At 38.3% G+C, this 144,179-nt stretch overlaps 5 protein-coding genes and 1 non-coding gene across 8 annotated transcripts in view; 4 read left to right on the top strand and 2 right to left on the bottom strand.

Annotated features, from left to right (window-relative positions):
- LOC593854 (beta-mannosidase) overlaps positions 1-10,127 on the top strand; it is a 36,947-nt gene extending 26,820 nt beyond the window's left edge. For both annotated transcript variants that reach the window (XM_030986599.1, XM_030986598.1), the window contains exons 14-17: positions 5,902-6,046; positions 6,789-6,994; positions 7,530-7,736; positions 8,049-10,127. In XM_030986599.1, the coding sequence (XP_030842459.1) occupies positions 5,902-6,046; positions 6,789-6,994; positions 7,530-7,736; positions 8,049-8,279 (789 nt within the window). In that variant the 3' untranslated portion in view covers positions 8,280-10,127. The remainder of the gene's footprint in view (positions 1-5,901; positions 6,047-6,788; positions 6,995-7,529; positions 7,737-8,048) is intronic.
- A 2,680-nt stretch (positions 10,128-12,807) lies between these two features.
- Positions 12,808-26,071, top strand: LOC589170 (inhibitor of growth protein 4). 2 transcript variants are annotated; one of them, XM_030986596.1, is made up of 8 exons: positions 12,808-12,933; positions 14,921-14,992; positions 15,357-15,523; positions 16,047-16,152; positions 19,240-19,351; positions 20,015-20,159; positions 21,151-21,212; positions 22,221-26,071. In XM_030986596.1, exons 1-8 carry the CDS (start codon positions 12,897-12,899, stop codon positions 22,258-22,260), a joined length of 741 nt encoding a protein of 246 aa, XP_030842456.1. In that variant the 5' UTR covers positions 12,808-12,896; the 3' UTR covers positions 22,261-26,071. The 2 variants fall into 2 exon arrangements, with proteins under 2 accessions (XP_030842456.1, XP_030842457.1); XM_030986597.1 differs by lacking the exon at positions 12,808-12,933 and adding an exon at positions 12,962-12,980.
- Positions 26,072-27,264: 1,193 nt separating this feature from the next.
- TRNAP-UGG lies at positions 27,265-27,336 on the bottom strand. Its single transcript has one exon. It is a non-coding gene; the product is annotated as a tRNA-Pro (tRNA).
- Positions 27,337-27,631: 295 nt separating this feature from the next.
- On the top strand, positions 27,632-50,854 carry LOC590742 (neuralized-like protein 4). The gene is made up of 28 exons (XM_030986595.1): positions 27,632-27,848; positions 29,397-29,742; positions 30,199-30,767; positions 31,282-31,393; positions 31,798-31,886; positions 33,196-33,336; positions 33,780-33,894; positions 34,349-34,445; positions 35,545-35,693; positions 36,554-36,672; positions 37,241-37,403; positions 38,141-38,410; positions 38,874-38,952; positions 39,708-39,877; positions 40,737-40,865; positions 41,982-42,127; positions 42,701-42,913; positions 43,379-43,477; positions 44,060-44,200; positions 45,054-45,218; positions 45,564-45,722; positions 46,270-46,449; positions 47,464-47,539; positions 48,192-48,302; positions 48,842-48,986; positions 49,517-49,632; positions 50,101-50,245; positions 50,531-50,854. Exons 1-28 carry the CDS (start codon positions 27,669-27,671, stop codon positions 50,733-50,735), a joined length of 4,629 nt encoding a protein of 1,542 aa, XP_030842455.1. The 5' UTR covers positions 27,632-27,668; the 3' UTR covers positions 50,736-50,854.
- Positions 50,855-64,852: 13,998 nt separating this feature from the next.
- Positions 64,853-104,983, top strand: LOC100892060 (protein Wnt-4). The gene is made up of 6 exons (XM_030986594.1): positions 64,853-65,800; positions 76,103-76,341; positions 94,922-95,013; positions 95,318-95,500; positions 101,998-102,264; positions 102,775-104,983. Exons 1-6 carry the CDS (start codon positions 65,715-65,717, stop codon positions 102,970-102,972), a joined length of 1,065 nt encoding a protein of 354 aa, XP_030842454.1. The 5' UTR covers positions 64,853-65,714; the 3' UTR covers positions 102,973-104,983.
- A 4,310-nt stretch (positions 104,984-109,293) lies between these two features.
- LOC589870 (26S proteasome regulatory subunit 7) lies at positions 109,294-122,436 on the bottom strand. The gene is made up of 11 exons (XM_030986593.1): positions 122,327-122,436; positions 119,890-119,927; positions 119,240-119,321; positions 118,005-118,236; positions 117,594-117,666; positions 117,306-117,401; positions 116,413-116,577; positions 115,658-115,745; positions 111,469-111,671; positions 110,580-110,676; positions 109,294-109,484 (listed from the first exon to the last, which is right to left on the bottom strand). The coding sequence occupies exons 1-11, from the start codon at positions 122,394-122,396 to the stop codon at positions 109,327-109,329; spliced, it is 1,302 nt and encodes a 433-aa protein (XP_030842453.1). The 5' UTR covers positions 122,397-122,436; the 3' UTR covers positions 109,294-109,326.
- Positions 122,437-144,179: the final 21,743 nt, after the last annotated feature.

Below are 144,179 nucleotides of genomic sequence, written 5' to 3'. Positions count from 1 at the left end.
AGTACAGCACAGGTCATGAAATCCCAGATGTTGAGAGGAATACTAGTGACACGGAAAGCGAGGCCAGGACTGAAGAGGACAACGCCAGAAAAAAAACGGTCTTACCTGACGGAGAAACTGAACCACAGAAAATGACAAGTCAGCACATCAACCACGATATCAGCACATTGAAAAAGTCTAGAGTGAATGACGAAACAAAACTATGGCACATTCAAAACCGGATGCCTGAAATCAACTTCAAATTTCCAGGGAAAAGGTACAAAGACAAATCTGAGAGTAGCGGCTTTAAGCAACGCTACTGTAAAAGAGAATGGCTGCAACATCATGAATATCTCTCGTACTCAAAGGAGGCAGATGGATTGTTTTGTTTAGCGTGTCTTCTTTTCCCTGTAAGGGCCCATCGAGGCCAAAGGGCGAATAACCTGATAAATACACCTTATCAAAACTGGAAGGATGCGTTATTCAATTTGCGCAAACATGCTACATTGGAATACCACATCAGATCGAAGATGACAATGGATGGCTTTTTAGAGACCACTAGGAACCCATCACTCAACTTGGCAAGTCGCATGTCCAGTAAAATTGCGGAACAAGTGGCCAGCAACAGGAAATTCCTAGTCTCCATCATCAAAAGCATCGAGCTATGCGGACATCAAGGCATCGCTCTGAGAGGTCATAGGGATGATTCTACGTCGGAAGCTCTGAACCAAGGCAACTTTAAGGCTCTCGTTGATTTCCGGATTGATGCAGGTGACGATATACTGAAGGAGCACCTCAAAAGTTGTGGTCGGAATGCCACTTATGTTTCTAAAACGACACAAAATGAGCTGCTGCAGTGCATGCGACAATACATACAGGACAGCATCACTGCACAGGTTAAGGCGAGTGGCTTCTACGGAATATCGGCAGATGAGGTAACGGATGTTTCCAACTGGGAGCAAATTGGGTTAGTTGTCCGTTACCTCCACAACAATCAGCCGGTAGAGAAGCTACTCGAGTTTATCGAGTGCGAATCGTGCACAGGACAGCAAATATGCGAGCATATCGTCACTTGCTTGAGGAACCTGGGGTTAAATCCAGAATTGTGCCGTGCCCAAACATATGATGGTGCAGGGAATATGGCTGGGGTGAGGAATGGCTGCGCAGCAGAGTTTATGAAGACATCTCCAAGGGCCCCTTACTACCACTGTGCAAGTCATGGGTTAAATCTCGCCCTATGTTATGCATGTAAAGTGCCCGAAATCCATAACATGATTTGCACTCTCCGATCGCTCGGTTACTTCTTCAGGAACTCACCAAAGCGCCAAAGGGCTTTTGAAGAAAGTATCGTAGCTATCATCGACAAAAGGGCGTCATGCGAAGAGGAGAGACCCGATAACAGCAACAAAGATGGTGAAGGAGGTAACAACCCAGCCGCTCCCGCATGTACCGTCGTAGAAGAGGAAAGCGATGATGATGGTGATGATGATGATGACTCAGAAGGTGACGGCCAGACCACAGAGGACTATGTACCACCACATCCTCGTGAAGTTAAGAGCAATCCACTATCCAAAAAGAAGATAAAACCCATTTGTGAGACGAGGTGGGTGGAGAGGCACACTGCTCTAATGGACTTTGAGGACCTATACGAACCTCTCATTCACTGCTTGGAAAGGATCTCACGAAATGAGGACAGAAGATGGAGCAATACCACGGTAGAGGCAAGTGGGTTACTCCATCAAATTACAAGTTCAACATTCATTGCCTCGTTCCAATCAGCTCTTTATCTCTTTGGTTTCACCTTTTCATTGAGTCAAAACCTGCAAGGGAGCGAACTTGACGTCATCCAAGCTTATAACAAAGTCAAACATATCAAAGATGAGTTATCTGCCGTACGACAGAACTCCAAAAGGACATTCGGATATGTATGGGGAAAGGCTACAAGTATGTCCAATGCAGCAGGTGTCAGCATTTCAGTACCTCGTACATGCGCCAAACAGACCCTACGCAGTAACACATCCGGGAAAAAGCCAAGCACGTTTTACCGACGAACAGTGTTTGTACCTTTCCTTGACAGCTTATTACAACAACTAGGAGACAGGTTTGAAGGACTGTCAGCACATGCACTGCAAGGGATCATGTTAATGCCTAACATGGTACAGAAACTTACAAGCGACGTGCAAGAAAGACTGCTTGCTTTCTATGAGCCAGATTTGCCATTCCCCAAAGTTGCACCACAGGAATTACAGCTATGGAGACGTCACTGGTAAGTGTTGCTTTAGGGTAATATATTATATATATATATAGTGAGAAGAGGATTCATCCACGAGATGACGCATGACAACCTCATCTGAAGAAGTCCAGACGGACGAAAGCTCTTAAGCTATAACCAGGTTTTCCTGCGTCATCTCTTGGTTGAATCCTCTTCTCACTATGCATTTCATCCCATAAACCAAAAAAGAACTGTAAAAGGATATTCACCATCTCAATATATTGTGACAATTTAGATAATGGTGCGTAGCTCAATTCAAAGTTCCCCAGAGCATTAGCGTTCTAATCCTAAGTCTCGGATTCGATCCCCGAAAGAGACATCTTTTCAACCTTTCAAAAACCAAAAATGGGAAGACAGCTGTGGGGAAATTAAATTGGGCTACACACCATTATCTAACTTCTTACACTTATTTATCTGTTTTAAAGAGATAGCTAAAGTTGCCTGTATTTGTCACTGTATTTCACGGTATCAGAACCAAAGAACTTTCATAATGTCTTAATATAAAATGACTCGAAATGAATCATTATTTATCATCAGAACAAAGAGCGATACGGCGTTCTATTTTATTGAACTACAAATTTCGTTAAAATTGTAGACTATACAAAGGCTAATATTGTATAATTTATTAGTCATACACTACTCTTATAAAAGGAAATCAATTTCGTACGCTTTTACAGGAGCACCTTCGCAGTAGAAGATGGTCCACTTCCGACAACACTAGTGGAATGTCTTCAAACCACCAACTACTCGTCATTTCCAAATGTAGTGACGATGTTGAAAATGCTGCTGATCACTCCAGTAACCAGTGCAAGTGTGGAACGCAGCAACTCAGCCCTGAGATTTGTGAAATCTAATTCCCGAAGCATGATGGGGGAAGATAGGTTAAATGCGCTCCTACTTCTCTTCATCCACAAGGACATCCAGCTTGACTACGGAAAGATAGTAGACGTTTTTGCAAACCGTCATCCTCGAAAGATGACTTTCCGGCATCTTTAAAGGGAAATCGGATGACAGCAGGAAGACAGTTGAAGTGCTGTTATACAAATTCAGAACCTTTTGCATTTCGTCAGGATTTTTTCTCTGAACTTGCCAAACTCAAAGTTATATATGGACAATATAATGTACGGGGTTGCTGAAGCTGAATGTTAATACTCAGTGTCGCTCAATCCAGGGTTTCACAATCCTATTTCCGCCAAAATATGGTTAGGTGGATATATTATAACTTCTGAACATTCGAGCGTCATTAACTTTAACGTGAACGACGTCCATACGGATCACAATCGCATTAGCGCAGGACATGAGGAACTGTACGTGAATTGATCGTGGCAAATGTTATCCGACCATGTTAATAATTGTGATGTACTGGACTGAGCACACCTGAGTTTATTGTACATGTACCTTTTTATCTTCTTTGATTAATGAACTAATTACATGTATTTGAGGCACTTGCATTGAAATTGTGTGACAAAGACAGTGCCGTGCAGTCAACCTTGTTTCTTTCTCGGAGCAAAACTGGCTTTTATTTTATTGTGATTTACACTGTCGAAAATATGTCACTTTATTTTTACCATCACTGTCTGTTTGCCAGATTCCGTCAACCGTTAATACCTCTTCTAGTTATGCCTCCTTGTTATAGAATGCAAGATCCGCCATCGAAATCAACCTCGTGTGATTTTCACTGCTCTTATAACCCACTCTCTCTCTCTCTCTCTCCCCCTAAATCATAGTCGCAAATACTGATGGCCTTTAAATTTGCAATTATACAGGATTACAGCGTGGATTACACATTTTCTCCCAAATGCCCTATGCCCATTCGACATGACACGGTAAAAACGGGGCTTTACACAAGAGTTATTTGCTGAGTTTATAATACTCTTGCAACCCCTGTCCAGATTTGCTTAGTTTGCTTCAGTAAAAGAAAATACAAACGGCTGAAAAATACTCGGTTTAAGATCTAATATACGCCTGCTACAATACATGTCATCACGGATAGCTTTTAATTAGCCCCGCAATCTTCAATATTTACTATATCCTCCATTATAATACAACTGGAAGGTAACTGAAATAGATGCTTGTCTTTATTTTAGATTCCAACATTAATATCAATATACAGATTCTTCGAAGTGATAGTGTACGAGTATGTTTGATAGATACTTTTGTTTTCTTTTCATTTGTACAAACATGATTATGTTTTCTCACTTTAAAGAGATAAGATTTGAATATAGGACCTCAGTCAGCATAGTACTTGCGCAGTAGCCTATGATGGTATTTGGGCTGTTGTATACAATGAAACGTTTTTCACTAAGATAATTCATCCCTAACAATGAAAAAGAATCGACGTCTTTGCTTCTTATTGGTTTGTAAAAAAAGAAACTTATATTTATATTGTATGCACATGGAATACGGGTTAATATGAGCATGTTGGTATTTTTGTTAAGCTAACGAGAGTGATCAAGTCATTCATGAATATAAATGTGTTAAGATATGTCAATGAAGAAAGTGTTTCATACTTTGACAGTCATGAAATAATAGTACCACAGGAGTTTAATTGTTCTTGAATTCCAAATAAATGGCAGTTTTCATTGCAAACATGGTTGTAGCAAGAGCTGTTTCTATATATTTACTGCACAATTATTCAAATTTCATTTCATAACACCTGCAGTTAATGCGGGATGGGGTTGCAGCCTCTCTTTCCCCGAAAATATAAAGAATACTAATATGCATTTTTTTTTTAAATATCTTATATCGTATATTTTTGTTATAATGAATTACACTTTCACAATAAACATATGCTCAAATTTTCGCTCGCTCGCCAAAATGTGAAACCAGAAAATTAATATTCGGGCAAAGAGGCTGCAGTTCCCCGCCCCCCCCCCCCCCCCCTCGATGAAAATGTCAAACATTTTGCTACCGCGCGCGAGCATAACTTAAAACGGGGAATGTTGATATCGGACAAGAGACGTGACGTGAGCCTGCCCCCTTTCCAAAATTGTACCCGCTTGTAGGTACCGGTACGCGGTACAGTGCCCTTTATTATGACCTTGTCAGTATTGGTATGTTGAGTTGAAATAATGGTTTGCGCGATTTTCAAATTTCCGGCCCCCCCTATTGGAAAATCCTGGATCCGCGCCTGGTACTATATTCATTCATATAAGAGTAAGGAGGAACCCAAGTGTAGTGCTGGGCCCTGTTTCACAAAATTTGATATCAATAACAAATGCTAAGTTTCTATGACAAAGTTGCACTCAGCCAATCAAATGCCACAATTTCAGTAGCTTATAACAATTATTTTAACTTGTTAGTGATAGCAGTTTTATGAAACAGGGCCCAACTAGTCCACCTGGACATCCCAATCAGTTTTATATTCATAGGAAAGTCTCAATATCAACAACAACAACATCAATAATAATAACAGCAATGATAATAACAACAATAATGATAACAACAATCTGATGTAATTAACGTTGTTTAATTATATTTAATTATGTTACATTATTTTTGTTCTTTGTAACTTCTCATGTAATTTCTTAAGTTTAATGTATTTACATTATTAGGCCCCTTGAGCATCTCTTGGGGTGGATATGTGCGCTTTATAAATGTTGTTATTATTATGATTATTATAATAATAATCACAATAATTTTGTTTGCAGATCTCCCAAGCATTATGCATCAAGTTTGAGACGGAGCACTACAGACGTCTTCAGAGCATCTTAGTCGATGGCCAGGGTCACTGTATGGGGGCGCTCTACTGGCAGTTCAACGACATCTGGCAGGCCCCTACATGGTCATCCATAGGTCAGTCATTTTATCAACAGCTAGCTTCAAACCAATTTGAAGAACAATATAGGCCAGTGATTGTTCTGAAGAGTTTAGCATGCACAAGAGGACCATAGTTCAGATTCAGAATGTCATGTAACAATTTATATTAACCCTATAGCAACTACACCGCCCGAAACCACCCCTTCTTTTACTCACTGAACAGCTCGTCCATTTCCCATGCGCTATAGTATCTGTTCTAGGGTCTACCATGATAATGTTAAACGTGTATCCTTACGATGTCTACAGTAAGATTCTGCATAGAAAAATAGCGCATGTTTTATATTGGTCAGAACAATGTCAAAATGAGAGCAATGATTGCAACATCTTCCAGTGAGTAAAAGGCCATTTTTACAAAATCTCTATTTGCTGATCGGTTAATTGACTTACTAATGCTTTAATTAAGAACTAATTTCAAATTTCTTTATGACACCAATAATTTTTAGACGATATGATTGAATAAAAGACTTATGCTGTATGGACACATTTCAGTGAATTGTCAATGTACACAAAAGTCAGCCAATACCTACACTATTGAAATGATGTGAGATGAACTTTAAATTATCCGATTACTTTGTTCAACATCACATTCTGCACTAGCTTATGCACAAGCCCACCAAAGAAAAACAATTAAAACGATAACATACATGTAGGATACACATTATCACAAATTCATTGATTTTGACCATAACAAGCACCGTTGTGACCTTTGACCCCACAGAGTATGGAGGCAAATGGAAGATGCTTCATTACTACGTGAAGGATTTCTTTTCTCCTGTCCTCGCCTCTGGGATGATACAAGGTGGAGATGTCTATGGGTATTCCATCACAGACAGGGTTAATCTGGTCAATGCTAGCTTTGTCACATCAGTTTGGTTGTGGACGGATCTGAAAGCGCGGTATCAGGTTACTAATTATTTTTCACAGGTAAGTGCCTAGGAATTTTACTCTCATCTTTTTTCTTCTTTTTTTCTGTTTTTACAGACACCATATAATTATAATTTTTTTTAATTTTATAAAGTGAATAAGCTGCTATGAATTTTTTTTTTTTGGCTACTGTTATTGTGAAACCTGACATTTTTATTAAATTTTGCTAGTGGTCAAGATTCGCATGAATTTTGTTCCATGATATAATTGAATTCCTGCTGTGAAATTTCTGCTATTCATAGAAGTTTCTTGCTGCAAATATAGTAATCATCAATAATATGTAAAAGAAAAGAGAGAACAACAATATTCTTTGCTTTACAGTTTACACCATTTTTGACAGACCTAAAGTTACAAAACACTAGAATGAAGCATCAAGTTTTCTGAAGAGAGAAATATCAAATCATTTTTTTCTGTGCAACAATAATGCAAGCATTGGAGAAGCAAAGAACATGCTGTGTTATAGAAATGGATATAAATTATTAATATTAACACGGCCATAAGATTTCTACCATTTCTACCTTTAAATCTTGCCCAGAATATTTCATCATCAAAGATGGTCATCAAAACACCCCTCAATGCAGGCCTCCTACAGAAAGCAGGGTGTGGTCATCAGGACCCCCTCCTCTCGTGCTTCATCACCATGGCGATCTATCATAGTAACTCCACCCAGCTCTCTCCGACCAACCCCATCTTCCTGGCATCCTTCAGTGAAGTGGTAGGACTCAAAAAGCCAACCATCAAAGTGAGTGCTGCGTTTTATTTTTGGACAAAGTTTACATAATTGTTAATTCTTTGTGGTCCAAGTTGTCTTGTACATTTATTTATTGTAAGATTGTGCACTCAACCCAGGTGATGTAAATGGGTACCTGGCAGGAATTAATTCCTTGAAATGCTAGAACGCTGTAATGGCAGCTATAGGCTAAAGCCGAAATGCGCCTCGGAATAGAATTTCTAGATAGATGGCGCTATAGAAATGCCTATTATTAATGTTATTATTATAAGGTCATGCAGCCCATTTCTCTTTACCTTCAACTTTTTTTCAATTCCCCCTTAGATCTCTTCTGTCAGCAAAGTGGGATCAGACGAGTTTCTCGTCACCCTCAAAACAAGCACAATCGCTCCGTTCACCTGGCTGGATAGCGGCAGTCTTAGAGGGCGCTTCTCGCAAAATGGCTTCCTCATGATGACGCCCTCATTGTCCGTGTCTTTCTTTGCTTGGGAGCCAACGTCCGCTGAAGAGCTCACCAAGTCACTCACGGTCTCATCCCTAATGGATTTGTATTAAACAAACTTACGAGAACCATGTTAGCACATTATAATAATAAGATTCCGTTCTTGTATCATGCATATCACATTATAATGTTCCTATGAGCTTCCAAAGAGCTTTTGGAAGTTATTACCCAAGCTTAAGCCATTATCAGCCCAGGGTGCATTTTGAGGAATAATCCTATCAGGTACCCATTTACCTCACCTGGGTCAAGTGTGGCAAATGTAGATAAATGTCTTGCCAAAGGACATTAGTGCTGCAGCGGGACTTGAATCGCCAACCTTGTGATCCACAGTCCAGTGACATATCAACTTGACCACGACACCTCTACACGCTTGTATCCAGTTAAACCCAAATTAAATCCAATACTGGGCTACCAATAAGACCTTGGTTGTTGTTGATGGTGGTGTAGTGTTAAATCTTGCAATGTAATTTCTAAACAACTTAATTTTTCTCCATCCTATTTTTGAATGTTTACTTCTCTTTTATTCCTTGCAATATTCATTTTTGAATGATTGATTAAATCATCACTGAATGATGGATTCCAGTGCAATACCTTTTTCTTTGAGTTTCCAATTTCATGTGATTTCAGTGTCACCCTGCTGTTTACTTGCTTTATTGTTTTGTCATATAAGTGATACAAATCTGCATAGTTGCCAACCATTCCTATTTGGGAAGAATGATTCCCAGTTTTCCGCCTTCAAACTAGTGTTCTATATATCTACCTATCTATATGTTCCATATCATGGAGACCATAGGGGTCACAGATTCTACATAACTTTCTGTCTTCAGCTGTTCTAGTTAGCTGCTTAAATGACTTTCCTGTCCACCGGGTAATGTTAACAGTCCATGTCCTAGTTGGTCTGCCCCATCTTTCTTCCCTCATTAGTTCCTCTCGTTTACTGAAAACAGCTGTAAAAATACAGTACCGGTATATTCCTAAATTTGGTTTAGGAGATTCCCAAAATTTGCTGCGAAAGGTTGGCAGGTAGACACCTCTTCTTTTTATATCTTTTTTTTGTAGTAGCTGGTAACAACATACTGGCTCAAATACTGTTCTTTTACATTTTGTTCAAACACCAGATCAGATTAAGAGGAGAGATTTGATGATTATTGCAATAAAATGTTCAAAAACCTATTCAGTGATTTTTGAAAGAATTAAAAATGGTTCCTTTTCTCAACCAGTCCACCAAAAGTGTACCGGCCTAGTTATTATGGTGAGACGTTGTTTAACTTTTGTTAAAAAGGAGATAAAATATGTCACAAACTATCTGAAAATGGAAAAAAATAAAAACTGCATCAATATCTATTTTTTTGTCTGTTTTCCTCTTACGAAACGAGTTAGTGCTACAGAGTTCATACTGGTGCTGGTGCAGTGGATATTATAAATCTGAATGTAACTTATCCATTTGGAATATTTTGTTTAACTCTATGCAATGTGCTTCTGCAATGAAATCATTGATATTGTTTAAAAAAAGTTGTACGAGTATTTAACTACATGTCTGTTACATTTCATAAGATCATGTATGTAGTTTCAGAAATAATGTTCAAAAGTTTTCTTAAGTTCAACTGAAATTACTTCATTTTTTTCATGAAAATTAGTTCTTATGTGAGAAAATGAAAAACTCTATGTGCAACTATTTCAGATATTGGTATTTTCAGTCTTCACATATTCTTTTCATTTTAGATATATATACTTCAGTGAAATGTAGTTTAATTATCAATATACACGCACCTGTATATCTTTTACTGATATATGATATTTGTGGAAAAGTATATCTACTGAAATTGTGTTCTTTGTAACAACCAGTACTTATCGCTTTGCATTGAAATAAATGAAACATTTTTGTATACAGATAAAAAATTAAAAAACATGGTGTGTGTACTCTCTGTATTTTGCTTTTTGAGTCCTGACTAATGTAGAAAATTGGATAAGAGTGATTGATGTCCAGAACTACTTTTTAAATTAATTTTTTTTTTGAGGAGGGTGGGTTTCCTCAAAAAAACACACATTAAAACAAAATTAAGGGTTAAACCCCCTCAATTTTTGTTATTATAAACAAAAAAATTATAATTTTTTGGGGTGCTAAAGGAGGGAGAAAAAAAAAGTGTTCCTCCCCCCCCCCCCCCCTATTCAGCGGCTGCCTGAAATGAAGAAAAAAAATATACTCTTCGTCCCATGATATTGACTTGTCCATCTCTGTTATTAACGGGGACACCCCACCCCCCCCCCCCCCCCCCTCTTCAACAAAGGAGAAAATACCATGTAATGCTCTTTCCTTAACAAACGACTTCGTCTTTTGCTACACATACAACAATAGGTATTAACACAAGAAAATACCTGAAGATAGCAGTTGGACACTTTAGTCTCGTGGATAGGCGATCGCCTGGTAAGTGGAAGGTATTGGGTTCGATACCCAGCTAGTGGATTTGAGAAAAAAACTTAAAGAATGATGTTGAACCCATTTTGATGTTGCTCAAAGTACCTATTAATTGCTATTCTTTTAATTGATCGATACCATGACCTTACAATGAACTTGTAAACAAAGTAAAGTATTATACGAATACACAAAGGACAGCAATTATGTTTTATCCATCAATCATAATCATATTCAATACTTTTTCAGTCCGAATGGAAGGAGAGAGAGAGAGAAAGAGAAAGAAAGAGAGCCAGAAAGAGAGCCAGAAAGAAACAAGACTGAAGAGAATCCAATATACCCCATATATCAAACAAAGTATGAGAATCTCAATCCACATAATATTTTGTCGGGAAAGCCGTATATAAAAAAAAAAAATTATTTTTCCAAGTTTGGAGGTGAATAATAGTTATTGTTGTTGTTAATATAAGGGAAAGTGCTCCAAGGCACAATATGTCAATGGATTCCTTCACAAAGAAAAAAGGGGCCTATTGTGGGGGGGGGGGGGGGGCAGTGAAGAAAAAACTGTTGGGGGCCCTGGGGGGGGGGGGGGTAGCTGCGCCTGTCGTCAGCTATAGGCCTGCGGTCCAATTTTAAAACTGCATTCAAGAGTCCCTTATTGCCAGGTTTAAAAAGTTTTTAACATTTTCAGTAATACTTTCTTCGTTTTATTCCTTCTGTACACTCCCATTCTATCCTTTTCCAGTCTGTAAACAACTTTACAACATGAATTCAATGATGGGCAAGGTTTTACTTCTCATATGAAAGCCCCTAACTTCGCGAGGTGAAACAAAGGATCTTTTACATTCAATTCTATTCAAGCCCAATATGGGCTAACAACTGGCATGCATACCCGAGAGTACTTTTTTTTTTGTCCCGAAAGTTTGAAAATTTGGCCGACCGACATTTCGTTCAGTTAGGGGGGGGGGGGAGGGGGGAGGGGGTAAGTCACCTTGTTTTGGTCACTCTTTGGCACAATTTTTTTTAATTTTTTTTTTTAATTTTTTTTTTACATATGTTTTTTTATGAGGGAGGGGGGGGGGGGGGTCCTTCCAAAACATACACATACACAAATTTGAGGGGTGTTCCAAACAATCATTGTAGTTCCCTGAAATTTTTAGGTGTAAAAATATTATTGACAGTAAATTATCTTGGAAGGAGCATATTGATGTCATCTGCACGAATATTTATAGGTATTTTAAATAAAATCTAACAATTTCCTTCAAAAATTTGATTATGATTTATAATGTCATTATAGGCGCGTACGCAAGGGGGGGGGGTGGTGTTTCGGAGGTTATCCTCCCCCCTCAATTTTTTGTTGCTCAAGGCCCCCCCCCCACCCCCCCCCCCCCCCCCCCCCCACTGAGCGACATTTTAAAACATTTTTGTATACAGATACAAATCACTGTGTGTATACTCTCTATATTTTGCTGTTTGAGTCCTGACTAATTAATGTAGAACATTGGATATAGTGATCGATGTCCAGATTACTGTATTTGCAAAAGATGCAAATAATCTTGATCTCTAGATATTATTGGCAGCCTAGGTCTGCATGGGACACTACGATTCAACATTTTATTTCCATGATTTATTTATTAATATTTAGGGGCTTTATCTGCAAATTGAAAAATCGTAAAGAGAATCCTCTTTTTGTGGAAACAATTAACTTATAACCCCTCACTGAGGTACTATAAAATCTATGGATTTGAAATTTTCCTGTTACATATAGGAAAACTGTTTGCAAGAAAAGGGTACCTTAACTAAAAGAGTGTTATTAAATGCATCAGAATGGTTTTTATTTTTATTTTTTGTTGTTCATTTTTTTAAAAGTTCTTTTTGCATTTTTTTCTCCATTTCCTTCTGGTTTTAATTGTTTGTTTTGTTTTGTTTTGTTTTGTATTTACATGTAAAAGGTTTTGTTATGTTATGCATAATTTAGGTGCAACATTTTGCAAGTTTAACATTTCGCAAGTGCAAATGCATTAGAATTGGTAAAAACCAGGGAGGTGACATATTGTAAAAGTTTATCGAACTAATCAGAAGCATATTTACAACCCGGAAGTAGACACCCTAGACCTCATTCACTGTTATTGCATTACTATGCTCGTGACGTTTTGAACGAGCCGCCAATCCGAAAACACAATGTTAATCAGTCACGTGACACCCGGCGTAGAAAACTCGGCTAGGGTTTTATTACGCGGGAACGCATTTGACAACCATGGCCACAGCATTATATCTCGAGCAGTACCTCGACAGTAAGTGGATAATTTTGCCTTTTCTAGAAGTTGACGGAATTCAATGTGTAATTATTTTAATACTTCACAATTTTTAAATGTAGAATGCTTGGTTTATATGTATGATCGTTGAAGAAAAGTGTGGTTTTATTGGGCTCAAAATGTACCTAATTATGTATTCATGAAGGTGGTTCGCATTCCTTCAGTATGGTGCACCCTACACTGCACTGTGCGATATGTTTGTATACGCTGTGCGGAATGAATGAGTCATGCTATGGGTTTGTGTGTGTGGATAGTTTGCGTATTCGCTTGTCGGCCTGCGATAGCTACAACACGGGATCTATGGAGCGGAGGCCATTCAGTCGTACGGATCTTTAGCCCTCCTTCAACGGGGAGATGGCCCGTGCGAATCTGATTACCCGCCGTAGCTTATAATAGCTGAATAATTAGCTGAGAAACGTCTTTGGTTATGTGATAATTAATCCCATGAATTCATGTGAATCATCTAGACCTACATGTATATTTATAGACGCAATCAAAATTGTTAATGTTTTAATGATAGTTATGCATGATATTGTAATTTGTAAGATATTGAAGTTAAAAAGGAAAAAGATTGCAGAACTGATGGTCACTGACATGACACTGACTGACATGATCCCTTTTTTTTGTGTGTGGAGCTTAAAATCAATGAATAGATGTTTGAACCCAATTATTAAATAGACTAGGTTCTATGAGAAAATTGTGAACATAAAACATGAGCCCCTCTTTGAATTGAAGTTTCTCATGACTTTTGTAATGTGATCATTAAAAATTGCCAAATTGCATTATTTGGCTACTGGATTAAGCCTAATAATTAATTGTAGGTGACCTTTTAGATATGAAGACTTCAGTTTCAGCAAGTTTTCTAATTACTAATTAGGTCTAGACAGAGTCACAGAACTATCTGACAGTGACATGGTTATGGTACAGTCATGGGGATTTTTTTTTAAATAATGTCATTTTTTCTCCTGCGATTGTTAAATATTGCCAAATAAATTGCTTTGGTTTCTGGATTCAGCCAGTAAGCATTTAGTCAAATGTTTACTTTAATCTAATAGACCTATTTAACAATAATAAATAATCTAATCTACGTTCACCTGGAAATAGAAATTATTTTCAAAATCCTTTGTAGCATAATTACAAGAGTTTACTTTAGGTTGAGGTCTGTGAAATGATAAATTGATAATGCTGCTATTACTAGATGCAGAAGCAATTGTACTTGTGATCATAGTGAAGATAGACCACCAATGTCCACAGAGCCGGCACTGATGGTCTCTCTTTGATCACTGCATTTATATGGATGTGTGCTTTTCTTGTGGATTCCAAGGGAATTTCATTTCTTTCCTCTCCCTGCTATTTGGCAGTGATGGGTTACCTGGCGTCTGTGTATGGGGGAGGTTGATGAATTTCATTTGGCAAGGAATTCCCCGTAATATTGTCCGTTTGGAGCCAGAAGGGCATTAACATGTGTCATTTTACACAGATTTAATGCCTTTTAGACTCTAAACAGAGGGTTGTAGCTTTGTAGGGCCATCCAGGGCCTGTTTCATAAAACTTACCACTGATGGTAACTATGCCATTATTAATTATTAACTTCCATGGCAACATTATTCTGCAGCCCATCCAATCAAAGTTTCCATGGGAGTTACCATTAGTAGTAATTTTTATGCAAAATAGCCCAGGGAAAAATATTAACACTGGTGAGGCAAGCCTAGATAAATGAGTCCATGGCTATTTCCCTCAAAGTCTCATTACTTTTAGAATTAACTTCCCACATTCGTGTGTATATTATTTTGTGTATGTATCTCATTTTTCAGTTTCAAGAACGTCCATTACTAGAGGAGAATTATTGTTCTGAATCACATCTAGAGGTCTATCTCTTTATTGATTCACATTTGCTGAAATGTAACACAAAGTTAACAATTCCCCTCCATCCATCACAAACTTTTTCTCTCTATTTTTTTCCTAGGTATTGAAAATCTTCCTTTTGAACTGCAGAGGAACTTCACTTTGATGAGAGATTTAGACCAGAGAACACAAGGTAAAACAGAATGGGCCACATTCTAGAAAGCTGCCTAACTGTAAGATAAGCTTAAACCTGCCCATTGGTGTGAAAATGTAGTCCAGCAATTTTTTTTGAATGCCAAACTTCAACCTTGTTATCTTGTACAAATCACCATTTCTTTGAATTAAAATGATAATGCACATAGTTGACTGTATGAGATTGATTCCTTATTATAATTTATAAAACATTTCATTGTAAAACCAGCATTTCTCATATATCGCAAAATGTATTGATTCTAAAATAATGGTCAACATTTTTTTGAAAGTAAGGCCCACATTACTTTTTCTCCCTGTATTGTGGATATTTTCAGTTTTTATTTATCCATCTCCAAATTTGACAGAGCTTGCCAAGAGCATAGACGAAGACACAGTGAACTACTTGAAGACTGTGAAGGATCTGAAGCCTGAGCAGAGAGCGGAGAGACTGAAGAAGATCAACCATTCTTTCACAAAGAGCAGGGAATATGGCGACGACAAAGTTCAGCTCGCTATGCAGACGTATGAAATGGTAAGGGACAAGCTTCTCGGCTGAAAATTGTTTACTGATGGTCCACAGTTACAGAATGACGGTTTGGCATTATGGTGTGAAGGGAGGGGGAGGGGGGGGGGGTGGAGGGGGTACTTGAGACTGCAAACTCAGTATTGTAAATTGCAAGTGTGTATTTCTTGATTCAAATTGAGTGAAAAATGGCCTTATGGAATCCCAGGGAGGAAGTTTTGGATGCCCCAAAACAAGTGTTGAAAGTGGAAAGTATCAGACCGAGAGGGAAACCAAGAACCAACTGGGAGGGGAACATTAAGACATGGAGAAGAATGACACTGCAAGAGTATACTAGAATGACAGTGAACAGAGATGTGTGGAAAAATGTTGCAATCAACCTCCGAACTGTGAGAAGATACATTGATAGATAGAAAAGTAGGCCTTGTAAAGCACAGCTGATGTATTTGTTATGTGTTGATTCTAATTTTGTGCAAGCAATTCTAATGAGAAAGAAAACGTTCATTCCCTTCTTTGCCCCCTCTTTGCCCAGGTTGATAAGCATATACGACGGTTAGATGCAGACTTGGCAAGATTTGAGCAGGAGCTAAAAGAGAGAACGCTGGAACAGGCCTCACCCGTCGAAGGCAGAGAAAAAAGTAAGATCTTATCTTTCTCTCTAGAACTGACTCCTATATCAAACCGAGAAGTCCCATTTTAATTTTCAATTGGTTTAAAGAAATGTAGAAAAAGAGAGAAAATAATCACCTAAAACTTGTGATTGATCATGCAGGCTCGATTATTCCCTCCAACTATTCGATATTGATGTCTCTCCAACCAAAAAATTACTTTTTTTTTTACGAGGGCTCTTTTCAGATTTTCCCTTAAAAAAATAGCCCCCCTTACTTATTTTGCGGTGGCTATTTTGGAGCTCAGGGGGGCTTTTTTTTTTTAAAGGTTGTATTTTTTTTAAACGCGGTTTTACCTAATTAAATTCCAAGCAAAGGCAAATATAGATACAATTGTAGCGTACATAATGTCATGTAGAGTATTGCAGACATTCAGATACCCATGATTTATTCACTTTGTGTTAAACGTGTGGCTTTATGATTTACATATACATGTAACTAAAACTTGTCAAAAGGAGCGTTTTGTTTAACTGTTCGTTTTTCATATCCTAAGAAAATATTATCACTGACACGCGGGCTAGGAATTAATTTTTTTATGGGGGCTACTTTTCCCCATTGCCTAAAAAAAAAACCAAGGGGCTACTTCCTTAACCCTTACTGTACTGGGGGGGGGGGGGACCTGGGAGGCCCCCCCCTCGACATTTTCGGAGATTGCGCCGCAACCGCTTGAAATTTTGAATTGTCGTTTCATGACTTTTTTCCCTCAAGTCTTACGCACGTTTTGATACCATTTTCGTCGCAATCGGATGTACCTGTGAGGTGTTACATAACAATTAGTATGCGCATGTCATCAAAAATATGCTATAATTGCATATATTCATGTACAAGCAGAAATGTGAATACAGGTTTAGATGTATTCCTTCCTAAGTGGGTGATATGAAGTGATATCGAATTGCTTTTATATGTTTCTCAAAGTAACTTGATGTATTCCAGAACAAAAGAATACATAAGAAATAAAAACAATAGATATAATAAGAAATAAAAAAACAATATAATAGATAAGAAAATAAATATTTGAAAATCGCATCAAATTTGCATAAATTATCATTATTAATTACATCCAAATAAATATTTTGTGTTAGAAAAGAAGTTTCATATGAAAAATGAGTTTCAATGTTCAAAAAGTGAAGTTTGACACGTTTTCTGTAAAATGCATAAAATTAGCATTTTGCATAATTAATTAGGCTATAACGACAAAAATTTGCATATTCGCAAAAAACTAATTACACCATCTTGTTCGTTACGTAAATATCTACAAACATGCAAATTTTCGTGTTCATCGGACATCCGACGGCCGAGATCATAGGGGGGGGCCTCCCAGGCCCCCCCCCCCCCCCCCCAGTCAGGAGGTGCTCAAAATAGCCCAGTACAGTAAGGGTTAAAGCCATATTGTAAGCTGTAACAATAAGTTGTGTTTTTCCTTAGCCATCATACTACTAGCAACCAAATTGGTAGGTAATATGTTATTTAGTCTTTTTTTCTGTCCCAAATTTAATTGTTATCATGGACAATGCAATCCCATTAAAAAAAATGTAGACCAACTCCCTTTAAAATTGTGTTATTTAGACCATTTATAACCATTAAATGTGAGTACAGTAAATATTTTTACTGTTGTCCCACATACCGATGTAGGGTCTATTTGTTATGCCGAAACATGCAAAATCATGGCCTTATTTTTTTTTTTATAGACTCTAATTCTAAAGGCCAAGCCAAAGCTAGTTTCATTTCGTAGACAGAAATTGATGTCATCATCACTCATGACAATTGGCCTGGCATCGATCGTATATAAATAATTTAATTTAATTAAACAGTTGTAAGAAAGATTCTGAGGAGTAGGAAGATCCTTTATATATTTATTTACGGTTTTTTTTATAACAAAATTCAATTTCTGTGTACGAAACTTGCTTTATACCGATTTTACAGGAAAAAATCCGGCATTGATTTTGCACGTTTCGTTATTACAAATATATCAGTATGTGGGACAACAGTAAAAATATACTCGCATTTAATGGTTTTAACTTATAAATAACACAATTTTAGACGGAATAACATTTTTTTTAATGGGATTGCATTGTCCATGATAAAAATTAGGGCCAGAAAAAAGACTAAATAAACATATTACGTACCAATTTGGTCGCTAGCAGTTGAGCTCTCGTCACTCGCAAATACTTATTTGCTTCATACAAGGAGCGTGCGGGCGCGCGCTGGAGCTGAGCTAGTACGTTTCTGTGTATTGTGAACGTGTGTGAACTGCGTATGCATTCATGCTGTGCACGAAACTACATCGGGGCCGGTGGCCTGTCCGGCCGCCGGGAGCTTAGGCGCAGGCAGGCGGATACCGCTGTAGATTTAGCTACAGTAGGTACGACCGCCGATCCGCTGCAACTCACAAAACTTTTAAAATGTTGATGGAAGTTTCTAGTTTTGGAGTTGGTAGTTGGAACGGAGATTTCACTCAGACACATCAATAAATTGGTTTATTAATTCATAGGGAATATCAATTTATGGCGGGGGCGATTTTTCAAGATATATTGATTTTTTTTCGCCCTCGTCTTGATTTTTACCGTGGCGATTTCAGAGGTTTAGGGGGCGAATCGCCCGTCGCCACCGTGTATTTTTTTTGTTGTGTCTCTCTTTCATTTTCTGAGTTGAGCTCGTATGAACTTTGTTTGGCATTACAGCAAGTTATCTGTTTTCTCAAAGCCAACAGCTGTCGGCTTTATCAACAACAGTTTGTGTTTTAATACCACGTACACGTTGCATTCATTTTTAATATTTTGCAAGAATTGGATAGAAGTAGCAGAATTGATGTAATCATATTTGAATATTGTAGATTTGCCCCTAATGATGATTTTGGTCTTTTGATTAGAAATCCTCAAATATAGGCAATGTAGGCATGATTGCTAAAGAGTTGTTGAAACGGAGGCGGAAATGGAGATGTCTACTTTAAGATAATTGGTCAAAATAAAGAGAGGTTTCTTTTTTAGCCTCTTACCCAAAGGTTTTAAACATATTGGAATTAACAATTTTTTTTGGATATTTTTTATCACTCTTTAGAAAAAAAAGGAGCTGAAAAATCTGCGAAGAAACTGAAGAAAGCTGGAAGATCGTCTGATGATGAAACACCAAAGACTTCACGGAAGAAGATGAAGACCTCCGCTGTCGAACCGTAAGTCTAGATCGTATGAAGATGTTTCTATTATGTCCAGTAAACCCCTGTTCAGACATGGGACAATAAACTGCCTGAGAGAAAAGAAAAAGAAAAAAACAATAAAATGACTTTCGCATTTCCAATTTCTGTACTTTAGAACATACAGGTAAATGAGATTCACATATTTGGTAGTGTATTATTGGGCATGAAAGCCTTTTATTTGCCGAAGGATCAAATAGTTCTTGTAGTAAAGAGTATTTCCTCGAAAATGTTCTGGTGAATTAATTTTGTAATTGAGCAAACCAGCATGACCGGAAAAACGTGTCCCACCCTTAAAACTTATTTAACACTTAGTACACATGAAAATAATATGCAAATACTTATGTTTATGTGTCTTTTCAAATATGATAAAAAATGCATCTGAAAATATTAATGGTAGTTAGAGATTTGTTGTAATTGTGTACTGTTCGCACCATCTCTTCTGTTTTTCTGCTCTTCCTAGGTTGTTGTTTTCTTCTTTATATCCTGGATACGCCCCTGAATTGACCAGACACGCATTTGTAGTCTAAAGTTTGTGCTTTCAGTTTCATCAATTTTCATGTTAGTTGTTTAAGTTGTGGCCAAATTTCCAGAAGAATAAATGATGACCTTCATGATAATTAATTCTTTGCCCCACTGCAGTGTTGTAACTCCCATCCTAACGTTACCATCAGTCATCAACTCACCTTCAGACGTCCTTGACATGCCAGTCGACCCCAACGAGCCAACGTATTGCTTATGTCATCAAGTTTCCTACGGCGAGATGATTGGTTGTGATAACCCAGATGTGAGTATTTCATTGAAATATTTTATTTTTAAAAAAAATGATGAGGAATATTTATATAATATTGGATGGCTTTGAGTGTGATACAAGAATATATTGCTCGAGCTATGACAATATTGGACGAGTCAAAGACGAGTCTAATATTGTCTTAGCGAGAGCAATATATTCTTGTATCACACGCAAAATAAGCCATACAATATTATTATTATTATCTAGTCTGACTAGCGAAATACCAAAATTTGACTTACCTTGGTAAATATGACCTTATTTTTGTGTGATATCGATATTTGAAGTTCCCGGATGAAGCAATACGAAAACAATATTGGTTAGTCTGCGCTAAAGATATTGAATACACTGATTTATTGTACCACTTGGAAGCCTCATATAGATAATAATCAGGATTATTGTATTTTATTAATTAAAATCAGCAGTATTATCAGCAGGAGGCGGTGAAACAAGAATGAAAATAAGATCATTCAACCTTGCTGTAAATGGCATACTCTGAAAGGCATTCATGTTAGACAAGAACATAAAGAGTCCTTATTTCGCTCAACTATCGCAACTCCTAAGTATAGTGAAAAATTAAAAGTTGAAAAATATTAGCTGACATGATAAATGTCCATGACCAAAACATGGAATATCTCTCCTCTTTCAGTAAAAGGTTTGAATGATGTATGAGAACCTATATGATCTGTTTAAGATCTATCTGGTTGTACATGTAATTAATGAAAAAACGTACCGTACCTTATATAAGTTAAGATAATAAAATGAAAAAAAAGAAGTTTACAGACCAAAAAAGGAATGCTATTTTTTCAGCAAATAGGATTCTCGACTTGTGTGGTAAATTTTGTGGCAATGGGTCATTCTGTGATCAAACTAAAAACTGATATCTCGGGCGTTAATCATGACATTGCCAAACTATGCTCTTTATGATTTTATGACCTTGCACACTGTACTGAACTGTTTCTCTTTCAATTCTGTCCTGCATTTTCAGTGTCCGATCGAGTGGTTCCATTTTGCATGCGTTGGTCTGGTCACGAAACCGAAAGGAAAATGGTGAGTAGCCAAAGAGATCTTTCTAAATGAACTTTCTAATTAGTCCTTAATTGTAAAACTAAATAGTTTGTTCAGAGCCAGAAGGGCATTAACTCTGTGGTATAGTCATAAGATAGTGCCCTTCTGGCTCCAAACAGATGATATGTTGATAAATCAATCCCTCAGTGTAATGGGTGCAAGATTATCAACAATGGTACTTCAACCCTTTTGAAATTGCTCCTCAATCAAACATGTCATTTAAGAGATGTTCTTCTTTAACACTCTGTGTCAAAATGAATAAACAATTCAGCTTCTTTCATATAAAAGTCAAAGTGTAAGTAGTGTGTTTAACCAGTGCCTCAGATATTCAGCAATTTAATTAATTCAAGATTGTAATCTGGGCCCCATCTTACAAAGATTTGCGATTGATCCAAGTTTTTAGTCCCCTATCGTTTATGTACATAGTTGCGATTAATATCAACTCTTTATAAGACGGGCCAGGGATGTTCAAATATACTGTTCAAGCCGGGGTAATAATATGATTGCAGTGCTTACAGGGAGATCAGTATTATTACTGATGAGGCTACCCTGGGTAAACAAGAAATATTATTATTATTACAAAGTTTATGTAGCAGATCTTTGCATTGTAGTCACTGTTAAAGGTGTCGTGGTCGAGTGGATATGTCACCGGACTGTGGATCACTAGGTCCACTGCACTAATGTCCTTTGGCAAGACATTAATCTACATTTGCCACTCTCCACCCAGGTGTTAAATGGGTACCCGGTAGGATGCAAAAGTTAGTATGTGCTTGTAAAAATGATGCCTGGCTGGAATGCTCCCGAGGGAGTGGAGAATGTGCATGCATTATGTGCGGGTAAGCCTGAACCCGATGACCGGGTAATAATATATATCTGTAAAGCGCAATGAGAGGGCTTGCGGTCCTGAAATGCGCTATAAAAGAATCAACTATCATCATTATTATTATCTTTATGTTAACCCTTATTTTTTGTTTTTTAAACTCTTTACAGGTTTTGTCCGAAGTGCTCACCGGAGAAAAAAAAGAAATAACGTCAGCTGCAATATTCTTATTTATTTTTTTCCATTTTTGACTATCTGTAAATAAATTGTAAATATACAAAGATGAAATATTGAGGCTTATTAGCAAAATATTATTATTAGTATAAGTTACTATAGCTTATTTGGTGTCGAGACAAGTCATGAATAGTCTATGCAAGCTGCACGTATGTATACATGTATCAAGAAAGCTGGAGTCTAGAGAATGTTGAGATAGATGTTGGGAGCACACAGAAAAGGGTTCGAAGTGGTAGTAATGATGTCACATAGGATAGTAAGGATGATGTCACAAAGGGTCACGCATATGGTAGATTGCTCAAATTTGTTTTCCTGTGCTAGAGTCTCTTGAACTGTTCGTCCAGAAACTGACTAAAACCTATTGCTTAGATGCACTCTCAAGCTATCCTAGATATTGATTAGTTAGATCTCCAATATAATATAAACATAGTGTTAATCAATTTATTCTTCCTTTGCTAGAGTTTATTTTCTGGAGCAATAGATCGAAACCTGTCATTTCGAAGCACTCTCAAGTTATCCTAGATATCTGTTCGTTCTACGAGACCTCTTAGCTAGGGTAGTGTTAAAGGGATTGATGATTTGAATACAAGTCAAGGATCAACAGATATTCGTTGATCATTTATGAATTAACAATGCAGAAGTGTCTATAGGATGATTCTGCAAAATGTGTCCTGTACAGCATATGACTTTTTCCATTTATTCTTTTAAAAATAGAAAATCTTGTGACATGACCGAGGAATAACATTAGTGATAACCGAAAGAATCATTCTTTGGTGGTCGTATCATGAGATTTTCTTTTTTTAATCAAATAAATGGATAGAAGTGGTATGTTATATCAAGACACATCGCATATAATTACCCTATGTTGGATGCCATTTTAGTCTGCTTACTCAAAGTTCTCACACAGGAGCCATGTTATTGTAGTCAAACAAAAAAGTAGGTCATGTGGAGAGATGTCAGAGTTTCATTATGGGAGTTTACCGGTACATGCTTCTCAGAAGAAAAAAAACTGTAGTTAGACCATTTGATAGTATGTTCAGATCTTCTCATGAAAGGGATAATATACACAAAGAATTGCTTGTAAGGAATATGCAAACAGGAAAGAGCTTTAGTTAGAGTGTTAGTATTTCATATTTAGTAATCAAGTTGGTATGTTTATATTATAGTCAAACCTGTTTATAGCAACCGCCCAAGGGAAACACAAAAAGCGGTCTTTCTAGACAGGTTCCATTAGTACATGTTTCAATGAGAAACCATTTTCAAGGGAAACAAAAATCTGCTTGTTGTAGACAGGTGGTCACTAAGGCAGGCTTGACTGTACAATGTTCTTTTGGAAGGGTTACATTCACTGAAGAATTAAAAAGTGATGTTTTTAAAATGCAGCTATGTGATTTAGTTAGCATTAAATGAGGATTAACTTTCAGTGAGTTTATGGTTATATATTATCAAAAGTGTCAATATGTTCTACAGTTCATTTGTTAATGAGTAATTATATTGAGGTGTATTTAGAGAAGTTAAGAAGGTGATAAGAGGAATAAGGGGAATCATACCACTCCAATTGGAAGCAGAAAACAGAAGCAGACTGGTGAAAGTTTGAGCAAAATCTGACAAATATTAAGAGAGTTATGAATATTTAAAACAAATTTTTCCCCATTTTTTCCAACACACAAAAATGTTAATTTATAAATGTATGACTCAGGAGGGTCCTTTCCTTTTAGAGGACCTATAATATTAAGCTGTTCATAATATATTTTGAGTAGTACCCCAAGTAACCAAATTGCCAACTTAAGATGTGCATATGTTTAGTGATTTTAATCATTCATAACTGCTGTTATCGGTCTGATTTATTTAAAACTTCTGCCATTCTGTTTCTTTTATTCTTCTGCTTTCATACAAATAAACTTATTTTGAACATTGTTTAGTTGTCCTTCAACAATGGTAAAAGAGGATTTCCTTTGAAGTTGAGAGATTATTTCTCCATCTGTTTGAAAGTACATTACTGGTATAAGTTATCCTGTGTGCTTGCCATTAGAAATATTATCTTTTCATCCTATGTACTTATTTTAAAATGCCCTCTTCATCTTGACTATTGCCCACCTGAGAATGTTTTAAGGGAGGTACTAACCATGTAATAGCTATGATAATGGCATGTATGCTTAGTTGAAGATTTTGATTCATGACTCATGTGTGTATTGTAAAAATGACCAAATTAATTGTCTTTTTTATTGTGACTCTGATGGAAGGGGGAGGCCTCTTTTTTTAAAAAAGTAGATCATTAATTTCTGATCTTTACCGATGCATAACAAAAAGAAATAGATTTTTTGAAAAAAATCTGTGAATTAAGTGATATTTTGTCCGTATTTTAACCATTCCAGTCAAATGTTAAATGTACCCCTTTGTATGAATTCCATATTGAACATATTTTCAAACTGATTGCTTTGTTAATTAAGTTGCTATCCCATTAATGCAGTATTTTGGTTATAACCGTGTAAATCTTGGGGGAAGAGAAGCATGGACTTAATAATAATAATAAGGATAAACGATACTTGATAAATTTACACTTTTCGGTCCCTATATGCTTCAGAAATTTTTTTAAAAAAAAGATATAGAATTAGGCAATAATATGAAAAATGCTTACGGTACTTATTATACTGTTGACTTATTTTTATTAATTTATTAATAATTTTGGTTAACTCAAAGAGGTGACCATCGGTCTTTTCAATGCACCTTGGTCATCTGTTGAAGTTGCAAAAAATTTCTACTCAGAATTAAAGTGCTGAAACAGCACCAAATACTTGTACCTTAGGAGTTTCTTGTTGCGTTATTGAGAGTTCACTTGTGATTGCATTGTTCGCAACTATATCATCTGTTAAGAGGAATTCCCTGTATTTTTGTCTGTTTGGAGCTCTATTAACTTAAATGCTTACCGTATCTCGCTCCAAACAGACGGTATATAAAGTAATTTTTTTTTTCTGAATGAAATTAAGTAATCATTATTCATTATAGATTGTCAAAGATAATTGGGTTTAAATCATGTATCTATCATGCAACCACTGGGAATCAAATCATCTTGAAAGTCAAATTTGTAATTTTGCCTTGTTTTACTTGTAGTTTTGGAAAGTTTAGTTTTGACAGATTTATTCTTGTAACCCTGTAGACACATGCTCAAAATGCCATGGCTAGTTGAATAAACCAGTTTGTAGATAATACCTGGGGTACGGTCAGATAAAGGTCATTTGTACAAAATTTTAAATAAAAGTTATGTAATCATTTTTCTTTTATGCAAAGACAATACATTCTATGGTACACAGGTAGAATTTTTCCTCTCAAGAGGGCAAATGAAAGGTATTCAAATAGCACCTCCATGTCAACATTTTGACAGTGATTATTCTAAAATGCACAAAGTGGGACTTTGATTCATTTGTACTCTGTATAGTTTATGCATGTTTCTCTCCCTAACCTGTAACTACCAGCCATTTCATTCACCTGCTTTGAATGATGGCATCTCTATGGGTGGATTCCACTGTTCGTACATTAGTCGTTGCTATGTCAGGGAAGCGTTGGCAATCATTTTAGTTGTCAAGAGAAACTATAAAAATATGCATACAATTAGTAAATGAGTTTGTCAAACTAGGGTTACTTGGGCTGTCTTTAAGAATACAAGCCATAGAATAACCACATCTATCTGTCATGAGCCACGAATGCGCATTGAAGGGAGTGAAAGTAACGGTGTGTGTGGAGGATTTATCTTAATGTTGATGTTCTCATTAAAATGAGCTATAGTATATCTCTTGTTTGTCTGTTCTTTGTCTCTGATTAATTGTCAATAAATTAGATTACCATTCTTTGTAGGCCTTGTTTGCATATGACATGCTTAAATGCCTCAAAATAATCTGTCACATTTTTTTACACTAATTTGACACTATATCAAAAAATCATTGTGCCTTGAGAGAAGTCTAGCCCAGCTACCTACTGGTTGTGTCAGGAGGGTCAACACTAACTGATACGGGTTTGTGCTTGCAGACTAGCAATGAGGCCTAACAAAAAAGATGTACTGGTATTGCCCTTTAGGTGCCAAAACGTGGGTCGGTCGGTCGGAAATCTTTTCTTTTTTAAAAACTTCTTTTATGCTTTTTTTTTTTCCCTCTTTGGGCTGATATTTCTCAAGTTTTGAATGCTTTAATACCTTTTTTCTCCTAAAAAACGGTAACAAATTTTTTTTTAAAAGCTGACCGTCGATTAAAAATTTTGGGGGTCGGTCGCAAAGGGCAATGCAACATCTTTTTTTGTAGGCCTAATGATAGGACATTGCGCTTTATATGTCTGGACTTCACAAAATACATGTTTGAGTATGAGTACCACTATGTGTACAACATCAAGGTAGAATCTACTTTATTGTAAGAAGAAAGAAACGGAAGAAGCTTTTGTACTATACAAAAAATATTAAATTCAATTTGTCCCACTCAAAAGCAAGAATTAAATTACATATATGTGTGTGATATAGGCATATTAACAGGGCAGTAAACATATACATTATAAAGTACAACGTAATGGAAAGTTTGCAAGTGAGAAGGACCTTTAAAAAAAGCTAGGCTTATAAGCAAGCGCCTTCCTGGTAGACAAAAAATCATATGGGATCCGAAGGAGACACATAACAAAGGGAAAGACAGCTATGAAGAAGAAAGAGAAGGGTAGGCAGGAAATGGAGAAAGTGAAGGGTAGGCAGGAAAAAAAAAAGAGAAAGAGAAGGGTAGGCAGGGAAAGAGAAACATCTAGGGAAGTGTTGCATAAATTTGTACAGACTGTTACAAAGGGATAATGAACCATTACTGTAACTCGCTTCAAAATGAATTCAAACATGATAAGACAAATTTTCTAAGCCATCGAAGATTGTTCATCAGTTTGTATATGAAAGTGTGACTTTTCTGTGATTAGAGATATTCTCTAAATTGGCTGTACAAAAACACAAAAAATTCAACGGGGCTTGTCCGGGAATCGAACCCGGGGCCTCTCGCACCCAAAGCGAGAATCATGCCACTAGACCAACAAGCCTCTCATGTAGGATGGAGAAGATTTATAAATTATATACAATACACTACTACAAACTGCTACAGTCTTAAATGATGGACTAGTCCACTTTTATATAGGGACTTATACATATTCTATCGAAAATTTACTGGCTACTATAACATTTATTTGAAAAACAATGATCTTTATTTGTTAAAAATTTATATAATTAATATTTAATTACATCAAACAATGCAATTCATAATACGAAATTACACAAAAATAATAAAATAAAAGTACATCGTCCAGAATTAAAAAAATGGGCTAAACCGGTGCAAGTTTTATGAATATTCATCATGGATATCGCCGGCGAAAACATGGCGAGCCATCGCAGAGTTCATCCTTTTCACAACAAATGTGGAACCTTAATTTCTTTAAGTGATGATGATAAATCTGCACGAAGAAATGACTCCAGACAAGAATTTAACAACGGACTAGTATTCAGTAAACGACCTCTGAAAGATGGAGAAGTTTACGAAGTCATAATCGACGAGAAGGTATGTTCATTTTGGGTCGGCCGTCGGCTCTTGTCTTGTCGACCTCGAACAGCCGGGCTCAATGTTGTGCGAGACTGCCTATGTAAAATGTACAATTTTTTCGTGGACCCACCTATTCTATCATACGTACGTCTTCAGTTGAATCCATCTAGCCAAAGTATAAAGAAAGTAGATCTAGGCCTAGATCTATATCTATTCCAGCAAGCTAAGAAAATCAGGGTCTATTTATTCTGTTTCCTTTGACAGTGACAAAATTACTGTTGTGTGAAAAAATGAGCGAAGGAGAGAGAGAGAGAGCTAGACCTAACGCTAGAGAGAGAGAGAGAGAGAGAGAGGGGGGGGGGGGGGGGGGGTTACCGTAACATGATGACTAATATTTAATAAAGGGATGATTTAATGAAGCCAATGAGAAGCGTCCAAATCTGATCATGTGTGCGTGCATTCATTTTTACCATATGTGCACTGTGAGTGCATTTTGGTGATAACAACCGTGCAAAAAAGTGCTACAAAAAAGGAAAGACAAGTCCGGGCCTAATGCAAGCTGCGTATCAATGGATGTTTACAAGAAGTCGCACCATGCATGCACAGTCTATTTACGAGGCCACTGCTGCTGCGATCGTCTGTGTGCACACACTATTTGTTTGAAGGTTGCAGGTTTACAGTGTTATTGCCTTGCTAGCTAAAATTTGATAGTAGTCCCATTTTATAAAACAAATAATACAAAGGTTTTCGTGACGTTATGGTGATGCAGGCATGCAGCGCTATCCAGGTATTCACAATGGCACAAAATGCTGAGAAAAAAAATATTTTATTGGATCAAACAGAAAATCGCAAGCTTCTCCTCGCACCAAGATCTTATAACGTTGAGCGAATGGCTTGATACTTGATGAGATAATCCCTGAAGCAACTTTTCCAAGCTATACTGCAGCCAGCAATAGCCTATCAGAAGGACCCATGTAGGTGCCAATTTAGGAAAATGAGGCTGAGACGGGATGAACATAATGCGCATTCTCTGCGTGGTTGATGGTGCAGACAACAACAGAACAGTGTACAATATCTATACCATAGAATAGGGATATGCAAATAAAAACCATGCTCCTATAGTTTATGGCATTCTGGAAATTACATGCGGCCTTCTGGAAAGCAGCAACTGTTGGGGCAGTACCTGCCGTGGCTGGTAGTTGACTCCAGATGCGAGTAGAATCAAAACTTGTGTGAGTCTAAATTTTCTAAATGCAGGCCTAAGCCTTTATCAGTACCAAATTCCTTATTGATGTAAAGTTTACGGATCATGACCAGGTGGGTTGGTGTTGAATTCAAACTTGACAGGTTCACTTCTCCAGTTCTTGTCCAGACCACTTAAGAAACCATAGACACTGGGTGAATTCACTAGATCTTCATTTAAACTATTCCAGGGTTTCCTCTTATGTAAATAGAGTCCTTTATTCTCGGTAGCAAATAAAGAGTTCAATACCGTAGCTCCCATTAAGAAACCAATACATTGCCCACCGCCACTAATGATCTTAATCACTCTTATCAAATTTGTAGGTGGAGACATGGAGTGGATCCATTGAGGTTGGGGTGATCTCCCTGGACCCAGACAACCTGGAGCTCCCTCCCAGTGCCACAGCTCTCTGCGAAGGCTCCTGGATCCTCTCTGGATGCACTGTCCTGCGCAACAGTGAGTCCATCCTGGACGAATACGCCTGTGACCTTGACTCCTGCGCCCTTGGAGACAGGGTCGGCGTGCAGAGGAAGCGGAACGGTGAGCTTCGGATCTACCTGAATGGCGTTGATCAGGGCGTCGCTGCGTCTAATCTACCCAAGAAGGTGCATGCTGTGGTGGACTTGTATGGCAAGTGCACAAAGGTCACCGTGGTACCTTCACCAAGAGGTAAGCATTAGATTGAAACAAATCCTCTTGCAAGAAAGGTTCTCACAAGTGTATATTATTATAACACAGTTGGTGTGTGGGGCTTAAGACAAACAAAATATGCCAGGGACAAATTCTCCCCCCCCCCCCAAGAGTAATAGATTTGTCAGTATGTACATTCAAGCTGCAAAGTTTCTTTGGTCCTCCCAAACCGCCCCCTGGAATGCTGCAAGACCATATTTAACTCAGTTTTGACCAAGGGTAAACCTATTCCTACCCTGAAGCCTGTTACATATCTAGCTTGTTTGTATGAAGTGGTCTGATTATCTGATAGTACTCTTTTCTTGGAAGTCCAAAAATTGCGTGTTTGTAGTGCTTTGTTCATAAGGAAGTTTCAAGTCACCAGTTTTGTCAATCAAAACGGTTGAGCAACAAACATGTATAAGCACAACATCCCCTTTTTTGCCTTTCTTACAGAAATAAACAATAGTGATATGGCGCTGTCCAACCAAGAGCTAGAAGTGGACTCTTGTCAAGATACAGACACAGATACAGATGATACGTGTGGAGAATACATTGGCGACTTGATTGGGGACATTGATGAGGATGAAAACGAGAATGAGGATGATGATGATGACATAGATGAAGACGATGATGAGGAGGAGGAGGAAGAAGAAGAGGAGGAGGATGATGATGAAGATGAGGAGGAAGAAGAGGAGGAGGAGGAAGAGGAGGAGGAGGAAGAGGAGAGTTCAGTTGGTGATGAAGATAATGACTCGTGTGATGATGAGGATGAGGACAATGAACATGAAAACGATCAGGAGAACAATAACATTGATGCGGATGTGACCAGTACTGATTCTGACGAGCCTGTCGCCGTTGCCGCAGCATCGCTCAATTCACCTTTGTGTTTTCACACGAAACACGGTACCATGATAAGGTTAAAGAACTCTGATAAGACGGCAGAGAGGACAAACGCAATGGATGAATTCAACAATGGTGTGGTGATAACAAACAGGGCATTACGGTGCAATGAAATATTTGAGGTGAGTGTAACTCTCATTTTGGAAGACGACAAATATCTTATTTGCTTTAAAAATTTCATGAATATGAAACAATGTGCTTTTATAAGAGCATATATGCCCTTGTTGACTTTCAGCAGCAGAAATGCAAGTAATTAAAATTCCCATTTCACTTTCCTACCATCCAATCTTAAAGCCTGTCTGCACTATTTTGGCCAGAAGGGATTAGACCACCCAGCGTGGTCACTGACAGGTGGTTATCTCATCAAATCAGCTCTTAATTAACATAAGAAAAAGGGACCATGGGGGACCAGCGGTCACCGATTAGGCATTGTTTGCTATATAGAGGGCGCAAGTAGCTATAAGTAGTGCAGTGGGGCTTTAAAATATAATATATGTAGATGGGCTACTTCCAGAAACGAATGTTCTGGATCCGTTGAGATCCTGGATCAGACAGTTCTAATTTAAATTAAATATTTAATTCAATTCTATTTCCATTTCATTTCGACTTTCCAACTTTCCTTTCATCCGATCTTAGATTCGTATTGATGAGTTAATAGATAAGTGGTCTGGATCCATAGAGATTGGAGTCACTACACACAATCCAGATACGCTCGAATTCCCAGCCACCATGACAAACCTTCACACAGGTAATGTAACAAATTGGCAACACTCTGACGTTATGATGTTTTCTTTTCCGTTATAATGTATTCTTTTTGGTTTTGTTATTGTATATTGTCATTGTTACCCTGCATGAGAAGCATCCATTGCATTGGGTTTTGTGTTACATCTTTGTTATTATGTTATATGTGTTTTCTTGAATAAAGATGAATAAACAGCAGATAAAGTTGAACTAGATCTAGTTTGTTCATATAATTGATTTCAAAGTTTTTTCCAGTATAAGATAATGAGTTTGGGGACGATGTTAAATTTACTTTAGGTTCAATGATAATACAGATGGATGTCAATTATATGAAATTTGTATTGGTATGTTTTAATTCTCCATCATCCATCTTTTCTTTGTATTTTCATTTTTTTTTCCCTGCTGGATCAGGAACTGTAATGATGAGTGGTGGTGGCATCTTATCCAATGGAAAAGGAACGAAGCGAGAGTATGGTGAATGCACGTTAGATGAATTAGGGGTAAGCATATGAACCTGACCCTTAAAGGGATCCGGTAACTTTGTCTCAGATTCTGAAACAAAATTCTGGATTTAGCTCGTGCTGCAATGATAATTATAAACCTTTGGGTCAGTCAGGAACCCCATGACTTTTACAAGCCGATCGCCTGTCTGATTATCAAGATATTTATGAATGGAATTACAAATTTTGAAAACCATTTTCATAACACTACAGTCTATTGGGGAAAACGAGTATGGTAAAACCGGTCACTCAAAGATTTTTACTTTTTTGAGGCACTTCTTGATCATTTTGAAGCGAATTTTTTTTAGGGCTTCAATATTACACCATATCACAGACACTGATAATAAGTAGGGCCGTGTATCTCAGATTTGACATTGTTAAACGATCCCTTTAAACTAGACTTTTCTCATTCGATGAATGGGCAAAGGACATACAGGATGTTATTTAAAGTGAACCAGTAACATTGTTGAAGGTTGATAAAAAATAAGTAATTTTTGTTTAAAATGTTACTTATTATATTCCTTCTACTGAACTAACCCAACCCTCTAGCATGCAAAAAATGCTGAACAAATTCTCAAATTATAAGGATATTTATGGTTTTCTTTGAAGGCATCACTGTGCACAAACCCTCTAACAGTAATTCTCCCAACCAATTTAGAATTTTCCCAACTCTTTTTCCATGAAAATACAACATAAAACAGGCTTTAAAAAAATCTGTCAACACTTAAACATTTTGAATGGTATATATTATTGAGCCAATTCATTGCTTTGTGACAATTTACATTCACCTAAAATTAAATTAAATTATAATAATATAGTTGGGAGAATTCAGGAATCGATCAGATCATTTTTTTTCCAATTTTTATCATTAATAAAGGTCTGTTTTCACTCAAACTTTCAGAAGTCACTCCTTTAGCACCATTTTCTCTCATATGAACAATGTTGACAGGTCCCATTAAAAGTATGAACACAGATGAAGGAAATGAGACAACAAGTATATAAAATTTAGCTTTTTTTCTTCAGCCATGCTCTAACTTGAAAAGATTTTCTTGATATATATCTTTTTTACTTTCTTTTGGTGGGGTGGGGGGGGGGGGAGACTTCAAACCCTTACTCAGCTTCATCATTTTCTTCCCTTGACTGGTTGGGATACATGAGTCTACATATTTATCACATATAAAAAAAAAACTCAGATTCATTTATCAACAGTATTTTGTTTCCCTTATATTTCAATACCGGTACTTGCAAATTAAGTATTGCCAACAAGATAATGCCATAATATTTTCATGTTTTGATGTGTTGAACATAGGTAGGAGACCACATAGCGGTTGTACGCAAGACATCGGGTGATCTCCACTTCTTCATCAATGGGCGTGACCAAGGCTTAGCTGCTCCTGATGTACCCAGTACAATCTATGGGGTTGTAGACCTCTACGGCATGGCAGTGCAGGTAGGCAGGCCTCTTCTCATTGCCACTCAATGTTCACTTATTGTCAATTCAATTATTCATTTGAAGTAACAAATAAAGTATATATTTACAAATAGATACATACATACATTTCATTAACTCTGTATTATTAAGTATATGAGTTAATGCCCTTTTGGCTCCAAACAGACAATATAACAGTATAACATACAAAATAGAGTTTCCATATATGCATACTGTATTTTTCATGCCAACTTGCCACCTGAAATTGTATATGCAGGTTTAAACAAAGCCTCACTGCTCCAAGTCTGATAATTTTGGTTTCCTATTTTTTTATTTTTTTTTGCCTTCTCCAAAAATGGATAGTCCCAGAGACTGATGTTGGTTTTTCATGAATTGCCTGAACCTATTTTTTGTTTAACTCTCACTATCACTCCTGCTGCTCCCATCTTTCTTTCTCTCGTAAGGTCTCCATTGTTGAGCATCATCAGAGTACAATGTTAGCTGCCCTTGACAGACGTCTGATGCATCTTAATTATCTCAAATCACTCGCTGAGCAAGAACTGCCTTTTGTCTTTGGAGGTGAGTTCTTCAGTTCCAATTGTAGTTTCATTCAGGAAAATGTCTGATTAAAAATATGTGTAAATTTGCAATGTTTGTTTGTCATATATTTGTAAAAATGCAAAAGAAAAAGATAATCAAACAGAAATAAATCAATCAAATCAATCAAATCAAATCAAATCAAATCAATTCACATTGACTTTGTTAAGGGAATTTTTGTTCTCACACAATAATCCCTAGTATGCTTCAAGCATTCAATTGATATTGTAAAAAATTGTACTGAGAGAAACCATATCAAATAGCAGGTTGGTTTACTGAAAATTTGGTGAAAAGCAGACCGTACAAAATTGTGAAGTTCAGAATATCAAATTTAAGATAAAAGAGGATATGTTTCTCTCTTAAGACGCAACTGCTGCAGTTGTGACTTTGATTCATATCATCAAGTAATAAATCTTGTTAATGTATGCTCCTTTAGATGGAGATAGGATGATGGCAGAACCTCTTCTTTTCCATCCTATCTGTGGGGCACATGCTGAGATCATTGATGGATACAAGTCTGCCCACAGACCAAGGTAAGACTTTTTACTACAAATCTATTAAATTTTCGGTGATATTTGCATCTATTGCAAGGAAATGCTTTTTTGTGGGGGTGTTTTAGTCCTGTGGATACATCATTGTAATATTGATCAAATGATTCACTGTATGAGTCCCAGCTGTGGCCCCAATGGCTTTTGGCAAGATCTTGATGTACCTTTGCCACTCTCCACCCAGGTGTAGTAAATGGGTGAGAGCCTACCAGGTAGGATGTACTTCCTTTTAATGGGTTGAGTGCCTTAGGGTAGCTGGGCTAAAGCTGGGGTAATAATAGTACTTGGTAGGTGCCTAGAGTATATCCAGGTATGGATATTCTACTACTAGGTTGAGCGTACTCGCACTGATTTGACAAGCCTTGTCCAATCAGTTCTATTCTCCATGATCTTTGGGAGCTCCTGTCTAGGTAGACGGGTGTCGTTTTCTAACTGGTCAATGTAAGTCATTGCTGGGCGCCCTCTGGTGCGTTTGCCCCTTGAGGGCTCCCAGAAGAGCATTTGTGAAGAAATGATTTCACAGTGCCCACTGAAACGGAGGCGACGGTCTCTTAGTCTGGCTGAGATCAGTGTAATGTCCCTATACAGTTCAATATTGGTCATATGGTCCCTCCAGTTGACATTTAGTGCTGCTCTAAAGAGCCTTGTATAGCAACCATCCAGTTGTTTTGCCATGCTACTCGTCAATGTCCAGGCTTCTGAACCATAGAGCAGTACAGTTTCCAATGAAGCCCTGAAGAAACGGACTTTCAGTTGTCTACCGAGGTTTGATTTCCAAATGGCTGTCAGTTTGTTCAAAGCCGTCCAGGCTTTCCCCTTTCGGATATTCAGGTCTTGTTTTGACTGATCAACCCACGAGCCAAGGTACTGAAAGTCTTGGACCTGCTTCAGAGTGAGAGAGAGAGAGAGAGAGAGAGAGAGAGAGAGAATGGATATTCAATTCAACATAAAGGTTACTGTTATTATTATTATTCCTGAGCACCTTGGTCTAAACGTCTTACCCACATGCTAACAATCATTAAATTCATTATTTTATCATCATTCTTTCTTAAAATCTTATCATTCATTAATCTCTTCCAACCAGGGCTATGGATGACTTCAACAATGCTGTTGTATTGACTAACAGACCTCTGAAAGAAAATGAAATGTTTGAGGTCAAGATCGATAAGATGATTGACAAGTGGGCGGGGTCTCTAGAGCTTGGAGTCACAACTCATTCTCCATGCAATCTAGGTGAGAAAAAATGTATCTTTGAATGGTTCTCTCTCTCTCTCTCTGTCTGTAACTCTCGTGGACTCTCTTTTACTCTCTCTCTGTCTCTCTGTCTTTCGCTATCTCTCTCTCTCTCTCAGTCTCTCATTCCCTCTTTCTCTCTCTCTGTCTGTAACTCTCTCTCACTCGCTAACTCTCTTTTACTCTCTCGCTAATTCTCTTTTAATCTCTCTCTCTCTGTCTCTCTGTCTTTCTCTATCTCTCCCTCCCTCTCTCCCTCTCTCTTTCCCTCTTTCTCTCTCTGTGTCTCTCTGTCTGTAACTCTCTCTTCTCTCTCTCTCTCTCTCTCTCTCTCTCTCTCTCTCTCTCTCTCACTCTGTCTGCCCCTCTTTCCCCTTCCCTCTTCTTTCTTCTCCCCTTTCTCCCTTTTCCATCATCTCCTGTCCATTTGTCTTTTCTGTGCTCCTAATATGGAGTCCAATGGATATCATGATCTGTTTTCATGTACGTGATATATATACTTCAACTCTCAAATCATTACGGGTCTATAATCCCTCACATCGTAGTTCCAGTCAAAATTCCTTTATTTCAATCCTTTTTTGGTATGAAGACTGCACTATATAATGGTGGTGGTGGTGGTGGTTATATTACCTGGCTGCTAAGATTGTTAGTAAGCAACCAGAGGACCGACAGCTTTAGGTCCTCTCCGAGGGACCTAATAATGAGGATGAATGCCTTACCAAAGGACATTAGTGCATTGACTTGGTTTTGAACCTGGATCGCCCGATTACGAGACCCCTGCTCTACCAACCGAGCTGATACTTGGTTCCTGTAGTGTTCTCTGTGAAATCAAGATTCTTATATTTTTTTTGTAATTTCAGACTTTCCATCAACGATGACAAACGTCAGGAGTGGTACTTGGATGCTGGCCGGTAACTGTGTGATGCACAATGGTACCAACATCATCGATGAGTACGCCACTGATATGGACCATCTTAAGGTATGTACAACAGGATCGTAGCAATTGAGGTCATCTGGGTGTCCAAAAGACCCCCCATTTCTTGTGAAAGACACCCCAAGTTTTTCTCCACATACTCTAATTGATACTAGGGCCACCTAACTTTCAGTTTGGACACCCAATGTTGAAATTCTGGCTAGGAGCCTGATGCTCGATGTACTTTAGTTTGTTATCCCATCAAGAAACAAACTTTCTGATGGTCTGAATGAAGCAGCTTTGCATCTTTAAATTTGCAACATTTGTATGTTTCTTTCACTCTTACAACTATTTTCAGACATAGTAGAATGTTTATCTCTCGGAACAAGTGAAGATGAGATGCAACCAAATATTGCCTCATTTTGAAGTCAAACTGTACAGGAAAATTTGCGATTGACTGGAAAACTTGCAAGCAATTCAGATAAATCACAACTTGGGCGCCTTTGCATGTTTGAAAGGGGTAAATGGCGCCATACAAGTGATGTGGATCATCTTCATCATCACAACTCTTCGTAAGATGAGGGCATGAACTCATCTTGACCTTCAAATCATACTGTTTATATTTTTAACACAGAATGGAGACAGAGTTGGTGTAGTAAGAAGACCCAACGGTGACCTTCATTTCTTCTTCAATGGAGTGGACAAAGGGGTCGCAGCCTCACATGTGACCTCCACTCTCTATGGGGTCGTTGACCTCTACGGCCAAGCAGCAAAGGTCTCCATCGTCGACCCTACAGGTTGGTCATTCCGGCTGTTTTAGTTGCTTGATGATATCAAAAGAGAACAGCATCAGGACCATTAAGTATACAGTAATTCTTATCATCAATGGTGATACTTGGTGTTTGGTTGGGTAATCCCTTTGGCAGCTCACTCAGGAAGCTATCCTGAAATGGTAGGTGAGGCGAGTAACTACAAGGAGTGTCATGAATTACAGGAATGGTGCGTGGACAAAGCACTCATTAATTTACAGTAAAATATGCTAAGTCCAGTGCAAGTAAAAAACCAAGCTAATAAGCTTAAATGATGTGGGAACCAACAGGGGGCTGCATCATTCTGATGGAGGGTAGAGCAGCCTCCTTGAAGTTGGTTATTCCTGTTGCATTGAATGCTGAGCCTGGCAGATGGTTTCAGATCCTTATTGCTCTTGGGTAGTATGACAACTTGAAGGAGTCAATAGTTGCAACAGGAATTGCAACAGGAATTACATACTTAAGATCTGCCAGTTTATGACAGGTTTAGTGACCCAATCAAAATTCTACATGAAGTGTCTCTCCAAGTACCTTGTTCTTGAGCAGTGGTACTTGGAGAGACACTTGATGTAGAATTTTGATTTTGATATAAGCTACTGGAATCATTGCATCTGATTGACTGCAAACATTATTTCATTAGACATCAATGGTACATGCAATGTGCTCACATCAGTAACAAAAATGAATAGCTGCACTATATCTCTTACAATTTCTTCCACCAACAGAGAGGGAACAATTGGAGTCCGTGAGAGATGGCATCACCCCATCCAGTACGTTCACTGTAGAGAGCCCCGCCCATCCGCAGCAGAGGTTCCATGCCAAGCACGGCAGGAATGCCACGATCAGTAACAACGGGAAAAGAGCGTTCCGGGCCAATCCTGCAGGAGAATTCAACGAAGCCGTGGTGATGAGCTGTTATCCGCTCACAAACGGAGAGCTGTATGACATCTGTGTGGAGAAGATGGTGGATAGGTGGTCAGGGTCTATCGAGATAGGTAAGAAGGCATTTTAATTTACTTTGCCACTTTGTACCCAGGAGTATAACCAAGTTTATTGTTTTCCGCTCACCAATGGAGAGAGCTGTATGACATCTGTGTGGAGAAGATGGTGGATAGGTGGTCAGGGTCGATCGAGATAGGTAAGAAGGCATTTTAATTTACTTTGCCACTTTGTACCCAGGAGTATAACCAAGTTTATTGTTTTCCGCTCACCAATGGAGAGAGCTGTATGACATCTGTGTGGAGAAGATGGTGGATAGGTGGTCAGGGTCGATCGAGATAGGTAAGAAGGCATTTTAATTTACTTTGCCACTTTGTACCCAGGAGTATAACCAAGTTTATTGTTTTCCGCTCACCAATGGAGAGCTGTATGACATCTGTGTGGATAGCAGATGGATAGATGGTCAGGTTCTATTGAGCTCAGTAACTTGTTAACTTGTACTTGAAACATTGTTCCCAGGTGTGACCACTAAGAAGCCAGAGGATATGGAGTTTCCAAGTACAATGACAGACCTCGCCTCAGATACATGGATGCTCAGGTGATTATAACAAACAATAATAATAATATGTACCACTTATATAGCGTAATTCCTGTCCTAAGACATATCAGTGCGCTTTACACAAATTACATAATTATTACCCTAGCGTTAGCACCGGCACCAGTTATCAGCGCACAGTGCATTTCAAGGAATAATCCTACCAGGTACCCATTTACCTCACCTGGGTCGAGTGTGGCAAATGTAGTTGCCAAAGGACATTAGTGGAGCGGCGGAACTCGAACCACGAACCTTGTGATCCACAATCCGGTGACATATCCACTCGACACCTCTACTTTCACAGATGTGAAATGTCAATGAAAATGTGGCTTAAGTGCAGAGTGCCCTACCATGCTTCATTGCACTACATCAGGGTCAGGGGTCAGGGACAGGGTCACAGTCAGGGTTAAGGTTAGGCTCTTAGGATCATTAGGGTTATGGTTAGGTTGACTTATGAACTGGGGTATTCTGCACTTTTAATTGCAAAAAGAACATCCCTAGTCGAAAGGAAAAATAAAATACAAAACAGCACAAGAAATACTTTTTTTGTCTATTCCAACTCTGAAATTTATCCTATCTCCGTCCTTAGTAAACTATGTCTGAGCCTTTGTTTTACATGTACAGGTATGCAAAATAAATTTCCATGTTGAAAGTACATTGAACTATCAAATACATTGAATTTAATTGAATTGAATTGAAATTGAATTGAATTGAAATTGAATTCATGTATGTAACCATGTGTGCTTTCGGCTTCTCAGCGGTGCTTCCCTTATGCAAGAGGGCTTCACGGTCAACCACACCTACTCACTCGACCTTGACACACTCCTTGAAGGTCAACGCATTGGCCTTCTCAGGACAGAAGAGGGAGCCCTTCACTTCTATCTGGATGGAGTGGACAAGGGCGTAGCTTTCACCAACATTCCTGAAGGTACATTGTTTGAAAAGTTGAATCTGTCCTTTGTTCCTACCACAATTTGAATGCTATCTTACTTCCGACTCCTTAAAATATGCCCAATAATGCCCTATTAGAAATGTCTTTCACTATGCCTTTAGATGTTACAACACATACACATAATTATTTTGAACTACATCTGTGCAGATGCACAGATTCAGTTAAAATTACCAATCACCAAAATATCTTTTGCACTGTGTGTTGGAGTTTCATGTCACTATACTACCGGTATATTAAAGATATGAGCCTCACATAACACTTCTAAAAAGAGAATATTGCAAGTTTAATGTCACTCTCAATAAAGGGACTATCAAGTATAATAATTGACGCAACCATACAAGCTTGCATAGAACAGGGTCAGGTGGAACCCAAGTTTGACTTGGGTTCTGTGTGCAGGGTCTCATGTTATCCTTCACTTTCTTCATATAACTATTAACCCATAGAATACCAGGTTAAGTGTATCGATGTTGATGTTATTCATTCTAGCTGAAAACAAACAATTTTTAAGGTTATCTGTACCCTATAATGATCTCTTATATAATTCGTAACAACTATTGTTCTGATGGCAGACTAATGAATATTAATAAGCCAAAATGAATCAGGAGAGCTGAGGTATTTTTTTGAGGATCACTGTGACTGTGCCATGAACTAGTGATGGCCTGGTGATAGAGAGTCTCTGCCCGACAAGCAGTAGATGACAGGGTCAAATCCTGCTGGTTCCAAGATTTTTTTCTGACTTGTTTTCAATTCCAAGATGAAGCAATCAATCTTTATTTACAGGGTGCAAGTCTAACAGAAATTCTTTTCAACAATCTCTTTTATGTTTCCTTTACAGATGTCTACGTGGTGATAGATCTCTATGGACAATGTGCACAGATATCTGTCTACGATTCGACGATGGGACTCTCAGAAAACCAGCTCATCTTGCCTCCTCCAACAGTACCAATCGAAACCATTCTAACAGGTAAGGCCCCATTCATATATGACATGGTTAACCACTTGAACGTGAAGTCAACCCTGATATTAAGTTGGTTTTAATAGAAGCAGAAAAATGAGAGGAACAGGTCAGTTAAAGTTAGAACAAAATCCACTGACAAATTTTTTAAATTGCAATCTATCAAACATAAGTTGGCAACTCTGTGATGTATCTTGCAAGTTCTCCTCCCATATGCTCTGTACTATAAACAAAAAAATCAGAAATTTCTATTTTCCCTAAAGAAAATGTTCATTCATGCATGCACTCTAAATTTAATTATTGCAAATATGTTTCTGTACAATCCCTGTATGAAACAAATCTTTTCCATTATCAATAACTAAGAAACAGAAAGCTTATGAAACTTCTGTACTGAGAAAATTGGAGAGGTCCTCCCAACATGACCTTTGTTCCAATAATGGGTCCTTGACAAAATTATTTGATTTATGAGCCTGCAAGGATATCCTCAGCATCCTCCTCCAACACTACATTTTGAAAACCTGGATTTTCTTTCTATCTGCTGCTCCAAGAGCTCACATCTCTGACCCATATGTAGCCATTGGAAAGACTGAAGCATTCAACATATGAATCTTGGTGTTCCTTGAGATCCCTCTGTCTTCCCAGATGTCAGTAAGGCTAATGGCAGATGATCTAGCCATGGCGAGATGTCGTCTTATTTCTTGTGAGCTTCCACTACCATCCACAATCAGAAAGCCCAGGAAGTTGAAAGTGTTGACTACTTGGTCCTTTGATTATAGTTGAAACAATATCAAGATATTTTGAATTCTAAGCTGTTTCAATTATGTTTACCAGTGGAGTATTAAAGCCCATCTGTACTAGTTTGGCCAGGAGGGATTAGACCTTCCTTGCAAGGTCACTGGCAGGTGGTTATCTCATCAACTCAGCTCTCAATTAACAGAAGAAAAAGAGGATCATGGGGGACCAACGGGCACCACATAGGCATTGTTGTTTTCATAGAGGGAGCAAGTAGCTACAAGTAGTGCAGTTTTAAACTAAGTAATACACTAAAAACTACAAATTCTGGGCAGTTAAAACCACCTACCAATAACTGATTTACGTTTCTTGCCATCCATTCCATTGTTACAGTACCAGGTCTGCCTCACAGGTTCCATCAGTGCATTGGCTGCAACATCTCCCTCTCTGAGGACTCCTCAAAGGCCTCCAGAACAGATGCCTTCAACAATGGTATCGTCTTCAGCTCCAAGCCACTCGTAGAAGGAGACTTCTTTGAGGTAAGTCAATTTTTCTATGCTCTCCGACCTCGGTGATGTGCACCAAACAACCAAAATCTCCTTTACCCTCCTGATCTGATAAAGCACTTAAAGCCTGTCTGTACTAGTTTGGACAGGAGGGAGTAGACCACCCAGCAAGGTCACTGACAGGTGGTTATCTCATCAACTCGGCTCTCAATTAACATAAGAAAAAGAGGATCATAGGAGACCAACAGGCACCGCTTAGGCATTGTTATCTATATAGAGAGAGCAAGTAGCTACAAGTAGTGCAGTGGGGCTTTAAGAATAAAAGCTAGAGGATATTTTCTTTTGAGATAAATGAATAGCGCAGTCAGAGGATCTTTGAAGGTTAAATGTGCCAAGATAGTGAATGTCAAATTAGGATGGAAAAAAAGTAGCTTTCCACACCAAAAGCTCCTTTGTGTTATAACATACTGACATGTGAAATGCATTGTGCTTTGCATCAATACAATTTGCTTCGGTGGTTATTTTTCTAGGCACTTTACCATGTATTTGTAAACAAGGCTCAAGTTGAAATTGATTGTTTAATCAACATCTGTTATTGGATTCCAGGTGCAAGTTGACAGACTTGCAAGGCATTGGTCAGGCTCTCTCTGTATTGGACTCACCACGTATCATCCCGATGATCCGATACTTGCCGAACCCCTGGCTGCCACGACCTCGGAGCTGAAGGCCAGGGGCACGTGGGTCATGCAGGGGTCAGATGTCAGGAAGAATGGGGTCAACATCAGGTCAAATTATGGCCCAACGTTAGAAAGATTAGAGGTGAGAAAGACCCCACTATAAACAAAACTTCATATGGCATATGATTTGATGGTATATTTAATGGCATATTTGATAGCATTTTTTATGGTATATTTGATAGCATTGTGATGGTATTTTTGATAGTATATTTGATGCTACATGTGTATTTGATGGTATATTGGATGGCTTATTTAATGTTGCATTCTTGTATTGAAGTTAAAGGCCTTTTCCAATTATTTCAAGGCTGCGGTTGTTGTAAGTGTAACAGACACTAATGAAGCTTATCTGTACTAGTTTATAGGAGGGATTAGGCCACCCTGCAAGGTCACTGGACAGGTGGTCATCCCATCAACTCAGCTCTCAATTAACATAAGAAAAAGAGGATCATGGGGGACCAATGGTCACCGATTAGGCTTTAAAGGCATTCTCTGAGACCACCTTTCCATCCCTCATCCCTCTTCATCTTTTGTTCTCTCATTCCTGCAGATTGGTCATAAGGTTGGTGTGCGGTTAACAGCAGACCGCTGCATGCACATGGTAGTGAATGGAGAAGATCTGGGACAGGCTGCTGTTGACATTCCACAGGTAACTAATATGGAGTAAATCAAAAAGAAGGCAGAGTTCTGATGAAATTGAAAATAATTACGAGCTTTCTCATTCTTTTTACTGTCATATAGTATAAGAATCTGATAGTAGTTCAGCCCTGTGAAACGTGTTACTCTCTTAATGCATTCATATTCCAAATATGACAAGAAAATTGGAACCCAGTCTGATAGTTGGTTTAGTCCAATGTCCAGTGCTTTTCATTGTTTGTAATTTGAAGCAAGATTTTGTTGTTAAATGTTTCCAAAACTTCATAATTATATTGTTGTGTGAACATCTTCTCAAACTAGGGTTTGATACTTTTTTCTTAGATTTCCACTCTTTGTTTTAAAATTGACAAATTAACAGAAATATGATGCAATCAAAATTCATACATAAGTCTTTTGAGAGCCAAAAATACATTAACTCCTAATGTTTTTTGCAGACTTCATGGCTTTCTGGTTCTAAGTAATGTCATTTCTGAATGTATTTTCCACTGCAATTGCATCTACATGTACACTACATACATGCATGTACAGAAAACAGCCTCTACTTTGTATATGGTATTACTTTTCATGCTTACAGGGTGTGTATGCCATTGTGGAGCTTTACGGCCGAGTAGAGAGCATACATCTCATCAGTTCCTCCGTCAGTCTCCCCAACGAACCCCTTAGGGCACCCTCTATTTCATCAATAAGCGACACCGAACAAGACTCAGAAAAAGAGGTAATTTTTTTTAATACAGATGACTAGCAAAGAGTGCATTGCGGCAGTGACCTATTGGTATCTCATATTATTATGCTAATGTTCTTTGGAAGTTTGTATTGTAATTCATGTTCGATTCGGTTTTTAACTGCCAGACACAAAAATCTTAATAAAATCCATTTACCTATCATCTATCTGTCTATTGTAATAGTGTGTTCTAACATTTATTAGAGTGATTTCCAGGGAGATTCATGGCTGTCATTTTATGCTACTTGGAAGTTCTGAATCAAAAAAAGTTCTTAAAACCATTCATTTTATTCCTCTCCATGATATTATGCTTAGATGCAGGGCTCCACACTAGGTTTGTTTGAAGGGGGTCCAGAATGAACTTGGTAGAGTCAGTATGCACATAACCTATGTGAAAATTTTGAAACTCTGGAGGTCCAGACTTAGATTTAGGGCGTCGAGGTGTCCAAGGCGCGTGTTAGAGCTTTTGTGATATGATATCATTTATATCTATGTTCAATAAATGACCTATGTTATATGCCCATGATTATTTCTACCAAAGATTGTAATGCGGCTTCACATACATCTAATAAATAGAACAATTTGTTCTTAGTTGAGTTGAGTTCTATAAATCCAGCCTCACAAAGACTCTTATTGTAGATGTTAATTCGTGTACAACATTTTACAGCTTTGGCTTGGGTTAATGTAACATGAACAACAACTGGCATGTTTCTTATAACAAATTTGTTGACATCCAATCAAATGCATTGATTTCAAAAGCTTATAAAAGGTATTGTAACTTGTTATTGATAACAAGCTTTCCGAAACAAGGTCCAGATTTATTGAGTTCATAATTTCTTAACTCTAGGATGCATCTACAACATCGGAGAAGTCATCATCCCTCTATTTCCATGACAACCACGGCAAGAATGCATCCCTGTGCAATAACAATCTAACAGCCAGGCGGATGGGTAGCTATCACCAGGGTATCGTACTTAGTGCCAAACCCTTGCCAAGAAAACAGACCTTTGAGGTGAGCAAATCAATTTCTTCTTAAATGGGTTGTTTAATCTATTTGACTTGATTGAAGTTTGCATTGAATTGAATAGAATGATATATTTTATAGGATTCAATTTAATGATCTGACTGTTTGAAAAAGAAAATATGATTTCCATTTTATCAAGTATTTTGCAACATGATAATGCATATTAGTGAAGTACATTGAGGTGGACATACATGAAAATTGAATTATTCAGAAATGGAGAGAAACTCCTGAAAAATTACTGTGAATTTGTATGGGACATACATATTGTAATGCTTTGTAAATAGTTATCTAGATAATGAATGTCTCATATTCACAAAATTTGGCAACAAACAGGTCCAGATCGATAAACTTAACGAGCACTGGACAGATTCCCTGAAGATCGGAGTGACAGGAACGTCTCCTGATAAACTCACGTTCCCGGCCACCGCATCAGCTATTAAGAAATGTTCCTGGGTCGTACAGGGAGAGTCGGTCTTCCATAATACCAAGAAGGTAAGGGATGGTAACTTGGTTTGATGGTGGCAGTAAAGTGGGAGGGTGGGAGAGGGAGGGAGGGAGGGAGAGAGACAGAGAGAGAGAATGGGATTGAGAGAGAGCAAGAGAGGGGGAACTATTGAACGAGATATAGGTAAACCAAGTTGCACAAATATTTTAAATGGTTTGAAATTTTGGGAGTGAGAAAATAGGAGATTAAAAATGTATCAATTAAGAAGAGGCAGCTATAACGGACAGAGAAAGGTACTAGGTTCAGTGGATAGGTTGTTTTTGTAACAAGTATTGATGCTATCTTTCAAATTATTTGATGAATAACAACTATTTATATATTATGGTACTTATACCTTGTATACCTGACTTTGATAAAGGATGGTGTTGATGATGATAGTGATGGTGGTCTTGGTTTTGCGGTGGTCGTGATGGTGAACTGATGGTGATGATGATGATGAAAACTAAGAAAATTTGTTTGAGAGAAATTAGCAACAAAATTGACAAAATTGACAAAATTGACAAAATACCATGTTTTCAAACTCTTCTTCTAAAGGTTAAAGGTAACTATGGCCCCAACTTGGACAAGTTAAAAGAAGGGAGCATCGTTGGCCTGGTCGTACACAACGAGGGCAGTCTTCATCTCCATGTAGACGGGAGGGATTATGGGATAGCGGCTGAGGATGTAGCAACACCTTGTTATGCTCTGGTTGATCTCTATGGACAATGTGAACAGGTAAGGGATAGAAACAAAATAATGGAGAAACAAATAAGTAAAATTTTTAAAATTTTTTAAAAGGTTTGACAATCTAACAAATTTGTAAAAATCAATGATTTTCCTCATGATCTCAAATTGGTAAGTCAGTCTCGTGATCGTGATAAATCTACTCTGCATTTCAGATAGTTTCGAATATTTTACATTTTCTACATTTGTATGATAGAAGTTTAATTCACTTTTGTTCAATTATTGAGTGAGTAATTGAGCATTTCTAAAATATGGACAACAGATGGAGAAATCTCCCGATTAGTTTTGTACAATATACATTCTATCCTATTTTTCTCAATTTGTTTGTAAAATGAATATACATGTAAGTCTAATGTTCTCTTTGTGTACATAATTTCTAAAGTAAGATTGCATTAAAAAACTATTCTGATACTTTTGTTCAGCTTGTCCTCTCTGCACATGTTCCCTTATACTGGCTATAGGGCAATTTTGATTTCATTTGCTGAAATAGAAATATCAACATTTTATTAAAGGTAATACAAAGTTTTGGGGAATTTTGGAAATTGGGTGGATAGTGATTCTTTACAATTATGATATATTTGGATGCCCCTGTGGATGTATTATAAGCACTAGAAAATTTAGCCCCTATAAAAATTTACCGGTGCTCCCGGTAAATTTCAAATAAATTTCAAATAGCGCCTATGGCCGTACAATGTTAGCTGCTACCATGAAAATTTCAGAATATGTAGTTGTGATATATAATTTCCAAACGGGAATAGCTAATTGGTTGATTTTTGTCAAGAAACATTGCTTGATAGCTTAATTAATATCTTGATCTTGAGAGGGAGCTATACAACATAAAGAGTTTATTATTCACAATCTCATAACTTTAGACTCGATTTCAACCGTGACAACGATCACTGACCATATGCTTTCAATATGTTCATTTGAACCAAATTCTTGACCCCATACCAAAACTTTGTATTACCTTTAAGCATTTGTTCCTTTATGTTTGTTATTGATTAGGTTACCGTGGTAACTGAAGCATTAGCTGCAGCAGGAGGTATGCAAGATGAACGAGAGAAGGCGGTGCTAGAGAATGGTAATTATCCTCTATTCTTTAGAACTGTTTCGAATGTTCATAGGTTACTGGCACGAAAAGTGAGATTATCCTGCAGGTACAGGATCTATTTTGACCCAAACAAAATGGGCATTAAGCCCCAGTGCACTACTTATAGCTACTTGCACTCTATGTAAAGCAAACATTGCCTAATCGGTGACCATTGGTCCCCCTTTTTCTTATGTTTATTGAGAGCTAACTTGATGAGATAATCACTTGTCAGTGACCATGCAGGGAGGTCTAATCCATCCTGGCCAAACTAGTGCAGAGGGGCTTTAAGACTCAGCTTGCCCCAAATTTCTCAGTCTAATTTTTTTTCTTCATGAAATGGCAAGACACACACTACAGTTCAGGGCCTATTTCTCTTAGATGAGGTCTACATACCCTATTTTAAGTCTTGGTCACACATGATAGAGGGAACTACTGTACTTCAAAAACTTGCAGTGGCAGACACAGAGTATATACTTTGGGGTCCCCACATACCCAAGTACAAATTGCTGACCTCGGTGGTTAGTCCTCTGTTTATAAAATATTCTTTCTCATGTATCTCTTTCTTTCTCTCTCTCTCTCTCTCTCTCTCTCCTTCTTTTGTGTCTTTATCTCATGCATGTATTTCTACTGTTTTTGTTAATAGGTCTGAAAGAGAATTCTCCACTACTCTCCTACCATCCAATGGCAATTACAGCTAGGGAATGTGACTACCAGAAACTGTGCAATAGGTTCAAAGCATCACTAGGCTTGCCAGGTAAGTATTCTGCTTTATCCAAAGTGCTATTTGTTTTTTGTTAAGCCTTTGTTATGATTCTCATGCTTATGGTATTACATAGCCCTTGCAAAATTAAACCACAATAACACACCATGTCTTGGTATCAAATAATGGTATTAGTTGTGGCAGCAGTAACACCAGCTTTTATTAATTTAATACAATAGCAACCATATGTTTACTGAGTTCTACTTGAAATGTGTATAAAAAAAACCTCTAAATAATGACCACCTGCCTGTAAAGACCACGTTTCTTGCCTCCCATGAATGGTTTTATAAACTTCTTTCACTATGTTTATCAATAATGTTCATATTATATTTATTCTTGGGAACCTACAAAAACAAGCTATGCTTTCCAGTAGGCTCCTGTTTCATTTCAAAATTTTGAACTTACTTTTTCAACTTTGTTCTTTATTGTGCAAACAATTGAAATATGAAATGGAATAAATACCAATCAATCAATCAATCAATCGATTATTATTCAGTATGTGTTTATAAGTAGTCATTTTTCTTCTTTAACAGCCGCCTACTTTGAAGCCAACACCCGTTCCAGTAAGTGCTACTGTGAGGCGTGTCACAAAGTCCATGGTGAAGAGGCGTATACCACCAAAGGTGACCCTCCCAGGGGGTACACCAGACCCCTACGATGGTGCAAGTTTGCTCTTAGGTAACGTAAAAAGACTCACACATATAAAAAGGATTTTTTTTAAGGCCAGGACGGATTAGACCTCCCTGCATGATCACTAATAGGTGGTTATCTCATCAAATCAGCTCTCAATTAACATTAGAAAAAGGGATCATGGGGGACCAACAGGCACCAACTAGGCATTGTTTGCTATATAGAGGGCGCAAGTAGCTATAAGTAATGCAGTGGGGAGTTAAGACTGTTGACATGTTTTCATTTTTTTTGGTTTAATTTAGAGGCAGCATCTTTTCCCAATTTAACCTTCTTAATCTTTAGTGTTACCATTTTTATGCAATCATGCTCATCTCATATAATAATACCAATGGCTGTTTGTGATGCTCCTGGCGCTGCCCCGCTTATAAACATGGCTTTAGCAAGGCAGCCATTACGGCGCTCTAGTATTTCAAGGAATTAATTCCTGCCAGGTACCCATTTACATCGCCTTGGTTGAGTGTGGCAAATGTAGATCCATGTGGAATTATATTTCTCACTTTTTTTCAAATCCATTTCAGATTACACAATCTTGCAGAGGAGCTGAACGTGTTTGAGAGCTGGCATGTAGCGTACCATGGGACGTCAGTGGGAAGCGTTCGAAAGATACTTGATAGAGGAACATTACTGCCTCCAGGTAAGAACACACCCTTATGTTGCAATAAATAATAAATATCTAATATTTTGATTTTTATTATAATTCTTGTGAGTGCTCTGATGATGATGATGTTGCTGTTCTGTGCGTACCATCATTTCACCAAAGAATATATCACACCAGAAGCCTAGTTTACTTTAGGTAGGCCAGGTGCATGTACCTTGGAGAAAAAAGAATACTGTAGATCCAAGGACATTGCCACAGGCAGAGATTGGATTGGATGTCACATGGCTGAACCACTATATATCTTTACTAATGTTGTAGGCGTACAGCATTTGCTCCAGTGACAAGTACTCCGCGGTCAATTTCATACACTAACCCAATTCCTAAATTCAACCAGGGACTTGGGAGACACCTTACTCCCAACTCTATAACTACCCCAAACCCTTAACCCAATCTACAAGACACTCGGAACCCTAACCTCAACCTTGTTCCTATTACATTGTCCAGGTGATACAAGTCTTGGACGTCTGTATCAGCCGGAGACGCTGGGGTCGTCACTCAACAAACCATCCCTGGTGCCGGACCTCATGCAGATCTTTGTATCTCCGACCCTGAAGTACGCTGGCTGTGATATCTTCTCACATAGATGCAAGTAAGTGGCATATTCTCTGTGTTTATAACTTGTTTTAGTAGTGCTTAAAAGCCGACCACACACTACCGCAAGACCAGAAACTTAAACGTGCATCAAAGTTTCATTAATTTGGCAAATATTTCATTTTTGCAAATGTTTCATACCACAAAGTCACTGAATCGCAACACTCGCCTTATGTAATTTGTGCTCATTTCATGCTGTGCGAATGCCTGTTCTTAGCAATTCACAAAAATTTAAAACTAAAAATAAAGCAATTATGAATGTTCTGCTTTCTTCTCTTGTTAGGTTCATCGACTCTCTGACACAGAAGGAGCACTTTGCACGAGTTGCGTTCCAGGTCCGTATCAGGCCAGGATGCTACACGGCGGGTCCGCAGAGCATCGGGGCTAACCATACGATAGACCCCTACATCGAGAACAGCCGCATAGAGTGGACCACCAAAGAAACGGCGTCTATCGTCCTCTGTGCTCTCCTTATATCGGTAGAATAGTGCATGTAGTCCCAGGTATTCATTTAGCTGCTAGAATATTAAGGTCTGCAAAGCAACATGGCCAACCCAGCGATAGACCCCTTCATCGAGAATAGTGGGATAGAGTGGACCACCAAAGAAACGGCATCTATCGTCCTCTGTGTGCTGCTCATATCGGTAGAATAGTGTATGTAGTCCCATAGTGTATGTAGTCCCAGGTATTTATTTTGCTGCTGGTAGAAAAAGGTACACAGAGCATCAGGGCTAACCATGCTAAAGAGCATACATCAAGGGTTCAGTGACACAAAGACGTAACTCCATATTTTGCCAAAATGAGTGTTTGTTATCAAAATGTTCAGAAAAATGTGGGCTTTCCAGGAAACATAAAGACTTAACTCCACCCAACACTCCATTGAAGTCAATGGCTAGTGAAACATAGACTTAACTCCTGAAGGCCCAAGTGCTCAGTGACACATAAACCACTTATTCTCAAAATGGAGTTACGTCTTTGTGTCACTGACCCCTCGACATCAAGAATAGTGGAATAGAGTGGACCACGAAAGAAACGGCATCCATCATTCTCTGTGCGTTCCCCATATTGTGCTAGAGTAGATGTGCTTGAAGAGTGTATGTAGTCCCAGGTATGCTGCTTGAATGATAAATGCCAGTCATATGATAGACTAGTTTTGAACGGCCAGATAGAGTGTATCACAAAAGAAATGGTTCTCTGTGCACACCTTGTATCAGTAGAGAAGTAATGCAGAAAGAGTGCATGTAGTCCGAGATATTTATTTAGCTGCTTGAATAAAAAGGTCTACAAAGCCAACCCCACGATAGACCCCTTCATCTAGAACAGCCGGATAGAGCGCATACCTGCCAACTGCCGATTTAATCAGATTTTTCAAAATTCTGAATGACCAATTTTTCATTTTTTTTTTAAAGCCAAATTTTGCTTGTTTTACCATGTGCCACAATTTTTTAGTTTGCGTATTGCATGCGTTGAATGGCACCATGATCGAGCAGCAAATTTTGGATTTGGTTTTTCGTACAGCTTTACTGTGTATTGCCAGTTACACTGCCGCTGCATACATGGTCATGGTAAGGCCGTGCGATCGCCTGTTACAGGTACAGATTTCTTATTTTTAAATGTTGGCAGGAATGAGAGTGGACCGCGAAAAAACGGCATCTATCATTCCCTTAGCGCTACTCATATCGGTAGACTAGTAATGCAGAAATAGCGTGTAGTCCCAGGTATTAATTTTGCTGCAAGTATGAGATGGAAAAAAGGGTCCAGGGTAGACGCAACTTAAATCACTCAGTATTATACTTTTTATGTATCATACACCCATTGATACAACTTAGGCTTCTGATGAAGGCCTTTACTTTGCCTATTTTTTTTTTTTTTGGTCCCACCCCTCCCTTTGTTTTTATATCTGTTTTCAAAGATAGTAACATATCTTCTTCAAATATTAAATGTTTTATAGACTCATTTGTATCCCACCTCAAGTTGTAGCACTTGTGCAACTTTATGAAATCTCAGATTTAAAACTAAGTTTATGTATTTTTTTATATATGTAGTAATTCAGATGATGAAGGCTCGTTCAAACTTGACGCATAAAACCATGGTGGTTTGCCTCAGTGCATTTTTGACAAATGGGGATGATATGAGTTTAGCTGTGCAAAACAAAAGTCCAATGTGTACTTGCTTATCTCTGTATTATATGTAGAGGTGTCGTGGTCTAGCGGATACGTCACCATACTGTGCATCACATGGTTCGTGGTTTGAGTCCCGCCGCGGCACTAATGTCCTTTGGCAAGACATTAATCTACATTTGCCACTCTCCACCCAGGTGAATTAAAAGGGTACCCGGCAGGAAGAAATTAATGCTTTAGCGCCTTATTATTGCAGCTCAGCTACAGCCGGGTTAATATAGGATTTTCCGGCCAAATTCGCGAATTTGTCTTGCGTTCAAATTCGACACTTTTAGTGCTGTCGGGTATATCTCGGGTTTATATTCCTTTTTCTAGATTTCAAATCTATGGAGTTTTCGTTAGAATCTATGTATGTTTCATTCAAATTAATGAACAAAGTGCTTCTTTCGCTATTTGGTCATTCGATTTAGCGCAACACGGTTTTCTGACATCGCGACGGTGTACTTCTAGCATTCTAATTCATTTGTAGCATTCAAATTAGCACTTTGTGCACTAGAATTAATGGTCAATATACATTTCTCGTTTATTACACACTTTTTATAGCTCATTTTTTTCTTTCAAGATCGTTTTTTCATGAGTATTTCATCTTATTTTATTTTCTTGCATTTATACTCTTTATATACTTTTAGATTTATCAGATATTCATCAGCCTTTAAGTTCGATTGTTAAAAAAAAAGACTTACATCTACGGACTTGATGGTCCCAATATTTGTGTAAATTTTCATGTGAGGAAGTTGTTTGTCTTGTGTTTCATCATAAATTTATCACAATTTCATTATGGAGGAAGGGTACAATATTGTGACTGGGGTAGGTGTTTTTGTATCCCCACTTTTCCGGGTATATGAACATGTCCGTTCAGAAATGCCATATCCCTTGATTTCGCCCCTTCTTTACCACATGTCTCACTACACTATGCTTTGTCCTCAAAATTAATAAATTAAATAACAGAAAAGACCCCAATGACAAATCATGTATTTAATTGCATTTTTTAAAAACTTTTAACGTGTGTTGTATTTCTTCCCCCCTAACATTCCTAACTTGAATAAACACAATTCGAATACGAATGCCAGGTATTAATTTGAATGATAAAAATGACGCCTCGACAAGTGACGATTAATTTGAATGCTAGTTGAGCAGTTTCTAAATTGAATGACAGATCTATGAAATCCTTCGACCAAAATCCTAAATTAAATACAAAATCGGGAAAATTGAATGATAAGTGGCATGGCAAAGCTGATCTGCGCTAACTTAAATGCAAAGTAAATGAATTTGAATGACAAACTCGCGAATTTGGCCGGGAAATCCTATAATATGATACTTCATATATTGGCTGCGCTATATAAATGGACCTTTTACATTGTGTATTATTATTATTATTATTATTATAAGATACAGAAATGTGCATCACGCTTTTATCATTAAAAACCACCACGGCTTAATGCGTAATATGTGAACGAGCCCTACGAGATGTGAATCATTAGATGCAGCTAATTGGAAGCAAAGATTTTGCTACGTTTTTGTTTTGTTATGAAACTGATGGTGCATTTGATATATTTATGATTGTAAGATACTATAAGTTGTATATATTCAAAGCTTTATCTTGTAAATGAGGCAGATTTATTTATTTCACTGGCTGACTGTTCGCATTGAGAATGTATTGAGTTTGACTCCATCCACCAAGTGAGGGCTGGTCATACCAGAATGATATCAACAAACTATATGCTAATTTTATGTAACGAGGGGTAATTAACACTACAGCGACCTCGGTCGGATGAGGTTTCAAATGACAATCCTGAACTCCATAAAGCTCTAAATTCCATGTTTTGCCAAATTTGAGCTCTTGAAATTATCATTATTGTGAAGGTATGACCAGCCCTTTAAGCCTAATTTTGCTTATGTTACATGTTTACTCAAAGTTGGATTGTGTTATTTCTATTATTGATAATGTGTAAATATCGCTGACAAGCAGCTGTTGTATATTTCTAAAAGTAAATTAAACGGTCTTGATACTTAAAGACTGATTGTATGACATGTATCGACAAAAAAAATGACAAAGTATGTTATTGTTACATATGCCGTGCTTAGTGCAAAGAAATGATGTGTTGTGATCATTGTGCAATACTCTGAAATTGATATCCATTACGAACAAAGCGACAAGTATTAGGAAATTAGATACATATAAGGTAGGATTTGTATTTTAAAGGTAATAATTGAGGTAGTTCTGTCATCAGATGCTATAAAATAATGATGGATTACCAATAGCTGTGTAACAGAAGTCAGTGTATCAGAAATAATTTATCTTTGTTTTTGGGTCATATGCGAGGCACATGGGCATCTTATTTTAAGTTTCTGATTGTTTATTGTATTAGGAATAGTTCTGTCGATGGCCTTTTGACAAGCACATGTCTAATATAGCTATGGTGGCTTTGAAGTATATTATATATTCATGAAGGGAATATTCTCCAATGGGCTTCACCGAAAGATTACTCATTAAAAATGGCCTCTTATACTGCATGATCATCCAAAGGGAAAATATGGCTTTATACCTTTCAGAAAAGAATTGTAGAGGATATATACCAGGAAGGAATTCAAACAGTTTTGTAAAGAAAAGAGAGGAGGAGTAAAGAAAAGCAGAGCTCCAGTTTTTTATGAAGAGTTTTGATTTAATGAAGGCGATGGCAATTTGAAATAGATATCAGTCACAAGACCTGAATTTGACAGCCAAAGATATTTGTGGCAGTAATAGATTTTTCTTGTACATCTTAGTGATGAAAATGTGCCAGCTTTGTTTGTGATTTCTGTCAATAATGTGAAAAGAAACATTTGTGAAGAGCGCCATCTTTAGGGCATTCCATCACAATTTTGATCTTTGGCATGTGTGTATGAACATTTGTGAATAGCGCCATCTTTAGGTCATTCCATCACAATTCTAATCTTCAGCAGTATTATGTTTTAGAAATGAAAAGGACTTGTAAGAAATTAGAGATGATTACTTTTACACTGTCCTCAAACAGCTATATAGTATCTACCCTGGCGTTTAATGAATTAATTTTGTTCTTATTTTCTTGATTAGGAGTTCCCTATTGATTTTAATCATAAGTTGATTGATACCATGCAGCACCCAGTTTTTCTACTCTTCTGCCCCTCCCGCCCATCCCTCTCTCTCTCTCTCTATCTCTCTCTCTCTCCCTCCCTCCCTCCCTCCCTCCCTCCCTCCCTCCCTCCCTCTATGTCTATCTATCTCCATTTTTCTCTCTCTCTTCCCTCGTATTCATTCATTCATTCATTCTCTCTGTATTTCTCTCCATATATCTCCCCTCTCCCCCATCCTTGTTTATATCGTATTCACACGTTTTGCTCACAGATGTGGACTTGCTTCCAATGTGGACTTACTTAAAGACAATCAGGGATTAACTTTTTTTTATTTTGATGTTTTGCGTCTTTGATTATCATAGCCTATATGTGAATGACCATCGTAACTTAAGTAATGAACTACATGAACAGGGTAGTTGATTATAAGAGCAGTTATATACCAACATATGAAGGGAATTTCATTGGGGGCTCCTTCGTTGATTTCCATTTTCTTACATTTTAGGATGTGGTGTAGTGCTCAATTATTCATTGCTTATTGTAAATTCAAACAATGGACAGTTAACAAAAAGATAAGCTCAAGTCAGCTACACATATGAATATGCAACTTTACCTAAATAACTGTAAGAACTAAGGTTATATTATATAAAGTATAATGTTGAGCTTTTGAAGATGTACATGTATGTATGTACATGTATGTATGTACATGTACATGTATGTATGTATTATGTATGCATATACATACTGCTAAAAAGGTATACTAGATGTGATCACAGAGAGTTTGTGAATGTATGTGCAGATTTGGTTACACATTTATAAATCTTGCCTGCTTTGTTGTATTACTTGTGCCAATGTATAACTGTCAAATAGAGTCAAAAATATGTTATCGGTGCCATGTAGAGTATTGTTGCAGTCGATTAAATCCATGCTGTGTCTTTCCTAAAATTTGGTCTAATTTTCTTTCTTATTGAGGTACAATTGGGGGTCTCAGCTAACTTGAAAACGATACTTGGTGAAGAGGTTGAAACAGGGAATGTTATACTGAAATCTTGACAAGTATACCTAGAGAAATATATATGGATGGATAGATAGAGATAGAGAGAGAGAGAGAGAGAGAGCGAGAGCGAGAGAGAGAGATAGAGATACTCAACGCAAATGAAAATGAAGCTCATCACAAAATAAGACTACTCAACACAGAACAGTATATTCTCTTAAATAGATTAAATATATTCTCTTAAAAAAATGGATATATATAAATATATATATATGGAAAGATATATAAATATACAACTAGATAAACAGGTAAATCTAGGGGAGAGGCAGAGAAGGGATGGGGAAACAAAGGAAGAGAAAGGAAGAGAAAGGGAGGTCGAGAGAGAGAGAGAGAGAGAGAGAGAGCGGGAAAGAGAGGGCAGAGATAGTAGAGAGAGGGGGAGACATGGTAATACACTATTTTTACATGCGAAATTAATAGAGAGATGGAAATATCTTGACAAACAACAGAATGATGAAATGAATTATCGAAATTTCATTAATAATATTCTCACCAATACCGTTTGAAGTACACATCTCATTCGAATCATTTTCCCGTTGAAGCCTATTCGCTAGTGGTGTCATAGTGCCATTTTCTGACATTCAAATTAAGAGACGCCCCCTAACCCCCCCCCCCCCCCTAGCAAGATTACAAGAGTACCTCACTTGACCTTTTCCGCACACAAACAAACGTCTGAAAACATACCTTTACATTTCTTTTCTTTTTTCTTGGACTTATATAGGGACAGCGCCTTGTAACCTCTGGAAAAAAGCGATATATAAATCAAATTGTTATTATTACTTACTTACAGCCTTCCTCCAGGGAATTTTTTTTTGTCAAATTGACATGATAGCTAGGATCACCAAAATTGATTCAGAGATGTATATCACAAAGAGCTGGGAATGAAAGCACTATACTTTTGAAGGAAGTATCATAACAGAAGCCGTTTAATTAGAGGATGTTTAACCAGCTTTTAACGTAGGAAGGTCGAGCCGTGCGTGCGCTGTAGTTAACAATAGAAAGAAAACGTACCCAGCGAATTTTACGAAATAACAACACATAGAAGATACATCTTAAGTGATCTAAACATAGAAAAAATGAGGCATACATAATTGAATTACAACACTGGCATGTTCCCCATCTCAAAACTGGTTCAGCGGGATTTGAGGAATGGAACAGATTTAGAAAGAGAAGAATGGGAGAAAACGTAAAAAGGGGGTCGATGTTTCGGACGCCGGAGGGCTCAATTTCCGCCCATTTCCTCGCAATTTACTTCTTCCATATGTAGCAAATTAAGTTGTGCATATCATAACGGTAAACAAATTGGATATGGAGGCAAAACTGAGCGATCTATCAAACGATAAACTGAATAAAAAACACTTCTTGTAAGGCAACTATATACACACAATAGGCGAGGGATTAGCCAGTTGGTACGTCCGCACTGCCTCATCATCGTGGCATGGGTATGAAGCAACATGTGGTGGGAAACCTCTTTTCTCGCTTTGCAACGTTACTGAATGAAGTGCGCATTGACGACGGAAGCTGTTCAGATATGGCACGGTACACTACCGCTTTTTTGTTTGTTTTTGTATTTGTTTTTATTTGTATCTTTTTAACGTGTAAATGATAAAACACAGAGATGTGAAGCGTAATTTCGTCATCATTTTTTTTTAAACGCCGCGGTTTGCCGAGTCATATCAGAATATGTGAACTTGCTGCTTCTCGTCTCAGGCTTGGTGGGTAATGTCTTTCGACAGACCGTATGCATGAAGCGCCGAAAGAGATTTCTATTCTAAGGAGCACCCTTCACAAAAGAGCTCCAGAAAATGGCATTGAACCGAAGAATAAAATACGGGTTGGGGATGTAGGCAATAGTGTGTCAGCATTCATAGCCCAAGTTCAAATTTCCATTGATCCGTTACGTTATACTTGCAAAAGCAACAACGGGAATAAGAAGCTGGGAGAATGGATGCCTCAGAAAACACGCGCTGCGATTGTTCGTCGCAATACCCGCCTGGGCTTAGCTATTCCGAGGGTCTTTTTTTCTTCGTCCGTTCTTTTTATTTATGACGATGAGAGAGAGAGTGAGAAGAAAAGAGGGAGTCGGTTTTGGTTACATGTTTTTAAGGATCTTCGTAAAAAGGAAACCAAGGTTATGAGCACAAAACGGATGTAGACTAAACACAGATGACACAGTTTGAACAACTCGTACGGGTACAGCGCCAACAAAATGGTGCCGGGCATTGCGCCATTTTTAAACAGCTTTCCTATCGTCTGCGCAGGGAATTAAAGAGAATGTCGAGTTCTGGGAAGGTGAAAACATTTCAATCTTTAAAAAAAATGTATTGTGGAAGAGTATCATAGAAAAATGTCGTCTGAAAAGGATGAATCTTCTTATGCCTTCATTTTCGAAATACGACAAGTAACGACTATAAAGGTTTCGGACCACAACTTTATTGCCACATACTAATGTAATCCTATATACACATTTCAGTGTAGAGTGCTCGTGACTTTTAGCATGACTGGTCCGATTTCCTATCATTTTGATGTTTCCAACATCTCACATTATACACCAATACCCACACGTAATTTTTGTTTTGTTTTAAAAAGTATTTTATTTTTCATTCAATGAACCAAATGAACATAATCGAGAAAAAACAGACATTCTATTACATAATTTACATAATCATTGATTTTTATAAAATAATAATTACAAACAATACATTGAAATAGCAACAACAAATATATTACGAGTCATGCCATTCTCAATAAGGATGAAAGAGTAAATGTGCTACATGATCGATCTAGTTTCTTTCGCAATGCAATAACATGACTAGAATTACTCAACTTTATCTTTAGATACAAACCTCGGAGAAAATAGTACTTTTATCATCCTTCCTGTTCATTTAAACCATGATAATAATGGAACTAAATCAAGATGTGAAGCTTACAATTGAGGGATCTGTTAATAAGGGTGATTACAACGTTCCCTTGTGAGATCATAGACATGTTCTAAACGTCAAAAGAGGGTAATAAACTCTCAAATGAAATAAATACAATAAGTCGATTCCAGTGCCAAAAGATGAGAGATTTGCTAATTACGCCTGGGAATTCTCAATCCAATTTTCGCTGAATTAGTCATACGATCGTTTTAAATAGATTCCTTGTTCGTTTGCCTTGAGAAGTATTAGTATATAATTAGAAGTTTTCTCACAAAAGAAGAAAACACGTCAGTAAGTGGAGTTTTTTTTAGCTGATGGAATTGTTACGATCTCATTTCTTCAATTCATTTCCTTTTTTTATATTTTTTATTATTTTTTGTCGAACCCGCTTTATTCTTTTTCGATTCGTCAATCAGTTAACTTTTTTTCCTGGCACTTTCATTGCTCCTTTTCTTCTAATTCTTTACTTGTTTGTAAAATTTTTAGCCGTCAAATATTGACATTTATACCATCGAATCAAATCTATTAATAATCAATTGTTGTCTTTAATACGCAGTTGATACAAGATGCTTTTTGATTGGTAACAAAACCAAGGCAATGTAACACTACTTTAGTGACATCGTAGATAGCAATAGTAGAAACAACCGTTTTATCATTAAAACATATTTCTTGATATCAAGAAATAATTTTACGTTGTAAAGCAATGGTAATTCTTGATATCAAAAATTCGATTTCGTGATATCAAGAATTCGATTTCAAGAAATATGTTTTAATGATAAAACGGCTTGCCATAAGTCGCGCCAGCGCGCCACAACTCGGGGCTTGAACTCGGCTAAGTGGGAGCCCTGCTTAACTAGACACAAACCTATATTTATATAGGTATACGAGACGCGGACATCTTTCTAAAATAAAAAATAAAAAATGATAAATACATTCGTTGGTGATATGACTGTGTTTCATTATCTCATGGAACGGACATTACACAAAATAAGTGATGTACATGTAACAGGCAATTTTTTTTTTTTTTTACAATCTAAATGATAATCTTTTGCCTGGAATTTATGATAATACTTCTTCAGACAGTTTGAGATAAAAATATGCATATAATAAAAATCACCGTCATTAATTCAATCGAGAAGTTAGTCAGTTAGTTTGTTTCAATTTGTGTTGTTCTGTTTTGTTTTAGCGTTTGTATTTGTTTTTGTTTTTGATAGGTTTTTTCGTTGGTTTTTTTTTGTCAATGGGGGGGGGGGGGGGGGGGTAAGCGGACATTTTAATTTTTTTTTTTGGAGTCCCCCAAAAAATCGCAACGACTCAGCCAGCCGAAAATTCGCTCAGTGGGGGGGGGGGGGGGGGGGGGGGGGGGGGGGGGGGGGGGGGGGGGTGGGGGGGGGGGGTGGGGGGTGGGGGGGGGGGGGGGGGGGGGTAGTGAGCACAATTTTTTTTTTGGTCCTCGAAAATTTTAAAATTTGCACCCCCCCCCCCTTGAGCGCCAGGGGGGGGGGACCAAACCCCCCAAAAAATGTAAAAATCGCGTGATTTTGCATGATTTTTTTCTCAAGGGGGGGGGGGGGGCCGGGCCCCCCGGGATCCGCCACTGATATAAACATTCGAATAAACATATTAGGTTATTCAAAGTCAACGGGAACTTTGTGTCTTTGTGATAGCCTATTATAGTCCCACCACATCCCCCCCCCCTCTCTCTCTCTCTATCTCTCTTTCTCTCTCTCCGTATTTACATCGGCTACTTCTCATCTTCATCTTCTCGACGAAGTGGAACATTTTATGCTCCCCATAAAGGATGCAATGGGGGTGTAATAAATTTGGGAATTAACCAAACTTTGGGAAGGCTTATATACTTTCCAAATAAATGGTATGAAATACAGAATTTAATGATTTCGTCCTTCTCAGTAAATCTATTTAGATTAGAAAATCTTCAGGTGGCTTTAATAAATCTTCCTTTGGCCGGTTTTTAGGTAAGTGGCTGAGGGAGAAATGAAATATTGCCGGTGAGTCACCAACGCAAGGACAGATGACAATACAATTTGGGGGAAATGAAGAAGAGTTGAAAACAGACGAATTTGAAAATAGCAGGCAAAAATCACCATGGAGATTAAAGGATAAGAATAACGAATAAATGCTTAACAGTTGGTGTGAATTTGAATAGACACTGTTTCAATGTTTTTTTCACCATTACCAGAACTGGAGTTTATCTTTAACATACAGAAAAATTTCGAACTTAGAGTGAACATATTCGTTGGAAAGAACGACATTGTAAAAAGAGATCATCAAGATCCCAAAGTCTATATCTACATTTTCCAAAAGCGATGATTACATCAATCATTAACATTAATATTAATATTAACATTTTGTTTTTAATTTTTAATTTCTTTGCCTGTCGAATACGAAATACTTTGATACTATCGCAGCAATGTTTCAAGACTCAAAATGAGTCTCGCAAACTTTTATGAAACTTGTTCTGAAAGCTCGAGTGTGGTATATTAGTTTGTCATTAACAAACTTTCAAGAAGCCTGTACTTTGTAAACCTTCGTTGTGGTAAAAGACATTTCTCACAAAATATTAAACCTCAGACGCCGAAACCTTGAAAATGGTGGTTTTCTTCGTTATATTGACATTGCTAAGTGTTGCGACTATTGGGTACAACATTTATCTTGAAAACTGAAGCTTAAAGGCAAAAGTGACGAGAGTTCTGTACAATGTCAAGCAAAATCGATGATAGGGGCTTATACTTTGTAGGATTTGGCCTTTTTTCTCGCATAATTCCGGAGGTGACTAAGGCATTAAAACGATTTAACACTCACTCCCGTTTAATTGACTTTTACATGCTCTTTACCAATTGTGGCAACATCTTCCTTTGATCATACCGCTTAAAACGTCTTTTCCCGAATCCGTTTTTCTTCTATTTGAGTATCGTTTTTATGGGAAGGGGCTGAATTGCGAAGTGACCGTAATATCCCAGTCACTCTATAAGTGGTGGACAGAAGGTAAGGTATCAATTGCGGCTTAATAGCTTTTAATCCGGTTCTCAAAAGATCTGTTTGGTTGAATATTGGACAGGAGTGGTTGATGAGTGTATCAAGTTATTATCCGAGGAAGGAATTAAGACCCATTTAAACAAATGCGACTTAGTGGGCGGTCGCTATCGTCCCTTTCTTCTTTTAATTCTTTAAGAAGAGAGGGACAGAGAAAGCAGTAAAAGCTCCCCATTTATCGGTAGCACCCATCGGAACTCTTTTCTTTCGAGTCTCAAAAGAGTCGATAGGTTTAAAGGGGTTGTTTTCTAAGCGAGAGAAAGAAAGAGAGAGAAGGGGAGTAGAGAGTTTGGAGGCGAATAAGCAAATGAACACTTTTAGGCTATCCATTCTATTTTATGTTCTGGGTCGTTGTTCTCTCTCTCTCTTACACCCTCTGCTCCCCTCTCATTCTCTCTCCCTCCCTCTCCCTCCCCCTCTCTCTCTCTTTCTCTACCACTCTTGGTACGCTATGCCTAATTTCTCTTTTGCAAAATAAAACGTTTCTCGAGTAAAGTGAGCGGGCTTGGTCTTGTGATTGTAACGTCAAGCAGAACAATAACTCGACTGGGCTATCTATTGCAGTACTATTGTTGGGTTCTTAGTGGTTGTTATTGTATCGTCTTCTGATATTGCTAACTGAAGAGCGCGGTTACGACTCCTTTAGGGGTCAATAGTCTTTACTATTAGCCCCTGTTTAAAGTCAGACTAATCTACAGGCCATTCTGATATTTGGAATATGCTCACTGGCAGAAGAAATCTATTAACATTTGGGAAGCATCATTGTTACTGAAAAACCATCTCATTTTCACAATAAACTTCGTCCGAATATATTCCAATTTCAATTTTATCATTAACTTGCAGATGAATAAGATACAATATTGTAAAGTATGGAAGGTAGTAACAACAATGAACATATTTGAACTATTTGAATATTAATTCAATCAACTTTACTTTTCATTCAAGGCATGATACTGTATTATGTGAAGGGGGAAATGCAACCTTTCACATTTCTTCTTTACCGAAAGGTTTTTCTAGTCATATTCATTAGAATATTCTCAAGTTCTACGAATACTTAATGATTGATATCTTCGCCATTATAACTTTGCCATCACACACAACTATTCTAAAATAATTGGTCTAACCGATTTAAATACTTGGTTTGAATACTAGCACTACCTTCACCTCCACCACCGACACCACTACTACCACCACCACCACCACCACCACCACCACCACCATCACCACCACTACCACTTTCACCATCATCGTCAACAGAAACACCATTGGAATCATCGGCAACATCAATAATATTAAGTATTTGACTGCCATCGTCACCATCACCACCACCACCACCATCATCATCCTCAACATCACCATCATTGACGATATACTATCGGAGAATTTCCATCATCTCTGGAAAACTTCTCCACCTTCTTCACAGATACCAGCAGCTGAGTGAACGGGAGGGGGGGGGGGGCAAAACCAGCTACCAACCATCTTGTTTCGAGTCTCGAATCCGAGTCTAGCCCTGTTGTGTCGACTTCACCCCGACTTATTTTCTCCGAGGGGAGCCTTGTAGCCTAAATTGACTTAACTTGCAATATAAGAGCGAGGGAGAGGATAGTATGAATAGCAGTAAAAACATAACCAACATCGTAGAAAGGATCGAATCCAAACGATCGCGGAAAACTGGAGGAAAACAAAACACAGCAAAACAAAGAAATCACACCCAACTCTTTTGACTGATTTTGATACGCCTTCAATCTTCGAGCGGTCGCCCAGATTTGACACATTTTGAGGGATGCTGCCAATGAACACACTCTCTTTTAAACTGACTCCAAGCAAGCAAAGTGAACTTGTTAATTCACGAGTCTTAAGGTCAAACTCATACACATCGCCTTCATTTCTCTCCGTCCAAGTTCATACAAATAAAAGGCTGGTGGAAAACACTGAATAAAGGGTCTTGCTTTCTGGAGATGTGCTTTTGCGTGTGTTCCTTTGTATCATTAAAAAAAATATTGACGACTAAAATGCTAAGAGTGACGCAAATTAATCGTTCATTCAGATAGCTTTTTATTTGAAAACAAGGTATTTAATTTACTTCGAAAAGAATATGGTTACTAAAGAGAGATTGCGCATATTTAAAAATTCTTTTAAATTATTGTTTAGATCTCAATTTCGCAATAGCCTTGGGAATCCGTATAGGCGCTTTAACATGTGCCGACTTGCCTTGCATTTCTAATTGTACATTTTATTTTACAATTTCACATTTCACTTATTACACGTGTTATAAGAGGGATATGCATCACAATACCTGTGTATCGTTTTGGGAAAGTACAATTGTATGATTTCTTCATATGTTTCAACATGTTCCTGACACTGATGTCTTTGACTCTGACCTTGTATTTGTAAACCTATCAATCAAAACTGCAAAACGATTTCATTTTGATCGAACTTAGCGAGTTTTATATTAATTTAACGACGATTAATACAAGAATAGGGTACCATAAACTTATTTAAGTCATTATAAAGTCATGAATGACAGATACTGGGGAGAACATCCTCGCATTGTTTGTCATCTCATGAGCAAGCAAGCTCTCCGCTCGACTGACGAATGTCTGCGTGAACTTTCCCTCGCAGACGACTGCTGATCGGTCGGTCCGCGCGTTCATTCACTTCACCGCCTCTGCTCCAGAAACACCGCGAACTGCTCTCGCTCGTTTATTCTGGACCGTACCTGACCGTTCGTCGTAAGTCGAATCTTCTGTCGTGCTATCGACTCTTTTTCTTATTCTGGAATTTTTTGCCATGAAATCGTTTCTATCGCTTCTGGAAAATAATGTAATCAATTTTGTGATGCAACTTTTTCTGTAAATTTTGGCGATTGTGGAAAGTTTGAAGCGGTCTACTTATCAATCGGAATACTCGGATCAAGATATCGCTGGACATCAATAATTTTTCTTCACTTGGATCATCAACATTTTTGTATATAAGAGTTGCGCTTGGGCTTTAAACTGGATCTGTAAATTGGAATTTAACAACGTCTTTCCAGTAATCAAGTGTTCCAAATCTTCTACAAGTACCAAGTTTGATTCTGTTGAAGTTAAGGTCTTGTAGACCTTTGGAATCTTGTGGATTGTTTTTGGAAGATTTTGACTTCGTCAAGGACAAGAGTTTGGCGGCAAGATGCAGACAACTTTGATGCATGTTATTTTGACGTCGTTGTTTTTCCTCCACACATGTGTTATCTGCGGCAGTGCCAGTAAATGGTTGTAAGTATCCGATTTGAAGTGGATTTGTTTTTAAACAAATAACTCAAACTTTAGTGGGTCAAATTTCCTTTGCAAAATCATAATGTTAAAGTGAAAGGTCTTCTTCTGCGTACAGATGAAAACAGTAAAATAGCATGCGTAATTAAGGTTGAAATCAAATCTAAAGAATTGCAAGAGACAAGCTAACGAAAAAGTTTATCAGTTGCACTTCTATTTATTCGAATGAAAAGATTGGTTTTAAACCAAATATTAATGAATCCTTGTCGCCATTTAAATTTCTCTGACGTTTTTTTTCTTTCTAGATGCACATTAGTTCCCGCAAGGTGCAAACAATGTTCATGAAGTATGTTTGAATTTCAATTGTGCAGATGAGTCTAAGATGCAAAATACTTTGAAGAACACATTCGTGAAGATTTTAAATGTTATTACATGCGTATTTTCACTTCAGCTAGCCTAGTTTTTGTTTTTTTTAACTGAGAGCGCATGAGTTTTTGAAAACTGAAAACTGCTACAGTCCGGCGGATACATTTTATTATTAGTAGACAAGATAGTCATAGACGATTTTTGGTTCATTACAATTGAAATACGAATGTGAATTTCATCCCATTGTAAAAGGCTAAAACTTGAAGTATTTAGTAGACAATTGTAATCCGGAAGTTGATTGGGAGAGGGGGGGGGGGGGGGTGCTTGGGCAGCCGAATGCATCTCCGCATTTCACAGACGGTCCATCGCATACAGGTCGGTGGGGCTGGGACGGGGGAAGGAGTAAGCGCACATTATCCACCAGACAAGGAGCTCAAGACGCTCCAATATTACCCCAGCTATGCTGTATCGGCTGCTAATTTCGGTGCTCCTAAATAAATGAACAAATACATGAATAAATAAATGAATGAATTAATTAATATATATATATTAAATTCAAAGTTATATAATAGGAGAAAGAAAATAAGAATAGTTTCATACTGATAAACAGTCCGGCAGCCATCTCGATATACAATGTTTTATGGTCTATATATATTTAATTTTTTTTAATTTTTTTTTATTATAGTTCCTTAGACCATCATAACATGCTTTCAGAAGAAGTTAATGAAATGTTTTGTATACACAAAACCCCTTTGGTAAACAAAATGATAGTCGGTGAACATAATGTTGAATCGTTACGAATAGCGACATGCACAAGACATCAGGCGATAAATTGAACCAATAAGGGGCGCCTAGCTCCTCATATCTCCTTGACTGAACTACCACCAGCTTTCGGTCCATTACTAGGCATCAAGAAGATGGCATTTCCTTATTATAATTTCGGGGAAACTGACAATGGTATTTGAAGGAGCTAACTAGAATAACGAGTTTTAGATGGTAAAAGCACAAACATTTAGTGTTTATTACAGAGGTGTATCGAGGGAGGGGGGGGGGGGGGCACAAGAAGCATACAAATCAAACAAGCACCAAAAAAGAAGAAGTAGAAAACCCTAATCCAATTAACGTAGGTCTCGAAATCGCCGACATGGCCCCCCCCCCCCCAAAAAAAAACATCGCAGGGATAGTACACACGTGTATGTAATAGTGACAGATAAATGTGCCCCCTATGTTCGCTGGATACGCCCCTATGTAAGGTATAAGAGGAATCCAATCATCAGGGCATTTTTTTTTTGGTGGGGATCCTTTTTTCCTTTTTTTTTTGCGAGGCAATATTTTGAATGCCAAACAGATAAGTTATGCGAGGGTTTGTTGCATTGATACATTACACTCTCCTCTAGATGGGAAAGTCTTTACTTTAGAAAAACATCTCAATTCATAATTTAGCCTACCGAAGTGTATTTGTTTCTAAATCTGACTTAAGATTTTTCTTTATAGAGTTAGTTAAAAAGATTTCAGTGACGTATACAGCTTCGGGCGAAGCTGGCAAAAACGCCCTCCTCATGAACCGCGAAGCGGGGCTGTAGCCCCTCCCCCTTCACAGCTTGCACATGAGTATTGGATTAATCATGCCTATTGAAATTATAAGACTCAGTTAGAATCATCGGAAATAGCACGTAGTAGTTATTTGAAGATTATCATTCAGTATAGTGCATTGGAATTAATCTGAACGTACTTACTCATTATTGCAAAGTAATTAAATGTTTCATGAAGAAATGCAGTTTCATGTCCTAAAGTTGTCACAGTGCCAAAACAGAAGTGAGAACACAATGACATTTTTTCACCACTTACTTCCGAGTTAACAATTCGACATCAATCATTGATTTGACGCGTTATTTATCATTTTTTCCAAAACATAATTTACTCGAGCTATATGGCTTCGGTATGACATAATTTATTATTATACTTCTTGAATTGCGGTTTTCTAGATTCTCTCAAGATGTTGATTAAAATAAAGTTGAAGTAGACAAATTGTTAAGATTAAAATTATAATCCAGAATAAGAGGACAGCAATGGGAAACTTGGATTTAAGATACCCTACCATTGTTCTCTCATTTTCTTTCGCATTATTATAATGATTCATCAGATAGGCTAGTCTGAAGGAACACAAATACAATTGAAACCGGTCATAGTGAAGAAGCGAACTGTCAAGGATTTTAATTTAAATTGTTTTAATCATTATTTGTAGAGACCTATTACTGTGACGGAGGATTATCCCAATTTTATTATTTGTTCTATATTTAAAAAAAAAATGCAAATATACATACATAGGCCTATACCGTATTTCAAATATGTCTTAATTTCTCAGAGAATGACAGAACAAACCTTGCTTAGCCATCACCATCCCATCGTTCTGTTTGTTGAGTGAGTGGTGCCTGGAAGGGGGGGGGGAGGGGGGTAGTAGTAAGGGTTATTGAGCGTACCTTCTATTTTGACAACATAATAAATTTGAAAACCCGTATACACCAGACAAGGTTAACAGAAATAAAAGTTTAGTAAAGATGTTTGTTGTAAATGATGAAAGTAGAATGCATAAGAGTGTCACCAAATTCCATAATCTATTTACAGCAACGTGACACAATTGAGCTTTGTTGCGCGGGAGTACGCGGTCAAGACCACCTCACAAAGCATTAGATTTTGAGCGCCAGACAATCCACGTCAATTTTATGGGCGGCCCCTGAAATCCACCCCTAAACCAGAAGAAAAGGATTGTGGTATGTTATGAAAATACCGCACAAAGCCTCTAGCAAATGAAGCCATCTAATCGAGTAATACAATTTGTAAAAGAAAGCTGATTGCTTTATAAAAACCACTTGTATGACAGCGAAGTATACAACCCAATATGTCAGTGAATTAGGTCTTCATTTCTGATTGATTGTGTAGAAATATGGCAAGAAGGATATTGTGGGCAAAGAAATCATCGTATGTACATGTATATTCTATTGTATTACAACTTCACCAGAGTCAAAACGTTGAAAATATCGCTCAAAAAATAATCTATGGAAAATATATCTATTTTGTCAGAAAATAATAAACTAGTCAAAACTATGGAAATTGAGGAGCTCCTTTCCCAGTACAGAAGTATGTACCTTGGGATTTACAAGCTAGATTTGAGCAGGCGTGGTGGGGTAAATATACTAATAATACTATTAAATTATGATATGTAGGTTATAATATGATTTAGATACAGTTAAACATGACGGAGAAAATGAGAGGCAAATTTCAACCGCATGGGGTTGGCGAACCCGATCCGATTATTACTCTCGATACGGTGATACGTATGTTACCAATTAGCATTAAAGAGCGACTCCGAACCGAGAAGAATTTGTTTTCAGCAAAGAGCAAAACTGTTTTTACAGGGTAAAGCAAAATAAAGCAAAAAAGAAGGAAAGAAACAAATACAAATACACAATCTTAAAACAAAACATTACAAAACAAACCAAGGCACAACCGAACAAAGTCAAATAAACGAATCAAACAACCAAATCAAAGTCTTTCCCAGAGATCATGGAAAATAAAACTGAATGAAGAAAAAAAAACTTGTCATATCAGTGCTCGTAAGCTCGACCTATAGTAGTACATGTAGTAGCTAATAATAGAAATGTTGCTGTCTCGTAACGGCAAAAGAAGTATTGAATTTGTTTTGACTTTCCTGAAAGAACTTCATTGTTTTCTTAATTCTTCTTCGTTTGAATTAATCTATCATTCCCTTACCCGTCTTTTCTGATTTTTCTGACTTTATTTAAAGTTTTTTAATGGTTAAGACTAACTTATGTCAACAAAATTACCGACTTAGTTTTTTTTAAATGTTTGTAGAGGAATCCAAGGGAAAATAATGTTACATCAAGTTTACTTTGTAAATGGTGACTATCGTGTAGTGGAAAATGATCGTTTTTAAACATTCTTACCTTACATATTAAATCATGAAATTCAGAAATACAGTGCAATGTCTATGACCTTGGAAAAGAAGAAAAACGTTGGCATTTCCTTGAATGGGCTATATATTTAAATTGAATTAATGACGCTTCGTCCAGACAAGTCTGTAATGTGGACACCTACCCTTGAAATGAAACATTTATTATGTCCATTCCCCCTACCAGGATACTGTTAACACATTATATTACAATGCAAAGCTTTTAGCTTGCACCCCTCCCTTAATGTAATTCAAATCTCATGAACTTCAGTAGTTTTCTTTTCCTTTCCTTTTCCCTTTTATTACATTGTGCAATAGGCTAATAGAGTAATAATAACTGCCGACCAGTCACAAGATGAATTTCTAGCTTGTGAACCCGAGTTAGGTTGTGCTGGGGATGTCCGGAGGAGTTGGTGGTGCTGGGGGGGGGGGGGGGGGGGCTGCTTGGGGTACTGCAACGTCTGCACCCAAACTTTGGAATGAAAGAGAACCAGAATTATGCGATGACTTATTTATTTCGAGGGTTAAAATGGTATGGAATTACTCTGAAAGAATTCCTCGACCTCGAGTTGTGTTTTTAAAAAAGTTGTTTGCAACATGGCAAGTAGGAACAAATATCTTGTTGGCCTACTTCTTATTGAATTAATTTTCCCTTACAAAAACGTTGATAATATTCTTCGTCCTGAGACATTTTCCCCTTACATGCAAAAACTCGGCCGTCTCTCATCCAGATATCAAAATGCTACGTTTTACCAGGGAGAGCACATCTCCATGGTTTTACCCTCCATATAATATTGTACCATGGCCGTGCTCATTTGGTTTTGTAAACGGAAATCAGTGTATTACAGATAACATTTTTGAAAATGTGAAAAGCACCAATAACAAAATGGAATGGATGAAAACATCTTTGCAGTTGCCTATCGAAAAAAGGTTTTATGCATGCTTTGTTTATCTGTATCTTCATTTAAATATTCAATACAAAACTTTGATTGTCAGCGATTTACTGGTCACAAGGCCCTTTCGAACATTATACAGAAAGACGAAAGGGGTTGCATACCTTTCATGTTTTAAAAAGTTCATTCATTGGAGAAAAAAAAGTGAGAAAATAAAAGATTGAAAGTGGTTCTGCAGTGGTGAACCCACCCATTTCCTTTGATACATCAGTGGCGTCATGAACGGTGTACTTTCAAATGAAAATAATCACTGATAATGGCGAAAGCGAGGAAAGAAAAATATCCCTTTCCTAAATCCTTTTGAAGAAAACAAGATTGAAATTGTAGCGCAATGCAGAGTCGCCACCCGCCTTTAGGGATGTTATTGCTATTCCCTGCTTTATATAAATTTCCCCCGCCCCCCTCATGGGAACTTGCAACAGGTTGCAAGAAAACGGTGGCGTGTCCAGGATTCTCTGGCCGTGGGAAAGGGCGGCGGGGGGGGGGGGGGGGGGTCCCACTGTCTGCAAATATGTGAATTACAAAAAAACAACACATATTCGGGTGCATTTTGAGGATTAAAATTGCTGCAGGGGAGCACAATGCGAGGGTGACCCCACGATCCCTGTATCCACCATTTTCAAAGATGAATCTACTTTTTTCACCAACTTCACGAAGAGAGATATGCGTAGTGAAGAGGATATAGATGGTGGGTTAGTGCAACCACCTTATTTTCACTCACTTTAATAAGAAAACATTAATCTTTTATATCCGAATCTCCCTAAAATTAAGACAGGGGGGTGACACTCATACATTAATTGTGTCACGTCCAAGGTCATCCAAAGACAATGAGAATGACTTTGTTCGCTGTCGACAAACCGTCGCCGTTCAGTTTCATATTTTAGGCAACACATGACGTCAAATTATACAGTCACTAAAAGTGTAATAAGGTAGCACGAACATGGGAGCTTTAGTTCTTGGATATCATGTCAACATTATTTAGATTGTATGAATCCAAGAATGGCCTCTTTGAATTATATTGCATTTTGCAAGAAAACAGTGAAATGAAATTGCATTTCATGTCAAAGTTTTAAGTTTACCGTTTCTTATCATTAAGAATATTTTCTGATACGTAAAAAATAGCATGTTTTAAAAGGGATTCCCCAAAATTGTTTGCTTTTCATAAGTGCTAAAAAAAAACTCTGAGAGAAAAGAAATGTGAATGACATACAATGTCCTCTTGTTTTAAGTTGGTTACGATTCTCCCAAGACAATCCCTTATTAACGGGTGTGTATCCAAGACAAACGCCTGAAATGTCTTTATGTCATTAACTAAAACAGTCATCAATATTCGTCACTTTCCTTCTAGCTCTCCGTGAATACACACTGAAGATGTGGGTCAAGCTTCGGTTCGCAGAGAACGAACTCTACATCTCTTCTGCACAGAATACAAAGTGTAAATGAACCCGCGATTGATTAAATTTAGGTCGCGGTATTATTTTCCTTTTAATATTAATTTGTCAAAATTCGCTGCTTCCTTTGCAGTTCTTATCTGTTTCATATCATGCCGCATCGGAACTTTTCCCCATGCCGAAAATTTTGACTCAGAATTAGTAGTTCATGGAGTCCTTCGAGAAATATCTGTTTTCAATTACACTGACGAGGCGTGCAAAATGAAGACAAAGGAAAAATGGTGGAGTCTGTTTTAAACAAATGTCATTTATGTATCTAATAATTTGATAAAAACATGCAATTGATACTGAGCACACGGGCTGTATCCCATTTAAGTACTTTTATTTGAATGTTCCTAGCATTTCCATTCTAGTCATTTAGATTGAATTGTTAACAAATTACTCGAGACACTTGCTCGAATATAAATGACTTATTTGAGTACGAAGTAAGTTTTTCAAACGGGGTGCCTCTAGAGAAGTTTAGTTATATCAAAATTAATTTTGGCATAATGTCAATTTCGCTAAACCGTAAACATTAGAAGCTTCTATGTATATTTATGAGTAAATACAAATTTCAAGTCTACAAAGTATCTTTCCTTCTTACTCGCTTCGCTCGCTCGCAACATTTAGAAACACCTAAACAGGATGAGTTTAGGCTGCGAAGTGTCTGAATACCTTTACATTTAGCGGCGAGTTGCCCAAATATAATGAAATTCGGGCACTTTGATGCCCGAATATATCTTATATTTTATATATAAAATTACATCTTTTATCAAGCTCGTCCATTTCACTCGCTCGCAACATTTAGAAACACGATACCTCTAGGAAAAGAGGTGCCTGTATTCGACAGCGAGGTCAATGCATACATAATTCATATATTATCTAGTGCATGAGTTATGATTACAAATTTAAATTTTTACCACGTTTTAAGATGTATTTGTTTGTTTTTGAAATTAAGAAATAAATGATTCCTTCCATTGACGAGTTTCATATTGATACAAAATTACACGATTATTCTTCTATGGCGAATGTATGATTGGCGTGAATGAAACTTTGTATTTCTTGAAAGTGTGCCGTGAATTCAAAAGGCTGATCTATATAATAGTTTACTTTAAAGCTGAAAGTTTTGCTAATCAAAAAATAATTTTCCAGATACATGGGTTACAATTTTTAAATTACGAATGTAAATGGCATATGTTCATTGCTCTTGGTACGCTTCATACTATATTATGTCCCATTTATTATGCTCATGTTACGTTAACTTAGTTTCAGTCATTTAAGAACACATTTAAAGGTATTGCAAAGTTTTGGCATGGGGTCATGAATTTGGCTCAAATGAACATTATTAGAAGCATATACTATCCTACAATATCCAGTGATCGTTGTCGCGGTTGAAACGGAGTCTAAAGGTATGAAATTGTAAATAATTAACTTTTTATGTTGTATGGATCCCTTTCAATGTAAATATATTAATTAAGCTATAAAACAATATTTCTTGACTAAAATCGACCGATAAGCTATTCCGGTTTGGAAATTATATATCACAACTACATGTACATATTCTGAGATTTTCATGGTCGCAGCTACCATTGTACGGCCGTAGGCGCTATTTGTACTTTATCAAAATTTACCGGGAACACCGTTAAATTTTTATATTCAACTTTTCTCGAAAACAGAAATGTTTTAGGGGCTAAATTTTATAGTGCTTGTAATACATCCACATAGTCATCCAAATATATCAAAATTGTAAAGAATCACTATCCACCCAATTTTCAAAATTTCCCAAAACTTTGTATTACCTTTAAGGAGACTACTATAGAGTATATCAATTCGCTATTCGTCTCATAAAAATTAAAATTAAAAGTTAAGAACTTCTAAAGTGGTATACAAACTCAATAGGAACCTGTTGATAAGGATGCCCTAAACATATGATACAGAAAAGTAGTTATGAAGGGTAGATTTTCTGATACTGATGATGTTGTTATGACTTGTACGCTCCTCATAAAGTTCTCAACAGAACATGACTTTAACATGAACATTTTCCAAAGTATACCTTTAATGAAAAGTGCTTTCACCCGCCCGCGTCTGATGCAAACGTGATGTCTCTATAGCCCTCCAAACCTCTAACAAAGATCTCTTTTACCGATATGGGCAGTAGTCAATTTGATTCCTAATTAGTTGTGACAAATTACAACTGCGGCTTGGTCGACTGAAACATGACTGAGACTGAAGCAAACAAACAGCGATCCTAGGCTAGGCGTAGCAGGGAAAGGGAACTTTGAGGAGATCTTGACTTCCTCCAGATTAAAAACTCGAAATGTAGAAGAAACTCGCATTTCCTGATACATTTCATCTTGCCGTGAGACGTGCAGATATATTTTGTTGGTATACAAAGTTAAAAGAATCATGGGCCTCTAAAGCGTAAAAATATATTTGTTTAATAAATGAAAATATTATTTATAAAATTAGCCGGAGCGTCACTACTGTCACATTGAAAAAGTCCATTGTTTTTCAAATGTTTTTTTCTTAGGGGGGGGGGGGGGGGGGCAGCGGCGCATTTGTGAGAGGCACTTAACATTCTTACACTTTATTCAATACTTGATCTTTCCCTCGATCCCTCTTTCACTGCCTCTTCTCTTTTCTTATTTCTCACTTTCTCCCCCTTCTTCCCCTCTCCTTTACGTCACCTGCATATTTTTTCCTTCACATCTTCTTTCTCTCTGTTCCCCGTACTGCCCTTTAAATCACTATCCTCCCCCTTTCCTTCACCACATTTCCCCATCTTTTTGTTTCGATGGGTAATTCGTAAAATTCTTTGTATCCTTCTGATTCGGGGCGTTCCTGATCAAGTGACCAATCGTCAAAGCATAGTTCCGTCTCATATTTCTTTACCCCTTTTTACGATGTGGTGGTTGCTCCATAACAGTGTTATGATCTTTAAAATGTGGTTTAAAAATATTTTGACATCCATATCGCATAAAATTGGCAGATCACGATCTCGTGAAACTCTCATAATTTCAGTGGAGGAAACACGCTTTTGCAATGGGGAAGGTATGCATTTCAGTTTTATAGAAAAGATAATGATAGAGTTTGTCAAAATAAAGGGCGCGTGAAGCGAGAATTAAACTTTTAAAAAAATGATAAAAAAGTCAGCAAACATTATCCTGGAACTACATGGGCTAGTAATCAAACAGCTTCAAATTTACTTATCCACATCAATTGTATTATTTTATTTTCTCTATTTCACTTTGTTGTTAAATCATGCCTTTATTTCATATAAAAGGAAAACATGTTTACATTCAATACCAGGTCCATGTTCCCTTTCCGAAACCATGGCAGGTCGCACTACATTTAAAACATATACAAACAATAATGCATTACACTTACAAATATATATCAATCATGTATAATAACAATTATATATTAATCATGTAGTTACAATTATACATTAATCATTGATCAATATACATTACATTCTTATATCAATAATGTATAGTAACAATCATTAATCGTGCCTGCATCAATCATGCATAGGTTGGCAACAAAAGTTAAATTATATTAATCTTGTTTTCCGCCCACTTGGCAGAGCGATCTTCAATATGCAAGCCCTTGGCATCAGCACCATCAAGTCACCAGATAACTGCGAGGAGTTACCGGGGCTAGTCAACAAACAGATACAGATCTGCAAGAGGAACCTTGAGGTGATGGACAGCGTGAGTCTAGGAGCGAACCTGGCCATCATGGAGTGCCAAACCCAGTTCCAAAACAGGAGATGGAACTGCTCAACCGTCGACGGATCGGTGTTTGGACAGGTACTCGACAACGGTGAGTTTTCCTAGTCAGTGGCAAGTTTGGTAATCGTCGGTGTCATTGTATGAAATGGTTTTATGTTGAAGTGAACTGTGGCACTTTTTCTGTGGGTGGGGGGGGGGGGGGGGGCATTGGGTTACCTGTCATACAGTCATCATGATAATAATATCATTTTACCTTGAAGGTGATAACAATAATGGTGATGATGATGATGGTGGTGATGACGGTGATGGTGATGGTGGTGATGATGGTGGTGATGATGGTGGTGATGACGGTGGTAGCGATGGTGATGTGGTGGTGATGGTGATTGTAATGATGCTAATGATGAAGAGGAGGAAGGGATGGTAACGATGATAATGGTGATGATGATGATGATGATGATACATATGTTGATATGGTGATAATGGCGGTGGTTACAATTCCAGCACGGAGACACTTGCTTCAGCCATTGGCTGTGCTTCTGCAAGTCCAACTTTATTATAAAAACAAATACAAATGTACACATAAGAAATATACATTACACTGTGCATATAAAATTAAAAAAACATACACACAATTAATGATAATTTTATACATAGACCTTTAAGAGTTTCGCCTTCTCATTGGCAAGAGAAATTTGTTTCTGTCAAAAAAACTCGTCATAAATGTCAAAATATTGATTGATTAGATCATTGACAAGCGTGACGAAGGCGGTGACGAGTCAATGTGGTCTCGACAGCGGTTGTGGCAGGCAGCACCAAACGCGACTAAAGCGGTTATGGTTCAAGCCCAAGTGTCGTCCCTTCCGACGCCAACGATCATGATGATAAGTTTATTGCCATTTGGTCTAATGCAAATCCTTCTACTCTTCAGCTAACCTGGTACCATTTTGTCTCTAAGCTCTATCTAGTTTTACTTTCCTTCCACTTATAATGAATATAATGTCATTTTCCACACACTGAAATCGTCTACTATTAATGTATGAATGATCATTTTGTAAAAAAAAAGTGATAATAATTTGTATTGTGAGTTGCTATAATGACTGAATGTCAACCGGTCATTTTGTCAACTGCATATTTACTATTCAGAAATTATTTATATTTTAAAATGCCTCATGTGACCCTTATCGCTATTTCCTGTTGGACCAAATATCCATTAGACCAAAATAGGTACATGTATTAGACCAATGGGTGGTTGCCCAAGTGGGAAATAGACGAACTGACAACTGGCAAAGTGTGGTTGGACCAATTCCTCCTTGGTTGGACCAAACGACAAATTGTGTAAATGTTGTAATAATACCAGGACTTAACAGTGTGTCACCTTTGCTCATACAAGCTGTGTGTGTGGCTTTGAAAGGCTGATGATGTACAGAATAATTTTGACAAGAATGATACAGATATTGCCACATTGACGATCCTTCAGGAATCATGGCATTTAGTTTAATAAACAATCTGCTGTGAAGTATTCTTTTCCTCGCCACTAACACCCTCCCTTGAATTAAAGGCCTGGGCCTAGATGGCCCCTTAACATAGAATTTTTTAAATAAAATTTATGTATTTATGTATATTGTTGTTGTTGTCATTGGGCCTATAGTCAGCCTGTCTTTTGAGACATTTTGTATTTGAATTAATTTCTAAAATGATACTGAAAACGCAGTAAACTACTTGATTGGATGGTACGACTTCCTGCAAAGGCGTGGAAAATAACCTCCATTATAAATATCTGAAAAGACGGCAGTTGGTGTATTTATTCAAGTACAATGAAATATATCGACCACCATTTACTAGTGTAGATGAATCCTACAAATTTATCGTTTCTATCATCTCTCCAATCTTAGCATTGTTACCTTTTATTTGTGTAAGTGTAAGATGAGATGCAGGACACCATATAATTGTGTCTTGTTATAAACCAAAGTCAGAACCCAAGCTCAATTTTGTGATGGATGTACGATGTTTCAAAACTTATTTTGAATACATTTATAATTCATCTCAGATGTTGGCAAATTACCTCGAGAACCATAACAAAAAGACATCTTGAATAATAAAAAGATTTGAAGAAAAAAAAATCGTGACACAAGGCAGATTCCCTCACCACTACTGGCCACTCGTTTAAATCACCACCCGTGAAAATGATATTGAATATCTTTATTGGTTTAATGATTTCATCATCATATCACATCACGAGCGAGTTGGGTCCCGCGAGACACGCTGTAACAGTTCCCTAGTGTGTGATCGTGAGTAGCAATTCACTTGACCTTTGACCTGACCTGAGCATGGGGTCAAACAAGGCAGGGATGACGGATTGGGAGAGTGCTTCGACCGCGCCAAAAGTTCTCGCCCGTGAATTTCCGGAGTATGTCATCGTCGAGTTCGAGCCATTTAGGGTATGTTTCTCTCAAATTGGGTAGCCGCGTGTTCCTAAGTTGAAGATATTACGGACTAAACATTATGTAAGGATAAATTTGTATTTTTGAGTGACATAATTGAAACATAATAATTAGTTGATAGTTTTTTTTTTCTTGACTTACGTGAATTTCTACTCGAGGAAAAAATTACGAATTCAACTATAAGTAGGACAAATAATAATAGGGGAAAAACGTATTGCCTTGGATAAAGTCATCCCCCAAACATTCTCCACAATATTACACGGACTTTAACCCCTTATCTTTTCAGCCCCTCCACCCCCCCCCCCGTTCCCCTATAGAGCACGATTTAGCTACTTGGTCGCCCCTATATCCCCGACCCTCATACCTCCCAGCTATGATTGATATTAGAGAAAAACAGTTCACTTCAAAAGGAAATATCCAATAAAGGTTTTATCCAATTCCTATGCACAATAAACCTCCCCGTACCCTCCCCCCTCGCCCCTAACCCCTCCCCCTTCTTTAAAAAAAAAACTACCTTCCCCTACCAGCTGACTGAAGCACGACTCATTGCACTGGTGTTCGACCCTCATACCTCCTTGGTATACAGTAATCAGTGAGAGAAAAACAGTTTCAAGTATAACGACCACCCATTACGGAGTCCGCTGTGCTTTGGAAATCAAATTTCCGCTCTTCATTTTTCAATCGAATATAACGACGGCGTGCCAAAGTTATGTCCATACCAAAAGCGACCTTCTTGCTTTGCTCTCCCTCTCCCTCTCCCTCATCATCTGAGACTCACTGATGTTATCCTTTCTCTCTCCATATGTCCCTCGCTCCCCTCTTTCTCTGTCTCTCGCACCCTCTCTCTCTTTTTCTGCTTCTCTCTATCTCTTTCTCTGTCTTTTGCACGCTCTGCCTCTCACTCACATAATTATAATAACTCCTTCCATCCTCTTTCATTCTCCCCTTCTCATTTTCTCACACCATCTCGCTTCTTCCTCCACCCCTCCCCCCCTCCACCCCTCCACCCCTCTCGCGTACCTTTCTTCTTCTTATTAAGTCTGCCTCCTTCAATTGACTGAAGATTCTTGCAAACTATAAAACATCAACCATATTACTCGCCAACCTCTTTCTCTCTCGTTCTTTTCCTCCCCTCTCTCTTGTCCATCTTAAGATTTTTTGAAATTCCATATCGCCATTTTTATTAGGTCATCAAAGTTGATTTAAGGAGCGACCTTTTTCTGAAATGTTCAGGAGCTGCGATAACTGAGAGTATAATGCGCACATCCAGATTCAATCTACTCTCATTTTTATAAGAGGGGTTGCAATGTTAACACAAATAGTATTTTGCGACACGTGACAAACTATATTTGTCGGCTTTATGTATGAAATTTTGCCTTCGTAAAATTTGTGAGGCTTTTTCTATATCATTAACGCATTCACCGAATTGTTATTAAAGGTACTATGTCCCTTTTGCAGCCAACCTCAAATTATGTAGAACTTTGCAGGAATTATGAATATGTCATGTATGTCCTATCTGTGAAATTTAAACGTTAGCAGTGTCCTCATAGTCATATTCAAATTATGCAAGGAAACCCGTTCACTTGCTAGACTTCACTGTCAGACGCTATTGAGTGACTGACTGGCTTTTTTCTACTTTGGTAATAACATACATGAAAAGAGTTGTAAAGGGTACATGAGCATTTGTCTAGATCAATAACCCACTTCTTGTGATAGCCAAGATTAAACTGATTGAATCTTTGCGCAGCATAAAACGTATGACCATTTGGTACAATAATTCTGAAAATCAAGACTATTACTTTTGGGCTCTATAGCCCTAAAGTCGATTTGACAACTAATAGTCGTTATTTTCCCACTTGAAGACATTTTCAAGCCCTACCTTTTTTTTAGGGAAGTTCTAAATTAGTATTATCTTTCAAATGCAGTTGGAATTTAACTTATTCATTTTTTTGGACTGCAAATGGGACATAGTACCTTTAACAGAACTCCTTTATTAGAAAACCAATTCTTTTTTTCATAAAATGTGTACAATAATATTGTCAATCAGTTTGTAAGCATGCAAAGGACAAAAATTAAAAAGAATCAGACAGAAATAAATTTATCAACAAAAATCGAATCATTTCCAATCAAACCTTAAGCTATGAGTGGTGGCTAAGTTTAATACGATATTTTTAGAAATCTCTATGGAGCATTCAATTTAAACTTATTTATCCAAGTTTGTCTTATCTCAAAATGAAAGTATGATACACTAGTGGTATATAGTATAGACTGTAACCTTTGTCACATACATGTATACCTACGATCTTGCCTAGCACCTTTAGCAGTTACGTCCTTTTCTATTTTGAGTAACGTTGACTTGTTAGTGATGACATGTTAATAGGTTTTGTCACATACCCCGGCGGCGAGACTCTCTTCAAACCACAGAGGCGGAGCGGCACCGCAAGGGAGGGAAAATTCGATCTTAATTTGCTACTGCGATCAGGAGGTGGTCCTTAGCGAGGCGATAAAGGAACATCACCGGGGGAGTTTGGGCGGGATGTCTCACCAGCAAACAAGCAAACACCTACCGTGTTGCTCTTGTTTGCTGAGAGCGTTACCTTAAATGGAAATGTATCAGTTCTTTGTCGGTAAACGACGAGAAATTATCATCCAAAAATTCTTTCAGAGTTCTTCTAGATGATTTTATATTTGTTGTATGTTTTTGAGAATTATGTAAGAGTTGTTTCACATCTAATGACGTAAGCCATTGTTACGTCACAATATATTACATGTGAATCACAAGCTTTAACGTATTCCAACATACCACATGGGACATTAAGAATGCATTGCAACCCTAGAATGTATAATACAACAAAAGTTTTAGTATAGAAATAAGTACATTTTTTGAATACCAATACAGGGGTACCAATTAAAAATTACATAATCTATATGTTTAATTGTATGCCTATGCATCTAGCACGATAGTGTTGAACCATTACCGCTGAGGTTGATATAACATGCTAAATTAACATTGATGTTCCAACTTTTGTTCTGTTTTGTTCTGTCTTTGATCATTCCTTCTCACTATTTCTCTTTAGAATGAGACTGGAGAAAACTCAAATATTATTCCAGACTACCCTTGAGAGCCGTATGGGTGCACTATGTAGTGATACGCGTTAGACATATCCACACACTTCGGCAGACGATATGAATTTGTATTGTTTGATCGCAGAAGACCTTCCCGCCTTTCTTTCACGCTTTTCAGTGTCAAAACTGACTCGTACAATGCACGTGTAACAGAAAAGAAACCAGATCTGTATGTATATTCTCTTGATGTTGTGTTTTCATCGGTTCTAGTAATATTTCCCCTTTTTACTCTCTATCTCTCTCCCTCTCTCTCTCTGTCTGTCAATCTCTCTGTATCTGTCTCGCCCTCCCTCTCTCTTATTCTACTCTTTTTCATCGCTCTTGGGAATAGAAAGCAAGAGAAGGAAAACAGAAATATAAGTCAGAACCATACTTTGTCATAGTTGAGTTAGACTTATAAAACAATGAAAACACGGCAAACGAGATCTCCAACGTTATTAACGACGATTTCCAGGGCAACTTACCCTATATACCCTACCTGAAAGAGATATTATTAGGAAATCGAATATATATTTGTACAAGAGTCGCTTATGGTGTTCATTTTTTTTTCCCGCACTCACAACTACATGTATACCACTTTTTTACCAGCTCCAAACGTATATGACATCACAAAGTATTGAATTTACACAAACATCTCAGCTCCTGACATAAAACTTATATGTAAATTGCAAATCACGAGTGCTGTAGTGCATTGCGGTCAAATAACCCATGCACGAGGTATTTTGAAGTTTAGCAAGTATGGCGGTTATATCTCTATTACTCATCAAGAAGCAATTTGCCATGCCGATTGTGAACACTGAGATTGAAAGGACCACCAAATTACAATTTAATAGCAACCCCAGCAATTATGGGCTCGAAAGGAGGTGCGAATGGCCGTGAACTCCACTACTAAGCTACTCACCCACCACCTCGTTAAATTTCCAAGCTCAATTTTCATCTATATTTCTTCTGAATCGAATGCCTGAAATAGTTGGTTTAATATACAATAGCGCCAAATCGCCTCAGAGAAAAACTTGTTACATTCCATTTTGCGAGGTTGAATTACTCGCACAGCGGGTGTTCCCCCAAAAAGCAAATTGACCAGAGTCTATTCTCTTCGCGCCCGCGTTCACATTTTGCAATATTTATAATTAATTTTGGAGAAAACGATTGTAATTCTAGTGTAAAAATAATATCCAGCATATCTTCACAATATTTATTTTCTATAAATTAATTAAGACACTACGAAGGACCAATTTGGTTGTGTCAAATTTGATTTGTCAAGTAAAGTTCATTTAAATTATAAGAAATGAAACTAATATCAGGAGGAATAAAATACATTCACAGGAGAACCCGTGAAAACTGCAAGTTTCCAAGATTTTTTTTCTTTCAATTTTTGACGCGGCTCCAATGCAGAGGAAACCAATCTTGTCACTGTTTGGGCTTTTTACCGTGTTTACACAAAAGTAAATGAATAAATGGATAAATAAATGAATAAATGCTTGTTTCCGAAAAGATTGCCTTTTATTCAGAGTCTAAGTTTTTTTTGTGTGAATTTAATTTTTTTTTACAAATACCATACAAATACGAGTTTAAACGAGAAGAAAAACCTTAACACTTTGGAATAGTGTGAAGAAGGCGGTCGACATCATTAGATTAAAGCAGTTCAGTTTAAACACGAGAAAATTAAATTCCTAAAGACTGCCTCTGGGCAAGGGGTTACCAAATGATTTGATGTAACGCAAGATTGGTTGAACCGAAGCCTTTTGCCAATGGGTTGCCAATGCCTATTGCTGGTCATGTAATAGCCCTTTGTCACAACTCAAGAGTCGGACAAATTTTCTCTTGGTAAAAACTTCTTTCTGTGTGAATCATATTATTATTTGAAAAGCACCCATTCCTCTATCATATGAGATGATGTTTCCTTTTCTAAAAGAGCATATATTATGATAATGTACTCAATCACATTTCTCGGATATTTTAACTGATTTTTCCCTCGCTGAACTTGTTTTTGTATTCATTACTGTTCAACTTTACGTAAGAAATTCACAAGAAAATAGCATGCTGACAAAATCTGTGACTGCCCAATTTGTCGGATAAGTTTAAAAGCTCCAGATTTGCATGTGAAATGAAAGAAATGTAAATAAAAACCAACGTAAGAATAAAAACAAAGAAAAAACAACAATAACAACAAAAACGAATCGAACCAACAGGCCCCCAAAACAACAACACACGACCAGAACTCTTATTTCATTGCAAACAAGAATAACCCCTTGGATTGTTGAACAAACACAATCACTTGAAAGTAGTTAAAGTTAGTCAAACAACATTAAATATAATTGATTCTTTTTATAATTATATGAAAACTGTAGCTTTAATTGCAAGATATACAATACGCATGAGCGACGGCACAAGAGAGTTCTAATCCATCTTAAACACATGTTAAACGAGAATGAATGCATTTGGTTCTTGGCTCGTTTAAAAAAATTCCCAAACGGGAAAAGTGCATACGAATGTTTTTACCGTTAACCTCAATTCAATTGAACTTGTATCTCCTTGCCTGCCTAAGACGGTCATGAAACGTCTTCAAGTAAACACTCTCAAAAAGTACAATTTAGGTAAAGCTCCCTATATCTTAATTTCACAAGACGTTTGACAATTTTATTTCCTTTGCTTTTGAGTGTGATAGAAAGATGTTGCTTGTTCTGCAAAACACACCACTTTATTAACCTTAATCGGTCTTAATCTACTAAACATGTACGTCATGAAATTACTTCTGGATGAGGCTGCCAATTTAATGAGTATTTCATGACCTAATACAAAGGGATGAGTTCTTCGAATTTCGTCAGCGAAGCAGTAACAAACAGACAAACCTTGTTTGTAAGATTTGAAAGTGTACATTATTTTCTTTCGGTAGTTCCCTGCAAACCAGTTTGAGAGAGTTTAAGGTGTATCGTTACAATCATCACTTCAGTATTGTGTAGATACAAGATTCTCTTACGAGGTGGGGGGGGGGGGGGGGTATACGTCTCTTAACTACTGATGAGAACATTTATGACGTAATTATATTTCTCAGAGGCGTTATATAAGGAAAACAAACTGACTCATTTGTTTGTAAAAAGCCCTAAGTATAAGAAGCACTATCCTTTTTTAAACAAACATAAATCATAAAAGAGTTACATCCCATAGGCTCTTGTGGGAACCACAAGGGAACCCAACTTTTAAAATTACCTCACTTTTATTAATATAGTAGCTATACTGTAGATCAAAGGAAGCTTAGGTAGAACAGGGTATATAACAAGCTTTGCAAAAATTGCACTGTCTGTCATTCATTTAAATGCACATGATACATGTGATTAGACAGTGAATCTCTTTTGAGTTGCTTGAAATTTTCATCACGCTGTTACGGTTAAGAAGATGAAGAAAATGCTTCGGGTGGGGGGGGGGGGGGGTATGCAATGGTAAAGCGGAACGTACTCCTGTGCCCCTCTCTACATCGAATGGCTGGAAAAGCTAGAAAAAGTGTGACATAAAAAGAGGAAGAAAGTTGGCCGCGAAAAAACATTATGAGACCTATCACTCGAATGCCTTGTAAATTCGTATTTTATCTACCTATTAAGGATTACAGGTAGTCCCCTCCGCCCTCTTATGAAGCTAGTGCCCCCTCAAGGGCTGGGTCCACGCTACGCCACTCAGAAGAAATGGTTGTATGTTGTAACCGTTGTGCTGCATTCTGTTACTTTGAAAACATAAAGTCGCAGAAAAAGAGAGAAAGTGAGAAAGAAAAGAATGAGAGAAAGAAAACAAGAAATAGACATACAATATGACATGTCGGAAATGTCATTTGAAGTGTTGCTGCTACTATTTTCCAACACTGTTGCTCCAGTTTTTCTTCTCTTTTTCATTCAGTCGACTACAAAACCCGGAGATATTAGCTCTACGCACGGTAAGCAGTTAGACAACTATTTGTATTAAGTATTGGGTTGGGGGGTTACGCTGTTGGGTTTTAGGCGATGATTTTATTGTGGCGAATAAAAGGGATTTTGAACTTGATATTCCCATCAAATTGGCAATCAGTAGGTGAGGTATCACCTGACAGATTAATGCCACCATGTGAGGTCGCACGCCAAGTTTAGCTACAGGTTATGGATACGGGGAGGGAAGAAAAATGAAGTAGCAACGAAAAAAATAACAGAGTAGCGACGCATGGCTTAAAAGCTAACTTAAAGGTGCTACTCAACTTTGAGAAGAAAAAAATAATTTTGCAAAATCAGTCTGAAACTATAGGGCTGGATATGATGATATGATGACGTGGTGACAAGGATATGAAATACTTTTGAAGTTCAATTGGCAGTCTACCGTTAACGATGATGACATGATAAAACCCTTTATTGTTTTCCTGTATGGCTCCACTATCCAATTCTGCTGGCACTGCATGTAGAATACACTCACATTGCCAGCGCAAGGTTTGTTAGTTATCGTGAGATCTGTAGCATTGTAGTTGTTCCTTATTCTTAGTGAATATTACTTTCCCTTGCTAAAATTGATCACACCTTTGAGATGTTACGACTTTGCACCGATCTGATCTGAATACGATCGTAAGATTTTCAAGAAATTAACTTAAATTGACTTGAATTAGATTCCAATAGCTCTGTCATGTCTGTCCGTCACATCTTGAAATATGTGAACAGTACAAAAGCGTCGGCCAATGACATAATCCGTGCTTGATTTCTACATGTATATGCTATGCAGTAGGGTTTTGAAATTGCTCTAGATTTGATTTGTAGGTCGTCTTTTTGCGATTGTTTTTCCTTCGTCTCTTTGCTGTGAAGAAATGATAGCAAGTATGTAGGCTAGCTGTCACAACGTATGTATTTCTTATGCTTTCTTAGCAGTCAGGTAAAATAACCATCACATCACATCACATCACTTGAAACGTGCATACACTGTATAATAAGTCCATGATATAACATTTTTGCAGAAATTGTGACGTTGTACTGTTCCATAAAAAACTTCATCCTTGATGAGTCGGAGTAATATATAGCCATGCACTAACCGCTCGGTCATCCATCCCGCCTGCCTACCGAGTCAGTCATACGACCCACCCTGTATCGTGACAGGTGGATGTAATGAAGACAGATCACATCCTACATACAATGTGATATCCGTTCCCATGGCAACTATCAATAACCCTCTTATCTGATCCACTTCGTGTCATGTCAGTTGAAGCTCCATGAATGAAATGTTCGATTATCGTTGTGGTGGCTCTGAATCTTTCGAAATAATGAAAACCTACACCAAATAAGAAATAAGGAATTACGTGGATAGAAGTTTTAAAGTTTGATGAAGATGCGCCATTTACATTAAATGGTTGGTGAAAAGCACAATATAAGGAACAGAAATTAGGCATTTAGGGGAAGAAAAAAGAGAGTACAGAAATCAGTGTTACTGTAATTGCGGTTGATTTATTAATTGATTAATTCAACTGAGATGATGTGACTAGGGTCAAATGCCTATCTCAGGGACGGGTTATCAAAGTACCTACCAGTAATTGGTTATGTAGCACAAGATGCTTTGTTTGGCAATGAACTCGCAGTTCTAAAGACACAGTGGCATAGCTTTAGTCCAGCCATTGAGGTAGCACTCGCATAGAGACTCCTACTTGGGGCTCCTTCTCGGTGAATGATATGCGAATTAACAGGGCCTCCGATTAGGGGGGAGGGCGTAGGATGGGATCCATTCATCTTTTTTTTTGTATCCCCCTGCTTCCTTACCCTTTATCTAATTTCTCCTATTCTTTCTTGTTCCCTTTTCCACCATTCCACAAGGCTTTTTTCTTTCTCAGAGAAGGCCTCGAGAAGTAACAGCTTTCTAGAGCTGTCGGTATTTGTTTCCCATTTCATATTTCATCGTTTCACTCGGAAACAGATACCCTCCCTTTCACAGAATCCCCTCAATATCACTCCGCAAAGCAGTCATAACTCATTTCGTAATTGTCCCTCCATATTTCATCATTATCCCTAAGTAAAGGAGATTTATTGCCTCCAACGAAGCAGAGGCCACCTGTTTTTTTTCCTTTATGTTTTTTTTTTTGGAGGGGGGGGGGGGGAGGGGCGGAAGGGGTGCATGTGTCCAGTGACAGATGCAAAATGACCGACGCCAAATCATAATCCCGGGCCAAAGGAACCTGTCCGAAAAACCGCGACGAGTTTTTTCTTGGACGTTAGCCCAATTATTATTATTTCAACCTCATATTTGTAACATTATGGTAGGAAGATTCGAATCCATTACTAACAGACAGATATTGTTTTTAAAATGGTTGTTTCAAATGCGATAAGAGATCTACATTAAAGGTATTACAAAGTTTTGGTATGGGGTCATGAATTTGGTTCAAATGAACATATTGGAAGCATATGCGTTCCTACGATATCCATTGATCGTTGTCGCGGTTGAAATCGAGTCTAAAGTTATGAAATAATAAATAATAAACTCTTTATGTTGTATAGCTCCCTCTCAAGGTCAAGATATTAATTTAGCTATGAAACGATGTTTCTTGACTAAAATCGACCGATTAGCTATTCTCGTTTGGAAATTGTATATCACAACTACATATTCTGAGATTTTCATGGTCGCAGCTACTATTGAACGGCCATAGGCGCTATCTGAAATTTATGAAAATTTACCGGGAGCACCGGTAAATTTTTATATTAAATTTTTCTCGAAAACAGAAGTGTTTTGGGGGCTAATTTTTTTAGTGCTTATAATACATCAACAGGGGCATCCAAATATATAAAATTGTAAAGATTCACTTTCCACCCAATTCTCAAAATTTCCCGAAACTTTGTATTACCTTTAAGACCAGATTTTTGTGAAAGCCTGAAAATGATGAGAGGAGTTGACATATTGTCTGAAGGGTACTACAAATTACAATACGCGTAAGATTATGTGAATAATGTTGAAAGGAATTTTACCAATACGTCCACACAATGTCATATTTGGATACTGTCGTTGATTTGAATAAATTTCAAAGCGAGGAAATGGATGCATAATTCTTATTCTACCCATGTTGGAAAAAACGCGCAAATTAATGTTGAAGATGCAGCTAGCCTTTCTATTAGCGAGGTCTGACTGTCTTGATATAATCGAAGGTAAATTCTCCAACCCTTACTAATTAATTTCTTTTTTAAATTAGTAATAGTTATTTTTAAGTTCTACCGTGGACAAAAATAATTTTACATAATTCACGGGAGCTAGTTTTCAGACTATTTTAACACTACTGTTTCAAAAGCTATAGGTTTTGCTATTTGGGGATATTCATTCAATCGAAAGGAGTACATGTAGTTAGTAAGCATTTTATATCCTTCTTCATGTAAGAAAATATATAAAGTATCCATCATTATTTTGCTCAGTTCTGTATCAAAATTAACATCAATCATCATCTCCAACGTCAACATAGACCATCACCACCCCCACAATCCAACTTTGAAATGGACACCATGTTTCTGATCGGAAGATCATGAACGAATGTTTCCGCCCCCCCCTTCTTCCTCCCCTCTCCCTCTCCCTCTCCGCTCTGATACTCCTCATAATATACCATATCATCAAGATGAACGTCGCAACAACATACCCATCACGACCATAAGGCCAAGTACATTCTCTTAAGGTTAAACATCTTAAACCCAGAAGATCAATTTCCCTTAAAAGAGGAGTAAAACGAGTCGACTCGGATGAGATGTGAGATTCACTTCGATTTCCGAATCATTTCCGGATGGTATTTTGAGAGAGCCGAATTTGTCTGCTCTCTACATTTCTCAAATTTGTTTTCTCTTTCAGCGCTGAGAGTTCTCAAGTTCAGTTCTGTCATCGCCATCTGGTGAGGGATCGCTCTCCGTCGAAGCGAGTCCGAAACATTTTTGTTTTGGTAATGTTGTTACAGGGATCATTGCCTCTTCATGGAATCATTCTCACATCCATTCATCTTAGCCGTATATCGTTTTCAAATTATGACATTTTAAGGTAGCTACGTCCCCAATTCACTTCCCAAACAGTCACATTTGAGTAGATTTGAAGCGAAATGTCACACATCTCGTTACCATCATCATCATTACTCTTTTCATTATCTCAGCATCATCATCATCATCACCATCATCATAGCTAGCATGGCTTTTATCGTCGTAGTCGTCATCATTATCATCGTTATCTTCTTATTCTTCCTTCCTTTCTTCTTTCGTTCGTTCATTCTCTTGTTTGTTTGTTTTTATTTGTTGTAAACTCCTTCTTCTCCTTCCCCTTTCCATCCTCTTCAGTGGAAACTTGGAAACATCATGGAAACATCCATCCATCAAGGATGTAGTTTTCGTTTTCAAATGACGATATGTTTAAAGGTACCTACGTCCCCGAATTACTTCCATATTTATTATTGGGTATATATTTTAAGTGTGTGAATTATCCTTCCTTCGTCGTGTTATAATCACTATCATCCAGCCTATCCCTACTATGCATCCTCATTTTCTTCATTATTATCAACCTCATCACCTCTACAATCGTTCTCTCAAATCCTTGATCGATTTTCGTAATTGTTCTTATTCTCTTATTCTTGTTAAATCAACCTGCTTTAGTTTGCAAGCACACACCCTTGTCGTAATCAGTGTCTGCACAGTGAGACTAGGCTGACGGCATACTTCAGGCTCTGTGCTTTAGCTGCTCCAGACGCAGCCAGAGACTGACAGAGCTAGGCTCTGCTCAAGGCTTTAGGAATTGTAGTAAAGTGTCAAATCAGAGTCTGTGACTGTAGGCTAGCTTTACCTTTCCGCTTTGATCGTTTGTTTAGAAATTTCATACTTAGATTTTCCTTGAGGAATTTTTTTTAAAGCATAGGGCCTATTTCTTAAACCAACATCCACCTAAACCTATACCTGTATTCCAATCACATTTCTTTGCGTGAATGGATTACCAATATGCCAGTATTCTTAAAACTTTAACAAAACATTTATTTCTCGAAATCAACCAAATGATGTCAAAATTGTTGTAATTTCTTTTCTGACGAAAAAAATGGAAGGTAAGAAAAATGACGTATCATAGGACCAGGAGTATGAAACCTAGCCGAAAAAGGCTCAAAGGGACATTGGACCTCTAAATCCGAGTAAAAATTAGCGAAGGGATCACTTTCTGATGGCGCGAATTCCCGATCGTCTGTCAGCACAGCAGATATTTGTTACGGGTCTGCGGTCCCGTACGCCAACACGTTAACTCGAGCAATGTGTGCCGAGGAGAAATGTTACATACCAATTCTGGGCTCGATGATAAATGGTTAAATTTCCAGCGAATTTCATTTCATCCACTTTTTTCTTTCTTCTATTTATTTTTGTATTTGTATCATTGCTGCTACTCTGCACGCACGTCGGCGAAATTGAATTCTGGAAACATTTTTCATTGGCATTATCAATAATTTTCAGTTGAATGATTATTGTATACATAATAGGCACTTTGGCAGTTGTTGGTCTTACAAGTCACTTTGTTTTGTTATTATGTAATAAATGTTATTGATTCATTCATTCCATTATGTAGGCATATATCTAATAACGCATAAACTGGTGAATCTTCAATATTTTCTAAGGTATATGGTACAATATTTTCATTATATTTTCTTTGCAGCCTTCCCAATTACTTAGTTCCAAATAGGTGTACTTTAAGCCTCGATCAAATTCTCATAGATATCACCGACTGAGATTTGATACTATTTCATCACACCGCCATATGACCCTGATGCCACTATATTTACGTCACACAGTTGATGCGCGCCATTTTTTCTTCTTTTGATATCGATTGCAATCGCTTTGCCTTTGGTTTGACTGGTCGTCTGCCTCTGATCTGATACCTCATTCACACCGACTAACCGACTCCAGACATAATATTCCAGACAAAACCGACGTCATCTTTGCCACTGTAATGTATTTGTCGATCTGGTGTCGGTCTGGTGTCGGTCTCGTGTCGGTCTCGGTAGTGTGACTGAGGTGTAAACGACCCACACCGATTCCAAACCGACGAATTCTTCATGGCTATGTAAGTTGATGTTTTGAATTGTTGGTTCGGTCGGTTGTCTGTCTGGTGTCGTTTTTGTTGGTGTGATTGGGGCATGAAGTGCGTGTATACGGTCGTGTAGCGATGTAGCACGTACGCTCCTAATTTACTGTCTCGATGACGGAACGATACTTTCTGGGCATTTTCTACAAAATAGCTAGTAAGAGGGTACGTGACACGAGTAATGGACCCCCCCCCCCCCTGACCCGCCACAGCCAAGTTATTTATCGAAAGACAGGAGAGAGAGAGAGAGAGAGAGAGAGAGAGAGAGAGAGAGAGAGAGAGAGAAGGAGGGGGGGGGTGGGGGAGAGGGCAGACAGAAATAGAAAGAAATGGAGAGGGAAAAGGTTGAACTGAGATGATACGAATCTCTCCCACCGCCTCCCCACCTGATCGCTTCGCTCTATCGCAATGTTGTCAACAATTTTCTTTAAGAGAGAAGAGAATAAAAACCTATGAACAAAAAAACAAACTAAGTGAGACCCATGCTACCCCTCACAAGACTAAAACTTTGCTACGCCACGTTTGATATAATAATAAATGTCTGTCATGATGCTGAACGAAAGGGGCAATATGAAAGAGGGGTAATATGTATTAGAAAGTCATGTGGTCGAGTGGTTTGAGCACTTGACTGAAATGCCAAGGTCGTGCATTCGAGCGCCGACACGGCACTAAATATGCCAGGGCGTTTATCTACAGTAGCCACTCCATACCCATGAGAGAAATGGGGACCTGGTAGATGATGACAAAAACCCTTGTGGTAGTAATTGCCATATGCTCTCATGGTGACCATACGGTAGGAATACTCCACAGGGAGTGGAGATTGTGCACACTATGTAAGTAAAGAATCCGATGACCGGGGTAATGAGATATCTGCAACGCGCTTATATAGAGATGGTATTCCGTTTTAAGCGCTATATGAACCCAGATGTTTTATTATCATCATTGAGGAAATGGAAATCTAGCTAACGAATATATCACATCCCCGCCCCTTAAAGCATAAAAATAAATCCGAAACGATAAAATAATCAACATCCATATAATAATTGATCTGTTTACAAGGGCATTGACCTCATATGTTATGAAAAGAGAAAAATGACAATCTAGAAAACAAAATGATTTATTTCACGTGTAGTTATTTAAAATAAAGAAAGATACAGAAAGATATAACTGCGAAATCGAGGATTTCAATAATTGGTCTCTGCTAATCCATAGTCCCTTTGACAGTAACCCTGACCAAATCCCCAATACGTATTTATATCTTGAAATCGAGGATTTCCATTATACCTCTCTTTTTTTTCAATTATATTTTACTTCGCTGACAGCAAGCAATGTCGATTCTGATCGACGGAGGAGAGATATTACCAAAATGACTCTTTGGAATTGATTCGAAATCGAAAATAAAACGAATAGAGTGTATTGTATGGTAGTCAAGTTGAGATACAATAATAATTTCAGAAATATAATTGGAAAGGAAATTAAATTTTCTTCTCAATTTAATGCGCTCTTCTTCCCGATATAGGCTATCTATTTTAGAGTGCTCCCCAAACCAAGGTTATCTGTGGAAAATGGGTGAAATTATACTCGGTCTAAATGGTGCAGAAACCTTTTAAGCTAAATGGCAATGCTCTCGAGTCTAAGTTGAGATCTGTGGAGGAAAAGAAGCTTTTAGATGCACAAAACTATGTATTCCTCCCATGAACGAAAACATGTATGGATTGATTTTCAGCCTCGTGCATCATGACATACAGATATCAACAAATCTACATTGAATTATATGTATGTGATGTGTATGCTATATTGAAACAAATATACACGTTTGATATTTTGAAATATCGTTTTACATGACAATAAGATTTCTGGAAACATTTAAAACAATTGCTATCTCATGGTATTTTTGCTTCCCTTTCGTTATAAGCCTACATGTACATGTATACGTTATTATGAATGTCAATGACTGAATTGATCATTGTCTTATTAATGTATAAGTCCCAAGTACGATTAGCGGTAAAATACTTAATTAAACAGCTCTGTTTATATTTCGCTTGTTTTTTTCCTGCTTTGTTTTGTTTTATTTTGTTTTGTTTTATTTTTGTTTTTGTGTTGCTTTTTTTGCATGTTGGATGGTAAATACAGAGTATTTCGTAAAGATGTATTTTATCTTTACATGTGTTAAATCAAGTTTATTTTGCTCTTCAGTTCGAAGGGTCGAGTCTCTTTCCCTAGACTACCCCGCTGTATATCCCTCATAATGTATGCTAAAATTTCATCGCGTTGAAAGACAAGATGATATGACGCGTGTCGAGACAAAGATGGCAGAAAATTGCCGTTCAAATAAAAGCCCGAGGACCAAACTAACCCTCTCTATCATATTTGACTTGTATTCCTTCTTTAACCTTGCCATTTCTTTCAACCGTCCCGAGTAGACGACGATTGTCGGGCGATCTTATCTTGCTCGTTTCTTCTTGGTGGTCGAATTCTTGGTTGGACTAGGTGGCCTAAGGGCTTTTATTTTTATTTTTCACGCAATAGTTAAAAGCCACCTTACACCTTATGGCCTGAGTACGACTTGATTTCGAACGAAATTTAAAAAGGATTCAGTGATGTATAATTATTCCTGATTGAGCTCGCGAATGTTGAAATGATTAGAGTCATTGCATTTCCTTCCGAAATCGAATTCGCCCATTAATGAAGGGCAACATAGCTGCCACCCGACATGTTGCCGATTCGGTCTTCTTGCCGATCTTAAGGAATTTTACTTTTCAATCAGGAATAACTATCTGCATGTTCAAATTTAATCTTGTTACAGTCGACAAAATGTTGTCCGATACCCCCATTAGATAACATGGTCTTCAATAATGGTGGCACCCTCTTCCCTTTGAAAACCGAAATCAGTCGTCTTTGTTGCAAAATATTGTCCTCCAACCGTTGAAACACATGCTTCTGGGTAGGGATTTTTTCGTACCCCCTGTCTATGATTCGCAACTCCGATGATAATTATCTTCATAGCTGTATCTTTATTTCTATATATTCTCCACCATGCAGGTACCCGTGAGGCGGCCTTTGTGAACGCCATCTCGGCTGCGGGGGTGGCCCACGCGGTGACAAGAGGTTGCAGCAGTGGAGAACTGGAGAAGGTAAAGATTCTGAAGTTCATCGATAAATATTATATTAGCGAATTTACTTAGGACCGCCCCGCCTTTGTGGTTGTGTATGTATCTAGCAAGTTACAATCTCGGGGGGGGGGGGGGGGGGGGGGGGGGGTTCGAAAAGGTGTTCAAAATTTTCACACTAAGGACTGTTATCACGAAATGAGCTTAGGATCACGATGAGGATGATGACGACGACGATGACAATTATGGCTCGATGAGAATAATAGAAAAGTATTAATCATGTTTGTTTTTTTAAATATATCTATAAACATTTGTTTTCTTTCACCAGTGCGGATGTGATCGTACGGTCGGCGGCAATAGTGCAGATGGGTTTGTTTGGGCGGGCTGCTCCGACAACGTCGCCTACGGCGTCCAATTCTCACAGACTTTCGTTGATGCCATGGAAAGAAAAACCCGCGCCACCCTGGAACGGAGACTAATGAACTTGCACAACAACGAAGCAGGAAGAAGAGTAAGGAATTTATATCAATATTAGAAAGAAAAAGAAAAAAAAAAACGCCCGAATTTTATGTTCATTTTTTAAATTGTATAACGGACCGTGATATGCTAGATTGGTCTGAGTGTTTTCCCCATATTATTTTTCTTTCTTTGTTAGGGGGGGGGGGGGGGGTGGCAAATCCATAAATGTCCTCATTTAGAGGGAACAAAAAAACAACTTGTTGCTATTGCACTTATTCCAGTCGGCAATCTGCCAAATTTGAAACCTTTTTGTTTGTTTGATATAAAAATTTGCCTTGCTGTCACAAAACTAGTCTTGAAGTGTGACCCTCCCCTTCACATTGTTCTTGCGAGGCCCCTGTTTACAAATTTCAATTGAAACTTGCAAAAAAAGAATTATGATTAAAAGATAATTCTCTTTCCAAGCAGGTGTTCTCATCTATATTTTCGTACTCTCTATAAATCTTTTCACTCTCCCATTTTTTTCATTTGGCATCATCGACCCTAAGTTTCCTCCTCTATAACTCATACATGTCCTGAATTTCACTTATTAACATTTTTCTTTCTTCTTCTTCTTTTTTTTTTGTTGCCGAAATATTTCGCCTGATTTTCTCCCTTTTAAATTCTTTTCTTATTTCTGCATTTAAAGTTGTTGTACGTAACTGTTGAGTTAGACGGGGTATGGGCATACTTCTTTTAAACCGCTACAGATAAAGAAAGATAAAAATGGTCGTACAAAATAAACAATAAGAATTGATCATAATCTCCTTCGCTGTTTTGAAAATATGGTTATACTAACCAGTGGTTTTATCTGAGTCTTCGATTTTTCGTTTTATTTTCATTTTTATTATGAAGAATTTGGCGTCACCTATGCCAGGGATACGTAAAGTGAACTGAATCACTTTTATAACCCTCGGGTCTCTCCTTCTGGAATAACTAGGCCTATAGGTGTAACTTATTGGGTATAGGTGGACCACTATAATTAATACGCGTGGGTTTGTCCCTACTCTTATACGAATAGTGCAGTAGGTTCTTAACACGAAGAGGTACGTGGTGACTCTCCTGTACACTGTGCCTCTATTTAACGTCCTATCCGAGGGACGGAGTGTTTTCCACTCTAACTGAACATGTGTCTATGAACATGATTAAACGATGGAGGGGCATGTTAACTAGCTTCTTTAGTCTTCTATTACTACTACTACTACTATTATTACTACTACTACTACTACTACTATACTACTACTACCTCTTCTTCTTTTTCTTCTTCTTTTTCGTCTCTCCTCCTCCTCCTCCTCCCCGTCGTCCTTCCCAGTCTTCTACTTTATATGGATTCAAAAGCTGTCATCTCGTTTTGTTTTCTAACTCCCTCCGTTCATAATGACATATCGCAGTCAGCTCACTCCGAGGGCACACAAACGACCCCGTCTATTTAGAATAAATCAAACTTTCTGATTTACGAATCGGAAATAGCGCGTGCATAAATAACCACTGATTGACTTTACTGACAATGTGTACCCCAACTTTCTTCATGATTAATCCGTATCCGTTATTGATCGACTTTCGGCGGTTATTTAGAAATGTTTGGTAAATACGCCACTTTCTGTGCCTAACTTAGTTATTGTGCCCCCTAAAGACAGAAAGTCGTTTTCTCTTTGACGAATTTGTAACATTTGAACTTGAAATGTACATTATATGCGGTGGGATTGGGACGGGGTAGGAGGGAAGGGGTGCTTATGAAGGTCAGTCTGGGGGCACAGTCCAAAGAAATTTCAAGAAAGCCATTTGAAGAACCTCATCAGAAATTATCGGCGTTAGCATGGTTATAGTTTCGAAGTTACACTGTAAAGATTCACAACCTAAATGGAGATTCACAGGCGTTTCGTACATTGTTCCTGTAACAATAGAAAACATAAACATGGCAATTAAAACGGCTAAAAAGCGATCAATTTCGTGCATGAGTCGAATTTAGCTCACTGTTTTAAATTGATTCAATTGTCCCCTTCTGTTAAAGAAGTATCTCGCTTGCACCACTGCAGACACACTCAATGACGCACCACCCAGGTGACATTTTCATGTCGTCTCTAACCTCCTAACGGCGTCACGCATTGGACTCTCAAAAACAAACGAATCTTTCACGGATAGCGAAGCGTTATTCAGGCAATGCGCAATGCTTGCACGCGAACTAAATAAGTTAGAATAACCTTAAGAAGCTGCTGTATGAATGGATGTATCAGACTCAATGGTATTAAAAACTGAAGAGTGTCTCGTGCAATTTTCATATTTCATACAAGTCATGTATAACTTCATTGTCTCAATATATAGAGCTAAAAATATCGACAGTTACGAATTCCATTCTCATCATCCTCTTTATCCCCGCTTCCTCTTCCTCTTTGCTCCTTTTTCACCACCTCCGCCTCCACCACCTCCTCCTCCTCCTCCTCCTCCTCACCATCCTTCTCCTGCTCTATCACGTATGTACTTTGACGATCACATACGTGAATAAATTAGGCCTACGTCAGAATTATGTATAACCTAGCTATCACCGTAAGTTTTTTCTTTCATTTATTTTGTTTTCTTCTTCTTTATCTTCTTCTTCTTCTTCTTCTTCTTTATCATCTTTACCTCCATTTTCTTCTTTATGAAATGTATTTTGAAGTAAATTTTAATCAAACCACCCTGACGATATTTTATAATCGAATTATAACATAAAGTATTAGGCCTATTTCTGTTTCCTTCATGAAAAAGAAATACCTTTCTAGCTCGATGACAAATGGGCTTGGGACCAAAATGTAGACATGGATTTAAATGATGAAGTGATGTTGCTGGAAACACCCAAGGCGGCTCTTCCAAAATAGCATAAAATGTCTCCCTAAAGCCTTTACAATAGATCATGAGAAACCCCGTGGAAGAAATGGAAGAATGGTCTTCCCTCTATTCGTGGCAAATATTTCAGCAACCAAGTAAAGATGTAGCATGTAAATGATTTTGTTACCCCCCCCCCCCCCCCACCCCATCTCTCTCTCTCTCTCTCCCTTTCTATTGTTCTCTCTTTCTTTGCGTATCAATAAAATAGAATAGAGAAAGAAAGAAGAACTTTTAAAAGCATCAAATGGGTGTGGGAATAATTGAGAATTGTATTTAAACTGTTTTGTATCGAGCCGATTTTGAAGCAGACAGTTTGATGCAACCATATTGTTGAAGGCGGGAAATGATAAATGAAATAGAAAGAGGATCTTCAACCAATCACTAGAGCAAAAAAAAATTGATGTGGGAAAGGTTGGGAATATTTGAAAAATGCTTTGAAACAGATTTGTATCAAGTCGATTTTGAAGCAGACGGTTTGATGCAACCATTAAAGCGCGGGAAATGATGAATGGGTGATCATGGGACGATCGACGCGTGCGCTGAGATAACAAACACTGGAATTGTAACGTCTGCCCACATAATGTCGTCATCACTCACTCATGTTTCAAACTCTTTAATACCTCAGTCACACTGCCAAAACGACCCTTCGGTGCAATTTCATTTTGTTCTGGTGTGAGTGGTGTCGGTCTCTTTGGTGTAACTAGGGTATCATTCTCTTCTCACACTGCGTTGGGTACAGAGTTTGGACTCATACTCTCCCTATTTCAATAGTCTTTAATTCCTTGATCCGGTCCTTGATATACACGGAATAACTCTAGTAGGCAATGCGATTATTTCGAGTTCATAATTATACGAGTTTCCCGAATAATTGCGAAATGTTTCCCGAGTATTTTACGAGTTGTTTCATGAGAGCTCATTTTCATTCGCAGAAGTCTGTTATGTATTATACAATCTACCCGGTTCAATCATTCTTATGTTGGCCTAAATGTGAGCATGTTACAAGAAGAGGCAGGCAGAGCAGAGAGAGACATGGACTTTTTACGTAGAGACAGAGGGGCGGGTGAAGGGAGAGAGAAAGCGAGAAAATACAGACAAAGGGAAGATGTATACGTCATGCTAAGTGGCGATTTGGGATGAGAGAACGGAAGAAAATAGAGTCAAACATTAAAACCATTGTGTCAAATTCGAGTGCACTCCACGGAGCAATGAAATTATCCTCGATCATATTTTTCGACTAACTGCCTTTCCGCTCATTCACCGCATCCCCTTCCAATTTCTTTTCCCACCATAACTCGTGTCAACAGCCCAAGCAAGCAGTGATTAATATTTCGTCAGAAATTTCCCGAAATATCCCGACAAAGCGCGGGGATTAGCTCGGTATTTCAAATATCCCGAATCATGAGCCGAGCCAATTATTCAATCACAACCACCACGGTCATCGGAATAGAGAATACTTCTCGAATTCTGATAGACCACGCTCATTCATAATTCGAGATATGGTGTCATCACCAGAATGTATTTCTTCTCGGGTGTTGGTTCATGGAATAGTCTGGCGTTTCAGACTGTAATCCGATAGACAAGTATAGATCTTTGGAAGATGTAAACCTATTCCTAAGTCTGTATTCCCTGATTAGCTTATCAACTCTGCACACAATCAGGCGTTATCGTACATAGAGGGGATTATTAATGACGATTTGATGCATTTAATTATATAATTTCTTACATTTCTTCGGGAGTCTTATCACTTCCTCTCACAATGCTTCTTCAATTGCATGAATGAAAATGTTATAAGTTTACTGAAAAGGGTGTCAGATGTGACAAACGACTGTTAGCAATACAATGATCCAGGATTCACAAGACCTATGATTCCCGTATGATTCTGTTTGGTGAAATGGCTATTGTTATCCACATACTTTGTGAGCAAATAAACTTTGAAAGGTTGATACTTGACTGCTTGTTTTAACCGAATCGCCAACAAGACTGTTCATGTTTAGAATTGCAGTATCGTTTTTTTTTTAATATCATGAAAATGAATACCAAACGTTGGGATTAGAACAAATATTTCCCAGAAAGTTATCCTTGTTGACGATGCTTTCAAGTTTTAGATCGATTGGTGGAGATTGGGTAACCTTAATGTTGCAACATGGGTAATCAGTGTCTTCCAGGAATATACAATTTTGATTCTGGCCTCCATGGTGGGAGATTGACGAGCTGCTACTGACAGGTCATGGCATGAATGTATACTTCACCATTGAATCGTATCTAAATAGATAATGGGGGGGGGGGGGGGGATCTGCCAGATATAATTATATAGTGCCCTGTGTCCAGCGGATTAGATTTGATGTAGTTAATTATTCATTCATGCGAGAAATAGTATCTTTCTGTTATGCAGATCTAGGTTTCTCCTGCCGTGGGGGGGGGGGGGGGGGGGGGGGCGCAAAAGTTTCTCTACCACGCCCCTGCTTTAGAAAAAGTGTTGTCATTATTGACAGGTTACTTTTGCTCTTTAACAAACACAGGGGTACAATACAAGACACATGGGCCTTCATGTCTTTTCTCTTGGTAATTAATGGGTAGTCAAGACATACCAGATCAGGTTTTCCTCCCGTGCGCCCCCCCCCCCCAACCCATCGTCCAATATGCCATTGGTTCCCGGCTGCCTTTCATGATAAGTTTTAGAGCCAAGATTGAGCACGCAAAGTTAATATAACCTGTTCTCTCTCATTAGAGCAAAGAATTATTCCACAGTGCAAGGTTTTCACAGCTTTCAACTTCCACCTAATGCTCCCACGCGTTCACTTTCCCAGTGATACGGGATAATAGCTCTGTAACAAATCCCTGATTGGTGTAGTCTCTCCTTCACATTTCCTTGGCATTCCTACTGTTCTGAATGATGACGGTATTATTACCATTGGGAGTTTGTGGAAACCGCATAAAACCTTCGCAAAAATCTTGAGTGAAAAACTTGCCTTGATATGTCATCGGTCCATTTAGTAAGCCCAAACAACGATGTTCATAAGTTCTTGGTATTTGGATTTTGAAGTATAATATTTCCAAAAATGACTTTCAGGCTAAACACAATTTTTAAAAGAGCATTTTAATCATATTTACTACCGTGCCAAATAGGAATTTGGTCTGCCATAAGTCAAAACGTTCTTGTCTTTAATTTCGTTGAATTAATGTTTCAAACACTATTTTGTGGTTAACTCTTAATGGTTTTGTAAGGTACCTGGACATATCAAGGGTTGTGATTTACCGTGAATTGTGATCATACCCGGTTTTTAGTGAGGCCTGCGAACTATCAGGCAGAAGCGGGATGTATAACCTGATAGAAATTGACACAACTACAATTTCTAAGTCGATATATTTCTCACCGTGACCACATCATAAATAGTGTAACACTTTCCCGGCACCCCGGGAAGCCTTTTACAACGAAATTCCATTTAAATGGAAATAGGTGGGGGGGGGGGGGGGATTACTGACACAGTGACACCCCCCCCCCCGTGACGCCCTTGAAAATGACTTGTTAACCCTAACCCTACTAGTTTAAAACCCGGAACAATAATATTGTCACCTGATCAAAATGTCGGAATCGCCCCCTTTAAGCCTAAATACTCATTTTTTTTATCTCTTGAATATTTTTAGACGATCGAGGACAACATGCGAATGGAATGCAAATGCCACGGCGTGTCGGGATCGTGTGAGATGAAGACCTGCTGGAAATCGATGCCGACCTTCGGCGACATTGGACAGGTCCTCAAGGAGAAGTTCGACGGTGCTACTGAAGTCCAGTCCCTGAAGATCGGATCCAGACAGCAGCTGGTCCCACGCAACGCGGACTTTAAGCCTCATACCAGCTCGGACCTGGTCTATCTCGTGCCATCCCCAGATTTCTGCGAAGAGGACTTGAAGGTAGGCATACTCTGTAGGTCTAAAGAATGTTGGTCAGATTTATCAGAATGTCGGTCTCGGTGTCTTCTAAAGATTCATTATATTATAGTTCACTATACAGACCAATATATATCGTACGGGTTTGCTAGACCGATATCGGGTCATTGGTCTTGTGAGCTTTTTGTCTCATGGGCTGTCGGTCTACTGGGATGTTCTAATCTTAATTTGTGAGAACTTGATACAACCGGGATTTCTTCTCTTACAATTGGAAATTGATATAGCAGTTTTGTTTAACAAAGAACTTGGAAAGTATACAGTGTGTTACCAACAAGTTGACCTTTCTAATGATTGTATCGATGCTTTTTTAATTCAATGACCATTAGTAAAATTCCTTCATCAGTTCCAAACAAATAGAAAAGTGTTAGGCCTTTTGAAAGTTCTTGTTATGTTTTAAGATCTTTATTATCACCATTCATAGACCATATTCTTTCTTTGTGCTTCCTTCCTTCTTTCTCTTACCCACCAAACCAGGGATCACTGGGAACTCATGGACGACGCTGCAACAAGACATCGAAGGCCATCGACGGCTGCGAGCTCATGTGCTGTGGTCGAGGTTTCAACACTCATATCGAGGAGGTGATTGAGCGCTGTAGCTGCAAGTTCCACTGGTGCTGCTACGTCAAGTGTCGGAATTGCCATCGGACTGTGGAGGTGCATACGTGTAAATGAACGCGTGGGACCGAGACGATGGCGCCGTATTCGCGTTTGACCAAACGCGTTTAACCGTGCGTGCGTGCGCCACTTATACTCTCCACGCGATTCGGCGTTTGTGATTGGACAATATTTATCATCACGTGATGGACTGTCGTTACAGAATCTTACAGTATTCTTTTTCACACAATGGCCTTTCTGTAAATCACCGGGGCAAACTCTTTGCCGGAACAGCCGTGACTCTGAGAATTTATAAAAACCTTTGAGCTAATTTGTTTGATAAGAATAAATGTATGGGTTGATGTTTTGTATGAATGCGTTTAAACAAGACTTTTGTAGGCTTTATAATTGTCGTCCGCAGGTTATCGTCACTGCATTTGCGTGTTACTTTAACACAACAATGCATTGATGATACCATAAGACTACATCATAAAATTCTGAAAATGGAACTTATCAATGCATTAGAAGTTAAATTCATTGGTGTATTGTTCTAAAACACAAGCTCTACAAGATATCTGTAGATGGTATGGCATTGCAATTTGGGAATGAAAATGGTCGGCAAGAGTAGTATGCAGCGGCGGATCCGAAATTATTATGATTCCGTAATGTCCGAGAAGTAATTAAAAATGGGGATCATACATTTCTCAAAATTACATCAGTAGGGTAAAAAAATATGCAAGTGGTCTGAAACCCCCCCCCCCCCCCCCCCCCAAAAAAAAAAAAAAAAAAAAAAATTGGGAGGGAGACCTCTGAAATTACAATACCGCACTGAAGGCACAATGTGTTTGTATACATCAGTGTCTGTATACGATTTAAGATATACAAACTAGGCCTATAATTTGAAAAATATCAAGCATTCATTATCTACACGCATGTATAGGATTGTTCCTCCAAAGTGCCTCTGTGCTCAGCCTCGAACTATTTACACATTTTTATTGAAACAAGAAGGTACTTGATCATTGTAACTGAATTTTATCAAAATGTGTTTGTGTGGTGTACATTTCCTTTTAAGCAAAACATTTGTACAGTATTTCTTGTTCATACATGTTTTTTGTGTATTGTATTGTACTACTGTAAAAAGCAAAACAGTTTTGTATCATAACGTCTTCCTCTTATCTTGTGATATATGAAAAATAATATTTGAAACATATTACGCGCATGTAGCCAAATAATGCATAATTTAGTAACGTTGATTTTTTTTAGTCAATGTTTTGTTGGTGATATTATTCATGTATTGAGTAATCTTTCAAATTCATTATTTTGTCATTTGCATTTATTCTTTAATTTAATAGGGCAAATAAAGTTTCCTTTATGACGAGTACCCATTTTGTTCCTCTTTCGGATTTTAAAAATCAATTTCTTTACCTCCACATTCAAATTCTTCATAGAAATACTGCGTAACTCATTATTGAAATCTATTCCACGAATTGTAATGTTTTAATTGTAAATGTATCTTGGTTGTCATTTACATGTATATTGTACTTTACCCGTCAGTATTTTAGAATTACGAAGAAACTTTGTTTGTAATTTTTTGGATTTTGGATTGACCCGCTAGAAAACATCTTAAAATGCCGAATAATTAGTATAAAAAAGCATCATGAGACAAATTACGCGATAAAGATGGCTTTATTTACCGTTTATTTAGTAAGTATTACTCAAAGTATAACCATGTGATAAAAGAACAAATGGAACGATATCACTGCCAGTTTTACACCAATTTTATTATTTTGGGGTCTGTATGGAAAATAATTTGGCCAATTACTTTAATTTCTCTTTGAAATTGAGTAATCGTACAAAATGCTGCAACCAATTTTGATAATATTCATCAAGTCTTTAGAAAATTACGTATTGTTGAAAAAAGTTCATGGAAATTTTAACCTTTCTTTCGATATTCGTATTGTTTGTTATTTATATTTCACGGATAATTTGAATTTTAGATGTAAAACACCAAGAGGCTTTGAGTCTGTTTGTAAAATGTACTACTAAAGAACATTGTAATAAAGCATTGATAAATGGAATTTAAACCAGAGTAATCGCATGTCCTTTACATTATTTACCAAATTTGGCTGTCTTGAAATTTGTTCTGTTTGTAATAAATTAAAACGTCAGTTTGGTGCCAGGGTGAATACTTCATGCTGATTTAGAGGCTTGTTCGGATGAAAGGGGTAAAAGCCCCTGCCCCCTTTTGAAATTTAATCGACTTACCTTGACTCTTGATTGAACAGCGCAAAATATTCCTTATATCTCGAAAATCAAATTGTTGCAATATTTTAAAATTGGATGACAGTTGATTAAGTATTAGGTGAGCATCTTTAGTCTATAGGCGGTGTCACACAAAAAAATCCCTTAAAAAATCATTTCAAAGGAGAATTTTCTTGCTTCGTTGGATGATTTTTGAAAGGATAATTGATGACAGACAGCAAATAAGAGGATAACCTAAATCCGGATTTCTGGCCTCTGTGTGACACCGCCTACTACGTGTTTCGAAAATGACACTCATAGCTAGATCTTCATTTCCTTCTCTCATTTGCTTTCTTTTTTCTTTCAATATTAACGCTCACGCTGTATAATGTAGATGTATTATACAACCCGTCTCTGTTTTGGCACAGTAAACTCGTTTGGTTTCCATCAACCGACTCCGCGGCTCGTAAATATCGACTAAGGAGAAGCATGGAGAAACAAGAAATACCTGCTTTTATTCTGATGGACTTCACCAAAACATAATAAAAAATTTACGGCGTACAACGGTACAGAATAAAGATAAGCTCTTAATTGTAATTTATTCGGTATTTGTATGGTATTTTATAGAGTTTATAGCTACCGCATTCCACGGCCACCAGAGTAACGGCTTTATGTTTAATAACTTGTTACTTTGCAAGTATTTCTTTTTTAAACCAAGGTCCAAAGCTATGCAACGTTATGAAATCAAAAATGTCAATCCTTTTCAATACACTTCTTCCATTGGGTTTTTCTTATTTGATTATGTGTTGTAGTGCCATTTTATTAGAGAAATTCCCATTCTCAATGAAATTGAACATTTAGTAACTTCTGTTTTAGTTAAGTTTAAAAAGATGACGATATTAACAATGTGGCAACAATCTCAAAAGGAAATTTCTCACATGTTAAATGTCTAAGTGTCTAAAACCGAAAGATACCTCATCGAATATTATTTAGAAGGGTTTCCTATGCCAACAAAAAAAGACTGAAAAGCAAATCACCCCTCCCGGACGGATCAAAACATGATAGGTCTTCTTGAAAAATACATTTTTCCTGTGCATATTTCTGCCCTAATATGTCTCTGAATGAAAATTTAATGCCCAAACTTGCAACATCCAATAATGGTGTAAATTGAAGAGGTTTGTGAAACTAAATGTGACTTTTCGTTTGTTAGAGGTCATTGGCACCACCGAAACTGTTAATATTGGTCGTAAATCAAATCGTGAATGAGAAGCGGAAATGGTAAGTAGGCGTCAATGACAGATGTGTAAATAGAGAGAAATGTGAGTACATGTAGATGGAAACGAAGATATTATGGAGATATATATGGATGGATAGATAGATAGATAGATAGATAGATAGATAGCTAAATAGATAGTTAAATAGATAGTTAAATAGATAGATAAATAGATAGAAGATAGATAGATAGGTAGATATATAAATAGGCTGTATAAAGATAGATAGATGGATGGAAAAATTAATGGGTGGATGGATAGATAAATAGATGGATTGATTGATTGATTGGAGAAAGAGAGATGGAGAATGGGCGAGGGGGGGGGGGGGGGGGTGGACGAATGAGCGCCAGTTGACTCTATACTCTACGTACTATCCCCTGTCTGTTGGCAAATTTTAAATATCATTGTTATCGGCTAAAAAACGAAGGAGATAAGAATATGGTAGAAAGAGAGAGTGCGAAAGACATATGTGGATATCAAGGCGGGCTACAGCTTAAGCCCACGAGAAAAGGCAAGAAAGAGGGGAAAGGGTGAAAAAAGAAGAAGATGACCCTCTAGAAGATGGCGTTATTGATTTGCATTTCATTCATTGAAAAATACAGGTCATCCATCCGCCCCCCCCCCCTCCCGTGATACAAGTGCCCCCTGATAACTGTCTTGGCCTACGCTTCGCCCCTAACGGAAGTTACCACGTTGAATGAAGAATTCACATTTCTACGAATTCGTGCTTGCTATCACGGAGAAGCGAGTAAGAATTACAACTCTTTTGACGATACAAAATAAACACGTCTATCCAAACAAAGCGGTAAATTATATGTCATTTTCGGCTATCAAACCGCCGTTAAAGTCAATCATCGTTATTTTGAGAGGAGCATTGTTTATTGGGGAGAAAGTTATAGCTTTCTGAAGGAGAGTGGCGAGACGTTTCTTTTTAACTTTTAACTGCGATGCTGAAATGAAATGACCCCACCCCCTCTCTCTCTCTAATCGCCTCTCCTTCTCTACCCCATCCCACTTTTCTTTCCCCCACCCTTCACTCTCTATCTCTCTTCATCTCCCAATCGGTTTTTGTACCAATCGCCCTCTCTACCTCTCCCTATCACACTCTTGCTTTTCTCTCCCACTCTCTCAATCGCCTATCTCTTCCTGCTTAATGTCTCTCTCTCTCTTATCTTTCTGTCTCGGTCTCTCTCTCTTTCTGTCTCGATCTGTCTCTCTTTCTGTCTCTCTTTCATCCTGCTTTTCCCTTCCCACTTCCCTTTCCAACTCCTACCTCTCCTATCCCAATATTCTTGCCCGTCTGAACTTTCCTCTCTCTCTTTCCGTCTCGCTCTCTCTCTCTCTCACACACCAGACTCTATCAGCATCCTCACTTTTAATATTGTTCCATTGAGTCTGTACTTGCAACAAAATGCAATGACAAGCTAGAATATGTATTTTTACATTTGTTATTTGTCTCAAGAATATCCTACAAGCATTCATTCATTTTACATCAGAACTGAACAAAACAGAGTTTACAGAAATATCTTGAATGAAGGTCATTTACTGGACGTATTGGGTGTCAACTTTCAATGATGTTGAAATCTTGGTATGCGATAGCATTCATTCTGTACACTTTTATCACCATCCTGACTCTCAATATCACTTAAAAATAAGAAAACAGTAAACTGAATAAATAACCCTTTCACTTGTGATGTCAATGCAGTGCATCCATTATACATAAATATACCAAATGCAGGCTTTGGATGTATATATGTTTTGTTCAGGAGTAATAAACCTATATGTACGGATGAAATGTTACAAGAGTCCCTACCAAGTCCAGATTTGTTTGCTTGCACACCTTGTATTTATTATTTTTCAAAACCACAGAGAATACTGGCAAAATGCTTTTGACTATGTTGAGAGAAAGAATAAACCTTCCAAAACAGGTTGTTTTTGTTGGAATTACCTTTTCTCCAGACTAATTATTGGCCTTTGCATAACACACAAAATTTCAAAACAAACATGAAATTCCCTGGAATTTATCCCATCTTTAATTGAGGAACAAAATGAACTTATTACATTTATTACCTGAAACAAAATGCCTTTCACAAGACATATTATAATATACATTTCAACTGATTCAAATACCCACAGAGTCGGTGCTTGTCGGCATGTGTAGAGCGAAAGGATGTGAATCAAATTTTGTTTGTGCACCCTATAGTTCAGCAAAAATGGAGCAAGTGGCAAATATTGAGTATTTACAGAGTGTACAAAACATTGATCCAGATCAAGCCAAGGATGTGTGCCATTTTTAATTGGGATGCTTGTCTGTTACTTCACTATCCCTTTGATATATTATTTAAAGCCCCACTGCACTACTCATAGCTACTTGCGCCCTCTATATAGCAAACAATGCTTAATCGGTGACCATTGGTCCCCCATGATCCTCTTTTTCTTTTGTTAAGTGAGGGTTGATTTGATGAGATAGCCACCTGTCAGTGACCTTGCAGGGTGGTCTTATCCCTCCTGAAAATTAGTACAGATGGGCTTTAAAGGTGTCCTAGTTTGTTTTAACAAGAAAGACATATACATCACCATAATCCCCTGGTAACATTTGGTGAAATACATGTACAAAGGATAGACCAGATAATCTCTTATCTCTGAATTGTATTATTCTTTGTTGTATAATTATCAATTTGTAAACACTAATTAATTTCAAATTTGTAATGGAATCAGCCTTCATATGCTAATTATAGGCTCCACACAAACTTCTCCACTATTTGAACTTCAGATTTATGAGGGTTCAAAGTTTAAAATGTGGTCCTCCAGACCTTTTGGCGCCATGTGCACCAAATCCCGTCAAGCCCTAACTGATCATCACTTGCTCTCATTTTACCAAAGTAAACTATACAAAACAGAAATGGTTTATTCTATAAGTCTAGTTGTATGTCATGTAGCGTGGCGTGGAGCTGAATTTGGCGTATGCCTTGATGACCTTGTTGATGGCATCTCTGAAGTCCTTCTCGCTGGCAACCTTCTTCCTAGCTCTGATGGCAAACATACCAGCCTCCGTGCACACACTGCGGATCTCAGCACCTGATCAAAAGGATAGGAATGACCAATATTAATGACAAGGTTTTAGGTTTTGTTTTGTAAAGGTCAATCTTATACTTCAAGAGTTTCTTCTTCAACTAAGTTAAAGGGCCAATCTAACCCAGGTAACATAGCCTTTTAAAACATGAATACACCTCTACTTATTAATATTCCAGACTCTGATTTTTCAGAAAATCTCTAACTTGACCAAAAAATGATAATAACCATTCTTTTTTCACAGATCTCACGCTTGCTGGGATATGCCCCTCGAAAAAAGGTAATACGGCCACGTGTCTTGATGACGCATTTGACGTCATTGCGGGCATGTCCAATTTGTCCTACAACTAAGGAGCTTACATTCTCATTGTAATCCATAATTAGAAATGACAAAATTGCCAGAAACGTACTGGGATTATCAAGTGCATATCATCATTTTTAGGATAAATTTCTTTTTTTTCTTCAATTGATATCATAGTTTGCCTTTTTAAAGACATTTTAATGCCTAAATCACCCTCCTTTTCACCGGAGAGGCTCCTGCAGTGACATCATATGCTATTGCGCAATACACTTCCAAAACTGGGCTTTTTTTTGAGCGTTTTAAAAGCTAGATTCCAGAATTATTGATTATTTCTAAGAAAAATCATTGTCATGTTCGGAATCTCCGTCAAAAATTATTCTACATGTCTTTTTTTCATTTTTTAGCCTGTTTTGGTTAGAGTGGCCCTTTAATGCTTCAGTGCGCCTTAAAAGGTCCCTCACCTTACAACAATTTCACCATGCATTTGAACATCCCTTTTTCAAGCCATGCTATAATATGACATTTTACTTGAAGTCTGAAGCTGAAGTATTGCGTTATATATTGTATTTTTTGTTTTGTTAATAATAATAAACTGACACTTACACCAAAATCTGTATCATATTTTAGGTTGGCAACTCATATGATTCCCTTCCTTTCTGACTGCTACCTATCAGGCATCTTATGTGATAATTTTTCTACTTATGTCATATTCTCTGTGTAGATTTTGTTTAAATGGCTTTGGTTAGATAAAACTAAAGTGGAATTGGAATTACTTGTGTATATGTATTAAGCTAACTCACCAGTACAGTTTGGACAGAGCCTGGCCAGCAGCTCATACCTGATGTCCCTCTCCACACTCATGGATCGAGCGTGAATCTTGAAGATATGTGAACGACCCTGGATACAGACAACAGAAAAACAATATTTATTTATTACATAAGTAGGAACAATAAGGCTCTGTCCCACATGATGCGGCATAAAAAAAAAATTGCCAAGGCAAAATAACATGACATAAGTGGAGCACACTTTAAATTTCTGTATCTTGTAACATATTCTTCCACGTTATGAATAAAGCTAATATAAGCTCAAATTATATTTCATCTTTATCAGAACTTAACTTTCTCTTTTTAACCACAGATAGTGCACACATTGGGTGTGGGCAAGCCTGGATCCGATGACCGGGTTAACAACACAACTATAACAGCTTTAATAGTGACATCCAGGCGCGTACGCAGGGGGGGGGGGGGGGGTTTGGGGGGTTAAACCCCCCCCCTTTGGAAATTTTTGTGTGTAAACCCCCCTAAAAAAAAACCTAAAACCCCCCCCTTTTGGATTTTTTTTTTTTTTTTTTTTTTTTTTTTTTTTAATTATTAAAAAAAAAAAAAAAAAAAAAAAAAAAAATTTATTCCCATGACCGACCTAAAAAAGGTGACCTTACCCCCCCCCCAACGGAGCAAAATGTCAAATTTCCAAATTTCGAGACCAAAAAAAAAAAAAAAAAAGTGTCCTCTTACCCCCCCCCCCCCCCCCCGCTTATTCAGCGGCTGGCTGAGTCGTTGCGAAATTTTCGGACCGATTTATAAATGTTAAAACCCCCCCCTTTAAAAAATCCTGCGTACGCGCCTGGTGACATCATTGATGTATTAAGCAATATATAAACCCAGAATATTTTCATTATCGTCAACTGACCTCTAAGTCTGGCAATCCAAACTCCACCTTCCTGTCCAGTCTTCCTGGTCTAACAAGGGCGGGGTCTAGTGTGTCGGGTCGGTTTGTTGCCATGAGAACCTTGATGTTACCACGGGGATCAAAGCCATCAAGCTGGTTGATGAGTTCCAACATGGTTCGCTGGACCTCATTGTCACCTCCTGCTCCGTCGTCAAACCTGGCACCTGGATGATACAGATCAAGAATAATGAATTAAGTTATAATAATGAAAATGATGATAATACTAATAATAATAATACATAACATTTATTAGGCGCTTAATACTGATGTTTCTAAGCGCACAGTGTTCTGATTAAGAGAAGACTATAACCCGTAGAATTAAATTAGAAGAAAAAGCAAAAATACAAAAGTAACATAGATAAGGTAAGAAAAACAGTGGCAATCAACTAAATAAAGACAAATATGGTGCGCACCTCCATTGACCGGCGCACAACTGCAATTTACAATTTGAAAAGATAGGTTTTGAGTAGAGATTTGAATTGAGATACAGAGTGGGCGCAGTGAATAAAGGCGGGCAGTTTGTTCCAGAGAGCGGGGGCAATAACTGAAAAGGCGCGGTCACCATACCGGGTGTTAGTGCGGGGTCCAGGTGTTAACAGTAATGTGGAAGATGAACGAAGTGTTCGTGACGACGTACGGGAACGTAAGGATATGAGATCGGAAAGGTAAGAGGGGGCTAAGCCATTGATAGCTTTGTAGCACAGGAGAAGAATTTTGAAGGAAATGCGGTGGTGAATTTTAAGCCAATGTAGTGAGTTCAATATTGGAGTTATGTGCTCTGATTTACGCGAGAGAGTCACAAGCCGAGCAGCGCTATTCTGTACCCTTTGAAGAGGAACTAGATGTGACTGAGGTAGGCCAGAAAGAGAAGAATTACAGTAATCGATATGGGTCGAGACAAAAGCATGGACTAATTTTGAAGTTGTGGGTCGGTCAAGTAGCCTCCTGATTCTACTGATCTTATATATACCAAAGGAAGCAGACTTACAAATATTACTAATGTGTTGTTTGAAAGTAAGATTGCTGTCAATATTTAAACCAAGGTCACGCACAGAAGCACAACAACTGAGAGAGCCATCACTCATAACAAGATCAGGAAAGGGGTCTGAGTTCCGAAATTTAGAAGTAATATGAATCATTTCAGATTTTGAATCATTAAGGCAGAGACAGTTTTGAAAAGACCAGGTTTTGATTTCATTGAGGCAACTGGTGAGTTTGTTCGCGGCTACTGTCCTGCTGTTTGGGTGAAGAGTTACATAAATCTGGGTGTCGTCTGCATACATAGTGTGTTGAATATTCTGATGAAGGTTAATAACATTTGAGAGAGGGCTGGTGTAAAGAATAAACAGGAGGGGGCCGACCACGGAACCCTGAGGAACGCCGCAGATCAACCAAAAAATTACTTTTTTTTTTACGAGGGCTCTTTTCAGATTTTCCCTTAAAAAAATAGCCCCCCTTAATTATTTTGCGGTGGCTATTTTGGAGCTCAGGGGGGCTTTTTTTTTTTAAAGGTTGTATTTTTTTTAAACGCGGTTTTACCTAATTAAATTCCAAGCAAAGGCAAATATAGATACAATTGTAGCGTACATATGTCATGTAGAGTATTGCAGACATTCAGATACCCATGATTTATTCACTTTGTGTTAAACGTGTGGCTTTATGATTTACATATACATGTAACTAAAACTTGTCAAAAGGAGTGTTTTGTTTAACTGTTCTTTTTTCATATCCTAAGAAAATATTATCACTGACACGCGGGCTGGGAATTAATTTTTTTATGGGGGCTACTTTTACCCATTGCCTAAAAAAAAACAAGGGGCTACTTCCTTAAAGCCATATTGTAAGCTGTAACAATAAGTTGTGTTTTTCCTTAGCCATCATACTACCTACCAAATTGGTAGGTAATATGTTATTTAGTCTTTTTTTCTGTCCCAAATTTAATTGTTATCATGGACAATGCAATCCCATTAAAAAAAAAGTAGACCAACTCCCTTTAAAATTGTGTAATTTAGACCATTTATAACCATTAAATGTGAGTAAATATTTTTACTGTTGTCCCACATACCGATGTAGGGTCTATTTGTTATGCCAAAACATGCAAAATCATGGCCTTATTTTTTTTATAGACTCTAATTCTAAAGGCCAAGCCAAAGCTAGTTTCATTTCGTAGACAGAAATTGATGTCATCATCACTCATGACAATTGGCCTGGCATCGATCGTATATAAATAATTTAATTTAATTAAACAGTTGTAAGAAAGATTCTGAGGAGTAGGAACATCCTTTATATATTTATTTACGGTTTTTTTATAACAAAATTCAATTTCTGTGTACGAAACTTGCTTTATACCGATTTTACAGGAAAAAATCCGGCATTGATTTTGCACGTTTCGTTATTACAAATATATCAGTATGTGGGACAACAGTAAAAATATACTCGCATTTAATGGTTTTAACTTATAAATAACACAATTTTAGACGGAATAACATTTTTTTTAATGGGATTGCATTGTCCATAATAAAAATTAGGGCCAGAAAAAAGACTAAATAAACATATTACGTACCAATTTGGTCGCTAGCAGTTGAGCTCTCGTCACTCGCAAATACTTCTTTGCTTCATACAAGGAGCGTGCGGGCGCGCGCTGGAGCTGAGCTAGTATTGTGAACGTGTACGTGTGCGAACTGCGTATGCATTCATGCTGTGCACGAAACTACATCGGGGCCGGTGGCCTGTCCGGCCGCCGGGAGCTTAGGCGCAGGCAGGCGGATACCGCTGTAGATCTAGCTACAGTAGGTACGACCGCCGATCCGCTGCAACTCACAAAACTTTTAAAATGTTGATGGAAGTTTCTAGTTTTGGAGTTGGTAGTTGGAACGGAGATTTCACTCAGACACATAAATAAATTGGTTTATTAATTCATAGGGAATATCAATTTATGGCGGGGGCGATTTTTCAAGATATATTGATTTTTTTTCGCCCTCGTCTTGATTTTTACCGTGGCGATTTCAGAGGTTTAGGGGGCGAATCGCCCGTCGCCACCGTGTATTTTTTTCGTTGTCGCAGATGAGGGGAAATGATTCCGAGTTGGTGTCATTGATGATCACCTTCTGAGTTCGGTGCATGAGATAGGAGCGAATCCATTGAAGTACGGTGCCGGTGATGGAGAAGTCGTTCTCTAAGCGATGGAGTAACAGGTCGTGGTTGATAGTGTCAAATGCGGCAGTGTAATCAAGCAAGATGAGGACAGCTTCATTACCCTTATCTACAGCTAGAAGTAGGTCATTTAGGACCTTGACAGTTGCAGTCTCAGTAGAATGATGATTCCGATAGGCAGATTGGTGGATTGGAAACAAACCGAGATTGTCAATGTGGGCTTTCAGCTGTAGTGACACAATACGTTCCAAAACCTTCCCAAGGAATGGCAGGTTTGCGATGACTAATAGTAATAAAAACAATATTGTCTTAATTAAAGGCATTGTTTATCAATGCTTCCAGTTTTACAAATCTGAGATGCATAGCCTTATGTGTTATCAGTGTCTGTGATATGGTGTAATATTGCGCTTCAAAATGATCATTGAATCAAATTTGAGTGACTAGTTTTACCATACATACTCATTTTCCCCAATAGACTGTAGTGTTATGAAAAACATTGGGAAAACGGTTTTTGAACTTTCAAATTTCAAATCATAAATATCTTGATAATCAGACAGGCGATCGGCTCGTAAAAGTCACAGGATTCCTGACCGACCTAAAGGTTTATAATTATGATTGCAGCATGAGCTAAATCCAGGATTTTTTTTAGAATCTGAGACAAAGATACTCAATCCCTTTAATCAGAAAGTTTTATCTGTATTCATACTTTTCTTTGTGATGGTCCAGCAATTTTTATCACCCCAACATTTTAATACACCTGAGTTGAGATGGACGAAGTTGACTAAAACACTGTCCACAAATGGACACACAGAGCTTGGATCAAACCAAGAATCTCTCATATGGGGTCTATAGTAGACACTTCATAAAACTCATGACATATTTTCAGCAGTAGCCACAAAGTAAGAGTTACATTCTTACATCTCATTTGCCTCTAAAGAACCAAACAATTCAGAACTTAGAAAGGCACCTACATCTATACTGTACAAAAATATCTCACCTCCAATTGCATCAATTTCGTCAAAGAAAATTAGGCAAGCCTTCTTGCCTCTGGCCATCTCAAAAAGCTCTCTCACCATCCGAGCACCCTGCAAAGAAAATAGATGTGCAGAAGTAAGTTATATGGGAATTGCTAAAGCGAATCAATTTAAAATGTCATTTTAATCAACATCAAAAGCTAGGATATTTAAAAAACTAGGCTTTTTCTGGTGCTGAATTCATAACTGCACTTCGTTACTCATATCCTCATCAAATTAGTTAGAAATACAAGACATTTTATCTAGTCTGTTATATTTGGTTAATTCAGCTTTAGTGTTCATAGTTAATCTGGAGAAACTTGCATTGTATATTCTTTGTACAAACACATGGGATCTTGTTAGGTATATCTACATGAGATATAAGCATCCATTACTACTTGTACCCTGTTTTACAACTCCCCTGTTTGTATTTGAATATGAAATATTTCAAATGGTAAACTCTTCACACATCACCCTGCAACTACAACAGAAGAACTTGATAGAAAACACACATACTCTGAAGTTGCTATCCATGGAACCTTATCTTGACTCACCTCCCCTACATATTTCTGCACCAGCTCTGACCCAATGACCCTGATGAAGCAAGCATGCATTCTCTTAGCCACGATCACAAGCTCTTTTTGCATATATAATGAGCCCCATGACCTTTGACCTTGTGACCCCAAAATATAATCAATTCATTGGCTGCAAGATACATACATGACCTAAGTTGACTCACCTCTCCTACATATTTCTGCACCAGCTCTGACCCAATGACCCTGATGAAGCAAGCATCTGTTCTGTTAGCCACGGCCCTGGCGCAAAGCGTCTTACCGGTCCCGGGAGGCCCGTACAGTAGGACACCCTTGGGAGGCTCAATACCTAGGTTCACAAACCTCTCCGGCTGCAAACAAGAACAAGAAACATAACCATGACAACAAACATTCAGCAAATACACTGAAAAAACTCAGAACAAGACATTCATGTATTTCAACCCAAAAACCTTGCATGGACATTTATTGCAGAGTTCCTTATGCTCAATAGAAATATCTGACAGAAAAGAAGCCCAAATATAGTGTCGTCAAAGATTTTTTCTTATTCTGAATCAACAGCACAAACTCCATCTTGTATATTTGTAAACTACTATAGCTCCATTCAGATATGACATGGTTAACAGCTAAAAAAAGAAACAGCAAACTAAAATGAGATCAGGACAGTACGCATCATAATCTCTATCTTATCACATACATAGTTGTTAGATGCTGCTTGTAAGTATCGGCTTGCATGGTGATGTAGATATACAGTAGGCTTGCGGGTGCACCACTGTATACATAGTTGTTGTGTGTGTTACATTTCTTTCCGAAGCCCCTTTTGACATTCATGTCAATGGAAAATAGCAGTAAATAAAGAAATACTGCATTTTTTTCGTCTTAGCAGTCATCAGGGTAAATAGCAAGAATAAACAGAAAGTCAAATCTGACAATCTTTCATTTTCGAGCAAAGTTTTCTTAGGTCTTTTACTGTGTCATATCTGGACAGGGCACAAAAAAGGTTGTACAAAATTGCATACATTGACAGACTAAAGCTCAAATTACAAACTGGGCCCCCTTTGCCGCCTGATTCCATACTTACATGTAGTAGAGGTGTTTCTACAACTTCCCGTAGTTTGTCGATTTGTTCTTTACAGCCTCCGATGTCGGAGTAGGTCACGTCTGGCTTTTCTTCAACCTGAATAATACATAAAGAAATGAGCCGTCACCTTCATGGTATAAAAAAATCAAAACAGAAGTACTTTCTCAAGAATATCTTACATGGGAATGATCCTTCTGACATAAAAATGTCAGGTGCGACACTACTAAAGAGAGAGAGAGAGAGAGAGAGAGAAAAAGAGAGCGCATACTTGATAATTAATGAACTGACCTGCATCATGGTAACCGTTGGGTCAATCTTGGGTGGCAGTGGAATGTGAATCTGGTACTTGTTACGATCAACCCTGCCAAACAAAAATTTGAGGAAAAGAAAATGAGAAACCAACATAAATAAGGAAATCCAACAACACTTTTTTGCTGTACATATTCAATAGAAATTATGGATATTTAACATAAGACATGAGCCACCACACATGCAGGCAATTTTAATCATGGTGTATAGGACATTAAGACATTATTTAGAGCCTATAGACTGTAAACATGAAATATTGCTAATTTACAACAAATGACAATATAATGAATCCATAGAGCACTTAATACATCTATGATGTCACTATTGCTATAGATTTCAGCAAAAATTGGATTCATTTCTTTGAAGATACAAATAATAGAGAATTCTTACCCGACCCTCATGCCCTCTTCTATGTCTGTCGGTGCCACGTTATCGTGTAGGTCCACCACAAACTTGGCGAACTGTTTGACGTTGATGATGTACTTGGCATCCTCCGTGTCTGCATTGATGATCTTTGTGCATCGAGCCACCTGCAGAGGCTGCTCGCTGGTAAGGGTTTGCTTGTCAGCCTGCAGATCCCATAGCGCAGGGTTGGCTAGTCCTGTGTCGGATTCCTTGATACCTGTGCCCGAATGAAAGTACATACTGATGAGCACATTAGGCCTAGAAAAAAGATGTTGTATTGCCCTTTAGGTGCCAAAACATGGGTCGGTCAGTCGGTTGGTCGGAAATCTTCTTTTTTTTAAAACTTTTTTTTCTCCCTCTTTGGGTTGATGTTTTTCAGTTCTGAATGCTTTAATATTTTTTTCTCTAAAAAAACTGTAACAAAAAAGAAGATATTTAAAAAAGCAGACCATAGATTTCAAGATATTTGATTAAGCCTTGAAATAGTTATCAACATGTAGACCATTATCAAGTCACTGCAGTAATCACTATGAACATGACTGACAAAGAAAGCGGACAAAATATACAGTTCCTCAGGTAGACAAAGGAACATCCCTTCACTGCTATTATGTAAAAATGTGTAGAACAGGTGTCACATGCATATTCACCTTCTTACATAATAGCAGTGAAGGGATGTTCCTTTGCATGTGACACCTTTTGCATATGCATGTGACACCTGTTCTACACATTTTTACATAATAGCAGTGAAGGGATGTTCCTTTGTCTACCTGAGGAACTGTATATTTTGTCCGCTTTCTTTGTCCTTCATATTCATAGTGAATAGTGCCTGGTGTAAGCTCAAGGTTTTCTGTGAATCTTTAATTTTCAAACTTTTTTTAGGCCTTTTCAATGCTCCTGATAAGACGAAATTTGAAAGTTAAAGATTCACAGAAAACCTTGAGCATACACCAGGCACTATCACTGCAGTGACTTGATAATTGTCTACATGTTGATAACTACTTCAAGGATATTTTGAGCAGCAATTTCAAGACAAATAATGCCCATTAACATTGGGATCAGTCTACTTTCAAAGGTACTAATCATTCCCCATAAAGACTGGGAGAGGAATAACACTGCAAGAGTGTACCGTACTAGAAGGTCAGAGAACAGAGGTGTGTGGGAAATGTTGCAATCAATCTGTAAACTGGGTAATTATCGCATGGTTGATATTTTATATTTACCTGTAAGTTCATTGACCCTCTTGACGATGGCTTGGATGTCATCTTCTACTTGCTTGATTGGTTTTGTGTAGGGCCCAGCTCCCTAAAAAATAATCAAAACAAATAGTCAAATTAAACTTTCATACTAGCAATTGTAATTCATCTTCAAAGAAAATAATGAATTTCAATTGAATACTTATTCAAATAACCTGTTTATTTAAACAACTGTAATCAATTATCAAATTAAATACTTGCAAAATAGCACAAATTAATTTTACACCAGAAAATGTTTTAATAATTTCAAATATACAGCCTAACAGCTTCCTCTACTGACAAAAAAAGTGTGGTTTTTCTAGGTTTCAAGATCTTAACTTAATTGGTCCTCTATTTTGGTGTTAGCTACATCACAAATCCACCCTCATTCAATCACATTGAGAGGCTATGTTTAATACTTTGTATCAATTTAAATAATTTCATGAAAAATCACACCATGATAATTGATATAATAAGTAGATAGTAAAATATGGATTTGCATCACTTCAAAGTCACACTTTATCGTCTATCTTTATTCTCACTCTCAAAGACTCAGTACAGGGCAATCTCATAGATGGCATCAAAGATATTTTGCCAGTTTGATTCATTGCATGAAAGTGAAATTATGTCATACTTACATATGATTTGAGAAGTGCGATGTCTCCTTCATCCAAGGCTGTAAGTATTAAAAAAACATAGAGATAAGATAATAAAACATAAAATAATATTTAAAAAAAGGATAGACAGGAATGTAAAAAAAAAGGTAAACATGAAATTTGGCAAAACTATCTGTATTGTGTGACTTGGTACTATCGAACGCTCTCTGTTGTCTTGCAGAGCTTGCGTCCTTGCGAGATAATGAACTTGGTCCATATCACCAAATTACCATTTTGTGTTGATTATTGAAGCTTGTTGTAACAATGTCCACACTGATGATACGATAGAAATGAAGAGCTAATGAAGACATGAGGAGGCGAGTGGGCTCCTGCGTTGTGTGTTAACGTGCCCTTCCCTTGTTCATAGACGCAGGCTATGCTAAGTGGAAAACACTCCTTCCCTCGGATAGGACATTAAATGGAGGCCTGTGTACAGGAGAGTCACCACCCTTGCACGTTAAGAACCTTATTGAACTAGAGTTCTACCGTATTTGCCAGCGTAAAGGCCGCAGTATTTTTGGAAGAGAAAATATCAAAGTCGGGGTGCGGCCTTTACGACGAAAGATTAAAAAAAAAATAACGAAAGTCAAAACCAACACAAATTTGCACGTATGGGACTAGAAATGGTAAAATAACAATACCACTATGGTACAGGACAATTCCAAACATCTTACCGACAATTGACATGAAGACGGAAAAAAAACGTCCTAACACAACATTTGCCGATAGATCTTGATCTAAGTTCGTGCCAATGCATTGCGAAAGTAAAGGAAGGGACAGTCTAACGGAGCTGCCGCGAACATCCATCCGAAGTCGCCATTTTGTTTTTCCATTTCATGCAGTTTCGCATTACACCGTACATTGTGGTAGGGGTATATCGGACACCAAATCTGCCTGCGATCACTTTTTTAGCTAAACTTCCAGTAAATTATAAGAATATGGATGAATTTGGTATCAATTTGTAAAAAAAAAATAGTGTGAAAATTATGATTATTTTGTTTTATCTGTTTGTTTTTTTTTCCTTTTTTTTTTCCCCCTCTTTACCCCTATGCGGCGGTGCGGCCTTATCGCCGGCAAATACGATATTCGTATAAGAGTAGGGCCAAACCGCGGTAGATCTATATAGAGTAAAGGAGCCCGTTTTCGGCCACTTAAGACAAAATCCTATTTTTAGGACTCTTTACTTCCTATTTATTATCATTTCTTGTTCAAATCATGAAGCAAATATTATTATTATTTAAAGAAAAAAAGAATCCCAGAAAAAAATCACGAATTGCCATGACAATATTCATTTCAATTTTCACTGTTTTGGAGCCAGTTATCGGCCGAGCGTTTCAGTTTACGGCCGCATGTACAAAGTCAATAGGAAGCGCTCGCGCGCGCAGTGCGTTTCCGCGCTGATGTACAGCACAAGCGGGCGGAGCAGGTATCCCACGCCGGAGCTCCCTGGTGCTCGCTTGGCCGAAGACAGGCACAGCGGTGATCGGAAGTTGGAATCTGAATTAGACAGAGATATCGTGTGTGCGTCGCGGTGTGCGGCTGCATTGATTTAATACATGCGATGAGATACTTTTGAGCTTGCGACTAGCACAAAATCGGGCTCTAAATCTGAAAAATACTTGAAATAAAGCTCATTTTATGGTACCCATATTTCTTACAGACACGCGTAAGATACTTGATTTTTCAGATTTGGGTAACGGGACCGGCGATTACATCACTAAAATGTGATATTTTAGGATATATTTTCCATTGCAAATGTGGTTCTTCAGTGACACTGGCATTGTATGGTATGTGTGGGATACCGGTATGTGTTATGCTATTATGCGATGTATTTTAGAGCGATTTTACCTTGCATCCAACCAATCGGCCGAAAACTGGAGCTGGCCGATTACCGGCTCCTTTACTCTACTATAATGGTCCACCTGCACACCCCAATCAGGCCGTGTAGTCTATGGCATCTGCAAGAATCTTCAGTAATTATTGAAGGAGGCAGATTATCTTGAACTGGAAGAAGAAGAACTCAGACAAGACCCAAGTCAAAAAGACTGGAAGTTAGTGCCGAATTTCCTGACGTCACTTTAATAAAATAAATTGCAATTGAATCGGATCCATTTAAAAAATATAATCCATGATCACAATTAAATTCATAGCATTCAAGTAGACTATAAAAAGATCTATCGACCGTAATGCGCAACGCCATTTGCAAGCCGCACCACACACAGCCAGGGCAGAGCGAGCTAGCTAGCCCAGGCCAAGCTGGTCGCCCGGGCCTCCCGGGTGGTATCTGTGTCATATCGGCTTCGCTTCGCACGCGCCGCTCCAGCTGACAAAAGTTTTTCAAAAACCGATTGTTTCAGAGTGAAATCTCATTAATTTTTATGATTTTTCCCAACATAAAACATGATAAAAATATACTTACATTGAATAGGTTTGTCTTCTTTATCTTCAGTCTTTGTTTTTCGCATATCACTACCCAAGTGGTCCGGCATTTTGTATCTTTTTTCAGGAAAATCAAGTCGAGAGAAAGAAACTTCACGTCACAGCACAGGCGATGGTGAATGGGACTGAAGAATTTTTCAATGATTCAACAAAATGTAACGGTAGAAACTAGCAGATAGATTTTGTATAAATGCCAATTTAAGACGTTGCTATATGGGGTAGAATTTCAAAGATAATCTTGAATGCAATTTTAGAAAAAATAATTAATATGCATGTGTTATCACTTTAAAATCATTTTGTTTACGTTTATTTTTTTCAATCTCTTTTAATTGATTTAATTACGAAATTTAATTGTAAAATACTCTCATACATGTACTACTATTATTATGGATCAATAAACGAAGTTAGCATTGCAAATGACGGTGTGACCGCACCGTTTGTCCTACCAGTTTCGTTTGTCCGTCGGACATAACATGCGGGTTTTCTGCTCGCATCGATCGTCCGTGCGGTTTGCTATCCGCACAGTCTGTCCTCATTTTGTTTTACGTGTATATTTGATAAAAGGAAGCAACTCGGTAAATCATGTGGTAGACATTTTTTCTAGATATTACATAATAATAACTCTCTACAATTTTTTTTTAAAGCAAATGGGGCAGTCCTTTTGAAAGTAGAAGTGAATATTTTATTTAAAACCTTTATTCTATGGATATCGGCCCCAAAACTGTTGTAATCGATTATACTTTTGTACGTGGCTTCGTTCTTCAACCAACTCACTACTGTCCAGGAAAATAAAAGTGATTGAAAATGTGGTTGAAAGTGAGTGGGGGAGGCTAGAATATTTAAGATAAGGTAGAGCGTAGCACAAATTGGCGGATGCTCAGGGTGTAGGGGCATTTAATTACGGTCAGATGAGCATATTTTCATACCTTATTCATGACACTAGCAGGTCAATAATTGGCGTATGGTCCAAGGGGTGGAGCCCCCGGAAGCGCAGGGGTTTTAGGCATTAAAATTACGGTCAGATGAGCATCCAGGGGCCAGCCTTAGGGCACAAGGTGGGATCAAGGGGGCAGAGCCCCCGGAAGCTCAGGGGTATGGGCATTTAATTATGGTCACATGAGCATACTTTCTTTTCTATTTCTTTCTATTTAATTATCTTTAATATACTTTTTCAAAAGTGTGGGGGGGGGGGGGGGGGGGCTTGAGCCCCCAAGCCCGCCGTTCCACAGGTCCTGACAAGTATTGTTTTCCTGATCCGTATATAGGACAAGGCCCTGGGGCAGCTTGCCATGCATAATCCGATATTTGGGTCGTTTTCCGGTCAGAACTAGCCCTTACTATCATTCCAGGATTTTGTTTCAGAACCTGAGACAAAGTTACCCAATCCCTTTAAGTTTCAAAAAGTAGACTTCATTGACAAGTACAAAGGCTTAGGGACCGGGGGGGGGGGGGGCTTGGGGGGCTCAGATATCATTGAGCCCCGCAAAATATTTTGCGGGGCTTATAGATATCATTAAGTCCCCCAATTTGTCGGTGGGGCTTAGATATCATTGAGTCCTTAGGGGCTAAGATACCATTGAGCCCCCAATATTTAAGCGGTGCTCAGATATCATTGAGCCGCCCCCGATACTTATTGCGGGGCTCGGATATCATTAAACCCTCCCCCCTCCTCCCCAATCATTATATTCTAGGCATGAAACTCATGTATACCTATAATCTACAGGCTTACCATTCAAATATAAACATTTTATAAATATTTATTTGGGGAGGAGGGGGGGGGGGGGGGGAGCTCAGACATCGGATCTCGCATACCATTGACCCCCAAAAATATATTTGGTGGATCTCAGATAATTATCATTGAAACCCCCAAATATTTTGGCGGGACTCTGATATCATTGAGCGCCCCCCCTTATTTTGGTGGGGCTCAGATATCTTTCAGCCCCCCTCCCATATGTTTGTGGGGCTCAGATATCACCCAATTGTTTTTTGTGGGGCTCGGATAACATCACGGAGCCCCCCGATATTTGTGTGGGGCTCGGATAACATCACGGAGCCCCCCGATATTTTGTGAGAGGCTCGGATATCATTGAGCCCCCCCCCCCATATTTTGGCCGGGCTCGGTTATCATTATCATTATAGATTGGTGCACATCATTATGCTCGATCATCCTCTCCTATCTGTTTGATTTCATTCCTCTTTTAGTCATCCTTTATTTGCTACCTATGATATTTGATAAATACCTATATATGCAAAATAAACCCTGGAGGTTTAAAGTTGTAAAGTCCAGGGCAGTTCAACATACGCAATCATGAAATAAGGATGTCTTCATCGAAGTGTCTCTGTAGGTTTAGAACCAAGCCCTGTGCCTACCCGCTCAGGCCACTCTACATTCAGGGGCGTCGCTAAAGGGGGGGGGGGGGGGGGTGGGGTTGAAGTCGGTGGGATTTTTGTTATGTCGGTCGGCCAGCAAGTTTTTCCCCTTCGAGCTGTGACTTTTTATCGGACAAAGAATTTTTTTGAAAATTCAGACAATGATTTAGAGTCAGTACAATGAATAGTCTTCTTTTTCTAATAATTTAATGAAACGTTGGAGCTCCCGCACTTCGCGCGAGAGGGGGAGAAACTGAATTCAGACAATTAGGGTTAAGAGTAGAGAACGGTACACAACAAATCGTCTTCTTTCTATAATAACTTAATGAAACGTCTAAGCTTCCGCGCTGCGCGTGGGATGGGGAAACTGAATTCAGACAAGGATTAAGAGTCGAGAACGGTACAACAAATCGTCTTCTTTTCATAATAATTTAATGAAACGTCTAAGTTACCGCGCTTCGCGCGGGAGGCCTTTCACCCATCCCCTCCCCCACGCGCGCTATTTAAGTGATTCGCTTGCTCAATACCGCCCCTCCCTAAAATAAGATCCTAGCTACGCACCTGCGTTTAAATATATAGCTATGATGCTAACTAAGTTGACGAAATAATTTGTATATTTATGTCGTCGACGAAAATGACCATTTGCGCATAACAATTTAGCCTTCGCATGATCATTTTTGTGATAGTTTCCTTCTGCATTTAATTTTGTTGCTGTTATGAGTTTATATTCATATTTTTGTTATCAAACAGGAATAAATAAATGAATATATAAATACATTTGTACAATACGATTTGTACGATAGTTGTACAATGATGATAGAAGAACCAATGAAAATCGCAACTGATCTTCCCTAATTCTTTTCCCCCTTTTCTTTTCTTCCTCTTTGTTTTCTGTCCCTTTCTCTCCTCTTTCCCTTTCTTTCTCTCTCTCTCTTTGCTGAGGGGGGGGGGGGGGGGGGGGAGGGGTACACATCGGGAAAAATTGCAACTGATCTCCCTACCTTTCTTCTTCCTCTTTTTTCCCCTTTCCCTTCCCTTACTTCTCTCTCTCTCTCTCTCTCTCTCTCTCATTTAACTTTAATGAGGGAGGCAGGGGCCTTTCGCCCCCTCCCCCGATCCATATGATGTTGGTGGGATTAATTGCAACTGATCTCTGCTTCTTTTTACCCTTTTCTTTACTTCTTCCTCTTTTGTGTTCCATTTTAGCTCTCCTCTTTCCATTTCCCTTCTTTCTCTCTTTTTTTTTGGCGGGGAGGGGGGGGGGGGGGGTGGTCGGGGGGGGGGGGGGGCAGAGGCAAGGGCCTTTCTCCGCGATCCACATCTTGTGTGCATGAAAATTGCAACTGATATCCCTTCTTTTCTTTTCTTCTTTTGGTTCTTTCCCTTTCCTTCCTTCTCTCTTGTTTTGCGGGGGGAGGCAACAGCATGGGCGGCAAGGCCCTTTCGACCCCCCCCCCCACCGATCTCCTTCTTTTCCCCTTTTTCCTTTCTTCTTCCTTTCCTCTTCTCTCTTCTTTCCCTTTCCCTTCTTTTCTCTCCTTCTCTCTCTCTTTCTCTCTCTTTTTGTTTGCTGAGGGGCCAGGGGAGGGAAGGCGAAGGCCTTTTGCCCCCGATCCACACCGCGTTGGAGGGAAAAAACACAATTGATCTCCCGTACCTCTCTTTTCTTTCCCTTTTCCTTCTTTTCCTTTCTCTCTCTTTGAAGTTTGCTGTAGAAGGGGGAGGCAAGAGCCATTTGCCGCCCCCCCCCCCCCGATCCCCAACTTGTTCGCGGGAAAACTGCAACTGATATCCCTCTTTTTTCTTTCCTTCCTTTTATCTCCTCTTTTCCCTTTTTTCTTTACCTTCTCTTCCTTCTCTTTTTCTTTTTGTTGGGGGGGGGGGGGGCAACAGCCTGGGAGGCAAAGGCCTTTCGCCCCCGATCACCTTCTTTTCCCCTTTTCTTTTCTTCTTCCTCTTCTTCCTTTCCCTTACTCTCCGCTTTACCTCTCTCTCTCTCTCTCTCTCTTCATTTTTTGTTGGCGGTTGGGGGTCAAGGCCCTCTCGCCCCCCCACCCCCTGGATCCGCGCCGGGAAGACCTGTAGTGTCATCCCTAGCTAGCTGGCAAAGCTGAATATGGGTTATCCAGTCGTTTCATTCATTAAGTATAATTATACTTGTATTGAATATGTATACGTGTGGACTAGAGTACGGACATTCGGTGCGGCAGGCGGACTATTGGTGCGAGACCTCTTCCGCACAGATTGTCCGTCAGACATTTGAGACGCGCACGGAAAGTATGATTTTTGTATACATATCAAAGTAATATTTAGCACATTTAAGCTCAGTGTGTCTCGTGATTCAGCTTTGATGGCAGCCAATATTTTTTTTTTAATCATTCTATCTGGTTATCTTTAAAAATTAAAAATAAATTTCTCTGCGAATATCAAATCGACTCTAAAGTTATGTTCTGTCGTTTTGGGGAAGTGATATGATTCGAGTCTTCGAATGGGTATTGTCATTCAATTCAATTAAATTCAAATAATTTTATTTCATAACTCGATCAAAACATGTCGGCATAACAAGACCCCTGAACATCCGGTGGCTTTGCCCCCCCCCCCTGGACCCTATCTAGGGCCCTAAGGCGGTCCACTGGATGCTATCTGATGGAAATTTAATGCCCAAAACCCCTAAGCTTCTGGGGGCTCTTTCGACCTCTTTGTGCATGGCTGATTGTCAACGAAACGTAGTTAAGTCTTTTGTCGAGTCTGCTCGTTGCTATGGCAGGCAACCAGTAAAAACCAATTCGTTTCATCAAATTATGGAAATGCAAGCATTAATTTAAACAAACAGAACTTTGTTATTTCTGATTGAGGTGTCGTATGAAAGGGCAGAAAATAAACTTTCTAGAAATGTGATTTTCTCTTTGAAATTCAGATAACGCCCGCCAAATGACTTTTTGGTACCCTCTCTTCAATTTGTTTTTAATCACTCGCGCGTGAAATATGCATCATATGAGTTACATCAAATGAAAGAGGAGGATCTATGCTTTACAAATATGTGTCATTTATTAATTATAATTGTGATTAATTCTCGGTTTCGTTTTTTCTGGGACGCACTGTATAGTAGGCCTACTTGCGATATGGGCACAAGGTCATTTTCCTCGACAACATAAATATATTAAGATTTATTTCGTTAACTTAGTCAACATCGTAGCTACACCCGTACAAATTAGTGCTCACCACCACCTCCCCCACCACCCCCCCCCCCGCCTTTTCGCCGGCTAATTCGCGGATAAACTTTTTCTCACGAAAAAAAAAAATTAAGTGCTCATTACACCCCTCGCAATGATTCACTCTCACCTCTGGCTCAAAAGTGGCAACCCTATAAGAACCCCTCCCCCCTCCTTAAAAGCTTGTACGGGCTTGAGCTATATATTTAACTGCAGGCACGTAGCTAGATTCTTATTTTGGGGGCGGTGGTGAGTAAGCGAAGCGTGCGAATCACTTCAAGATAAAGACCAGTTATGGTCATGCGATTGCATTATGAAAGAGGCGTGGTGGAATCGATCAGAAAAGGTTGATCATCAAGCATATAGGCTAAGTATTGGTGTGTCCTCCAAGGTTCAGGAATCATCAAATGATAAGAAATATTGGCCCAGTCTTGGTAATGTTATAAGCACTGTACACAGAAAGATGTTAATGGGACTACGCACACGTGCGCGACACGTGTGTTATATCTATCAGGTCCAAATAGATAAAATAATTTACCAAATATATCAATTAGTAGGCGGTTTCTTGGCAAAATTTGTATGACCACGTATTAGTAAAAACATATTCTTTCACATGATTGGTAGTAAGAGCTTCCATTTCATTTTTCGAGAGGGGGCGTTTCCAAAACTGGTCTATACCTTTAAAGAGCCTCGTTTCCGGGGTGTCTGGAAGACCTGTGGTCATGCATGCTTACAGTATTTCTACATGACTGAGACCCCCGGGACATGAATATGGAAATTTGGAGGAAGTAAATATCATCAACCTTTAAGCATTTCAGGTGGGGTAGCATGGTCACGATAACCAACTCGGGTACAAAATAGCGTACTGATTTCTTTTGCAGCAAAAGAATATTATTAGTCACACACTTGGATGTTGCCCACAAAATATTACAATAGGATATATGTGGTAAGATTAGACTATTATATAGCATAACTAATATTCTATCAAAAACAAAACATTTTATTCTATACAGTATGCCAATATTTCTGGAGATTGATGTAACGGTGTGTTTTACATGGTCGCTCCAGTCTTTTCAATGGTTTATACACCAATGAACTTTGTACATGTCTTTCTCGCTGTAGAAAAAAACATTTATTTTATTATTTAGAGCAAGCTTATCATTAGATTTTCTACCTCTATAATATATCAATAGAATCATATCTATCATTAATTCTATGATTTTTTTCCCCGGGCTCCCCCTGGATCCGCCACTGGTCAAGGGCAGATTCCCAGTAAGCTAAGGGGTTTCAGGCATTTAATTATCAATAATTCATTGCATTTTGCCCCGACCCCCAACATAAAAGTATCCTCTATGTGGGCATTCCATGAACCATAATGCAGAGCCCTACAGAGGAATTTTTCCTGTTGGGGACCGGGGTGAAATGCAATGAATTATTGAAAAATTATTGCATTTTCTTTGTTTATAATTGTGATTAAGTTATGATAAAACATTGATAATTCTCAGTTTCTTTTTTTATGGGACGCACTGCATATACTCAGTCTTATCTCAATACTTACGATAAAATATTGCAGAAGACTTTGACATTATCGAACATTACTTCCTTACCTGGTATCAAAGGCAACTTGAAAGTAACACGTAGGTGTATTATACATAAATTAGTTTTGAAAACTAGCATTAATGGCAAACTAGCTAGGAAATGGAGTTAATATTTCTAAGGCTCAATGGAGGGGGTGCTAGGCTAGATGGAGAGGGTGCTAGGCTGGATGTAGTTAGTGCAAGTTTAAATGAAATCATGCTAGGGGATAGATGGAGCTAATAACTCTAAGGCTCAATGGAGGGGGTGCTAGGCAATTTTAAATGAAATCATGCTAGGAGATATTATGGAGTTAATAATTAATGAGCGAGAACACTAACTGAAGTTCTTCAAAATGAAACATACTAGGTATGGGGCTTGTGTGATCATCACACGATTGTTTAGAACAAGATTGTTTGGAACCAGCAACCTTGATAACTTGGCCAGTATGACATGACATTTCGGTACTTTATAATACATTATATCTGATATATTGGTAAAGAGTAAAGATTGTGAAAACTTTATGTAAAAATTAGTAACATTACAAAATATGCAAGTAGTCAGGAAATCCCTTACACGATCTAGGAATAAAGATTGTGATAATTCTCTCGCGCTCTAACTCGCCCCCTCCCTCTCTCTCTCTCTCTCTCTCTCCCATTTAGTTTTTCACGTCTAGTGACATTCCTAAACATAAGCCTTGTATATAACGAAAACTTGATATTATAGAAGTAGGAGCAGATGTGCCAAAATAACCAAACATCATAATTCGACATGATCGGTATCAGAAGCTCCGAGAGAGATGAAATGAGACGGAGCCTAATTTGCGTCAACTACATTGAAGGTGGCTTGTGTTCCAAGTATGGTACATTGCTATCTATGCACATTACATTGATCTACAGAAACGTATACAATGCTCGAGGTGCATGCCGGGAAGGCGTATGAAAGATGACGTAATGGTATCGAAATATAAGAAAGGAAAACAACTTCAGTTCAAGACGGTTCAAAATAATGCTGGGAAATGGAAATTAAAATGATACCGTTTTAAAAACCAGTTAGATATGGTTTAAGGACAAGAAGCATGAGATAATTCATTGCTCGGCAATCTGGACTGTATTTGAAACAGAGCATCCAATATTCCTGATATTTAATAGTATACTGTCAATGAAAAAATATAACTAAAAAAATAATAATAATGGACCTCTTTACCCAAGGCTGTGTGTCTTTGTCGAGCACAAAATGATTCTGCTCGGGTATGCAGGCCAGTTGTTAGCCCATATTGGGCTTGAATAGACTTGAATTGAAAGACCCTTTGTTTCACCTCGCGAAGTTTGGGCGCTTTCATATGAGGAGTAAAACCTTGCCCATCATTGAATTCATGTTGTAAAGTTGTTTACAGACTGGAAAAGGATAGCATGGGAGTGTACAGATTGAATAAATGGATGTAAGTAGTACTGAAAATGTAAAAAACTTGTTTAACCTGGCAATAAGGGACTCTTGAATGTAGTTTAAAAATTGGACATGGCTTTGGGGCTAACGCTACCGGCCACCGGCTACGCTGACGACCGCCAGCTAGCTGACGACCGCCAGCTAGCTGACGACCGCCAGCTAGCTGACGACCGCCAGCTAGCTGACGACCGCCAGCTAGCTGACGACCGCCAGCTAGCTGACGACCGCCAGCTAAAAAAAGACCCCCCCCCCCAAAAAAAAAGACCCCCCCAAAAAAGACCCCCCCCCCAAGGGGCTCCATTACAGTTTTTTCCTACACTCAGCTGCTCCCCCTCACCATAGGCCCTTTTTTTTTTTTTTTTTGAGGAATCCATTGACATATTGTGGTTTGGAACCCTTTCCCATACATCAACAACACCAACAATAATTATTTTATCACACCAAACTATGAGTGAGATGAAAATGGGTTCTAACATCAGTTTTTCTTTTTCAAAGATTTATAAAAAAAAAAAAAAAAAAAAGCACTAGCTGGGAGTCGAACCCGATACCTTCCAGTTGCCAGGCGTTTGCCTATCCACTAGACTAATGTGTCACACTGGTAATCTTCATGTATTTTTTCATATTGATACTTATTTTTGTAGATGTAGCAAAAAACGTATTCTAACTAATTCAGAGAGTCGCTTGTTAAAGAAAGAGTATCAAATGTTATTTTCTCCTTTGTTGAGGAGGTGGTGTCCCCTTTAAAAAAAGGAGATGGACACGTCAATATCATGGGGTAAAGAAAAAAAAATTAAAAAATAACATGAGGTATAAAGAAGAAGCTGGGAGTCGAACCCGAGTACATACATACATTGCGTTGTGAAGCGATCAGTCTTATCCGCAAGACCACTTTGCCTCACTGCTACTAAGTGGCTCACTTCTTGGTCTTATAGCACTTTCTGCATGTTAACGACTTTAATATGTTGATTTACTGATTTAACGATTTCGGGATGCATAATTATTCATATTTTTGCAGTCCGATGTTGTCAAGATTGCCCGTAAATGTTTTCTTTCAGTTACTGATATTTCTGATATAATAGTGAGGTTTTATGTTATTTTCATTTATTTTGCAATCTGCTGACTTAAACTTCAAGTGATATGACAATAGGCCACTGCCCTGACATAGCATAATGAACAGAACACGGATCTATTCAATTTAGGATATGCTACGAATTCTGTAACAGGGCACAAATGAATAGGGAAGCTTGGCTATTCGATTCTGTGTTCAATAGCTTGCACCTGCAGCATCAATTAATGAATTGAAGAAAAAAAACCGACCCTCCCTTCATTGACGGAATATTTTTGTCAATTGCGAGGATTACATAAGAGGTAATAATAGCATTCATGACATTGCAACAATGACCGCATTATGTTGATGTATTGTCCATAAAGGTACTGAGAAAGTCTTTCTCCTTGTCTGCATGGAGGACACGCACTTTAAATATCCCAATAGAAAAAGGATAGAATGGGGCTGTAGTCTCATTTAAAAAAAGGAAAGCGATTTCGGGACAGTTCAAAATAATGCTGGGAAATGGAAATTAAAATGATACCGTTTTAAAAACCAGTTAGATATGGTTTAAGGACAAGAAGCATGAGATAATTCATTGCTCGGCAATCTGGACTGTATTTGAAACAGAGCATCCAATATTCCTGATATTTAATAGTATACTGTCAATGAAAAAATATAACTAAAAAAATAATAATAATGGACCTCTTTACCCAAGGCTGTGTGTCTTTGTCGAGCACAAAATGATTCTGCTCGGGTATGCAGGCCAGTTGTTAGCCCATATTGGGCTTGAATAGACTTGAATTGAAAGACCCTTTGTTTCACCTCGCGAAGTTTGGGCGCTTTCATATGAGGAGTAAAACCTTGCCCATCATTGAATTCATGTTGTAAAGTTGTTTACAGACTGGAAAAGGATAGCATGGGAGTGTACAGATTGAATAAATGGATGTAAGTAGTACTGAAAATGTAAAAAACTTGTTTAACCTGGCAATAAGGGACTCTTGAATGTAGTTTAAAAATTGGACATGGCTTTGGGGCTAACGCTACCGGCCACCGGCTACGCTGACGACCGCCAGCTAGCTGACGACCGCCAGCTAGCTGACGACCGCCAGCTAGCTGACGACCGCCAGCTAGCTGACGACCGCCAGCTAGCGACCGCCAGCTAGCTGACGACCGCCAGCTAGCTGACGACCGCCAGCTAGCTGACGACCGCCAGCTAGCTGACGACCGCCAGCTAGCTGACGACCGCCAGCTAGCTGACGACCGCCAGCTAAAAAAAGACCCCCCCCCCCCCCAAAAAAAAAAAAGACCCCCAAAAAAAGACCCCCCCCCCCCAAGGGGCTCCATTACAGTTTTTTCCTACACTCAGCTGCTCCCCCTCACCATAGGCCCTTTTTTTTTTTTTTTTGAGGAATCCATTGACATATTGTGGTTTGGAACCCTTTCCCATACATCAACAACACCAACAATAATTATTTTATCACACCAAACTATGAGTGAGATGAAAATGGGTTCTAACATCAGTTTTTCTTTTTCAAAGATTTATAAAAAAAAAAAAAAAAAAAAAGCACTAGCTGGGAGTCGAACCCGATACCTTCCAGTTGCCAGGCGTTTGCCTATCCACTAGACTAATGTGTCACACTGGTAATCTTCATGTATTTTTTCATATTGATACTTATTTTTGTAGATGTAGCAAAAAACGTATTCTAACTAATTCAGAGAGTCGCTTGTTAAAGAAAGAGTATCAAATGTTATTTTCTCCTTTGTTGAGGAGGTGGTGTCCCCTTTAAAAAAAGGAGATGGACACGTCAATATCATGGGGTAAAGAAAAAAAAATTAAAAAATAACATGAGGTATAAAGAAGAAGCTGGGAGTCGAACCCGAGTACATACATACATTGCGTTGTGAAGCGATCAGTCTTATCCGCAAGACCACTTTGCCTCACTGCTACTAAGTGGCTCACTTCTTGGTCTTATAGCACTTTCTGCATGTTAACGACTTTAATATGTTGATTTACTGATTTAACGATTTCGGGATGCATAATTATTCATATTTTTGCAGTCCGATGTTGTCAAGATTGCCCGTAAATGTTTTCTTTCAGTTACTGATATTTCTGATATAATAGTGAGGTTTTATGTTATTTTCATTTATTTTGCAATCTGCTGACTTAAACTTCAAGTGATATGACAATAGGCCACTGCCCTGACATAGCATAATGAACAGAACACGGATCTATTCAATTTAGGATATGCTACGAATTCTGTAACAGGGCACAAATGAATAGGGAAGCTTGGCTATTCGATTCTGTGTTCAATAGCTTGCACCTGCAGCATCAATTAATGAATTGAAGAAAAAAAACCGACCCTCCCTTCATTGACGGAATATTTTTGTCAATTGCGAGGATTACATAAGAGGTAATAATAGCATTCATGACATTGCAACAATGACCGCATTATGTTGATGTATTGTCCATAAAGGTACTGAGAAAGTCTTTCTCCTTGTCTGCATGGAGGACACGCACTTTAAATATCCCAATAGAAAAAGGATAGAATGGGGCTGTAGTCTCATTTAAAAAAAGGAAAGCGATTTCGGGACAGTTCAAAATAATGCTGGGAAATGGAAATTAAAATGATACCGTTTTAAAAACCAGTTAGATATGGTTTAAGGACAAGAAGCATGAGATAATTCATTGCTCGGCAATCTGGACTGTATTTGAAACAGAGCATCCAATATTCCTGATATTTAATAGTATACTGTCAATGAAAAAATATAACTAAAAAAATAATAATAATGGACCTCTTTACCCAAGGCTGTGTGTCTTTGTCGAGCACAAAATGATTCTGCTCGGGTATGCAGGCCAGTTGTTAGCCCATATTGGGCTTGAATAGACTTGAATTGAAAGACCCTTTGTTTCACCTCGCGAAGTTTGGGCGCTTTCATATGAGGAGTAAAACCTTGCCCATCATTGAATTCATGTTGTAAAGTTGTTTACAGACTGGAAAAGGATAGCATGGGAGTGTACAGATTGAATAAATGGATGTAAGTAGTACTGAAAATGTAAAAAACTTGTTTAACCTGGCAATAAGGGACTCTTGAATGTAGTTTAAAAATTGGACATGGCTTTGGGGCTAACGCTACCGGCCACCGGCTACGCTGACGACCGCCAGCTAGCTGACGACCGCCAGCTAGCTGACGACCGCCAGCTAGCTGACGACCGCCAGCTAGCTGACGACCGCCAGCTAGCTGACGACCGCCAGCTAGCTGACGACCGCCAGCTAGCTGACGACCGCCAGCTAGCTGACGACCGCCAGCTAGCTGACGACCGCCAGCTAGCTGACGACCGCCAGCTAGCTGACGACCGCCAGCTAGCTGACGACCGCCAGCTAAAAAAAGACCCCCCCCCCAAAAAAAAAGACCCCCCAAAAAAGACCCCCCCCCCCCAAGGGGCTCCATTACAGTTTTTTCCTACACTCAGCTGCTCCCCCTCACCATAGGCCCTTTTTTTTTTTTTTTTTGAGGAATCCATTGACATATTGTGGTTTGGAACCCTTTCCCATACATCAACAACACCAACAATAATTATTTTATCACACCAAACTATGAGTGAGATGAAAATGGGTTCTAACATCAGTTTTTCTTTTTCAAAGATTTATAAAAAAAAAAAAAAAAAAAAGCACTAGCTGGGAGTCGAACCCGATACCTTCCAGTTGCCAGGCGTTTGCCTATCCACTAGACTAATGTGTCACACTGGTAATCTTCATGTATTTTTTCATATTGATACTTATTTTTGTAGATGTAGCAAAAAACGTATTCTAACTAATTCAGAGAGTCGCTTGTTAAAGAAAGAGTATCAAATGTTATTTTCTCCTTTGTTGAGGAGGTGGTGTCCCCTTTAAAAAAAGGAGATGGACACGTCAATATCATGGGGTAAAGAAAAAAAAATTAAAAAATAACATGAGGTATAAAGAAGAAGCTGGGAGTCGAACCCGAGTACATACATACATTGCGTTGTGAAGCGATCAGTCTTATCCGCAAGACCACTTTGCCTCACTGCTACTAAGTGGCTCACTTCTTGGTCTTATAGCACTTTCTGCATGTTAACGACTTTAATATGTTGATTTACTGATTTAACGATTTCGGGATGCATAATTATTCATATTTTTGCAGTCCGATGTTGTCAAGATTGCCCGTAAATGTTTTCTTTCAGTTACTGATATTTCTGATATAATAGTGAGGTTTTATGTTATTTTCATTTATTTTGCAATCTGCTGACTTAAACTTCAAGTGATATGACAATAGGCCACTGCCCTGACATAGCATAATGAACAGAACACGGATCTATTCAATTTAGGATATGCTACGAATTCTGTAACAGGGCACAAATGAATAGGGAAGCTTGGCTATTCGATTCTGTGTTCAATAGCTTGCACCTGCAGCATCAATTAATGAATTGAAGAAAAAAAACCGACCCTCCCTTCATTGACGGAATATTTTTGTCAATTGCGAGGATTACATAAGAGGTAATAATAGCATTCATGACATTGCAACAATGACCGCATTATGTTGATGTATTGTCCATAAAGGTACTGAGAAAGTCTTTCTCCTTGTCTGCATGGAGGACACGCACTTTAAATATCCCAATAGAAAAAGGATAGAATGGGGCTGTAGTCTCATTTAAAAAAAGGAAAGCGATTTCGGGACAGTTCAAAATAATGCTGGGAAATGGAAATTAAAATGATACCGTTTTAAAAACCAGTTAGATATGGTTTAAGGACAAGAAGCATGAGATAATTCATTGCTCGGCAATCTGGACTGTATTTGAAACAGAGCATCCAATATTCCTGATATTTAATAGTATACTGTCAATGAAAAAATATAACTAAAAAAATAATAATAATGGACCTCTTTACCCAAGGCTGTGTGTCTTTGTCGAGCACAAAATGATTCTGCTCGGGTATGCAGGCCAGTTGTTAGCCCATATTGGGCTTGAATAGACTTGAATTGAAAGACCCTTTGTTTCACCTCGCGAAGTTTGGGCGCTTTCATATGAGGAGTAAAACCTTGCCCATCATTGAATTCATGTTGTAAAGTTGTTTACAGACTGGAAAAGGATAGCATGGGAGTGTACAGATTGAATAAATGGATGTAAGTAGTACTGAAAATGTAAAAAACTTGTTTAACCTGGCAATAAGGGACTCTTGAATGTAGTTTAAAAATTGGACATGGCTTTGGGGCTAACGCTACCGGCCACCGGCTACGCTGACGACCGCCAGCTAGCTGACGACCGCCAGCTAGCTGACGACCGCCAGCTAGCTGACGACCGCCAGCTAGCTGACGACCGCCAGCTAGCTGACGACCGCCAGCTAGCTGACGACCGCCAGCTAGCTGACGACCGCCAGCTAGCTGACGACCGCCAGCTAGCTGACGACCGCCAGCTAGCTGACGACCGCCAGCTAGCTGACGACCGCCAGCTAGCTGACGACCGCCAGCTAGCTGACGACCGCCAGCTAGCTGACGACCGCCAGCTAGCTGACGACCGCCAGCTAGCTGACGACCGCCAGCTAGCTGACGACCGCCAGCTAGCTGACGACCGCCAGCTAGCTGACGACCGCCAGCTAGCTGACGACCGCCAGCTAAAAAAAGACCCCCCCCCAAAAAAAAAAGACCCCCCAAAACCCCCCCCCCCAAGGGGCTCCATTACAGTTTTTTCCTACACTCAGCTGCTCCCCCTCACCATAGGCCCTTTTTTTTTTTTTTTTTGAGGAATCCATTGACATATTGTGGTTTGGAACCCTTTCCCATACATCAACAACACCAACAATAATTATTTTATCACACCAAACTATGAGTGAGATGAAAATGGGTTCTAACATCAGTTTTTCTTTTTCAAAGATTTATAAAAAAAAAAAAAAAAAAAAGCACTAGCTGGGAGTCGAACCCGATACCTTCCAGTTGCCAGGCGTTTGCCTATCCACTAGACTAATGTGTCACACTGGTAATCTTCATGTATTTTTTCATATTGATACTTATTTTTGTAGATGTAGCAAAAAACGTATTCTAACTAATTCAGAGAGTCGCTTGTTAAAGAAAGAGTATCAAATGTTATTTTCTCCTTTGTTGAGGAGGTGGGGGTGTCCCCTTTAAAAAAAGGAGATGGACACGTCAATATCATGGGGTAAAGAAAAAAAAATTAAAAAATAACATGAGGTATAAAGAAGAAGCTGGGAGTCGAACCCGAGTACATACATACATTGCGTTGTGAAGCGATCAGTCTTATCCGCAAGACCACTTTGCCTCACTGCTACTAAGTGGCTCACTTCTTGGTCTTATAGCACTTTCTGCATGTTAACGACTTTAATATGTTGATTTACTGATTTAACGATTTCGGGATGCATAATTATTCATATTTTTGCAGTCCGATGTTGTCAAGATTGCCCGTAAATGTTTTCTTTCAGTTACTGATATTTCTGATATAATAGTGAGGTTTTATGTTATTTTCATTTATTTTGCAATCTGCTGACTTAAACTTCAAGTGATATGACAATAGGCCACTGCCCTGACATAGCATAATGAACAGAACACGGATCTATTCAATTTAGGATATGCTACGAATTCTGTAACAGGGCACAAATGAATAGGGAAGCTTGGCTATTCGATTCTGTGTTCAATAGCTTGCACCTGCAGCATCAATTAATGAATTGAAGAAAAAAAACCGACCCTCCCTTCATTGACGGAATATTTTTGTCAATTGCGAGGATTACATAAGAGGTAATAATAGCATTCATGACATTGCAACAATGACCGCATTATGTTGATGTATTGTCCATAAAGGTACTGAGAAAGTCTTTCTCCTTGTCTGCATGGAGGACACGCACTTTAAATATCCCAATAGAAAAAGGATAGAATGGGGCTGTAGTCTCATTTAAAAAAAGGAAAGCGATTTCGGGACAGTTCAAAATAATGCTGGGAAATGGAAATTAAAATGATACCGTTTTAAAAACCAGTTAGATATGGTTTAAGGACAAGAAGCATGAGATAATTCATTGCTCGGCAATCTGGACTGTATTTGAAACAGAGCATCCAATATTCCTGATATTTAATAGTATACTGTCAATGAAAAAATATAACTAAAAAAATAATAATAATGGACCTCTTTACCCAAGGCTGTGTGTCTTTGTCGAGCACAAAATGATTCTGCTCGGGTATGCAGGCCAGTTGTTAGCCCATATTGGGCTTGAATAGACTTGAATTGAAAGACCCTTTGTTTCACCTCGCGAAGTTTGGGCGCTTTCATATGAGGAGTAAAACCTTGCCCATCATTGAATTCATGTTGTAAAGTTGTTTACAGACTGGAAAAGGATAGCATGGGAGTGTACAGATTGAATAAATGGATGTAAGTAGTACTGAAAATGTAAAAAACTTGTTTAACCTGGCAATAAGGGACTCTTGAATGTAGTTTAAAAATTGGACATGGCTTTGGGGCTAACGCTACCGGCCACCGGCTACGCTGACGACCGCCAGCTAGCTGACGACCGCCAGCTAGCTGACGACCGCCAGCTAGCTGACGACCGCCAGCTAGCTGACGACCGCCAGCTAGCTGACGACCGCCAGCTAGCTGACGACCGCCAGCTAGCTGACGACCGCCAGCTAGCTGACGACCGCCAGCTAGCTGACGACCGCCAGCTAGCTGACGACCGCCAGCTAGCTGACGACCGCTAGCTGACGACCGCCAAAAAAAAGACCCCCCCCCCAAAAAAAAAAAAGACCCCCCAAAAAAAGACCCCCCCCCCCAAGGGGCTCCATTACAGTTTTTTCCTACACTCAGCTGCTCCCCCTCACCATAGGCCCTTTTTTTTTTTTTTTTTGAGGAATCCATTGACATATTGTGGTTTGGAACCCTTTCCCATACATCAACAACACCAACAATAATTATTTTATCACACCAAACTATGAGTGAGATGAAAATGGGTTCTAACATCAGTTTTTCTTTTTCAAAGATTTATAAAAAAAAAAAAAAAAAAGCACTAGCTGGGAGTCGAACCCGATACCTTCCAGTTGCCAGGCGTTTGCCTATCCACTAGACTAATGTGTCACACTGGTAATCTTCATGTATTTTTTCATATTGATACTTATTTTTGTAGATGTAGCAAAAAACGTATTCTAACTAATTCAGAGAGTCGCTTGTTAAAGAAAGAGTATCAAATGTTATTTTCTCCTTTGTTGAGGAGGTGGTGTCCCCTTTAAAAAAAGGAGATGGACACGTCAATATCATGGGGTAAAGAAAAAAAAATTAAAAAATAACATGAGGTATAAAGAAGAAGCTGGGAGTCGAACCCGAGTACATACATACATTGCGTTGTGAAGCGATCAGTCTTATCCGCAAGACCACTTTGCCTCACTGCTACTAAGTGGCTCACTTCTTGGTCTTATAGCACTTTCTGCATGTTAACGACTTTAATATGTTGATTTACTGATTTAACGATTTCGGGATGCATAATTATTCATATTTTTGCAGTCCGATGTTGTCAAGATTGCCCGTAAATGTTTTCTTTCAGTTACTGATATTTCTGATATAATAGTGAGGTTTTATGTTATTTTCATTTATTTTGCAATCTGCTGACTTAAACTTCAAGTGATATGACAATAGGCCACTGCCCTGACATAGCATAATGAACAGAACACGGATCTATTCAATTTAGGATATGCTACGAATTCTGTAACAGGGCACAAATGAATAGGGAAGCTTGGCTATTCGATTCTGTGTTCAATAGCTTGCACCTGCAGCATCAATTAATGAATTGAAGAAAAAAAACCGACCCTCCCTTCATTGACGGAATATTTTTGTCAATTGCGAGGATTACATAAGAGGTAATAATAGCATTCATGACATTGCAACAATGACCGCATTATGTTGATGTATTGTCCATAAAGGTACTGAGAAAGTCTTTCTCCTTGTCTGCATGGAGGACACGCACTTTAAATATCCCAATAGAAAAAGGATAGAATGGGGCTGTAGTCTCATTTAAAAAAAGGAAAGCGATTTCGGGACAGTTCAAAATAATGCTGGGAAATGGAAATTAAAATGATACCGTTTTAAAAACCAGTTAGATATGGTTTAAGGACAAGAAGCATGAGATAATTCATTGCTCGGCAATCTGGACTGTATTTGAAACAGAGCATCCAATATTCCTGATATTTAATAGTATACTGTCAATGAAAAAATATAACTAAAAAAATAATAATAATGGACCTCTTTACCCAAGGCTGTGTGTCTTTGTCGAGCACAAAATGATTCTGCTCGGGTATGCAGGCCAGTTGTTAGCCCATATTGGGCTTGAATAGACTTGAATTGAAAGACCCTTTGTTTCACCTCGCGAAGTTTGGGCGCTTTCATATGAGGAGTAAAACCTTGCCCATCATTGAATTCATGTTGTAAAGTTGTTTACAGACTGGAAAAGGATAGCATGGGAGTGTACAGATTGAATAAATGGATGTAAGTAGTACTGAAAATGTAAAAAACTTGTTTAACCTGGCAATAAGGGACTCTTGAATGTAGTTTAAAAATTGGACATGGCTTTGGGGCTAACGCTACCGGCCACCGGCTACGCTGACGACCGGACCGCCAGCTAGCTGACGACCGCCAGCTAGCTGACGACCGCCAGCTAGCTGACGACCGCCAGCTAGCTGACGACCGCCAGCTAGCTGACGACCGCCAGCTAAAAAAAGACCCCCCCCCCAAAAAAAAAGACCCCCCCAAAAAAAGACCCCCCCCCCCCCAAGGGGCTCCATTACAGTTTTTTCCTACACTCAGCTGCTCCCCCTCACCATAGGCCCTTTTTTTTTTTTTTTTGAGGAATCCATTGACATATTGTGGTTTGGAACCCTTTCCCATACATCAACAACACCAACAATAATTATTTTATCACACCAAACTATGAGTGAGATGAAAATGGGTTCTAACATCAGTTTTTCTTTTTCAAAGATTTATAAAAAAAAAAAAAAAAAAAAGCACTAGCTGGGAGTCGAACCCGATACCTTCCAGTTGCCAGGCGTTTGCCTATCCACTAGACTAATGTGTCACACTGGTAATCTTCATGTATTTTTTCATATTGATACTTATTTTTGTAGATGTAGCAAAAAACGTATTCTAACTAATTCAGAGAGTCGCTTGTTAAAGAAAGAGTATCAAATGTTATTTTCTCCTTTGTTGAGGAGGTGGTGTCCCCTTTAAAAAAAGGAGATGGACACGTCAATATCATGGGGTAAAGAAAAAAAAATTAAAAAATAACATGAGGTATAAAGAAGAAGCTGGGAGTCGAACCCGAGTACATACATACATTGCGTTGTGAAGCGATCAGTCTTATCCGCAAGACCACTTTGCCTCACTGCTACTAAGTGGCTCACTTCTTGGTCTTATAGCACTTTCTGCATGTTAACGACTTTAATATGTTGATTTACTGATTTAACGATTTCGGGATGCATAATTATTCATATTTTTGCAGTCCGATGTTGTCAAGATTGCCCGTAAATGTTTTCTTTCAGTTACTGATATTTCTGATATAATAGTGAGGTTTTATGTTATTTTCATTTATTTTGCAATCTGCTGACTTAAACTTCAAGTGATATGACAATAGGCCACTGCCCTGACATAGCATAATGAACAGAACACGGATCTATTCAATTTAGGATATGCTACGAATTCTGTAACAGGGCACAAATGAATAGGGAAGCTTGGCTATTCGATTCTGTGTTCAATAGCTTGCACCTGCAGCATCAATTAATGAATTGAAGAAAAAAAACCGACCCTCCCTTCATTGACGGAATATTTTTGTCAATTGCGAGGATTACATAAGAGGTAATAATAGCATTCATGACATTGCAACAATGACCGCATTATGTTGATGTATTGTCCATAAAGGTACTGAGAAAGTCTTTCTCCTTGTCTGCATGGAGGACACGCACTTTAAATATCCCAATAGAAAAAGGATAGAATGGGGCTGTAGTCTCATTTAAAAAAAGGAAAGCGATTTCGGGACAGTTCAAAATAATGCTGGGAAATGGAAATTAAAATGATACCGTTTTAAAAACCAGTTAGATATGGTTTAAGGACAAGAAGCATGAGATAATTCATTGCTCGGCAATCTGGACTGTATTTGAAACAGAGCATCCAATATTCCTGATATTTAATAGTATACTGTCAATGAAAAAATATAACTAAAAAAATAATAATAATGGACCTCTTTACCCAAGGCTGTGTGTCTTTGTCGAGCACAAAATGATTCTGCTCGGGTATGCAGGCCAGTTGTTAGCCCATATTGGGCTTGAATAGACTTGAATTGAAAGACCCTTTGTTTCACCTCGCGAAGTTTGGGCGCTTTCATATGAGGAGTAAAACCTTGCCCATCATTGAATTCATGTTGTAAAGTTGTTTACAGACTGGAAAAGGATAGCATGGGAGTGTACAGATTGAATAAATGGATGTAAGTAGTACTGAAAATGTAAAAAACTTGTTTAACCTGGCAATAAGGGACTCTTGAATGTAGTTTAAAAATTGGACATGGCTTTGGGGCTAACGCTACCGGCCACCGGCTACGCTGACGACCGCCAGCTAGCTGACGACCGCCAGCTAGCTGACGACCGCCAGCTAGCTGACGACCGCCAGCTAGCTGACGACCGCCAGCTAGCTGACGACCGCCAGCTAGCTGACGACCGCCAGCTAGCTGACGACCGCCAGCTAGCTGACGACCGCCAGCTAGCTGACGACCGCCAGCTAGCTGACGACCGCCAGCTAGCTGACGACCGCCAGCTAGCTGACGACCGCCAGCTAGCTGACGACCGCCAGCTAGCTGACGACCGCCAGCTAGCTGACGACCGCCAGCTGACGACCGCCAGCTAAAAAAAGACCCCCCCCCCAAAAAAAAAGACCCCCCAAAAAAAGACCCCCCCCCCCCAAGGGGCTCCATTACAGTTTTTTCCTACACTCAGCTGCTCCCCCTCACCATAGGCCCTTTTTTTTTTTTTTTGAGGAATCCATTGACATATTGTGGTTTGGAACCCTTTCCCATACATCAACAACACCAACAATAATTATTTTATCACACCAAACTATGAGTGAGATGAAAATGGGTTCTAACATCAGTTTTTCTTTTTCAAAGATTTATAAAAAAAAAAAAAAAAAAAAGCAC

The sequence above is a fragment of the Strongylocentrotus purpuratus genome, unplaced genomic scaffold (assembly GCF_000002235.5).
Source record: "Strongylocentrotus purpuratus isolate Spur 01 unplaced genomic scaffold, Spur_5.0 spur5_scaffold_16, whole genome shotgun sequence".
Classification (NCBI taxonomy): domain Eukaryota; kingdom Metazoa; phylum Echinodermata; class Echinoidea; order Camarodonta; family Strongylocentrotidae; genus Strongylocentrotus; species Strongylocentrotus purpuratus.
The sequence above is the reverse complement of the archived record's forward strand: the minus strand, read 5'-3'. Positions and strand labels throughout refer to the sequence as shown.

Bases quoted from the DNA above. Each gene is read 5' to 3' on its own strand.
- LOC589170 (XM_030986596.1), top strand. From the start codon at position 12,897: ATGGCCACAGCATTATATCTCGAGCAGTACCTCGACA. The intron at 12,934-14,920 runs GTAAGTGGATAA...TTTTTTTCCTAG, and splicing joins TCTCGAGCAGTACCTCGACA to GTATTGAAAATCTTCCTTTT. The intron at 20,160-21,150 runs GTGAGTATTTCA...CTGCATTTTCAG, and splicing joins TTGGTTGTGATAACCCAGAT to TGTCCGATCGAGTGGTTCCA.
- LOC590742 (XM_030986595.1), top strand. From the start codon at position 27,669: ATGGCGAGCCATCGCAGAGTTCATCCTTTTCACAACAAATGTGGAACC. The intron at 38,953-39,707 runs GTGATTATAACA...TCGGCTTCTCAG, and splicing joins TCAGATACATGGATGCTCAG to CGGTGCTTCCCTTATGCAAG. The intron at 43,478-44,059 runs GTAACTAATATG...TCATGCTTACAG, and splicing joins CTGCTGTTGACATTCCACAG to GGTGTGTATGCCATTGTGGA.
- LOC100892060 (XM_030986594.1), top strand. From the start codon at position 65,715: ATGCAGACAACTTTGATGCATGTTATTTTGACGTCGTTGTTTTTCCTC. The intron at 76,342-94,921 runs GTGAGTTTTCCT...TCCACCATGCAG, and splicing joins TGGACAGGTACTCGACAACG to GTACCCGTGAGGCGGCCTTT. The intron at 95,014-95,317 runs GTAAAGATTCTG...TTCTTTCACCAG, and splicing joins GCAGTGGAGAACTGGAGAAG to TGCGGATGTGATCGTACGGT.
- LOC589870 (XM_030986593.1), bottom strand. From the start codon at position 122,396: ATGCCGGACCACTTGGGTAGTGATATGCGAAAAACAAAGACTGAAGAT. The intron at 119,928-122,326 runs GTAAGTATATTT...TAATACTTACAG, and splicing joins AGAAGACAAACCTATTCAAT to CCTTGGATGAAGGAGACATC. The intron at 109,485-110,579 runs GTGAGTTAGCTT...CCTTTTGATCAG, and splicing joins GCTCTGTCCAAACTGTACTG to GTGCTGAGATCCGCAGTGTG.